Here is a 107460-nt window from a genome sequence, read left to right on the forward strand (position 1 = left end):
CGCAGCTACTCAGGAGGCTGAGACAGGAGGATTGTTTGAGCCCAGGAGTTCGAGGCTGCAATGAGCTCTCATCATGCCACTGTACTCCAGCCTGGGCAACAGAACAAGACTGACAAAAAAGTAAAAACCAACAAAGAAAAGAAGAAAGACTTTAATTCACTGCTTATTTGAGTATTATACAGCACATAATTGGTAATAGTAATGCCACCTACTTTTTTGTGTTGGGATTACAGACGCGAGCCACCACACCCAGCCTATATTCTTTTAAAAAGTCAAAATATTAATGTAGCTTTAAAATTTCATAGTAATGTTTTTCTGTTTCTTTAAAACTGAGTACTGAGTTTTTTTGTTCAAAACAATAAAGAAATGAAAATAGAGACTTTAAAACTATTTAAATTTTAGCTGTAATAAAGTAAGTGGGGCCAGGCTCAGTGTCTCATGCCTGTAATCCCAGCACTTTGGAAGGCAGAGGAGGGCAGATCACCTGAGGTCAGGAGTTCAAGACCTTCCTGGCCAACATGGCAAAACCCCGTCTCTACTAAAAATACAAAATTAGCTGGGCTTGGTGGCGCTTGACTGTAATCCCAACTGCTCAAGAGGCTGAGGCAGAAGAACCACTTGAACCCAGGAGGCGGAGGTTGCAGCGAGCTGAGATTACGCCATTGCACTCCAGCCTGGGCAACAGAGCAAGACTCTGTCTCAAAAAAAAACAAAACAAAAATCTTTTGTAAATACGGAGAAACAGCTATTGCATATCATACTATCAACCTCTTTGTTAAAAAAAAAAAAAAAAAAAAAACTCTTCCTTGCTTTAATTTCCTTTCTTTCTTGTCTCTTGTACTTTGTTTTTCTGACCAGGATAAATTTATGAGACAAGAAGAAGAATGGCATCCAGAATAAATACCAATTTCACTTTGATTCCCAACCAGAAACTTAGACGTAGTAATCGTCAAACCAGCTGTTATTCCAAGACCCTTGGCTCAGGCTTTCAACCCATATCAACATTTGGATATTTTAAAGCCTTACCATTGGAAATATTCCAGATAATTTTAAAATATTTGTCAGGTAAGGTTTGGGAACTTATGAATAGCCTACAAAAGACACTAGACTATTTTAATTTTTCCCAAGAACTAGTTTGTCATCATGGGCCATGCTAAAATGTTAATGACATTCATGTTAAGTGTTTATTTTCTAAAGTTTCATTATTGTCAGATAAGGAGTACAATGAGAAAGCACAATACTTGTTATTATTATTATTATTATTTTGAGATGGAGTTTTGCTCTTGTTGCCCAGGCTGGAGTGCAATGGTGTAATCTCAGCTCACCACAACCTCCACTTCCCAGGTTCAAGCTATTCTCCTGCCTCAGCCTCCCGAGTAGCTGGCATGCGCCATCATGCCTGGCTAATTTTGTATTTTTGGTAGAAACAGAGTTTCCCCATGTTGGTCAGTCTGGTCTCGAACTCCCGACCTCAGGTGATCCGCCTGCCTTGGCCTCCCAAAGTGCTGAGATTACAGGCGTGAGTCACGCGCCTAGCCCTGTTAATTTTTTAAATCTTCCTTTGAACACAGCAATGCTTAAACTCTTGAAAACGTGCCTGTAATTATGACATAGTACCTTGATTGGTAAATCCAAACATGTTTCTAATTCATTGAGAACTGGATTTGAAACAATTTTAAGATTTTTCCCTTTTTTCCCAATGAGATGATGATGGTGATAGTGATGATGATTTAGTTAACCTATAAGTTAATAGACTGTGTTAATAGTGATGTTCTTGCATTTAAGCCATTGATACATACACATATATATTTCTTTTTGGTAGTGAAGGATATCAGCATGCTAAGCATGGTGTCCAAAACAGTCAGCCAACACATTATTAATTATCTCTCAACCTCATCAGGAAGCAAAAGACTTTTACTACAGGACTTTCATAACCTTGAACTGCCTGACAGGAGACAAGACTCTGCTATACTGGAGCACTACAGATCTCTAGGTAACTTATGTAATGAGAATTGCAACAAGTAAAGAACTGTGCTTAATTAAGAGAAACTTAGTATACAATTCTGTAAGGCCAGTAGGAAATGGAATATATTCCAAAATGTGCCTGTTTCTATGACGCTTTTATTCTTTAGTGTGAGAACACTCCCTTAACCAGTTATCTTTAAAGGTGAGAAAATGCATTTTGATGTAAAGTGTCAATTCTTGTGATTTCATATAGATACAGCGTCACCTATGCTTAACGTCTAGTGGCTTATTAGTTTAGGAAATTGATGTATTTTCTATGTGTCACTTCCTGTAGATCGAATGAGTTTTATCTCTTTACCTCTTTTCCCTTTCAACCATAATCTAGTCCTTAAAAATAGAAATTTAAACACATTATTATGGAAGATTATTTATCCTCTCACCAGAAACTGTGGTTTTTTAAGTACATTTAGTAAGTCATTAAGCTATAATTAAACTGACCTTATCAAAGCAAATTCTGTATAATCTTTCTTCCTTAATTTATAATCATTTATGTTTTTTACTCCATTCATTGATTTCATTGTCCCTGAGAGTGCTGAAGTAAAATTCTAGTTTTGACTTGACTAATAACACCGATTTAATTATGAAACCACTTTATAATTCATCAAAGCATGGCAATAAAACCAAATATCAAGATGGTGTGATTTAAATAAAGGCGTAACAGTAAGTTAAGTGAATACTGCCTTTTAGTAGTCCAAGGATGCTTAGATTTAAGATAATAAGAGTGTGTGGATATGTAAATACATCAAAATGTATTTGATGATTACCTGTGTATTTGAATAAGACCAAATGATAGAAAAGAATGTGATCTGATTACAGTGTCGTTGGTTTCAGTATTTATGATTAGGCTTACTAAAGCCTGTAACAGAATATGGAAACTACTTTTTCCTACTTCTCATTATAAATGTAATTTTTCAGCTGGCCACAGTGGCTCACACCTGTATTCCCAGAACTTTGAGAGGCCAAGGCCGGCAGATCACCTGAGGTCAGGAGTTCAAGACTACTCTGGCCAACATGGCGAAACCCTGTCTCTACTAAAGATACAAAAATTAGCTGGGCATGGTGGCACATGCCTATAGTCCCAGCTACTTAGGACGCTGAGGCAGGACAATTGCTTGAACCCAGGAAATGGAGGTTGCAGTGAGCTGAGGTCACGCCACTGCACTCCAGCCTAGGTGACAAAGCGAGACTCCAACTCAAAAAAAAAAAAAAAGAAAAAGAATTATTTTTAGTTCATCATTAGTTGTAGAGGAAGTGGTACCTGGGTAATACGGTAGAGCTTATACTTTGGTTTTGATCTGAAAGAAATATTTCTCCCTGATCAAGTCTCAATTGCTTAAACTAACAAAAACACTAAGATGATTACATGTGTAATTCATTAAAAAGTACAAATATGTATTGATCTTAATAGCTTTTTAAAATGGTTTTATTCATGTAATGATTTCAACTTTCTATTTAATTTTGATGCAAACACTTCATTTATGACTAATTCTTTAAGTAAATGTTTGATATACTTACCATTTTCTCATGTTGTCATTCTTACCTGATCTGTTATTGTTTTCACCATTTTTTTTTTTGAGATGGAATCTTGCAGTGTTGCCCAGGCTGGCCTGTACTCCTGGGCACAATCGATCCTCCTGCCTCAGTCTCCTGAGTATCTGAAACTACAGGCATGTGTGACTGTATCCAGCTTATTTTCAGACATTAAAATAAGATTTTCAGAATGCTGTGCTTTGGGCCGGGCTCAGTGGCTCATGCCTGTAATCCCAGCACTTTGGGAAGCCAAGGTGGGAGGATCGCTTGAGCCCAGGAGTTCAAGACCAGCCTGGGCAACATAGGGAGATCCCATTTCTACAAAAAATTAAAAAATTATCTGGGCATGGCGGCCCAGCTGAAAGCTGAAAAGTCATGAGATTCAGGTATATATTTTCTTTTTTTTTTTTTTTTTTTTTTTTTGAGACGGAGTCTCGCTCTGTTGCCCAGGCTGGAGTGCAGTGGCCGGATCTCAGCTCACTGCAAGCTCCGCCTCCCGAGTTTACACCATTCTCCTGCCTCAGCCTCCCGAGTAGCTGGGACTACAGGCGCCCGCCACCTCGCCTGGCTAGTTTTTTTTGTATTTTTTAGTAGAGACGGGGTTTCACCGTGTTAGCCAGGATGGTCTCGATCTCCTGACCTCGTGATCCGCCCGTCTCAGCCTCCCAAAGTGCTGGGATTACAGGCTTGAGCCACCGCACCCGGCCCAGGTATATATTTTCTTATCATAAATCTTATTTTTAGTTTGAGGACATTTGCCCTCATAGGAATGTTAACAATGTATTGCCATTTTAGGAAAATAGAACGTTTAAAGTTAGAGGAAACAAATTAGAGGACAAAACCTGTTGTCCCAGCTACTCAGGAGGCTGAGGTGGGAGGATTACTTGAGCCCCAAAGGTCGAAGCTGCAGTGAGTCGATTTTGTTTTTTTTTTTTTTGTTTTTTTGTTTTTTTGAGACGGAGTCTCGCTCTGTCGCCCAGGCTGGAGTGCAGTGGCCGGATCTCAGCTCACTGCAAGCTCCGCCTCCCGGGTTTACGCCATTCTCCTGCCTCAGCCTCCTGGGTAGCTGGGACTACAGGCACCCGCCACCTCGCCCGGCTAGTTTTTTGTATTTTTTAGTAGAGACGGGGTTTCACTGGGTTAGCCAGGATGGTCTCGATCTCCTGACCTTGTGATCCGCCCATCTCGGCCTCCCAAAGTGCTGCGATTACAGGCTTGAGCCACCGCGCCCGGCCGAGTCGATTTTGAAAATGCATTCCGGCCTTGGCAACAGAGTGAGACCCTGTCTCATATTCATACACACACACACACACACACACACACACACAATGCTTTGAAGAATTTTTTTTTTTTTTTGAGGCAGTCTCACTCTGTCACTTAGACTGGAGTGCAGTGGCACAACCTTGGCTCACTGCAACCTCCGCCTCCTGGGTTCAAGTGATTCTTGTGCCTCAGCATCTCCAGTAACTGGGATTACAGGCATGCACCACCATGCCTAGCTAATTTTTGTATTAGTAGAGACAGGGTTTCACTATGTTGACCAGGCTGGTCTCGAACTCTGTCCTCAAGTGATCTGCCCTCCTCAGCCTCCCAAAGTGCTGGGATTACAGGTGTGAGCCACCGTACTCAGCCAATTGTAAGTTTTAATTTGCTTCTTCATGTAAAACAGAGCACTATCACAAGAATAGAAAACCAAACGCCGCATGTTCTCACTCATAGGTGGGAACTGAACAATGAGATCACTTGGACTCAGGAAGGGGAGCATCACACACCGGGGCCTATCATGGGGAGGGGGGAAGGGGGAGGGATTGCATTGGGAGTTATACCTGATGTAAATGACGAGTTGATGGGTGCTGACGAGTTGATGGGTGCAGCACACCAACATGGCACAAGTATGCATATGTAACAAACCTGCACCTTATGCACATGTACCCTAGAACTTAAAGTATAATAATAATAATAGGCCGGGCGCGGTGGCTCAAGCCTGTAATCCCAGCACTTTGGGAGGCCGAGGCGGGCGGATCACAAGGTCAGGAGATCGAGACCATCCTGGCTAACACGGTGAAACCCCGTCTCTACTAAAAAATACAAAAAACTAGCCGGGCGAGGTGGCGGGCGCCTGTAGTCCCAGCTCCTCGGGAGGCTGAGGCAGGAGAATGGCGTGAACCCGGGAGGCGGAGCTTGCAGTGAGCTGAGATCCGGCCACTGGACTCCAGCCTGGGCGGAAGAGCGAGACTCCGTCTCAAAAAAAAAAAATAATAATAATAATAATAATAATAATAATAATAATAATAATAAATAAATAAAAAATAAAAAAACAGAGCAGATGGCCAATGTAGAAAGAACATTACATCTGACTCTATTTAGGGAAGAACTTTGAAAAAGTTAGTCTCTAAAGGGTCTAGCAGAGCACCTGTGGTTTTCTTTTGTTTTGTTTTTTTTTTTTAAACAGCCAGTATTGGATTTTATGGTAAGTTCTGATCCTTAAAAATAGGAGTTTTATATTAGGCAATCAGCATACCAAAATAAGGCTGGATGCAGTCACACGTGCCTGTAGTCCCAGATACTCAGGAGGCTGAGGCAGGAGGATAAATTGTGCCCAGGAGTAGAATTCTGAGAATTAATGCCTAGAATTCCTTAGTTATGATATGCTGTGAAATTGGATACCAAAGCATGAAAGGGAAAGAACTCAGCTTAAAAACTAAACACTGAAAAATGTTTTTTTTCCTTTTCCCTTAGTTGTCAAGTATGAAAAATGTCTTATATACAAAAATAAAGAGAGTTCATTTTTTTTTTTTTTTTTTTTTTGAGACGGAGTCTCGCTCTGTCGCCCAGGCTGGAGTGCAGTGGCCGGATCTCAGCTCACTGCAAGCTCCGCCTCCCAGGTTTACGCCATTCTCCTGCCTCAGCCTCCCAAGTAGCTGGGACTACAGGCGCCCGCCAAGTCGTCCGGCTAGTTTTTTGTATTTTTTAGTAGAGACGGGGTTTCGCCGTGTTAGCTAGGTTGGTCTCGATCTCCTGACCTCGCGATCCACCCGTCTCGGCCTCCCAAAGTGCTGGAATTGCAGGCTTGAGCCACCGCGCCCGGTCGAGGGTTTGTGTTTAAAACTCAATTCTGTTCATGTGTTACTCAAACATAGCAACTTCTAAAAATAAGTTAGATTTCTATAGATTCTTCAGAATTATGTAAAGTAATTATAATCTTATGTAAAAAAGTAAATACAGAGAAGATGAAAGCAGAAAAACGTCATGAGGTTCAGGTATATATTTTTCTACCATATATCTTTTATTTAGTTTGAGGACATTTGCCCTCATAGGAATATTAACAATGTATTACCATTTTAGGAAAATAGAACGTTTAAAGTTAGAGGAAACAAATCATACACTTCCTGTCACTGTAGCTCACGTTACCTATCTCACTGAGAAATTGAGGTTTTTTTTCTTTTTAAAGTATCTGTACACAAAATCCTATACATTCTTAGCATGCAAGTCCCATAAAAGGATATCTTAGAAGGAATAAGTGGATATTTCATCCTAACTGGATACTTTCTGTGGAAAAAAAGAAAAAATCTAGCCTCTGAAGTGCTTATGACTTTAATTTTTGTATTTGGAGAGAGGGATACAAAACCTGTTTTCTCAGCCCAATGCAATTTAATCCCAGTGCTTTTTGTGAGGCCAAGGTAGAAGGATTACTTGAGCCCAGGAATTCAAGACCAGCCTGGGCAACAAAGCAAGACCCCGTCTCTACGAAAAAAATGTTTTTTAAAAAATTAGCTGGGCTTGGGCTGGGCACGGTGGCTCACACCTGTAATCCCAGCACTTTGGGAGGCTGAGGCAGGCAGATCATGAGGTCAAGACATCGAGACCATCCTGGCCAACATGGTGAAACCTCGTCTCTAAAAATACATAAATGAGCTGGGCATGGCGGTGTGCACTTGTAGTCCCAGCTACTCAGGAGACTGAGGCAGAATAATCACTTGAACCCAGGAGGTGGAGGTTGCAGTAAGCAGAGATCGCGCCACTGCACTTCATCCTGGCGACAGAGCGAGATCCTGTATCAAGAAAAATAAAATTAGCTGGGCTTGGTGGCACATGCCTGTGGTCCTAGTTATTGGGAGGCTGAAGTGGGAGGATCACTTGAGCCCAGAAGATCAAGACTGCAGTAAGTCATGATGGCATGCCACTGTACTTCAGCCTGGGTGACCTTGTCTCAAAAAAAAAAATCTGTTTTCTCATTCTTTCCATGTTTTAGATTAACAACTCTTAAAACATTTTCCTTTGTGGATATGGATACGAGGTTAATGTCAAGAGATGCTGAAATCTGTTTTCTATGGAATAAAGGCAAAATAAAATTTCTCTAGCGTGTCTTTATTATTGTATCTTTTATACTCTATGTATTTTTCTGTGTGTCCTATAGAAGCAATGTAACAATTTTTTGCAAGATTTTATGCCAAGGCCTCTTAGATGAGCATCAGAGTCACTTGTTAAATACCATAAATGGAAAGTGTTTTGCACCCTTCCTCTCAAACTTTCTCTTAAAAACCGTATCAACTCATAGTCCACTGTGATATACCATACTTGACTTTCAGGAAACATTATTCTGTGCTCTATTGATATTCTTAATTGTATTGTTGTCATTTTTTCTTACGTCTCTTTACTTTCTTAGGTCTACTGTTTAAAAGATGCACATTGCTGCTACCCACCAAGGAAAGGCTAAAGTACATTCACAAGATACTCACAGAAGTAAGATCATACTTCTAAATTAGTTTACAATCTTGATTTCCAGTAAAGATATTATATTATTATCTCATGCTCATTTTACTCTGTATTAGTAGAATTTCATGAATTAGCACTAAAAAATTGATTTATGGCCGGGCGCGGTGGCTCACGCCTGTAATCCCAGCTCTCAGGGAGGCAGAGGCGGGAGGATAGCTTGAGCCCAGGAGTTCGAGACCTGCCTGGGTATACAGCGAGACCCCGTTCTCCACAAAAAGGAAAAAAAAAAAAAATTGATTTATGATAGTCTAATACTTTACCAAGTACTTAGAGATTATATAATGTCAAAATGTAGTAGTCTTTCACTTATAAAACCATTTTCATATATAACTAAGCACATCATTCAAGTTTATTAGGTTTCTCAGAGTATAAAGTGTATTTTGCACCACCTACAAATCCTAAGGAAGTTTTAAAGTAGAGATTTAGATATTGTATTAAAGTGAAATAATTTCTGAATGTTGAAATTTTATTGTTTAAATGTATAGAAACATAGGAAAGTGTTTTTAATATATAAAACAACAAACATTTTATGATAATAGACTTGGAAATGTGTATCAATATGTTTGGGCATAGTCTCTTTATAAGACTTTCATATACAGGCCGGGCGCGGTGGCTCAAGCCTGTAATCCCAGCACTTTGGGAGGCCGAGACGGGCGGATCACGAGGTCAGGAGATCGAGACCATCCTGGCGAACACAGTGAAACCCCGTCTCTACTAAAAATACAAAAAACTAGCCGGGCGAGGTGGCGGGCGCCTGTAGTCCCAGCTACTCGGGAGGCTGAGGCAGGAGAATGGCGTAAACCCGGGAGGCGGAGCTTGCAGTGAGCTGAGATCCGGCCACTGCACTCCAGCCTGGGCGACAGAGCAAGACTCCGTCTCAACAACAACAAAAAAAAGACTTTCATATACAAATCCAAGCATACATCCAACTCTGATGGTTCAGTTCAACACTCAGTGGTATCTACTCTTTCTGACACACTGACTTTTTCTTTTTTCTTTTTTTTTTTTTTTTTTTGTTGAGACAGAGTCTCGCTCTTGTCACCCAGACTGGAGTGCAGCGGCGTGATCTCGGCTCACTGCAACCTCCACCTCCTGGGTTCAAGCTATTCTCCTGCCTCAGCCTCCAGAATAGCTGGGATTACAGTCACCCACCACCATGCCTGGCTAATTTTTGTACTTTTAGTAGAGACGGGGTTTTGTCCTGTTGAACAGTCTGGTCTTGAACTCCTGACCTCAGACGATCTGCCCACCTTGGCCTCCCAAAGTGCTGGGATTACAAGCATGAGCCACCTTGCCTTGCCAACTTTTTCGTGTCAGCATTTACATTGAGTTCTGGTCTGTATTATTATTGCAGTTTCCCAGATGACCTTTCTGTCATCCAATTCATTACTCCCCAAACCATTCTGTATGCTGAATCAAGATTACTCTTCCCAAAGCATCACATTCATAAATATGTTTTTTTTTTTTTTTTCTTGAGACAGAGTCTCACTCTGTCGCCTAGGCTGGAGTGCAGTGGCACTATCATGACTCACTGCAACCTCCGCCTCTTAGGTTCAAGCAGTTCTCCTGCCTTGGCCTCCCGAGTAGCTGGGATTACAGGCGTGTGCCACCACGCCTGGCTAATTTTTTTTTTTTTTTTTTTTTTGGAGATGGAGTCTCGCTCTGCTGCCCAGGCTGGAGTGCAGTGGCACGATCTCAGCTCACTGCAACCTCTGCCTCCCAGGTTCAAGTGATTCTCCTGCCTCAGCATCCCAAGTAGCTGGGATTATAGGCATGTGCCCCCATGCCCAGTTAATTTTTGTATTTTTAGTAGAGACAGAGTTTCACCGTGTTGGTCAGGCTGATCTCGAACTCCTGACCTCGTGGTCTGCCCACCTCGGCCTCCCAAAGTGCTGGGATTACAGGCGTGAGCCACAGCACCCAGCCAATTTTTTGTATTTTTAGTAGAGGCGGGGTTTCACTGTGTTAGAATGGTCTCGATTTCCTGACCTGGTGATCCACGCCTTGGCCTCCCAAAGTGCTGGGATTACAGGCGTGAGCCACCACGCCTGGCCAACATAACTTTCTTTCTTTTTTTTTGAGATGTAGTCTCACCCTGTCACCCAGGCTGGAGTGCAGTGGCACGATCTTGGCTCACTGCAACCTCTGCCTTCCGGGTTCAAGCAATCCTCTTGTCTCAGCCTCCCAAGTAGCTGGGACTACAGGCACCTGTCACCACGCCCAACTAATTTTTGTATTTTTAGTAGAGACAGGGTTTCTCCATATTGGTCAGGCTGGTCTCAAATTCCTGACCTCAAGTGATCCACCCACCTCAGCCTCCCAAAGTATTCTGGTATTATAGGCATCAGCCACAGCGCCCAGCCTCATAACTTCTTGTACAAAACCTTTTGCAGGGCATGGTGGCTCACACCTGTAATCCTAGCACTTTGGAAGGCTGAGGCAGGTGGATCACCTGAAGTCAGGAGTTCAAGACCAGCCTGGCCAACATGGTGAAACCCCATCTCTACTAAAAGTACAAAAATTAGCCAGGCCTGGAGGTGTCTGTAATTCCAGCTACTTGGGAGGCTAAGGCATGAGAATCGCTTGAACCCAAGGGGCGGAGGCTTCAGTGAGCCGAAAATCATGCCACTGCACTCCAGCCTGGGTGACAGAGCAAGACTCCATCATAAAAAATAAAAATAAAAAATTATTGTTATTATTAAATAAATGGTGAACTTCCTGGAGAGTAGAGTCTTTTTTTTTTTTTTTTTTTTTAAGACGGAGTCTCGCTCTGTCACCAGGCTGGAGTGCCATGGCGCTGTCTCGGCTCACTGCCAGCTCCGCCTCCAGGGTTCATGCCATTCTCCTGCCTCAGCCTCCGGAGTAGCTGGGACTACAGGCGCCTGCCACCACGCCCGGCTATTTTTTGTGTATTTTTAGTAGAGACGGGGTTTCACCGTGTTAGCCAGGATGGTCTCGATCCCCTGACCTCATGATCTGCCCGCCTCGGCCTCCCAAAGTGCTGGGATTACAGGCGTCAGACACTGCGCCTGGCTGAGACTTTTATACTACTATTATAATCCCCACCTATGAAACATAATGCTGATCAGAATAGGTGCTGAAAAATTTTTTGCTTATTTCCATCAAATTTGAATGTCAAACCATTGTTCCACCATTGTCAAACTATAGTATCACCGACAAGAAGGTATTAACATTGTTCTCTTCATAGGTTTCCTGCTTTAAATTCAATGGCTGTGCAGCTCCTATGCAGTGTTTAGGATTAACATGTTACGGCATGTTTTTACAGGTACATTTTTTTTAATCAGAGAAGAAAAGGGATACCTTTGGAACTGCTAACAAATAGAATATCCAGTCTCTCTTTTCATAGGTTAATAAAATTATTATAATCTTAAAAAGAGCAAAATAAAATAAAGATTTGAGAATGTATTAATCTAATAATGTTTGCTATCTCAGATTTTTGTTTTGAATTTCTCAGTGGTCAAAAATGTTTGACATTTATTTATCCCCCAAACCATTCTATATGCTGAATGAAGGTTACTCCTCCTGAAGAATTGGTGTCCTCAAAGTTTCTACTAGTTGTAAAGATTAGAAATATGGAGTGGTGTGTGTGCATGCGTGTGTCTATATCTATCTATATAATGAGTTTAGTCTTGGGCTAGTTAAGGTGTGATATTAATAATCAGTTGTATCAATTCAAGAACATTTTGACTGATCTTTTATATTGTAAACAAAGAAGATAATAATTAGCGTTTACTCAGCTTACTATGTGCCAAACACTGTTCTAAGTAGTTTACATGTGTTGATTAATTTATTTATTTATTTATTTATTTTTTTGAGATGGAGTCTTACTCTGTCACCAAGACTGGAGTACAATGGCATGATCTCAGCTCACTGCAACCTCCGCCTCTCAGGTTCAAGTGATTCTCCTGCCTCAGCCTCCTGAGTAGCTGGGATTACAGGCGCCCGCCACCATGCCTGGCTAATTATTTGTTTGTATTTTTAGTAGAGACAGGGTTTTACCATGTTGGTCAGGCTGGTCTCGAACTCCTGACCTCAAGCAATCCACCCACCTCTGCCTCCCAAAGTAATGAGATTACAGGTGTGAGCCACCACACCCAACAACATGTATTGACTAATTTACATTTACAACAACCTTGTGAGGCAGGCACTGCACCCGTAAGAATCTTGCTGTGCTCAGCCTACCAGCCACCAACTTGTACTCACCCAGATTCCAGGGGTCTAAGCCCTCCTACTAATCCTCTTCCAAGACAGATTTTTCTTATTTAATTTTGTTTTTTACTTGTTTCTTTCTTTGGGACATGTAATACATATGTATATATTTATGTACATTTACAATGGTACACAATGTATAAAGTAAAAAGTTAGTCTCTCTCGTTGTCCACTGAGTTCTCTTCACCAGAAGTAATCAGTTATCAGTTTCTTGTATGTCCTTCCACAGGGAATAAGATTAATTTTAATTAATCATTTATTTATTTATTTTTGAGGCAGAGTCTCGCTCTGTCACCCAGGCTGGAGTGCAGTAGCACGATCTTGGCTCACTGCAGCCTCCGCCTCCCAGGTTCAAGCAATTCTCCTGCCTCAGCCTCCCGAGTAGCTGGGATTACAGGTATGCGCTACCACACCCAGCTAATTTTTTTATTTTTAGTAGAGACAAGGTTTCGCCATGTTGGTCAGGCTGGTCTCAAACTCCTGACTTCAGGTGATCCTCCCGCCTCAGCCTCCCAAAGTGCTGGGATTGCAGACATTAGCCACCACGACCAGCCAGATTAATTTTTTTTTTCTTTTTTGAGACAGAGTCTCGCTCTGTCGCCCAGGCCGGAGTGCAGTGACACAATTTCAGCTCACTGCAACCTCGGCCTCCTGGGTTCAAGTGATTCTCCGTCCTCAGCCTCCCAAGTAGCTGGGATTACAGGGGCCTGCCACCACACCTAGCTATTGTGTGTGTGTGTGTATGTGTGTGTGTGTGTGTGTATGTGTTTTTAGTAGAGACAGGGTTTCATCATGTTGGCCAGGCTGGTTTCAAACTCCTGACCTCAAGTAATCCACTTGCCTCGGCCTCCCAAAGTGCTAGGATTACAGGCGTGAGTCACTGTGCCCAGCCAATAAAAGATTTTTGGTTGTTGACATTCAAAAGTCATAAATAGCCAGGCACAGTTGCTCACACCTGTAATTCCAGCGCTTTGGGAGTCTGAGGCGGGCCAATCACCTGAGGTCAGGAGTTCAAGACCAGCCTGGCCAACATAGTAAAACCCCATCTCTGAAAAAAAAGTCATAAATAAATGCTCAGAATTGTCACGTTGAAATTGGATCATTCTCATTTATAAGCAATATCATAAATGACAACTGCGGGTGTCAAAGGGATTCTACTCTAGTCTTAAAGCCATAGCATGGTTGTAAGTCAGATATCTAAACTGTGTTCAGGGTTTTGGTTATTTGCCTCACGTTGTCAAAGTTCAGCATTCAGTACCATTTAAACCTTCTCAAACAAACAAATAAAAAAGTTCTGTCCGTTGCACTACAGCCTGGGCAACATAGTGAGATTCCATCTCAAAAAAAAAAAAAAAAGTTATCTGAAAAGATACTTCCTTTCCAACCAAAAAGAAACTGAATTTTGGAGCTTTCCAAGTTTTGTTTATGTAATTTGTTATTAATTTGATAGTTCCATAATGGGTAAAGTTGCACATCACCTTGATCATGTGCTAAAAACAGTTACACTCATAAGGCAGTAGTGACTTATGTTCTTCTTGTTGTTGTTTTTTGTTTGTTTGTTTGATAGGGAGTCTCACTGTGTTGCCCAGGTTGGAGTGCAGTGGTATGATCTCGGCTCACTGCAACCTCCACCTCCGGGAACAAGTGATTCTCCTGTCTCAGCCTCCCAAGTAGCTGGGACTACAGGTGCGTGCCACTGTGCCCAGCTAATTTTTTGTACTTTTAGTAGGGACAGGGTTTCACCATGTTAGCCAGGATGGTCTCAATCTCCTGACCTCATGATCTGCCACGTTGGCCTCCCAAAGTACTGGGATTACAAGTGTGAGCCACTGCGCCTGGCCTGTTTTGTTTGTTTGTTTGTTTTTGTGACAGAGCTTTGCTCTTGTCACCTAGGCTGGAGTGCAATGGCATGATCTCAGCTCACTGCAAGCTCCGCCTCCCAGGTTCGAGCAATTCTGACTCAGCCTCCCAAGTAACTGGGATTACACATGCCCGCCACCATGCCTGGCTAATTTTTGTACTTTTAGTAGAGACAAGGTTTTACTATGTTGTCCAGGCTAGTCTCAAACTCCTGACCACAGGTGATCCGCCCACCTTGGCCTCCCAAAGTGTTGGAATTACAGGAGTGAGCCACCACGCCTGGTGTGACTTATGGTTTGACTTGATAGTCTGAGTATCCGCAATGTTTTCTTTATTTTATTTTCCTCAGACCTTAACAGCAGGTTGGGATGAACTTGAGTGCCATCGCGTTTATAATTTCTTATGCGAACTGACTAATCTCTGCCGCAAGATGCAAATGGCTGTCTGCAGCAAACCAGGTAAAAAACTACAATTTGCATATAATTTACAGAGATTAAAATAGAAAAAATAGAGTTTTAAAAATGTAATTAGGCCGGGCGCGGTGGCTCAAGCCTGTAATCCCAGCACTTTGGGAGGCCGAGACGGGCGGATCACGAGGTCAGGAGATCGAGACCATCCTGGCTAACACAGTGAAACCCCGTCTCTACTAAAAATACAAAAACTAGCTGGGCGAGGTGGCGGGCGCCTGTAGTCCCAGCTACTCAGGAGGCTGAGGCAGGAGAATGGCGTAAACCCGGGAGGCGGAGCTTGCAGTGAGCTGAGATCTGGCCACTGCACTCCAGTCCAGGCGACAGAGCGAGACTCCACCTCAAAAAAAAAAAAAAAAAATGTAATTAAAAGTAATTTTGGCCAGGTGTGGTGGCTCATGCCTAAAATCCCAGCACTTTGGGAAGCCAAGGTGGGAGGATCACTTGAGTCCAGAAGTTCAAGAGCAGCCTAGGCAACATAGTGAGACCCTGTCTCTACAAAAAATAAAAAATTATCTGAGGCCGGGCGCAGTGGCTCACGCCTGTAATCCCAGCACTTTGGGAGGCCGAGACGGGCGGATCACAAGGTCAGGAGATCGAGACCATCCTGACTAACTCGGTGAAACCCCGTCTCTACTAAAAATACAAAAATTAGCCGGGCGCGGTGGCGGGCGCCTGTAGTCCCAGCTACACGGGAGGCTGAGGCAGGAGAATGGCGTGAACCTGGGAGGCGGAGCTTGCAGTGAGCGGAGATCGCGCCACTGCACTCCAGCCTGGGCGACAGAGCCAGACTCCATCTCAAAAAAAAAAAAATTATCTGGGCATGGTGGTGTGTGCCTATGGTCCCAGCTACTCAGGAGGCTGAGGTGAAAGGATCACTTGACCCTGGGAGGTCGAGGCTGCAGTGAGCTGTGATCGCACCACTGCACTCAGCCTGGGCAACAGAGTGAGACCCTGTCTCCATAAATAAATAAATAGTGGGCCAGGTGCCGTGGTTCACAACTGCAATCCCAACACTTTGGGAAGCCGAAGCAGAAAGATCGCTTGAGGCCAGGAGTTCAAGACCAGACTGGGCAAGACCGCAAGATCTCGTCTCTACAAAAAAATTTTAAAAAATTAGCCAGCCGTGATGGCATGTACCTGTAGTCCCAGCTACTCAGGAGGCTGAGGTGGGAGGATAGCTTGAGCCCACTAGATTGAGGCTGTACTGAGCCAAGATCAAGCCACTGCCCTCCAGCCTGGGCAACAGAGACCCCTTTTCAAAAAAAATAAAAATAAATTGTGGCATACATATATAGCAAAAGGACAAAGAAATGTAAGGGAATGATAAATACTGAATAAGACAGTGAGGTAGAAAAGCAGTATGAGATTGGAGAAAGAGGGTTTCAACTGTATTGATGATCTTTTATTCGTTAAGCTAGCTGGTAGATACAAAGGAGCTCATTATAGCATCCTGTAAACCTCTCTATATGCCAGAAATATTTCATATTTTTAAATTATGGAACCTTATATCGAGCTGTTTCACTCTGAGAAACTCCCACAATGTGCAGAAGGAGACATGTATATGAATAATCATGGCAGGCAGAGGGCAGTGACTCATGCTTATAATCTCAGCACTTTAGGAGGCCAAGGTGGGAGGATGACTTGAGCCTAGGAGTTAGAGACTAGCACGGGGGACATAGCGAGATCCCCATCTCTACAAAAAAAAAGAAGTAGGCAGGCATGATCCAGTCACTGCACTCCAGCCTGGGTGACAGAGGAGGCTCTCCGTCTCAGAAAAAAAACAAAACAAACAAAACAAGTGAATGGATAAACAAAATGTGGTATATGCTGCAACATGGATGAACCTTGAAAACATTGTACTAAGTGAGAGAAGCCAGGAACACAAGGACAAATATTATATGGTTCTACTTACATAAGATACCTAGAACAGGCAAATTCATAGAGACAGAAAGTAGATTTGAGGTTACCAGGAGCTGAGGGCAGGAGGGAGTGGGGAGTTACTGCTTAGTGGTTACAGAGTTTGTGTTTGAGGTGATGAAAAACTTTTGGAAATAGACAGTGTGGTGGTTGAACAACAGTGTAAATATAAATGATGCCACTGAATTGCATACTTACAAATGGTTAGAATGGCAAATTTTATGTGATTTATATTTTACCACAATATAAAAAAATGATAATATATTATAAACCATTGAATTGCACACTTTAAATGGTTGAATTGTATGATATATAAATTATATTTCAATAAAGCTGTCGACAGAAAACAGTGATAGGCTGGGCAAGGTGACTCACACCTGTAATCCCAGCTACTCAGGAGGCTGAAGTGGGAGGATCACTTGAGCCCCTGAAAGTTGAGGCTGCAGTGAGCCATGACTGCTCTACAGCATTCTAGCATGGGCAACGGAGTGAGACACTGTCTCAGAAAAGCAGAGAAATAGTATATACCATTTCACATTCAGTTAGGATGGCTAGAATCAGAAAGTTCGATTTAGATAATAAGTGTTAGTGAGAATGTGACAACAATCCTCATCTATTGCTGGCGGGAATGTAAAATGGTGCAGTCACTTTGCAAAATAGTCTGACAGTTTCTCAAATGATTAAACATAGAGTTACATGATACATCAATTTCACTTCTAGGTGTATAGCCCCAGGATAAATGATACATCAATTTCACTTCTAGGTATATAGCCCCAGGATAAATGAAAACATATGTCCACCGAGAAACTTGTGCATGAATGGTTTTGTTGTTATTGTTTTGTTTTGTTTTGAGACAGGGTCTGGCTCTATCACCCAGGCTGAAGTGCAGAGGTACGATCTCAGCTCACTGCAACCTCCACTTCCTGGGCTCAAGCAATCCTCCAACCTCAGCCTCCCGAGTAGCTGGGACTACAGGCACATACTACTATGCCAAGCTAATTTTTTGGTATTTTTTATAGAGATGGGATTTCACCATGTTGTCCAGCCTGGTCTCAAACTCTTGGGCTCAAGTGGGCCTGTCTCACCCTCCCAAAGTGCTGGGATTACAGGCGTGAGCCACCATGCTTGGCCTACATGAATGTTAATAGCAGCATTATTCATAGCAGCCAAAAGATGGAAACATCTCAGATGTCCATCAATGGGTCAATAGATAAACAAAATGTAGTAGTACATCCATACCATAGAATATTATTTGGCCATTAAAAAGAATGAAGTGCTCTGGGGGTTGGGGGAGGGAGAACATCAGGAAGAATAGCTAATGGATGCTGGACTTAATATCTAGGTGATGGAGGGATGGGGGCAAGGGGAGGGATAATATTAGGAGAAATACCTAATGTAGATGACGGGTTGATAAGTGCAGCAAACCACCATGGCACAAACTCCCATGGCACAAACCACCATGGCACATACCTATGTAACAAACCTGCACGTTCTGCCCGTGTATCCCAAAACTTAAAAGTATAATAAAAATAAATAAATAAATATCTGGGTGATGGGATGATCTGTGCAGCAAACTACCATGGTACACATTTACCTGTGTATCCTGCATATCTTGCACATGTACCCCTGAACTTAAAATAAAAGTTGAAGAAAAAAAAAAAGAATGAAGTGCTGATACATGCTACAACATGGATGAACCTTGAAAACACTGTATTAGGTGAAATAAGCCAGTCACAAAATGCCACATACTATATGTTTTCATTCATATAAAAATCCAGAATAGGGGCCGGGTGTGGTGGCTCACACCTGTAATCCCAGCACTTTGGGAGGCCGAGGCAGGTGGGTCACCTAAGGTCAAGAGTTCGAGACCAGCCTGGCCAACATGGCAGAACCCCATGTCTACTAAAAATACAAAAAATTATCCAGGCGTGGTGAGAAGCGCCTGTGATCCCAGTACTCAGGAGGCTGAGACAGGAGCGTTGCTTGAACCCGGGAGACAGAGGTTGCAGTGAGCCGAGATCGCACCACTGCACTCCAGCCTGGGTGAGGAGCAAGACTCTGTCTCAAAAAAAAAAAGAGAAAAAGAAAAAAATCCAGAATAGGGAAATCCATGGAGACGGAAAGTAGAGTATTGGTTGCTTAGAGCTGGGGGTGGTAAAGGACAGAGAGATAACAAGATGATAGCAAAAAGAACAGCATGTCTTTTTGAAGCGATGAAAATGTTCTAAAATTGACTATGATGATGGCTGCACATATCTCTGAGTATAAAAACCATTGAATTGCACACTTTAAATGGGTAAATTGTATGGTATGTGATTTATATCTCAATAAAGCTTTTGAAAAAGTAGTCCTATGTTAATCTGAATTTTTTGAGATGGATTCTGGCTCTGTTGCCCAGGCCAGAGTGCAGTGGTGTGATCTCGGCTCCCTGCAAACTCTGCCTGCTGGGTTCACACCCATTCTCCTGCTTCAGCCTCCCGGGTAGCTGAGACTACAGGCACCCGCCACCACACCCGACCAATGTTTTTGTATTTTTAGTAAAGACGGGGTTTCACCGTGTTAACCAGGATGGTCTCGATCTCCTGACCTCGTGATCCACCTGCCTCGGCCTCCCAAAGTGCTGGTATTACAAGCGTGAGCTGCCGCGCCCGGCTGTTAATCTAAAATTTTTGTAGCCAAGTGTAGTAACTCATGCTTTGTAATCTCAACACTTTGGGAGGCTAAGATGGGAAGATCTCTTGAGGCCAGGGGTTCAAAACCAGCCTGAGCAATATAGTGAGACCTCTGTAACTACAAAAAATTAGCCTGTGGTCCCCGCTACTAGGGAGGCTGAGGTGGGAGGATTGCTTGCACTCAGAAGTTCAAGGTTGTAATGAGCTATGATCAATCATGCCACTGAACTCCAGCTTGGGTAACAGAGCAAGACCCCATATCTATCAACAACAGCAACATAACATTTTCTTTTTTGGGGGGACAAAGTCTAGCCCTGTCACCCAGGCTGGAGTGCAGTGGTGAGATCTCAGCTCACTGCCGCCTCTCTCTCCTGAGTTCAAGTGATTCTCCCTGTCTCAGCCTCCTGAGTAGCTGGGATCACAGGCATGTGCCACCACTGCCACCTGGCTAATTTTTTGTATTTTTAGTAGAGACAGGGTTTCGCCATATTGACCAGGCTGGTCTTGAACTCCTGACCTCAGGTGATCCTCCTACCTCAGCTTCACAAAGTGCTGGCATTACAGGCGTGAGTCACCGCACCTGTTCATAAAATTTTCATAGAGGAAAATGAAGTGACTCTTTCAGTACAAAGTGTATTAATGATGTATGTCTTTGACCTTTCTCTGCATTTATTTCTTTTTAAATCCAAAATTGTACAAGAGTCTGGTAAGCTTAAGCATGTCTTTTGATTGATTGATCCATTATTCAAAATATTGATTATAAATCTGGAAGGTAAGAGAAAGTAAGTAGATAGACAAATTATGAAGTTAGGGGAGTTTAAGAATAGATAATCTCTTGGTTACTTCCTGTTTAGAAACCTAGTTTACTATCACTAACCATAATGATTAATAAGTTGCTTTGATCACTATTCAATATGCACAGCAGCCTTTCTACAAAGAATGATTTACAATTCTTTTGTCTTCATAGGAAGTGCCCGAAAACTTGAGTTAAGGATTAGACTCTTCTGTAGGAATGTCCTCCTTGATCATTGGACACATCAAAGTGATTCTGCTTTTTGGTTGACACGAATATTAAAACCATGGCCAATGGTGAATCAGGCAAGATTACTGTATATCATCTTTGGGCCAATATCTCCTCAAGATGGTGAGCACCCATTTTTCAGGGGTGTAACATAACTGGTTCATTATTTTTACTTTAGGAAGCATATATATATTTAGGAAGCATATATTATACACACACACGCACACGCACGCACGCACACATGCACACAGTGGTACAATCACGGCTCACTGCAAACTCCACCTCCCGGGTTCAAGCAATTCTCCTGTCTCAGCCTCCCAAGCAGCTGGGACTGCAGGTGCGTGCCACCATGCCGAGCTAATTTTTTGTTTTTTGTTTTTTGTTTTGAGACGGAGTCTCGCTCTCACTCTGTTTGAGCTGGAGTGCAGTGGCGCAATCTCAATCTCAGCTCACTGTGACCTCCGCTTCCTGGGTTCACACCATTCTCCTGCCTCAGCCTCCCGAGTAGCTGGGACTACAGGCGCCCGCCACCACACCCAGCTAATTTTTTGTGTTTTCAGTAGAGATGGGGTTTCACCATGTTAGCCAGAATGGTCTCGATCTCCTGACCTTGTGATCCACCCGCCTCAGCCTCCCAAAGTGCTGGGATTACAGGCGTGAGTCACCACGCCCGGCCAATTTTTTGTATTTTTAGTAAAGATGGGGTTTCACCGTGTTATCCAGGATGGTCTCGATCTCCTGCAGGGTCCCACTTCATTACCCAGGTTGGTCTCAAACTCCTGGGGTCCCACCTTGGCCTCCCCAAGTGCTAGAATTACATGCATGAGCCTCTGTGCCTGGCCAAGAAGCATACACACACACACACACACACACACACACACACATATATATATATATATATTTTTTTTTTTAGACAGTCTCGCTCTGTCACCCAGGCTGGAGTTCAGTGGCCCAATCTGCACTCACTGCAACTTCTGCCTCCTGGGTTCAAGCGATTCTTGTGCCTCAGCCTCCTGAGTAGCTGGGACTACAGGCATGTACCACCATGCCCAGCTAATTTATATGTTTTTAGTAGAGACAGGGTTTCACAATATTGACCAAGCTGGTCTCGAACTCCCGACCTCAAGTGATCCTCCCACCTCGGCCTCCTAAAATACTGGGATTACAGGCATGAGCCACCACACCTGGCCAGAGGTGTTCAAATCTATACTATTACCAGAATTGACTTCTTGTTATGAAAGTTAAAATGAAAGTAGCTTGTATAAGTAATGGGATTCCATTCTGCAATTCACTTTCCTTTTTGAACAAGTCTTTATCACAAAGCCAACTATTCTGTCATAGCCTCGTTTTTGTTTCAATTCAGGACAGGTGGTTTGGCAGAAAATGATAGAAGAACCTACAGATGAATTCAGTCTGAAAGGTTTGGCTAATGCCATTAAGTTACTATATGACACTAGCACTAAAGAGTGGACAGCAGATGATGTTATCAGTCTTATAGATGAACTATCAGGTAAAAAATATATATTTACTAACATAGAATAATAGAAGTTTATTGTTAAAATGCAGTTATAAAATTGTAACAAATGATGTGTCTGTTGGAAATCACTGAATGCTCTAAAATATTTAAAGAGTTTGGCATTATGTTTGAAAAGAATGCATATAATGAACTTACCTTCCTTTGCTTGCCAATTTTATAAATAAACATTTATTATTATTATTATTATTTGAAAGCCTCTTCATTTAATTAGCTCAATTACTCCCATGTTGTAAATTTTCAGAAACACCCTCCTAGGTTCTGTAAGAAGCCCTCTTCTGCAAGTAAAGGAGAGGTGAAACAATTATTCCTATTCCTGCATAATCCTTTAAGATTCTAAAGTTTACAAGGATGCTTTCCTTGCACAGGGTTAGATCACTTTGCCTGCTGACCTATGTGTAGGAGAATTGCTTTGATTATATTATTAGTTTATTTGTAAGAGTCTCCATGACATGGCAATAACGTGTCTCTAACTGAATGTCATAATTGGAAAACTAGAGCATTTTTTTTTAGCATTTCCCTCGGCACTAATTGTATTTCCAATAAAGTGATAAAATATTGCATGTACTTAATGGTATTTACTATAGCTGTTGTGTGATTTCTCATTAAATAATTGTTCTTCCTCTAATAAAAGTGGTTCCCCGTGAGTGGCTTCTAGAGAATAATGCACGTCTCCTAATGCTAAGTGGAAACAACATCTGTTTCACTTTCATGGCTAGTAAAGCTGTGAATGGACGGACCATTGAACTGGCAAGGCTCATAGTCTTTTTGGCTTTGGTAAGCAAAAATAAGTTTTTCTCTAGCAAGTTGTTTAACACTACAATTGACCTACCAGGGAGCTGCCCTTAAGGAACTGAAATGTGGACAAAAAACATTTCGTAAAAATGAGTATTGAAGTATATATTTTTAATGTTTCTTTTTCAAAATATTAAAATATTTGTTTTGTTTTGTTTTGTTTTTTGAGACAGAGTCTCACTCTTTTGCCCAGGCTGGAGTGCAGTGGTGCAGTCTCAGCTCACCGCAACTTCCGTCTCCCGTATTCAAGCAATTTTCCTGCCTCAGCCTTCTGAGTAGCTGGGACTAGAGGCGTGCGCCACTATGCCTGGCTAATTTTTGTACTTTTGGTAGAGACGGGGCATCACTATGCTGGCCAGGCTGGTCTTGAACTCCTGACCTTGTGATCCACCCGCCTCGGCCTCCCAAAGTGCTGGGATTACAGGCGTGAGCCACTGCACCTGGCCTAGTATTAAAACATGTCATGAACTATAATATTTGGAATCATCCCTTCTATTAACCTCTCCCCTTTTCAAGTCTGAATTTTCATTATACAGTTCTGCTAAGTTATATTCTTTTTTTAAAAAATCGGTTTTAAGAAAAGCATCCCATTTGATTTACTTCAAAATAATCACTGTGGGGGTGGGTTGGATAGAGGACTTGGGAATAAATGGAGATGGAGTTGAAATAAGATTGATAATTGTTGAAACTGGGAAATGAGTACTGGGAGTTTATTATATTATTCTCTCTAATTTTGTATAGTCAAAATGTTTCCAAATAAAAAGTCTTGAAAATATATTTAGGCTGGGCGGGATGGCTCACACCTCTAAACCCAGCACTTTGAGAGGCTGAGGCGGAAGGATCACTTGAGCCCAGGAGTTCGAGTCTAGCCTGGGCAACATGGTGAAACCTATCTCTCCAAAAAATACAAAGATTAGCTGGGTGTTTTGGCAACGTCTCTGGTCCCAGCTACTCAGGAGGCTGAGGTGGGAGGACTGATTGAGCCTGGAAGTTTAAGGTTACAGTGAACCAAGATTGTGCCACTGTACTCCAGTCTGGGCAACAGAACGAGACCCTCTCCCCTCTCAACACACACACACACACACACACACACGTGCATACATATATATAAAATATTATATTTAATATTCATTTAACACAAATTTGTATTAAGTGCTTACTATGGGCCATAAATTATGAGATTCTTGAGCCCAGGAGTTCGAGAGCAGCCTGGAAAACACAGCAAAACCCTGTCTCTACAGTAAAAATTTTTTAAAATTGGCCAGGCATGATGGCTCATGCCTGTAATCCCAGCACTTTGGGAGACTGAGGCAGGTGGATCACCTGAGGTCAGGAGTTTGAAACCAGCCTGGCCAATGTGGTGAAACGCCAACTCTACTAAAAGTACAAAAAGTAGCCAGGTGTGGTGGCGGGTACCTATAATCCCAGCTACTCAGGAGGCTGAGGCAGGAGAATCACTTGAGCCCAGGAGGCGGAGGTTGCAGTGAGCAGATCATGCCACTGCACTCCAGCCTGGGTGACAGAGTGAGACGCTGTCTCAAAAATAATAAATAATTAAAAAATTTAAAAATTTAAAAAATTAGCCAGGAGTTGTGTCATGCATGCCTGTGAGCTCAGCTACTCAGGAGCTGAAGTGGGAAGATCACTTGAGTCTGGGTGATCAAGGCTGTGGTGAGCCAAGATAGCGCCACTGTACTCTAGCCTGGGCAACAGAATGAGATCCCATCTCAAAAAATAAATTAAGTAAAAGGCTGGGTGCAGTGGTTCATGTCTATAATCCCAGCTCTTTGGGAGGCTGAGCCCAGAGGATCACTTGAGGCCAGGAGTTCAAGACCATCCTGGGCAATATAGGGAAAGCCTCAATTCTACAAAACAAAATAAAACTAGCTGGGTGTGGTGGTGTGTGCCTATTGTCCTAGCTATTCAGAAGGTTGAGGCGGGAGGATCACTTGAGCCCAGGAGTTTGAAGCTGCACTGAGCTATGATCACACCACTGCACTTCAGTTTGCATAGCAGAGGGAGACCCTGTCTCTAAAAAATAAATAAGTAAATGAATAAGTAGGAGTTCACCAGGCAGATAGAGGGTGGCAGCAGGTTATTCAAGGCAGAAGAAAAATGGGATCATGTGACTGTATTCAGGACACTGTAAGCAGTTGAGTATGATTTCTGAAGGGTAAAATGTGCAGAAGAGTAGAAGGAGGTGAGATTAGACGTGAAGGGAGAGGCTAGGTAAGGAAGGGTTTTGTGGGCCTAACCCTTTTCTGTGGTTTCTGTGGAGCTTCAATCCGTTTTCAAATAGGGAGTTACTGAAAAGTTCTATGAAGGAGAGAGACATAATTGGCTTTGTGTTTTTGGCAGATCGTTTTGGCAGCACTATATAGCAAATGTAATGGAGAGAAAACCACTAGGGGTGGGGAAGCCTTCTCTAGAAAACCTTCTCTTATTAACATGTCAATTCTGATCATTAAAGTTCTCTGAATTGCCTCTGATTTGTCTTCTCTATCTTCATTTACTATTAGTGTCCTTAAGCCACTGTATATGTGGGGTAGGTCATCTCCCAAAATAGACTGCAAGCTCGTTGAAATCCAGTACTGTGTCACTTATTTCTTTCATAGTTCCTAGTACAGTATTTTACACATAATAAATAGTCAATAGATCTTTCCTATCACAGTGCTATTATTTAGTTACACTACTGTACAGTTTATTTTAATAATGTGCATTATTTATTTGGCTATGTGAGTTAAATTGGCAATTAAGGATGTTAGTAAAGAAACTTTTGCCGGGCGCGGTGGCTCAAGCCTGTAATCCCAGCACTTTGGGAGGCCGAGGCGGGCGGATCACGAGGTCAGGAGATCGAGACCATCCTGGCTAACACGGTGAAACCCCGTCTCTACTAAAAAATACAAAAACTAGCCGGGCGAGGTGGCGGGCGCCTGTAGTCCCAGCTACTCGGGAGGCTGAGGCAGGAGAATGGCGTAAATCCGGGAGGCGGAGCTTGCAGTGAGCTGAGATCTGGCCACTGCACTCCAGCCCGGGCGACAGAGCAAGACTCCGCCTCAAAAAAAAAAAAAAAAAAAAGAAACTTTTTACTTTTCAGTCAATTTTAGCAGAAACATGTAATATTTACTTTAAATATTTATCTTTTCAATAATGAAGAAATTTATTCCCTAAAATTATCAAGATGGAAAGTCGACAATACCATACAATTCTCTTGCTTATTGAAATTGCCTATTTGTCTGTCACCCTCATTGAACTTCTTGAAAATAGAGCCATATCTTTATGGTTTCTCATTGTATCTTCAGCTCCTAACAGGTGCTCAATAAATGTTTATTGAATGAGTAAATAAGCAGAATTCTTTTTTTTCTATGTTCATTAACTGTTTATATATATATATATATTTATATATATTATATATATTTATTTTGTGTGTGTGTGTGTGTGTGAGATGGAATCTGGCTTTGTCCCCCAGGCTGGAGTGCAGCAGTGTGATCTCCGCTCACTGCAATCGCCGCCTCCTGAGTTCAAGTGATTCTCCTGCCTCAGCCTCCTGAGTAGGTGGGATTATAGGCGCCCACCACCACACCTGGCTAATTTTTGTATTTTAGTAGAGACAGGGTTTCACCATGTTGGCCAGGCTGGTCTCGAACTCCTGACCTCAGGTGATCCGCACACCTCGGCCTCCCAAAGTGCTGGGATTACAGGCATGAGCCACCGTGCCTGGCCTGTGTTCAATATTAGGTATTGCATTAGTAAATAATATTCTATGATAATCTTAAATTAGGCTTGTATTTACTTCATACTTTTTTCCCATTAAAATCATACCATTTGAAAGCAAAATAGTATTAGTTACAAGGGCATTTCCCATGTATAGACTCAGTATGGTGTCAGATATCATAAATTATGTAAAATCACAAACTATCATTGTTCATCATTGTTCACCATTTTCAAATTCTATAGCTTTTTTCACATGAAGTTTACAATGCTTTATATGTCTAAATCAGGTGTGTGAGAAAGAACTATACTGCATGGATTGGACAGTTAAAATGATGCAAAAAGTCTGCAAAGTCTTTAGCACTCCAGTGGAAAGAAATAACTTCCTGCAGAATGTGGCAAATGCATTTGCATGTGTTATAATGGAAATGCTGCAATCAATTATGTCTGGTGAGTAGGAATGTACTTGGTGCACAGGTGTGCATAAAACTGTGCTCTAGTCTCCACCTAAAATGGAGATATTTTTCTCTAACAGTCCTAGAATAGAAAAAAAAGAAAAAAGCTATTGCTATGTTGACTTTAAAAATATATATATTAACAATAAATGGAGCAGACTTCTTGTTTGTTTTTCCTTGCAATATATTTAGTTCCTGGCTTTCATCACTTTAAATATCTAGTATTGGTTTTAATGGAGAATATAAAGTTGAAAAGTCTGCTCTGAAAGGAACCACTTTCAATTTTGCACAGCAAAAAAATTTAACTTGCTCACTTACCAACTGTCACTAGCATAAAAATATATTTGTAAATACTATTTTACAGCTTTATTAAGTAACCAACATGATAATTAACTCTATTTTACATGAGAAAACTAAGGCTTAAAGAAGTTACCTGACTTACCAAGGTCTCAAAGTTAGAAGCAATAAAGCATGGATGAGCATCCTTTTCTTCTGACTTCTAATCTACTTTTCTTATATAATTCCATGATTTCAGTAGTCAACCTGACTTAGTAAAGTCACTAACAAAAAGCCTTCTGTTTAAATATTACTAGGGAAGGCCGGGCGCGGTGGCTTACACCTGTAATCCCAGCGCTTTGGGAGGCCAAGGCAGGCAGATCACGAGGTCAGGAGATCCAGACTATCCTGACTGACACGGTGAAACCCCGTCTCTACTAAAAATACAAAAAATTAGCCGGGCGTGGTGGTGGGTGCCTGTAGTCCCAGCTACTTGGGAGGCTGAGGTAGGAGAATCGCTTGAACCTGGGAGACGGAGCTTGCAGTGAGCCGAGATCGCACCACTGCACTCCAGCCTGGGCGACACAGGGAGACTCTGTTTCAAAAAAATAATAAATAAATAAATAAAGAAGTATTACTAGGGAAAATTAGAACCTCTTATGTTTCAAATAAATTATATACTTACAAGGCAGACAGATCACCTGAGGTCAGAAGTTTGAGACCAACCTGGCCAACATGGAGAGACATCGTCTCTACTAAAAATAGAAAAATTAGCCAGGTGTGGTGGTGCATGCCTGTAATCCCAGCTACTTGGGAGGCCGAGGCAGAAGAATTGCTTGAACCCAGGAGGCAGAGGTTGCAGTGAGCCAAGATGGCACCACTGCACTCCAGCCTGAGCAACACAGGGAGACTCCATCTAAAAAAATACATTAATTAATAAAATAAATTATATACTTAAAATTTTAACTGTCATTTTATTTTCCCTACTATGTATGGCACATAGGAGACCGTGATGAAGATGACAGCAGCTTTCTGAATTTGTTCCATCTTGTACATGCTCAGGCTAACTTCCATAAAGAGGTCCTGTATTTGACCATGAATACTTCTCTGTCTGCCTAAATCCTCAAAAAGCCTTGCCTTTAGAGAGGAGTGGTACTTTTTCACTGAAAAAATAGCATCCATGGGACTTTTTATCATCCAAGTAACCTAAGAATTCAAAAGCTGGATAGAATTTTAGAAGCAACTACTTACATCGTTATTAATATAAAAATAACAGGCAAACTCAAGAATGAACTGAGATTTCTCTGGAAAACAAGCTCTGCCTCTCCAGGTTTTAGTCAACCTAACACCAAACCAAAATAGAATGTTAACTGTTCAAGAATCTGGGACCAGCCAACCTGTATGTGTGGATTTTTGAAGCAAGAGAAAATTCCATTTTATAGTTAGACCCAAATTCACTAAATAGTATGTGTGTTCACTTTGTTTAAGTTGTATAGACATAGCCCAGAATGTTTTGTGAAGATTTGCAATATGGTATTTTGGAATGTGTAGAATACAAATCACAGTTTTTACTACCTTCTTGGCATATGCTTACAAAGAACATCATATTTTGTTCATGTTTTACATGAACTAATGGATAAAAAAGCATACGTATATGTCTGTGTGTGTATATATATATATAGAGAGAGAGAGAGAGAGAGAGACCTTCATATATTTCCTTCTGTAAGATAATCATACAAAAGGTCTATACATACAGGAAGGTGTATATTGTCTCAATACAATGAAATCTTTTACTGGGGATTCAAATAAAATGTAGCAAATAAGAGAAAAACAAAATGAAAGAAAATAGCTATTCTGCTGCCGGAATAATCTTTACAAATAGTTTTTACTTCTTCCTAAAGCTTTTCTCCTTCTCTTAAAAAGTGAGATTTGGCTGGGTGCAGTGGCTCACGCCTGTAATCCCAGAAATTTTGGAGGCTGAGGCAGGAGGATCCCTTGAGTCCAGGAGTTGAAGGCTACAGTGAGTTATGATTGCACCATTGCACTTCAGCCTGGTCACACAGTGAGACCCTGTTTCTAAAAAAAAAGAAACAAAACAAAACAAACGAGATTTGACGAAGGAAACTAAAAGTATGGGTGGTTTACAGCAGCCCATGAGAGAGTAGGGTTCAGTTCTCTTCACTCAAGTATATAGATTCCAAGAAGCTGCAGGACTATTTCAGCCTGACTAGCATCTGCCACTACTGTTTTTACTTTTACTATTAAAGTAGATAATAATAGTACTTGACAGGGCTGAAATAATGCTGGAGTCCTCCTGGATCTCCCATCCCATTTTTTTCTCCTTGGGTTTGAGCACTTTACTTCTGAAGACACATTGCTACCACCTGGACTTCTCAGAGGCTGGCTTTCTTTACCCACGCTCTTGATTTAATTCACCTTTGGAGCTGATGAAGGGAAGAAACACTAGAGGATATGGAAAGTATCTGCAGAAGTAGGGTGTAAATTGTGGGAAATTCTCAAATGTTTGGTAAGAGGGTCTCAGTGAGAGATGAATAGGACTGAGGAAGAGTGAAAATTGTGGAGAAAATACAAATTGTGAAAACAGGATTTTATTGTATTTCAGTAGTAAAGGCACTTACCTTCATCTCTGGAGGGTGAGAAGTTTAACTGTCTTTTTCTTTTTCTTTTTCTTTTTTTTTTTTTTTGAGACGGAGTCTGGCTCTGTCGCCCAGGATGGAGTGCGGTGGCCGAATCTCAGCTCACTGCAAGCTCTGCCTCCCAGGTTTACGCCATTCTCCTGCCTCTGCCTCCCAAGTAGCTGGGACTATAGGCGCCCGCCTCGTCGCCCGGCTAGTTTTCTGTATTCTTTAGTAGAGACAAGGTTTCACCGTATTAGCCAGGATGGTCTCAATCTCCTGACCTTGTGATCCGCCCGTCTCGGCCTCCCAAAGTGCTGGGATTACAGGCTTGAGCCACCGCGCCCGGCCTAATTGTCTTTCTTAGATGGATTTTCCAACTGTAATTCCATTGGTGGCAGGAATTTTTTTCTCCAGTTTTTCATTAGCATATTTATGCAAAAACAAAGTTCTTGCTTTTATCCTGGTTTCATTTTCTTCTTCTCAATTTAAGAATTCACCTCAGTTGAATTATAAATGGAATTGAATTATAAAGAGTAAAAGTTGGCAGATATCAGAGTATAAAATAATACCTTAGTTTTTTCATTTTCCCCTCTCTTTTTTCCTATACATGCTTGCAAAGCATAGATTTATCAAAACATTGGTTATTCCAAGTTAAGAACATACCTCTTCAACTACCTGTAAGGGAAAGAAAAAATAAGGAAAAAAAAAGTGAAATATTTAAATATAAATAGTGAATTTTTTTTTTTTTTTTTTTTTTTTTGAGACTGAGTCTCATTGTGCTACCCAGGCTGGAGTGCAGTGGTGTGATCTTGGCTCACTGCAACTTCCGCCTCTCTGCTTCAAGCGATTCTCCTGCCTCAGCCTCCCCAGTAGCTGGGACTTACAGGCGTGTGCCACCATACCTGGCTAATTTTTTTGTATCATTAGTAGAGACAGGGTTTTGCCATGTTGGCCAGGCTGATTTCAAACTCCTGACTTCAGGTTATCCACCCGCCTCGGCCTCCCAAAGTGCTAGGATTACAGGTGTAAGTCACCATGCCCAGCAATACTGAATATTTTTAATATTTTAGTAAATGGATTCTAGATTTCATTTCCTTAGAGAAAGAGATTTGGCATTATAAAGTTTCCTTGAATTCCCTGAATGATCCCAGTCTCCATAGCAATTATTTTTAGCAAGTTTACAAAAGAAGCATGTAAAACATATTTGGTCTGGGTTTTGAATCTTCTTTATACACTTGAACTGACATGACTGCTGCTGTAATTTTAAAAAACCCTCACATTATTTATTTCATTATTCTTAATAATTGTGAGATTATTATATCATCCTTACCAAAAATTTGGAACCTAAAAAGTTTGATTCATTCTTTGGGTGCAGGAAATAAACTGTGTCATTCTGCCACCAATAAAAAGCAAGCTAACAAATTGTCCTTTCAATTGTTAAAAAATATAAATAACATTTATGACCAAATTTGCAGTTTTTTCAATTCGGTGGTCCATTGTTTTTTGCCGAATACCTTTGTCATGAGGAAGTGTAATGTCAAATTTTAAAGGGGAAATTAACTTTTAAAAGCGTATGTTGTTCTTACCAGTATTATCAATGTTTAAGTGATGGTATAGGCAGTCATATTGTCACAGAAAAAAAGAGAATTTGGAATATGAATAGTTTAAAAACATTAGGAGACTGTCAATTTCTAGCTAACTCTGGAACAGTCATAACAACATAACTATGTAAAGTACTAACAAGTCAGATAATTTAGCCTGTACTGTTTTTTAAAGTAGAAGATTGGCTGCTGGGCGTGGTGACTCATGATCCTAGCACTTTGGGAGGCCGAGGCGGGCAGATCACAAGGTCAGGAGTTTGAGACAAGCCTGGCCAAGAGACCAGCCTAGCCAGTGTGGTGAAACCCTGTCTCTACTAAAAATACAAAAATTAGCCAGGCATGGTGGCGGGCGCCTGTAATCCCAGCTACTTGGGAGGCTGAGGCAGGAGAATTGCTTGAACCCGGGAGGCGGAGGTTGCAGTGAGCCAAGATCACGCCATTGCACTCCAGCCTGAGCGACGGAGCGAGACTCTGACTCAAAAAAAAAAAAAAAAAAAAAAATTGGCTTAAATTAGCAGACCTCAGCGCCCAGCTCCTTTTTCCTTTTTGTAATGATTTCCTCAACCTCCTTTGACTTTGATTTGTAGAACGATTTTTTACTCCCTGTAGAAGGCAAGTTCAATAACACGTTATTATCTTTATCTTTATTATTATTTCTACACACACCATGCACCATAATAGTACTAACAAACTAATGATGCTACCTTCCTTAGAAACTGATTGAAAATGTACAACTTGTGATAAACTCTCTGTACCTTGTGAAACTATGAAACTTTAACACTTTTTTGGAGGATTCCTTCTCGTGCCAATTATGAGATACCCAACAGAAGGTGCAGCTGGAAATACCATCTTATGTCAATGAATAACAAATACTAACCTCTTTGTGATTATTACTAAAAGGTTAACCTCTTTATGCAAATAGTACTCAGTTGTATGATTACAGATTTTTACATCAATAAATATTGTGAAAGGTAAAAATAAGGCTATTACAAAAGCCTCTTTGGTTATTGGATATCTTACTAACAATGTGACTTCTGTAGCACTTCCACCAGCAGGTAACTGTGAAACCTGTAAGAAATCAGGATATGGACATATGCTTCTTGGTTTTTGAGGTATTACTAAGCTAGGAAAGGTGACCTGAAAGATAGCTGCATTGAACAGTCTTCTCCAGGTTAAAAAAGAAAAAATTTCCAAAGGACTAAGATTGCATTCTTTTCTTTTTTTTTTTTTTTTTTTTGAGACGGAGTCTCGCTCTGTGGCCCAGGCTGGAGTGCAGCGGCCGGATCTCAGCTCACTGCAAGCTCCGCCTCCGGGGTTTACGCCATTCTCCTGCCTTAGCCTCCCGAGTAGCTGGGATTACAGGCGCCCGCCACCTCGCCCGGCTAGTTTTTTGTATTTTTTTAGTAGAGACGGGGTTTCACCGTGTTAGCCAGGATGGTCTCGATCTCCTGACCTCGTGATCCGCCCGTCTCGGCCTCCCAAAGTGCTGGGATTACAGGCTTGAGCCACCGCGCCCGGCCTATTGCATTCTTTTCATCGAGAAAGCAGATATATTCCATTTAAGGGCAAGATTGGAAAAAAAAAAAGAAGAAAAATATAACTCCAGAAAATTTCTCAAATAACTAGAGACTGAAAAAAGGACGCTACAAACCCCAATGATTTGCCCTTTGAAAGACTCTTAAAATAATAATAGTAATACTTGTAGACATTCTGAGATCACTGCTTTCTTAAAGGTACATATAACTGGAAAATATGCATTGCTATTTCAGAAGTATTGTATTTATGATAAAATTTCTTTGATACTAAATATATGATATTTGCTAAATTTTGTTTATTTACTATATTAATAAAACTATGTTAAAATTGAAAACATTCCAACTTGTTTAGAGTTTGTCATTATGCAAGTCATTGAGTTTTTTGTGGGGGAACTTATCTTCATTTAAGCTGTTAATTATAGTTCTACCATGATCAAAAAAAGAAATGTCTTAATATAAATTAATATTGTAATTAGGTGTATATTTATGTATGTGTATACTTACACTTAATATTAGCATAAAATTAAATAATTTCATTTACTAGCAATAACTCATAAACAGTAATCTATAGAACAGTATTCTGCACTGTTCCGCTATTTAATTCAGTGATTAAATCCATAAGCAATGAATATTCCAATTACTGCTAAACTAGAAATGCTACAATTATCATAGCTTAATACCAGTTTCAAAAAATAAAATATGTAATTAAATATTGTGGATTACCTGCAATTTCCTATGACTATAAGATCTTTTTTTTTTTTTTTGAGACGGAGTCTCGCTCTGTCGCCCGGGCTGGAGTGCAGTGGCCGGATCTCAGCTCACTGCAAGCTCCGCCTCCCGGGTTTACGCCATTCTCCTGCCTCAGCCTCCCGAGTAGCTGGGACTACAGGCACCAGCTACCTCGCCTGGCTAGCTTTTTGTATTTTTTAGTAGAGACGGGGTTTCACCGTGTTAGCCAGGATGGTCTCGAACTCCTGACCTCGTGATCCGCCCGTCTCGGCCTCCCAAAGTGCTGGGATTACAGGCTTGAGCCACCGCGCCCGGCCAACTATAAGATCTTACAGTGTTTTTTTGAGACAGAGTCTGTCACCCAGGCTGGAGTACAGTAGTGCGATCTTGTCGCACTGAAACCTCTGCATCCCAGGTTTAAGCGATTCTCCTGCCTCAGCCTCCTGGGAAGCTGGGACCACAGGCACACACCACCACGCCTAGCTAATTTTTGTATTTTTAGTAGAGCTGGGGTTTCACTTTGTTGGAAAGGCCAGTCTCAAACTCCTGACCTCAGGTGATCTGCTCTCCTCAGCCATCAAAAGTGCTGGCATTACAGGCAAGAAGCACAGTGCCTGGGCTCTTATAGTGTTTTTTTGTTTGTTTTTTGTTTTGTTTGTTTTTTGTTTGTTTTTTCAAGGCATAGTCTTGCTCTGTCCTCCTGGCTGGAGTGCAATGGTGCGATCTTGGCTCACTGCAATCTCCGCTTCCTGGGTTCGAGCGATTCTCCTGCCTCAGCCTCCTGAGCAGCTGGGATTACAGGCACGTGCCACAATGCCCAACTTTTTTTTTTTTTTGTATTTTTAGTAAAGACGGGGTTTCACCATGTTGGCCAGGCTGGTCTCGAACTTCTGACTTCATGATCTGCCCACCTCCCAAAGTGCTGGGATTACAGGCATGAGCCACCACGCCCAGCCTGTTTTTTGGTTTTTGTTTTTTTTTTTGAGACAGAGTCTCTGTCGCCCAGGCTGGCCGGATCTCAGCTCACTGCAAGCTCCGCCTCCCAGGTTTACGCCATTCTCCTGCCTCAGCCTCCCAAGTAGCTGGGACTACAGGCGCCCACCACCTCGCCTGGCTAGTTTCTTGTATCTTTTAGTAGAGATGGGGTTTCATGTGTTAGCCAGGATGGTCTCGATCTCCTGACCTCGTGATCCACCCGTCTCAGCCTCCCAAAGTGCTGGGATTACAGGCTCGAGCCACCACGCCCGACCAGTTTTTTGTTATTTGTTTTGAGACAGAATCTCGCTCTGTCGCCCAGGCTGGAGTGCAGTGGTGCAATCTTGGCCCACTGCAACTTCCACCTTCCGGGTTCAAGTGATGCTCCTGCCTCAGCCTCCTGAGTAGCTGGGATTACATGCATGTGCCACCTCGCCCAGCTAATTTTGTATTTTCGGTAGAGATGGGGTTTCACCATGTTGGCCAGTCTGGTCTCCAACTCCTGACTTCAAGTGACCTACCTGCTTCAGCCTTCCAAAGTGCTGGGATTACAGATGTGAGCCACCACCGTGCCTGGCAGTCTCACAGTTTAAATTTGAAGTACAAAGATGTTCTTAAACATTTCTAAATGTATCTGCCTTAGTGTGTTTGATTTTATAATGGACGTTGTGTCAATGGTTTTTTCTGTTCCCCTCTTAATATATGACTTTGGTTTTATTTTTGTTTAAAATAGATGGGTGCAAAACTGACTTAGAAGAGGACACTCTAGACTTTGAAAATATTTATAGTTTGATAAAGCCAAAGCATGTAATTTACAAAGACAATTTTCCACTTCAGTTGTGCTTTGATGCCTTACTAAGGAAAAGTCCCATTATTTTGAGTAATTTAAAATCAAAATGACATTTTGGCCAGGCATGGTGGCTCACACCTGTAATCCCAGCACTTTGGGAGACTGAGGCAGGCAGATAACTTGAGGTAAGGAGTTCCAGACCAACCTGGCCAACATGATGAAAACCCGTCTCTACTTTAAAAAATACAAAAATTAGCCAGGCATGGGGGTGCATGCCTGTGGTCCCAGCCACTCAGAAGGCTGAGGCAGGAGAATCACTTGAACCCAGAAGGCAGAGGTTGCAGTGAGCCGAGATCATTCCATTGCACTCCAGCCTGGGTGACAAGAGCGAAACTCCATCTCAAAAAACAAAAATAAAATAAATAAAATACATCATTCTTCCCCACAAACCCCGTTTTCATCAAGAAAGCAGGTATTAGTGTAATGATTCTTAGCATTGTCACTTGATTTTTTTCTAAGTAATTTATTCAGAGTGGTTTTCATTTCATTGATATTTTATTGGACAAAATTACCCTATGACACAGATTTATAAAATTTATACAAAACCTTATATTACAGAAGTAACTTTTTTCGGTGTTTTATTATGTTTTGGGATGCCAAAATACAAATAGTTTAAATGTAAAATTTAAACAACTATCAAAATAATACAGTAAAACCCTGTTATAAGCTAGCATACTGTTGCATAAATATAAGCACAAAGTCATACATTTTTTCCAAAATGTATTGATTTATTTTTTTAAAATCCTATTTTACAAGTAACTGAAGAGATGGGTAATCTTCTCTCCTTACATTGTACCCAATACCAGTGGTATATGTCACCAGTGTATGAGTGAAATCTGCTGATTTTTTTTCACTGAATTGATTAGTTGGTTCAACTTTATAAGAATACAGACTGAGAAGCCTTGATGTCACAAAAGACCAGAGCAAGCTTGGTTAGACTATACCTTAAATATCTATACCATCATAACTAACTCTAATATGAACTCCTCCAAAATACTGGCACTTGCCTGAATTACCTAGGTAAGGATGTAGAGCTGCTGTCTTGGCTTGAAGAGGGAAATTGTAGTTTGAAACACTAAGTTATACTGGAGTTAGAAGACTATTTTAGTGAAAAATGTCACGTCAAGGACTCCACTGAAGATCATTCCTAAATATATCGTTTCACAGTCATGCTTCTTGCATCCATGTATGTCAGATTACCTATCTTTTTGCAGTATACCACAATGCAGTATCATACTTGTTAATATTCCTGAAACAGTTTAGGCAAATTATCACTGACATAATATATATTTGGAGTAAATAAATATGGCCATTTTCTCATCAAAATCTGGCTGTTGGTGCAAGAAAAAAGGGAGTTTTGCAGTTAAATTTTCACTATAAAATGTTATGTTGGGGAGAATATTCAGAAAAGGGGGACTACCAGTGAACTATTAAGAGTTTGTTCCATGGGAATTCTGTTCTCAATGATGTAGTTTCCAAAGAGATAATGCGACCTTGGCCTAACACTTTCATTTGACAGAATAAACAGAAGACTTAAAGCTTATGTATTTCTTTATTTTTATTTTATTTTTTATTTTTGTGGAGAAGGGGGTCTCGCTATGTTGCCTGGGCTGGTCTGGAATTCCTGGCCTCAAGCTATCCTCCTGCTTCTACCTCCCTAAATGCTGGGATTATAGGCGTGTGCCATAGCGCCTGGCCTAGCCCTGAAGTTTAAATGACTTATGCAAAGTCACATAATCTGTTACCAAAACAAAGCTTCCAGAATGGTGTTTTTTCTTGTCCATAATTCTTATGTTTTTATTATTATTATTATTATTGAGATGGAGTCTCACTGTGTCACCCAGGCTGGAGTGCAGAGGTGTGATCTCAGCTCACTGCAACCTCCGCCTCCCAGGTTCAAGCCATTCTCCTGCCTCAGCCTCCTGAGTAGCTGGGATTACAGGCACCTGCCACCACACCAGGTAATTTTTGTATTTTTAGTAGAGACAGGGTTTCACCATGTTGTTCAGACTGGTCTCAAACTCCTGACCTCAAGTGATCCGCCTGTCTCGGCCTCCCAAAGTGCTGGGATTACAGGCGTGATCCACTGTGCCTGGCCTTGTCCGTAATTTTTAAATGCAACTTTTCCATTTTAATTGTGACATATAATGCCTCAATTTTTGTTTTAAAACATGGAAATTGGACACAATGTTATTACTAAAAGCTATTAATTTAACATTTCTATTTATTTATTTTATTTTATTTTATTTTATTTGAGTTGTAGTCTCACTATGTCTCCCAGGCTGGAGTGCAGTGACATGATCTCAGCTCACTACAACCTCTGCCTCCCCGGTTCAAGCGATTCTTTGGCCTCAGCCTCCCAGGTAGATGGGACTGCAGGCGCGCACTGCCGCGCCTGACTAATTTTTGTATTTTTATTAGAGATGGGGTTTTACCATGTTGGCCAGGCTGGTCTCCAATTCCTGACCTCAGATGATCTGCCCACCTCGGCCTCCCAAAGTGCTGGGATTACAGGCGTGAGCCACTGCGCCTGACTCTCCTTGTTTATTTTTAAGTCAGAAGGGAAAATTAAATGTAGAACAATTACAACAGACTTGTAAAAGGAATAAACACCTCAGATTTGCAAGCCAATTCTACTCTGAATCCCAAAATATATAGTTTCTTCAACTCTAACGGGTCAGAGAACTATGTGGAAAGTTTTTTTTTTTTTTTTTTTCCAGAAAAGATCTTTGACAAAACACACACACACGCACTCATTTTGGGGTAAGAGATTTTTCCTAAATAAGTATAGCCATCTTGTTCCTATCATTTATAATTCAATCAGCTGCAAGTATGAGGACTATATAACCATTTCTCCCTTTAAATGAGAAACTGGGATACAAGTAGTTTGAGGTAGGGAAGAAATGATAAATTTTAAAAACTCAAATGACAAGTTCTTCCTGGCTGGAGAGTGAGACAAGAGAAACCACAAAACCCCAGATTGTGCAATCTGTAAAGACAGTGATAAAGTGACTACTTCATAGGTGAAGATGGACAACTTGAACTTCCCCTTGAGTTTCACAAGGGAGCCCTGTGTGTGAGAAGGAAGGAACATATTTGAGTGTAATGTGCAGTTGCATTCAGATCTAAGGAAACTTAAAATGAATTTAAGTTTCCTTAATTCAAAATGAATTTTTGAGCAGTTCTCCACAGTAACTTTAATAAGTCTCCATTTCAACTTCCTGTTCTCAATCCCCTCTATCTACAGCTCAAACACATGCAGTATCTGCCAGCCATGTCCATGAATTCCTGATGTCCCAGCCAAGTGCCTCTCAGCTCAAAAAGCCCCTTGCTTGCCAGGGGTCAGCCATGTCTGAAAGGCTCTGAAAGAGGTCTGCTGGGCAGCGGGACTGCTGCTGTGGATAAGAGGCCTCTTGTTGGACTGGGGAGACCAGGAGCTGTAAGAAACCCAGAAATAAAAAGGCTTAGATGGGGACAGCTGCAAAGGTATCAGTTCCCAGGTACCAGGAGCTCCTCCCTCCTCTCCACCAAATCCCACAGTTGGGACATCTCCCCGAAAGCCCCACCCCAAGTAAAATTATTTGCTGTCTCACCCTCAAATAAGAATGAGTCAATAATTAAGTAATGCAATTATACAAGCATAGTTGTAAACAACTATGTTGCAAGTATGCTGACATGCAAAGATGTGTTTTATCTTTAATTACCGGAAGAAAATAGCTTGAGTTTGAGCACCTAAATTGAAGAAGAAATTAGGGAATAATAGTCCCTCCCCACCACACCCATCACTCCCAACCCATTCTGCCTAAAAATCCTTTGCATTGTAGATTTTATTTGTAATTTTTAAACTCTTATTTTAAATTAGGTCCCAAAGAAAGAAGCTGGCATTTCTTATTCTTTTCAGAGTGGTCTGAGAAAAAAAATAGGAAAGCAAACTCTTTCTTTTTTTTTTTTTTTTAAATCAGTACCCGAGATAACAGCCAGCAGCAAAAATCCACCGGTGCGTCAGCAAGCAGGGCACTCGGCCATTCAGCTCCATCCTTCCCTCTGAGCTGTTCTCCAGCAGGCTCCAGCCGCAGCTCCGGGCCACTAGAGCAGATAGATAATGTAGGACAGAATGACCAGGCCTATGATAGCAAAGAACATCAGGATGAAAATATCCAGCATTGTGGATTCCTAGGCCGACCAGGGCCCTGGATTCTGGTGAAACGTGAGCTGTGAGCACGGAGGTTGCAGTCGGTGGAGAGAAATGGCTCCTTTTCCCTCCACAGCTCAGCCCTTGTTCTTTCCCCTCCCCCTCCTGGGGGCCTGAGACTGAAGGATGCTGCAGCTCCACCAGAAGCTTCCTGCTCCCCCACCAACCACAGCCAACCAATCACAAAGCCTGGGGGTGGATAGCCAAGGAGCTGCCAGATTTAGACCCACAGAACTGCAGAATCAAAGGGGCTCAATTTCTCCCCAGTAACCCAATCCGACCCCTTTGCCTCTAAGTGGAGCCTGCATGCTCTGGATGTAGGAGGAGATAGGATCCTACCCAGCTCCCCCAGGAGTGAATCCTCCTGACTGCCTTCTTCGCCTTTCCTCTCACACACCTCGGGCAGATTATCTCAGAAAAATCACGGTTGGGTATTGGGTGGGCCATTGGCAACTTCTAAAGGTCACATTATGGGGAGACACAGACAAAGGACTTATATGGATCTCAGTGGGCTTCCCTGGGGGATGAAGCTAACATTTATACATTTCCTACATTGGGCCAGATATTGTACATGTGGTGCAATTTCAACCACCCTACGAGTCTTTCATAGATGGGGGTCAGAGATGGCCAGAAATATACCTAATTCTTCATAGCTTAGACGTGTCAGAGACCAGCCAGGCACAGTGGCTCGTGCCTGTAATCCCAGCACTTTGGTAGGCCAAGGCAGGTGGATCACAAGGTCGGGAGTTCAAGACCAGTGTGGCCAAGATGGTGAAACCCTGTCTCTACCAAAAATACAAAAGTTAGCCAGACTTGGTGCCGCCTGCCTGTAATGCCAGTTACTCGGGAGGCTGAGGCAGAGAATTGCTTGAACCCAGGAGGTGGAGCCAACATTTTGCCACTGCACTCCAGACTGGGCTACAGAACAAGACTCCGTCTCAAAAAAAAAAAAAAAAAAAAAATTAGCCGGGCGTGGTGGCGGATGCCTGTAATCCCAGCTACTCGGGAGGCTGAGGCAAGAGAATCGCTTGAACCCGGGAGGTGGAGGTTGCAGTGAGCTGAGATTGCACTCCAGCCTGGGCAACAAGAGTGAAGCTCCATCTCAAAAAAATAAATAAAATAAAATAAGAAATAAATAAGAAATGTCAGAGACCAAGATTGAAAACTAGGCATGCAGACATCAAAGTCCATATTCTTCCTCTTGCCCCACACTGCTCCCCCTCTTGGTCTGGAAGGCCTCTACACCCCACGTGCACTGCTCAACTTGCAGAGGGCGCACTTACAGGACGGGCACCAGAGACCCCTCCTCCACTCACTCCTTCGTCTCTTGCAGTCATTACCCCACTGTTTTGTTTTCCTTCTTTTTTTGTAGAGATGGGGTCTTGCCATTTTGCCCAGGCTGGTCTCAAACTCCTGGACTCAAGCAATTCTCCCATCTCAGCCTCCCGAAGTGCTGGGATTGCAGGTGTGAACCACTGCACCTGGCCTAATTTTGTTTTCTTTGGTATCCTCTTCCAAAAGCTCAGCATAGTGTTATACACAGAGAGGACACTGCAGAATTCTCAGGGGGCATCCCTGAAATTAAAAAAATTCAAGTGGTTTCTTCTGAGGGGGCAAAGAGAATTGTTTCATTCTTTTCTTTATTTTTATTTATTTATTTGTTTGTTTATTTATTTATGAGACAGAGTCTCACTCTGTCGCCCAGGCTGGAGTGCAGTGGTGCGATCTCTGCTCAACGCAAGGTTTGCCTCCCGGGTTCACGCCACTCTCCTGCCTCCCGAGTAGCTGGGACTACAGGCGCCCACCACCATGCCCAGCTAATTTTTTGTATTTTTAGTAGAGACGGGGTTTCACCATGTTAGCCAGGATTTTTGTGTCTTTTTATAAGCCTCAATTATTTCCTATTAAATTAAAAAATTTCCTAGGATGTCTCTGAGGCCTAGTTTCCTTGGCCCCCCATCCCACATAGTATTTTTTTTAAAGGCCTAGGGTTAAGATATATTGGTAACCTCCTCATAATGCTAGACCTCAAGAACTTAGGCCACTGTCAGAAGGAAATCCAGAAGCCCCTCCCACTGGCCCACTCCCAGGAGGCAGAGCTTTCTGTGAGCAGGGAGTGGAGACTTGGCAGCAATGCCCCCCAAAGCACTGTTCCCTCAAATCTGAAGGTGAATGAAGCCTCCTGGGGAGTGGGGCAGGCCAACATGAGGCAAGCTTTGTCAACAAATTCCCTTCTATTGGGAAAGTATTAGGCTGCCTGCGCCCCTGGAGGGGAGCAGGTGTCAGTGCTGTCTCTAATTATACCACCCAGGGCCGCCTTGGATACTCCCCACACTGCCCCAGCTCAGTGGACTCTGGCCATGTCATTCTCCAGATTACAAATGCTCAGCTCAGGAGAGCCCTCCTCCTCTCCACCCTGCTGTGATTCTGAGGCTGGAGAATGCTTTAGTTCTGAGCCCCAAGAGAGAAATGCCCCTCAAGCAGCTGGACCTGAGGCTGATTGGCAGCACTGAGTGGGGCCAGACTCACCTCTCTACCACTGTCCTCTTCCCAAGCCCATTGAGCAAGAGGGGAGGCCGCCTGGCCTTCTGGCCAGTCACAGACCCTGGGCACCTGGGGCAAAACATGGAGCCCAGGAGACACGCATCTGAGAGCTGCCAAGGACACAGGCACACGGCCTGCCACGGCCAAATGGCACAGCACCAGATTGTGAGCAACACATGGGGGTCTCAGCCCCACTCTGCCACTAGCTGTGACTGCCACCAATCTGCTTTGCCTTTCTGGGTTTCAGTGAGCCCCTCTATAAGTAGTTACTTCTCTCACAGGGTTGTGAGGAAGAAGGAAGAAAGGGGATGTGTATTAAAGATTACATTCAGAAGGCACTGTGAATAGTGCTTTGGGTTACCAGGCCACCTTACAGACAGCTTTATCCAGGTCCCATCCCACTGCGGAATGCCCTGTCCCTGTCATATCATTCCTTAAACGTATGGAGCTCCTACTCTCTACCTGGCAGCGGCAGAGTGCTAGAACTGCTCCCCAGCCGAGCTCATTCATTAATTCAACAGCTCCGTAACTGCTCCTGGGCAAGTACCAGGGATTTAGAGATGAATTAGACTCATCACCTGCCCCAAGGGCTCTGGCTAGTGGGTAGACAGATACATCACTGAGGAAGTGACACAGTAAGACAAGACGGAGCTCAGGGAAGCTTCCGGGAGCATCACTAAGTTGGGCAGAGAGGAATGAGCGGGTGAGAAGCCAGAAGTAGGTTGGTGGGGAGTTCTCAGCAAGGAGGAACTAGGGGCCGAGGGCTTGTCAGACAGCAGCAAACTATCCTTTGGCGTCCAGACAAGTCATTCTCTCCCTGAGGGGCAGCAGAGCTCCCAGGAGGGCCACAGGCCAGTGCCCCCAAGCAGACAGAACACACACACACACAGCAGTATGTTACAGCTAGACACACACACGCACACAGCAGCACCTCACAGCTAGACACACACACACATACAGCAGCAGCACCTTACAGCTAGACACACACACACAACAGCACCTCAGAGCCAGAGAGGAAACCAAGTCCGCAGGTAAAAATTATACTTTTATTTGAGTCACCAGGAGAAAGATTCACTTGTGGTTCAAGTCAAATGTTCAGAATCATTACAGGCCAGAAAGATTTGATCCCGAGCACAAGCTCACGAGGGAGGGGACCAAAACAGACCGAAATGAGACAACAACCCCATATAAAAAGATGAATGGGTGGCTTCACACACGCACGTACATACACACACACACACACACACGGATGAAATGTTTGGACAGAGGCAAATTTCACGTGGTCATTTCTGTTTCTTTTTAAATACAGGTTTGTAGGGTGTTATTTTGTTTTTTCCAGCTATAAAAAAAGGCCCAAAAGTGCATGTGTGAGGTGGGGAAAGGCAGAAATTAAGCAATAAAGTCATTTTCCCTGGAGGGACATGAGAGGGAGAAAACAGGAGGCAGTGTTGGGAAAACACACTTTGCTCACCACTGGGCTTCTTGTTATTTTTAGTATTGGTCCAAATATAACAAAAAGTTATATTCACATTCCAGCTTTGATGCCTCTTTCCTAGGATTAAATGAGCTGAAAGACCTCTGTGAACTGTAGAGAAGACCAGGGGCTCAGCCCAGCACAGCCCAGCCCCTCAGGGCTCTGTACTCTTCTAGGGATGTAATGGTTCTGGTAAGGAACAGAGACGCCCAGCAGCTTCTGGGTCACTCAGCACCAGTGTGACAGTCCCTCCTCTCTGTGGGGGTGTGTAAGAAAATGGCCCCTATTTTTAGGACAGGAAGAGTAGAGGGAGGGCCTGCAGCAAGATGCCATAACTGGCTCCCCTTATCTGGGAAGGAGAATTAAGCTGAGTGACAACAGGCTGCTTCTTGCTGCTCCTCCCCTCCACTCACCCCTCTCCCAAACTCAGGTCCTCTAAGGGGATGTGTCCCTAACCTTCGGTCCCCAAATCCACATTGTGCTTTGAGATCAAGAGGAAACAGAATGCACCAGCGCCACCCAAGACTCCCAAGAGATTCTCTGCCTCCCCAAGCCCCCAAATCGCCCAATATAAGATATTCCACTTGCCTCCACCTAGGCTGGGGCCAGAAAGGAAAAGGGATGGGTCAGGCAGGGCCTCCCCACCCACAGTCTTTTCCTCAACCTCTCATTTGGGGCAAATATCCCCAAATCAATTAACAAGCAGTTGACAAAAACACCCATGATGACTGATTGTTGAACAGGCCAACACCTTCAGGTCCTGCCCCTCACCTGGGGGTACAAGTGTGCAAAGGGACAAGAGGCCAGCGGCGGGGGGCCTGGTTGGGCTCAGGGTGAAAATGGGATGGGGACTCCCAGAGGGTGGCAAGAAAACCAGAGATGAAATCAAGTGAGGCCAAGGTTGTCACAGCCACCCGCGAGCAGAAAGCAGGAACTGGATATAGCACCATCTTTCCCTCCCCATCCCGGAGGCTGTGCTTCCAGTTTTGCAGCCCTGGGACCCTCTTTCTTGCTTCAGGGGAGCTTTATGTAAGTGATGGGGAGGTCTAGGGAAAGAGCCCCCAGAGTGAGACACCCACAGGGTGACACTTCTGCCACCCTGTTCTGCAGCCCCAGACAGAGATGGGGAAAAATATGCCTGGAGTGACAGAGCCTTCCTCCACCCCTTAGCCCCAGCAGGCTGCAGACCCTGTGGCAGCCCCACCAACTCCACACCAACCTCTTACCTTCCACCCTGCACGCTGCAAAGTGCAGCTTGGTGGGCTTCCTCCACTCAGAGATGGGGAGACGGAGGAGCTTCATTCCAAAAAAACATAAGGAACTTCTCTCCCCCAGGAGCCCTCCCCTCACTGTGGGTTCTGAGGAAACTCCCAGGGGAAGACGGCTCTTCGTACCCTCACATAACCCCACCCACACATAGGCCCAGAGACACCTACAGACATACCCCCTGCCCCATCTCTCACATTCACACTCACACACTTGCATGTCAGACACCTGCAGACATACATGCTCCTGCCTCTGCACACCAGGTCTTGGAGATTTAGTGATCCTTGCTGGCTTTGTGCAGCTCCAAGTCCACTTGGCATTGGGCTGGGGAGGGGAGGCCATGGAAGGCTCTGAGATATCTTCCCATGAGGAGCAGGGAGGAGCAGCCACCTAACCCAGATCCTGGGGGCTGAGGGAGGCTGAAGACCAAAAGGCCCTGAGGCACCCTTGCCCAATACTTTGGGACCATGGCTTCCAGCCTAGGAGGCAGGCAAGGGTCCCTGGAGACTGGGGATGGGCGTGGGGAAAGGGGCTGCGGGAGAGAACTCCTTGTTCCCCTCCTTCCGGTAGCCGTCCCTAAAATTAAGAAAGGCAAGAACCTGACCCAAGCGGTGCTTCCTGGGGAGCTCTTTGCCCGCTGCAGGTATGCGTGGGCAGGAGGACAAAATCACAGTGTGCGAAGGAACGCGTGGGGAGGGGATGAGTGCACCCCGCAGCAGGAACCCCATTCTCCTGTTGTTGCCCCTGAGGAGGGAGGTAGGGAGAGAGACCCCAGGTGGGCAGAGCCCCCTCTTTGAGAAAGAGAAGTAAAGCCCATCCCACTGGTCCCTACACAAGGGCAGAGCCCCCGTCGCCATCCCAGGCACCAAGAAGTGGATCCCACTTTGGAGAATGTAGGGAGCCCCTGCCCTGGGGTCCTGGGAGTCTCAGGCTCACCCCAGCCCTGGAATGTGTGGATATGTGAGGAGCTGGGCAGGAGGACGTGAGGGAAGAGAACAGAGGGGCAGGCGAGGCCCACAGGCCAACAGGTCTTCCATTCCAGCCCTGCCCCACGGGCCTCACCCTCCCCCAGAGAGGCCCACGCCCGTTCCATCCAGAGAGAAAACCAAGAAGTCGGTCAAGGGGGAAGCCTGCCAGAGGAGGGAGCCCGCGGAAGTGGCAGAAGAAGGCTTCAGTTGGCAAAAGAAGCTGGAAGAGGGGTAGGAATCACAAGCTGTTGCAGGTTTTAAAAAACAGAGACACTGAAGAATGGACGGGTCACGCCCAGGACGGATGCGATGCCGTGGAATGTGCTGAAGACAGATGGGGGCGCTGCAGGTTCAGATGGCCTCCACGTAGTTGGCCGGCAGCATCCCCGTGTCGCCGGTGCGCTCCACCGTCCCGTACATCCAGCCGTCGTCGATCTGCTGCACGTTGATGATGGTGTCACCGTCCTGGAAGGAGACCTCGTCCTCGTCGGCGGCGCTGTAGTCATACACCGCGCGGTACCGCTTCTGTGGGGGAAGTGTGGTCAGCCGAGGGCCCTGGATGCCGGCTCACCTGGGTCTGAGCATTTCTTTTTAACTCTCCAGGACCCTGGAGCAGAGCCTGGGGGAGCAGTGAACTCAGAAATGGAGCACCAGGCTCTGCTACAAAGATTCTTACCTCTGTGTCTTGCTTTCTGAGAGCAATCGATCTTTCACAACCTTTGGCAGCTATTAAGGGCCAGAGGCAGAACAGGGACTGGGTCACATCAGCTCTGCCCCACCTCCCTGAACAGGACTGCAGTAAGGTCCACCAGCCATGATGACACAGGAATGTCTAAAAATATGACACGCAGGCCGGGTGCAGTGGCTCACACCTGTAATCCCAGCACTGTGGGAAGCCAAGGCAGGAGAACTGCTTGAGCCCAGAAGTTTGAAATCAGCCTGGGAAACATAGTGAGAACAACTCCCCCCTCCCTTTTTTTTTTTGAGATGGAGTCTTGCTTTGTCACCCAAGCTGGAATGCAATGGCTCACTGCAACATCCACCTCCTGGGTTCAAGTGATTCTCCTGCCTCAGTCTCCCGAGTAGCTGGGACTATAGGTGTGTACCACCATGCTCAGCTAATTTTTGTACTTTTTTGTAGAGACAGGGTTTCACCATGTTGGCCACGATGGTCTCAAACTCCTGGTCTCAAGTGATCTGCCCACCTCGGCCTCCCAAAGTGCTAGGATTACAAGCATGAGCCCATCTCTACAAAACATAAAAAATTAGTTAGGCTTAGTGGTATATGCCTGTAGTCTCAGCTACTCAGGAGGCTGAGATGGGAGGATCACTTCAACCCAGGAGGCTGAGGCTGCAGTGAGCTAGCTGTGATTGCACCACTGCTGCACTCTAGCCTGGGCAGCAGAGCATGACCCGGTCTCAAAAAAGAAAAAACAAAAACAAAAACAGAAAAAACATGACCTGTATGCTATTATTTGTATGATTATAAGCACCAGTAGTTTCTTTCAGAAGCCATGATGAGTCCTGTCCAAGTTCAGGACAAAGGCCTTTCCTCGGGAGAAAAGTCTTCAGGGGACGTGTCTATCAGGTTCCACCTTCCAAGCCTCAGCCAAAATCTGATGCTTAAGCCCTAGATCTAGGTAATGTCCAGTAAGGCACACAAAATCCTACAGTGTCACCTACTACCAGGATGGAGTTTTAAAAAAGAGAGAGGAAAAATAAATAAATAAATAAATCCTATAGCTACAGACAACATTCTACCTCCCCGATCTTCACTGCCCTTGACTTGTCTCTGAGGCTCCACAGGACAGTTTGAAAACAACAGGTCTGGCCGGGCGCGGTGGCTCAAGCCTGTAATCCCAGCACTTTGGGAGGCTGAGACGGGCGGATCACGAGGTCAGGAGATCGAGACCATCCTGGCTAACACGGTGAAACCCTGTCTCTACTAAAAAAATACAAAAAACTAACCGGGCGAGGTGGTGGGCGCCTGTAGTCCCAGCTACTCGGGAGGCTGAGGCAGGAGAATGGCGTGAACCCGGGAGGCGGAGCTTGCAGTGAGCTGAGATCCGGCCACTGCACTCCAGCCTGGGCGATAGAGCGAGACTCCGTCTCCAAAAAAAAAAAAAAAAAGAAAACAACAGGTCTATGGGATAAGAGGTCACACCTCTCATGAAGTGACCTCAGTCTCTCTCATCACCAATTCTGCCTCTGTCTTGGTCTGAGCCGCTCCCATCCATGCCTGTATCCTGCAACAGCCTCCTGACGGTCTCCCGGCTTCCACCCTTAAACCAGCCTCTTCTCAACACAGCTGCCAGGGTGGTCTTCCAAAAACCTGTGTCGCTCTGCACAGATCACAGGTCCCAGAGGCCTTCCTGGGGCCCACAAGTCCCTGCATAATCGGAACTCTTCCCCTCTCCCACTGTAGTCAATTTGGGTTTCCTGCTGCTCCTTGAACTTTCCTAGAATATTCCCGCCTCAGCACCTTCGCGCTTGCTGTCCTCGTTGCACGGCTCACTCTTTCCTTTATTGAGGACTTTGCTGAAATGTCACGTCTTTTTTTTTTTTTTTTTCCCAGCCAGAGTTTCACTCTTGTTGCCCAGGCTGGAGTGTAAATGGCATGATCTTGGCTCACTGCAATCTCCACCTCCCAGGTTCAAGCAATTCTCCTGCCTCAGCCTCCCAAGTAGCTGGGATTACAGGCATGCACCACCATGCCCGGCTAATTTTATATTTTCAGTAGAGACAGGGTTTCACCATGTTGGCCTGGCTGGTTTCACGCTCCTGACTCAGGTGATCCGCCCACTTTGGCCTCCCAAAGTGCTGGGATTACAGGCGTGAGCCACTGCACCCGGCCAAATGTCTTTTTTCTTTGGAGATGGAGTCTTGCTCTATCGCCCAGGCTGGAGTGCAGTGGTGCGATCTTGGCTCACTGTAACCTCTGCCTCTCCGGTTCAAGCAATGCTACTGCCTCAGTCTCCCGAGTAACTGGGATTACAGATTACAGGTACACGCCACCACACCTGGCTAATTTTTGTATTTTTGGTAGACAGGAGGTTTCACCATGTTGGCCAGGCTGATCTCAAACTCCTGCCCTCAAGTGATCTGCCCGCCTTGGCCTCCCAAAGTGCTGGGATTACAAGTGTGAGCCACCGCACCTGGCCAAATGTCTTAATCCGGCTGCTTTCTATCCATCCCTCATCCTGCTGTCTTTCTCTTCACAGCATGTCACCGCTGACCTTACGTTATATACCTATTTTCTTTTTTTTCTTTTTTCAGACAGAGTCTTGCTCTGTCGCCCGGGCTGGAGTGCATGGCCGGATCTCAGCTCACTGCAAGCTCCGCCTCCCGGGTTCACGCCATTCTCCTGCCTCAGCCTCCCGAGTAGCTGGGACTACAGGCGCCCGCTACCTCGCCCGGCTAGTTTTTTTTTGTATTTTTAGTAGAGACGGGGTTTCACCGTGTTAGCCAGGATGGTCTCGATCTCCTGACCTCGTGATCCGCCTGCCTCGGTCTCCCAAAGTGCTGGGATTACAGGCTTGAGCCACCGTGCCCGGCCTATATACCTATTTTCTTTTCTTCTTTTTTTTTTTTTTTGAGACGGAGTCTCGCTCTGTCGCCCAGGCTGGAGTGCAGTGGCCGGATCTCAGCTCACTGCAAGCTCCGCCTCCCGGGTTTATGCCATTCTCCTGCCTCAGCCTCCCGAGTAGCTGGGACTACAGGCGCCCGCCATCTCGCCCGGCTAGTTTTTTTGTATTTTTTTTAGTAGAGACGGGGTTTCACCGTGTAGACCAGGATGGTCTCGATCTCCTGACCTCGTGATCCGCCCGTCTCAGCCTCCCAAAGTGCTGGGATTACAGGCTTGAGCCACCGCGCCCGGCCTATATACCTATTTTCTTACTGCTTTCTTGTTTGTCCCCCTGACTGGAATGTAAGCCCCCAGAGGGCAGGAGGTGGCTTTATATTCAGAGATGGACCCCACACATCCAGGACAGACCCATTAAGGAGGGAAGGACTGGCTGGGCTGCCAGGAACCTTATCCTTCAGACTAACTCTTGTGCCAGTGCCGCAGGCAGTCCTAACATACCTTTGTTTGTGTGCCCAGAGCATCAGGCTCCAGCCTGCCATTATCTCAGGCGATTTTATCTCTCTAGTATCTGTTCTGCTCCTACGTGAGCTACTTTGAATTCCCAGGCACCCAGCCTGGAGGCGCTGAGCCTACCAGGAGCTTGGTCAGGGTGGCTCAGCAGCACCCATGGGTGGAGTGAGTGGCAGGACTTATAGATCATTCACTTGCTCTAGGCCTGGCACAGAGTAATTGAACCAGAGGGATGCTGCCAGGTCCAGCAGGGGATACAGAGAAAGTGACCAATACAAAGAGTTCTTTTTAGTTGGAAAAAGTGCTCTGAAGGCAGCCAGTGGGGTTGAGTGATGCAAAGCATCAGGGTGGTGCGCTTTGCACGGCATGGCTGGGGAGGCCCCTCAGAGGCAGGGGCAGCCTGAGAGCTGAAGGATTTGGGGACCATCCGCATGACACGAGGAGAGCAGCGCCCAGGGCTGGAAGGCCCCACACAGAAAGGTGCCTTGTGTGTTCCCAGGTAGCTGGGGTAAGGAAACCCCGCCCAAAGCAGGGTGATTGACCTGCCCATGGTACACCAGGGGTGGAATGCAGGGCCCCAGTCCTAGCCAGCCTCTGCCCACTACACCAACCAATTTCCTCTCTGCTCATAAGGCTGAGATCCTTATCATCACACACAACAGTGTGGATGCAAAGGTCAGGAGAATCCACCAGCTGTGTCCAAGCCTTCCCTGAGAACCCCCTGCCTCTAGCCTCTCCCCTCCGGCCAGCGTTACTCACCCCGCCACCACCTGGGGCGCTGCGCTGTATGGAGACTGGGGCTGCAGGCTCCTTGTAGCCACCATAGGACTGGGCCACCGGCTGCTGCTGGGGCTGCTGGTAAACTGGAAGATGGGAGGAGACAGGGCTCGAAAACTATCCTGCCAAACCCAGCCCCTCCCAGAGCTCCCGAGAAGCCCATACCATGCACTTCGACCCCATCCCCAACCCGGCTCAAGCCCCACGGCTCAAAGGCTGATGTCCACGTGTGCACATCTGCCTGTGTGGTGTATCCCACAGCAGGGGCTCTGAGCCCCATGACCTGGGGGCCTCTCCTTTCAATCCTCTTGGCACAGTACAGGCCAGACCCTGGTGCTCACGCCCTCATCCTGGATGAGAATGGGACTTGGGGGCTTGGGAAGCAGTCCTTTCCACGCCTGCATGCGTGCATGCATGTGTGTATGTGCGTGTGTGTGTCTGTCTCTCGCCGGCTTCCTCCCCACCCCAGCTGGCCCGGCCTCAGGTCCTCTGTCCCCTCTTGTACACGAGAGGCCGAATTGCCTGTTGATTAAGAGCAAGGCTCCAGAAGGTGTATCTGTCTGTCTGTCTTCTCTCTGGCTTCCTCCCCACCCCATTGGCCTCGCCTTACATGGTCTGCACCAACAGGCCCTGCGCTCACCCGGGGCACTGGTCGGGATGTGGTGAGGCTGCTGCTGCTCCGGGGGCCGCCGGTAGCTGCTGCTTTCCTGGGAATCCCGGCGCTCTGGCTCCATGCCCTCGCCCCCGCTAGGGCCCATGCGGCTCTTCTCAAACTCCTCATGGTATTTTATCTGAAAGGTCAGAAGGCACTGGGTAAAGGATCCCACCACAAACCACCCAGTTCCTTCCCGTGACCCTCAAGATCCCAGGATGGGAGAGACTCCCCAAGAGCTTTGGCCAGAGAAAGCCAGGTCCTGCTCTGGAAGCACCAGCTGTGTGCCCTTGGACAAGCTACCTAACCTTGCCAAATCTCAGTTTTCACCTCTGCAAAATGGGACACCAGTACCTCCCTCAGACGTTGCTGGAAAATGCAATGAAATGACTGACGTAAAAGCACCATGAGAACTAAAGGAACTAAAGAATCAGATCAAAGTTTGTGGTCACTTTTCTTTTTTTTGAGATGGAGTTTTGCTCTGTGGCCCAGGCTGGAGTGCAATGACGCAATCTCGGCTCACTGCAACCTCCACCTCCAGGGTTCAAGCGATTCTCCTGCCTCAGCCTCCCGAGTAGCTGGGATTATAGGCGCCTGCCACTACACCCAGCTAATTTTTTGTATTCTTAGTAGAGACAGGGTTTCATCACATTGACCAGGCTGGTCTCAAACTCCTGACCTCAGGTGATCCACCCGCCTCGGCCTCTCAAACTGCAAGGATTGCAGGCATAAGCCACCGCGACCGGCCAAGTGGTCACTTTTATATGCCTGCGGCAGAGGCGGGGGCTGCTCTGTTTTCGCCCCGATCAACAGTAACAACAGCAGCAGCGGTTTACTGAGTTCTTACTGTGCCAGGGTCGTGCTAGGCATTTTATGTCACAGGCTCATGTGAGCTCATCAGCGCCCCTGAGGGGTAGATTGCAGACCCCATGTAACAGGCAAGAAGGAAACGAAGGGATTGATAAGTGAAGTGAGTGGCCCAAGATCACAGATTCCAGAGCCTTGCTCTTTATCAACAGGTTATTCGGCCTCTTGTGTGCAAGATGTCGCGGGTGCTACAGTCTAGGATGATGCTCTGCTGAGAACCCCAGCCTTTAGGGAAAAAAACTGCCAGACCCTCCCTGAGGGCGGGGCATTGTCTTGGAGATGGGCTCCTTCTCAGGTCAGGTTCCAAAAATGGGTAGAGAGGCCCAAAGAAGTCATATCCCTCAGGAACACCCCACTAGGCAGGCATGTGAGGCTCCAAGCCCTCAAGTCGGTGTCTTGCCCCCACAGTGCACTACTGGCTACAGAGACCCCCACCTTGACCACCACCACCCAGAAGTCTTGAGTTGGAACTCATGTTGTTTGAGGGCTGTGACTGTGCCTGCCTGGGGCTGGCTGCATTAGCCATCAAGGTCAGGAGGGCAGGGGAGGCAGGTGCCCACCAAGCCAAGTCGGGGAGGGGAGGGAAGCTGCACTCTGCCCAGACCCCTTGGGTGCTGTGGCAGAGGACTTGGCCAGTTTGGGGGAACCAGAGACCCTGCTACCTCCATCAGAGACCTAAGCGGCGTCAGCCAGAGGAAGCCCCACCCCCACTACCAGAAAGAAACCTCAGGGTCAACTGGCCCATTTGTGTCCAGAGCCTCAGCCCCAGCTCAATCCTCTTAGCCAACTGAGTCAGAAAGAAACGGTCATTCATCCACCTTGTCGTCTTCAGGCTGAGTCCCATGGTGGGACCAGAACACCAGCCTCGGTGTTCCCTGCTAGATTCAGATTCTGATCGGCCCCAGGCTTCCTCCATCTCCCAACCCCCATGGCACCTTCTCTGGACACCAGTCTTTCCTCCTCTCAGGTCTGAAAACTGTCCAGATGGCCTTCTGGGGCTGCCCCAGACTCCCAAAGACAGGCCTGCCAAGGTCTCCTGGGTCTCAGCCTAAGAGCCAGACCCTGGAGAATCACGAGTGACTCCCCAGGCTTGCAGCACCCTGACCCTGTGGCAAACAGATCCTGCGGCACCCTGGCCCAGCGGCACCCTGGCCCTGTGGCAATCTGACCCTGTGGTACCCTTGCTCCCACTCTCCTTCCTCCAGCCACTCCATGAGGCATAAGGCCCATACCTTCACACCTCACATGCCTGGATCCAGCTGCTCTAGCCCCACCTGGCCTAGCCCAGACCCGGCCCCCGGGCTCATATGGGACAGGGGAAAAGTCAAGATCCCTATTCCCAGGCAACCGTGTATCAGGTGGGTTTTGAGGCCTGTATTGCATGCACCTGCAGCAAAAATACACCACAAGAAAAGCGGGTGATAAGGCGAGCGTGGTGGCTCACACCTCTAATCCCAGAACTTTGGGAGGCCGAGGTGGGTGGGTCACTTGAGGTCAGGAGTTCAAGACCAGCCTGGCCACCATGGTGAAACCTGTCTCTCCTAAAAATACAAAAATTAGCTGGGTGTGGTGACAGGCGCCTGTAATCCCAGCTACTCGGGAGGCTGAGGCAAAAGGATAGCTTGAACGCAGGAGGCAGAGGTTGCAGTGAGCCAAGATCACACCACTGTACTCCAGCCTGGGTGACGGAGTGAGACTCCATGACTCTGTCTCAAAATTAAAAAAAAAAAAAAAAAGATGAGTCACAGAGCCTCACATACATATCTCATTGCCTCAAACGGGAAAAGACCTCCAGGTGGGCCTATTCATGGGGGAGGGAGCCAGCCCTGGCCAGAATGACCACGCCCAACCCCACCAGGAAGGGCACCAGGGCACTCCCAGACACGGGGCCCATGCCCTGCTCTCAGATCCCTAAGACAAGGCCAGAAGTGACTCTCCCAGCCCACTCCCTCAGCAGCACCCTGTCCGCTGGTTGGGGGTGGTGGGGGAAGACAAGGGAAGGGGATACCAGTCAGCAGCCCTAGTTGATACACTTCATGCATATCAGCTCACTGAATCCTCCCCACAAGCCTCTGAGGCAGTCAATGTCATATCCCAATATCCAGAGAGGCTAAGGGACCTGCCCAAGGTCATCCGGGCATATGGTGGTAGGGAGGGAAGGGATTAAGGTCAACCTGAAGGCAGCCCACCCTCGCCACTCAAGGGCGGTCCAGCCTTCTCTCATCCTTCAAGGTCCATCTCGGCACCTCATCCTCGGGACGCTGGCCCTGGCTCCAGGCTGAACCCAGGGCTTCCACAGCACCCGGGACTGGGCTGTGCTGTCGGCGGGTGGTGTCCCCCCTCAACTGGATGGAAGCTCCTGGAAGGTAGTGAAGGAGCCAGTTATTCTAATGCCAGGGCCTCCCACAGCACTGCACACCCTAGGCCTCGGGACTGGCTTAAGAGAACAGACCAAGATCCTGGAGACCCTTGAGCTTTGCTTCTTAAAATGTGGTCTCCAGGCCGGGTGTGGTGGCTCACACCTGTAATCCCAGCACTTTGGGAGGCTGAGACTGGTGGATCACCTGAGGTCAGGCGTTTGAGACCAGCCTGGCCAACATAGCCAGGCACCTGTGATCCCAGCTACTCAGGAGGCTGAGACACAAGAATTCCTTGAACCCCGGAGGCGGAGGTTGCAGTGAGCTGAGATAGCGCCATTGCACTCCATCCTGGGCAACAGAGTGAGACTCCATCTCAAAAAAAAAGAAAAAAAAAAAGTGGTCTCCAGACTACCTGTGTCTGACTCAACTAGGCTCCTTGTTAGAATGCAGGTTCTGGGGCCTTCCAGAGAATCTACAAAATCAGGGCTGGGGTTCTGGAATATGCATTTTGGAAAAAAAGCTTCCCAGGTAAGTCTGAAGCAGGCTTCAAGTCTGAGAATGGGTGGTCTAGAGCAGAGGCTGGGAATCTATGGTCCATGGACCAAATCCAGCCCACAGCCGGCTGCTAAGAACGGGTTCTACATTTTTTAATGCTTGGCAGGGGGCGGTGAAGGGGGGGAGAAGAACCAAAAGAGGAATAATATTTCATAACACATGAAATTTCTCTGAAATTCAAATTTCAGCCTCCAGAAATAAAGTTTTATTGGAACACAGCCACACCCACTCAATTACCTCTTATCTGTGGCTGCTTTCACGGCAGAACTGCAGAACTGAGTTGCTGCCACAGAGGCCATATGGCCACAAAGCCTGAGATAGCTCCTACCCGGCCCTTTGCAGAAAAAATTTACTGACCCTTGTTTGCCAAAATACTCTGGTGGCATACTCCTGTTGGTTAAATGTATTTTAGCACAACCTTCCTAAATTATGTGTATTTTATAAGTGACACAGAAGTTATCACTTGACAAATATAGAATGTATATTGTAAAACTTGCACCAAAAAATGAACGTTAAAAGTATGAGATGGCCAGGTGCGGTGGCTCACACCTTTAATCCCAGCACTTTGGGAGGCCGAGGCCGGTGGATCGCTTGAGGTCAGGAGTTTCAAGACTAGCCTGGCCAACACAGTGAAACCCTGTCTCTACTAAAAATACAAAACTTAGTCAGGCGTGGTGGTGGGCAACTGTAATCCCAGCTACTTGGGAGGCCGAGTCATGAGAATCACTTGAACCCAGGAGATGGAGATTGCAGTGAGTCGAGATCGAGCCACTGTACTCCAGCCTGGGCGACAGAGTGAGTCCATCTCGAATGAATGAATGAATGAGATGAGATGAGATGAGATGAAAAAGAACCAGAACCAGGAGTTCTAGAGTTTTCTTCCTATAGGAACATGCAGGCTGTCCCACACCTTGACGACCCCTGGTAGGCTCTATCCTCTTCACTTTTCTTTTTTTTTTTTTTTTTTGAGACAGAGTCTTGCTCTGTCACCCAGGCTGGAGTGCAGTGGCACAATCTCAGCTTACTACACCCTCCATCTCCCGGGTTCAAGTGATTCTCCTGCCTTAGCCTCCTGAGTAGCTGGGATTACAGGCGCCCGCCACCACACCCGGCTAATTTTTGTATTTTTAGTAGAGATAGGGTTTTACTAAAACCCTGCTGGCCAGGCTGGTCTTGAACTTCTCGACCTTGTGATCTGCCCACCTCGGCCTCCCAAAGTGCTGGGATTACAGCCGTGAGCCACAGTGCCCGGCCTCCTCTTCACTTTCCAGAGAGGAAACTGGTGGGGAGAGGAACAACCATAGAAAGGTGTGAGGGCTGAGGGTTTGAGGATCCGGGAGGACAGAAGTGGGACAGAGAGTGAAGAGAGCGACAGCTCTCCCCCACCCTCAGGGGAAACTCAGAAAGCAAGACACTTAGACAAGGAGAGAAACTGGTCCTTCCCAGACGGGCTCAGTCCTGCAGGAATTTCCTCTAGGCCCTAGCAGGAACCTGGCTGGAAACCAGCTTCACTTCCTGTTCCCCAGGACACTGGCCTGCCTTTTCCTGATCTGGGAAAATGGGGTGGGAGTAGTGGGGTGGGAAGAGGAGCAGAGGCAAAGCCTGCTGTTTCCCGGAGCACCCCTGCCCCATCAGGGCTGTCCTAGCCTGGGCAGTCCCTTTTGGGCATCCCCTCCGCACACCGTCTCTGCTGTCCCCTCTCCCCCTTGGCACTCGCTGTGCACAAAAGGCAAGAGCAAGCACATGGCCAGGTAGAGCTTACATGTTAACAGCTGGGAAAACCTGCATCGTTGCTGCTCCTGCTGGCTGAACAGCCAGCCGACAGTTCCTGCAGCCCAGGCTGGGGGCACAGGGAGGGCAGTGGCGAGGGCCTGGACAGAGTCTGGAGGGAGTCCGGTCTGGACACAGAGGGCAGTTTACTTAGGGGTTTGGGTCAGGATCAGCCCCTCCTTTCCTGGCCCCCTCCCTTCAGGCCGGAGCAAGGACCCGCACCCACATGGTAGCACAGGCTAAGCCTGTTCCTGAGGTGAGGCAGCCAGCCCCGGCCAGGCTGAAAACTCATCCGACCCCAATACCCACTGGGAGGGGCACTCCAGGTGACGTTCTCATAGACCCAGCACAGAAGGTGAGTCTCCTGAGCCCCACTCTCTTAGTGACCCCTGTCCACTGGTGGTGGTGGTGGTGAGGAGGGCACAAGGGAAGGGGCCACCCCTCCTGAGGCCTCCAGGCTCACAAGGCACCTGGCCTTCCAACTTTTGTCCCGAACTGGGAAAGGTCAGCTTCCCTTGTTTCCTTTCTGTTAAGGAAAAGAGCCTGCCCCTGAGAACACATGACCAGGGAGGGAAGTGCAGACACGGAGTGGACAGGGACCTGCCCCGGGCCCCCGAAGGTGCCAGCAGGGGGCCTGCAGGGACAGGTGTCCTTGATGTTGGAGGCCCAGATGAATGTGTGACAGCTTCCCTGGACATGCCCCTATCTGCATTAGCGATGGGGTGACAGGGAGCCTTTTCCCCTGGGAGGAGAGCAGGTCTGGACCCCACAGGCTCAGTCCCTTATGATGGGCCGCAGTGTTGCCAGACCAATGCCTCATCCTTGGGGAAGCTGTATGCTTACTCACATGACCTTGGGAGAGTCACTTTCCCCTCTGGGTCTCAGTTTCCTCATCTGTAAACAAGGCCATGGTACCATCTGCTCCTAGGCAGTCCTGGGAACCCTGACCAGCTCTAGGAACCTGAGCAAACTCTAAGCTGAAAGCAAGTATGGACACGTGGGTATTCCCATAAAGGGCTGGGGAAACCGATCTTGCTTCTCAAAAAGTCATTACACATAGATAAATGTATCTAAAGTTATTGCCGGCTGATCCAGACAGCTGGAGGAATAGCTGCCTGAACCCAGGACGCCCTTTCCGGGTGGCTATCAATGTTAACAACCTCTGCAGCTGCGCAGCTCTTCACACAGCTCGACCAAGCTGTTCATACCCTGACAATCATCACCCTAAAAATGAGTCGGACACACACACTTGCATTCCCATTTTACAAAAGAGGAAAATGAGGCTCAGGAATTAAATGACTTCCCGAGGCAGAGCTTTCATTGCTCAGTAACAGCCAAGGCTGGCTGAGGACACAAGGACAAAATCCCAGCTAGACAGGCCTTTCCTGAGAACAGGCGCGGAGCAGGGTTACCACACATCCCAGTTCATGCCCGCTGCCCAGGATTAACTTCAATGCACCCCTTTTCACTCTCAACAGGAATGATAATCAGAAAGTCACCCTAACTCGAGAGAGAGGGACACCAGGCATGCAACTCAGGATGGGCGGTACAGAGGGGCTAAACGGGCTGAGAAAAAGTGAGGCTCAGCTCCCTCTAGCCTGGGCCCACCTGGGCAAAATTCCCAAACCCTCAGCTTCCTCTCCCTCCCCTCCCCAGCAAATGAGGAAATTGCGTTATTACTCTCCTGACCCACCTACTGGTTTGTTAAGCAAATAGGCACATGAGGGGTATGTTAGCACATTCAAAAGGCAAAGAAACATTTCCCAGCTTCCAAGGGCCTGGCTGATCCCTGCTTCAAGCTCTGAAAAGTTCTGACCTTCTGAGAGCCCTGAGTGAGGACCGCCCTAAGCCCAGACATGTCAGCACAGTCCCAGCTTGGGAGCTGTCCTGGGCCTCTGTCGACAGAGGCCACACTCTACCTGTCCCATGAGGTCCAAGTACATGTGGGTTCAGGGGTCCGGGCCTAAGGACCCTCCCAACTCAGCCAGGACCCTACTAGCTGGGACTCCTGGATGACAAGTTAGGGTCCATGACAAAGCTCTGCTAGCTTATGTTCCGTTTTCTGACCTCCCTGCTCTCCCAACTGTGGTGGAAAATAAGTCTGACTCTCCATACGGTGCTCCTCACATGATTCTACATCACAGTGAACGAGGGAACAGCAAGCTCCGGGTGGAATCCTCAGCTCACCAGCTAGGCTCTTTTTGTGGATGCCCTTACATGCACTACTCCTTTTCTTTTTCCTTCCTTCTTTCCTTCTTCCTTTCTTGACAGTCTTGCTGTCGCCCAGGATGGAGTGCAGTGGTGCGATCTCAGCTCACTGCAACCTCTGCCTCCCGGGTTCAAGTGATTCTCCCTGCCTCAGCCTCCAGAGTACCTGGGATTACGCCACCGAGCCTGGCTAATTTTTTGTACTTTTAGTTGTGATGGGGTTTCACCGTGTTAGCCAGGATGGTCTCGATCTCTTGAGGTCATGATCCACCCACTTTGGCCTCCCGAAGTGCTGGGATTACAGACGTGAGCCACCGCACCCGGCCCAAGGAGCACACATTCTAAGATGCAGCAGTTCCAACGTACATAGACCTCAGGAGATAATGTACAAAAATGTCCATAGCAACTGGAAACAGTACAAATGTCCACCAGCAACAGAATCAATAAAATGTAGTATAAACAAACAATGGAATACTATATAGCAATGAAAAAGAATGTACCACTGCCACACGCAAATATATGGATGAATCTTTAAACCCAATGGTGTGCAAGAGAAGCAAGATACACAAAATTACTCTGTGTTCAAAATCAGGAAAAGCAAAACTATAGTGTTTAAGAATACATAATTACATATTAAAATTATAATGAAAAATACATGCTTTCAAAATCAAACTAGAGGATTGTCCAACAAACCTGCCTTCAGACTATTTGACTCTGGGGACAAAACTTTGTTCGACTATTTGCTATTGATTAGGGCCAGACTCTAAATCAGACTGAAGCTCATTATAAAATATAAAATGCGGCCGGGCGTGGTGGCTCAAGCCTGTAATCCCAGCACTTTGGGAGGCCGAGGCGGGCGGATCACAAGGTCAGGAGATCGAGACCATCCTGGCTAACACAGTGAAACCCCGTCTCTACTAAAAAAGTACAAAAAACTAGCCGGGCGAGGTGGCGGGCGCCTGTAGTCCCAGCTACTCGGGAGGCTGAGGCAGGAGAATGGCGTGAACCCAGGAGGTGGAGCTTGCAGTGAGCTGAGATCCGGCCACTGCACTCCAGCTTGGGCGACAGAGCGAGACTCGGTCTCAAAATATATATATATATATATATATATATATAAAATGCTAATTATTTCTGGCCAACTGAGATGCAAAACATTTCTGCCTACAGCAAAGATATCTTCAAAGTTTATGGTTTTATTTTCCTGTAGGACAATTAACCAATGTATAACTAATGGTAGGCCCTTAACCAGTTCTGTAGCTAACTGTATCCAGCACTTTCTTTTTCTTTTTTTTTTGAGACAGAGTCTTGCTCTGTTGCCCAGGCTGGAGTGCAGTGGTGCAATCTCAGCTCACTGCAACCTCCGCCTCCCGTATTCAAGCAATTGTCCTGCCTCAGCTTCCCAAGTAGCTGTGACTACAGGTGTGTACCACCACACCTGGCTAATTTTTGTATTTTTAGTAGAGACAGGGTTTCACCACGTTGGCCAGGCTGGTCTTGAACTCTGGACCTTGGGTGATCTGCCCGCCTTGGCCTCCCAAAGGGCTGGGATTTAGGCATGAGCCACCTTGCCCAGCCCCAGCACTTTCTTTCACAGATTAGCATTTACCTCTGCCTCTCATATTCCCCAGCTTTAATCTCTAGCTGGTTCCCTTATAATTAAAGATATGATAAGTACTTACTACATGGGAGTTACATTTTTAACACTGTGAACACTGGGCTCTTGACAGGCATAGGGTAATACAATGTATAGTATACCTGCCTGGTGAAACACGTGTTTACTGTATATGTTACTATGTGTCATATTTCACACATAAAAAAAGTTTTAATGACACAAAATTGTATACAGAAAATCAGTATGTAAGTAATAAAAGAAGAGGCTTCAATGAAGGGACTTCTGCAACCAAAGTTTCCCATCCTTGAACACTGCTAGAGCTCGTGACAAAAGGCCATGATTCCTAACATGTAACCTTTATCCCATAGCGTGGACCCATCAAAAGGCAACTCTTGAGATGCCTTTAATGATGACACAACTACTCACCATAGATGTGTAATATACTAGCCCCTTTCCTCCTTTCCACACTTTCTCAGTACTAGACAATAGCCAAACTTTTCTGCCAAACTTCACTTCATGTCCCTTCTCTGGCTACAGTGTAGAAAGCAGACCAGTGTGCCTTTAAAGTATTAACAACATTGACAACATAGCCGGGTGTGATGGCGTGTGCCTGTAATCCCAGCAATCTGGGAGTCTTAGGCCGGGGTTCGCTTAAACCCAGGAGTTCAAGGCTGCGGTGAGCTATGATCACATGACTACACTCCAGCCTGGGCAACATAGCAAGACCCTATCTCTACAAAAAATATAACAATTAGCTGGGCATGGTGGTATATGCCTGTAGTCCCAGCTACTCAGGAGGTTGAGATGAGAGGACCACTTGTGTCCAAGAGTTCGAGGCTGCAGTGACCTATGATAGTGCCACTGTACTCCAGCCTGGGCAACAGAGCAAGACCTTGTCTCAAAAATAATAATGATGATAATAATAATAGTGACATCATTTATCGTATGCCAAGAATTTGGCATTTTCCTTGCAACCACCCGTCAAAGTAGGGCCTACTGTTCCATTTTTACAAATGAGGAAACTGAGGCTCAAAGAGCCCTGCCTGGCCCCAGAATGACAGAAGCTAGGACCTGGGCCCTTACCATCTCCTCCTACCTCACTGTCTCGCCGTTTAGCAACACTGAAGACAGACTGCACTTATCCAAAGCAGACACCCCAGAGGAGACCAGACACTTGTTTTTAAAATGCTCTGGCTGGTAAAAAGCCCTAGTCTGCAGCATATCCCTCCAGGGAAGCAAATTCTCATCCTTTTGCAAGATGGCCTGACCTTTAGAAATAACTGGAGTCAGCCGGGCGCAGTGGCTCACGCCTGTAATCCCAGCACTTCGGGAGGCTGGGGCAGGTGGATCACCTGACATCAGGAGTTCGAGACCAGTCAGGCCAATATGACAAAACCCTGTGTCTACTAAAAATTAGCCGGGCGTGGTGGCATGTACTTGGCTAGTCCTAGCTACTCAGGAGGCTGGCTGAGGCAGAAGAATCGCTTCAGTCCGGGAGGCAGAGCTTGCAGTGAGCCGAGATCGTGCCACTGCACTCCAGCCTGGGTGACAGAGCAAGACTCTGTCTCAAAAAAAAATTAAAAAAAAATTTAAAAAATAACTGGACTCATTTGGTGCTAATCTGGGAAGCAAAGCAACAAGCTACATACAGGAACAGGAATGCTATTTTGGATACAAAACAAAAGGTGTGGCTCTAAACACCCTCTTTCCCAAAACACTTCAGGAGGCTGGGAAAACTTAGCAATGGTTTTATGCGTGGTTTAAAGCTCCCTGGGCCAGGCGCGGTGGCTCATGCCTGTGGTCCCAGAGAGGCCGAGGTGGGCGGATCGCTTGAGTCCAGGAGTTTAAGACAATGTAGAGAGACCCTGTCTCTAATAAAATTAAAAAAAAAAAAAATCTCCCCTGGGAGGCCAGGTGAGGTGGCTCACCCCTATAATCCCAGCACTTTGGGGGGCTGAGGCGGGAGCATAACTTCAATCTAGGAGTTTGAGACCAGCCTGGGCAACATAGCAAGATAATGTCTCTGCAAAAAAAAAAGAAAAATTAGCTGGGCATGGTAGTGTGCATACCTGTGGTCCCAGCTACTTGGAGGCTGAGGTGAGAGGATAGCTTGAGCCCAGAAGGTTGAGGCTGCACTGAGCCACGAATACACCACCACACTCCAGCCCAGATGACAGAGCAAAACTCTGTCTCAAAAATAAAAATAGGCCGGGCTCGGTGGCCCATGCCTGTAATCCCAGCATTTTGGGAGGCCGAGGCAGATGGATCACAAGGTCAGGAGATCGAAACCATCCTGACTAACATGGTGAAACCCCATCTCTACTAAAAATACAAAAACAAAATTAGCCGGGCATGGTTGCAGATGCCTGTAGTCCCAGCTACTTAGGAGGCTGAGGCAAGAGAATGGCATGAACCCAGTGAGCCGAGATCGCACCACTGCACTCCAGGCTGGATGACAGAGTAAGACACCGTCTCAAAATAAATAAATAAATAAACATAAAAAATAAAAATACAGCTCCCCGGGGTTCTGAGGCACAGCCCGATCTGGCACCCTCTGACTTAGGGGTTGAAGCTTTTTCAGACTTTTAGGTGGTGGCTCTCAAACTTCAGAGAGCACCACAGAAACCCAGGGAATGTGTTGAACATGCTGATTCTTGGGACCCACTCCCAGAGACGCTGATTCTGGCAGCCAGGGAAGAAGGCCTGTGAGTCTGCATTTTCAGTCAACCCTACAGGTGACTGTGCTACAGCTGTCTAGAGGCCCGTGTCAGACAGACTGTAATTGCCTTCACTAAAATCAAGAGTCTCCAGGCTTTGCAGTCATAGCCCATAGGTCTCTGCTAAAGCTGCAAAAGCAGCTACCAGATCGGGCTCAATCCCTTCCCCTAGCTCCTGCAGAGGACCATCAGCTAACTGCAGGGTAAAAGATGGTTATCTCCTGAGGTGTGGATGGTTTGGCCAGGGTGGTGAGTTTTGTCACTAGGATATTAACACCTCTAATAAGTGGGGGAGGGAAGAAGAGGATGTGGCTTAGGCTGAGTGTGGAGTGTTCTGGAAGCCTTCCAGAAAGGGAAGCAGGGATGACTGGGCTCCTCTCCCTCCTCCAAAACCCACAGGGTGAAGCAATGAGTGAACGGCCAGGAGGCTGGGGTTGCAGACTGGGAGCAAGTGTCACTGATAAAAGACATGGGCCTTTACATGAAAAGCCACAGAGGCTGAAGAGCCAACATTCCAGTTCTGTGAACCATTCCAGGTTTTCCCGATAATCTAACACCATCTTCCCCCTGCCCCACTTTCCAAGTGGTGAGCTCTGAGACACAGACCTAAAGGGTCTTACTTACCCTTTGGAGGGTCTAAGCCAAAGGGAAGCTCCAGGGTGTGAGGCCAGGCCCTGGCATATAAAGAATCAACCGTGACAGGCCTCTGGCAGTTGTGCGGGGGAGAAGGATGAGCGTGCCCGCCCCAGGCATGCCCTGCTAGCCAAAGGGAAGCATGCCATTTCCTCAGGCCACCAATTTCAAACTGCAGGTCAACAATCCAGTTGCAAAACCCATTCACAGTAAGTCTGTAACTAGCATCTTTTTGTTTTGTTTTGTTTTGTTTTTTTGAGACGGAATCTCAAGTCTCGTTCTGTTGCCAGGCTGGAGTGCAGTGGCACGATCTCAGCTCATTGCAACCTCCAGTGCCATCACGCCTGGCTAGTTTCTGTTTTTTGTTTTTGTTTTTTGTAGAAACAGAGTTTTGCCATATTGCCCAGGCTGGTCTCAAACTCCTGGGCTCAAGCAATCCTCCCACCTTAGTCTCCCAAAGTGTTGGGAATACAGTCCTCGAAGGGACTGTATTATGTGAGGGTGTATAGGGGCCTGCAACCAGCATCTTTAGAGAAGATCTGAATGTGGCCGGGCACGGTGGCTCACACCTGTAATCCTAGCACTTTGGGAGGCCGAGGTGGGCAGATCACCTGAGGTCGGGCATTCGAGACCAGCCTGGCCAACATGGTGAAACCCCGTGTCTACCAAAAATACAAAAATTAGCCAGGGGTAGTGGCAGGCACCTGTAGTCCCAGCTACTCTACTTGGGAGGCTAAGGCAGGAGAATCACTTGAACCCTGGAGGCGGAGCACCACTGCACTCCAGCCTGAGCAACAGAGCAAGACTGTCTCAAAAAAAAAAAAAAAAGATCTGAACTCCCTCTAAGTAGGAAGTACTCATTCATGAAAGCTTCTATTCTGTTTTCCCTCTACATAAATGTATGCCTGTTAGATGGGTCAAGACATACAATATGTATTTTATTGTAGGCTGAAGTCAGAGTCTGAAAGCCACAGTTTTGGGCATGGCTGGTTCTGCTGTTTGTAGGCTGCCTGCACCTCTGAAATCCACCTGACCCACTACTGCAGCCCACTCTATGCATGGCCCAGCAAAGCTCTTAAAGGAGCGCCCTGCTGAGGTAGCCAGGTGGAGGGTGGGAAGGGATGTGGAGCCCAGGGAGTGGGTGCTGAGAAGACCACCGGAAAGCCAGGACCCCCTCAATCTCTATCCCCAGTTCCTCAGCCCAGAGCGACAATGGGCAACTCACTGATCCCTTCTTGTTCCATACATGAAGACAGGTGCCCGCCTAAACCCTCCCTGGCAGGGCCTCCTGAGCCAGGCTGGCTGGGCAGCCCCTGCAGTTCTGTGTGCGGGTCCCCCATGGTTGCTGCTCACCACAGTGCCCTGCCCCCACTTGCCTAAAGCCACACAGGCTGCTTGCCTGTGGCTCTGCCAAGCAGGAAACCGACGCCTATTCTCTGACCACAGGTGCCATGGAGGGCACACGATGCTGGGGATAGTTGATCCCCCACCCACTCTCCACGCCCGCCCCTGCCACAGACAGATGCCACTGACCATCAGGGAAGTGGGGGGTGCGAGCCAGGGGGTGCAGGGCTGGCAGGCGAAGCTGGCTGGGGTTTTTACACAGGAAGGAAGAGCAGGCTGATGTGGGGGAGGAGGCCAAGGAAGGGCGGAAATGACTGCAATGTCAGCACCCAGGCGCAGATCAGGGGAGGCCAGGTGCTCCCCGCCCCCCAGTTCTGACCTTTGTGCTAAGATGAGACGTGCAGTCTACACCAATACCCACCATACCCAGAAAAAAGAACAACAGTCAGAGAGAGTGGGGGCTGATTTACCACACAGGTTCCCACACCCCCCACAGAATACAGGCCCTTCCAGGAGAAAATGCTACATGGGCTGGTCTGGGGGCACAAAGAGAAGAGGCATCTGGGAACCCCAAGCTCTTCCCCAGGCCCACCCCAGAGGGCAGGGGCGGGGGAGGCACTGGCTCCATTCACATCTGCCAGGCTGCCAGGGAGGGGCCAATCGGAGGGCAGCAGGGATGCCGCAGGGCGGGGCGGGAGCTCACGTTACTGATCTGGTCCTGGGTCTTCTTGATTCTCTGGAGCTCGGGCGTGTCTGCCACCACGCTGAAGCCTTTGCCCTTGTTCTTCTCAAACTCCTCCTTGTAGCGCACCTGCAGGTGGGGAGGAAGAGGGATTGGAGTTGGACCAGGAGCCGAAAGGGCCTCGGCTTGGGGCCCCTCTGAGGCAGCAACCAGTCAGGAGATGGGGACAGGGAGTCAGGAGAAAGACCCTGACCAGAAGTCCCCAACTCAAAGCAGAAGCAAAGAAGGTGTTAGACTCGTAATGATAAGCCACTGCTAAGTCTTCAGTGTGCTGAGTGGCGGGCACAGAGCCCAGGGCCTTACATGAACCATCTCCTTTACATCCCACCATATATACAGCCACGCAATTAACAGCTCCCATTTACAGACTAGGAAACGGAGCCACAGAAAGGCAAAGTCCCCTGCCCAACGTCACAGAGCTTAGCGGTCAATGAACCGCACTACCAGAGTGCAAACCCTCATCTGCCTGACTCCTGACCCTTCACTCCCAGCCCATCCTGTCTGGAAGCTTATAGGAAAAAGGTTCTTTCCAGAGCTCCCAGGGTGGCCCCAGTCCTCATGTTAGCCAGGATATGGCCCTGCCCACTGCGCCTGGGGGAGCTTTTCAGCAACCAGCTGAGTGAGGGCTGTGCCAAAGGACAGAGTTGGTGCCCAGAAAGGAGGGTGGTGAGACAGCCCCAGGGAAGGCTCCATCAATGCGCCTTTGACAGGCCCCACGGATTCTGGGAGGCTGCCGGGCTGGCTTCAGAGGCAACCACCATAGGAGGGGAGGAAAGCAGCAGGGGTCATACAGCATCTCAGCAGGTCTCCAAGCTCCAGGGAAGAACCCTTCCACCCCACCACAGTACTAGAGGGACTCAAGTCAGACATCAGAAAGGACTTCCCTGGCACGAAAGGTATTGAAATATGAGGAACAGCTTGTCCTCCCTGGGGGTTTTGAAGAACAGAATGAGGCTGAGAAAACTCATGGAACAGGAAACTATTCCCTGGCTTCCAGAGACTTCACTGTCCACCTCAGCAGCCATCTGTTCCAGACCCCAGCAGCTGCTTGGATTTCCTCCACAGGGGCTGCACTGTCCTGGACACGGGTCAGCCCAGGACACAGACCCGGGCAGTTCCCAGGCGGGGAATCATCCAACTGCAGCACCGAACTGCGCTTGGACTGCAGTGACTGCGCGTGCACACACAGCCGTGGCCATACCTGTCAGGTCCCCTGCACATGCCCATAGGGATCAGAGTCCTTGTTTGTCTCCTGAAGCCCCAGTCACTCATCCATGTGGCTCCCTCTCCTTCTCTGTTCTGATCCAGACAAGAAGGGCCTGGATGTGCTGGTCCCCGTCGGATCAGAAGTGAATGCAGTGGAGAGAGGGACCAACCCACCCCAAGAGTCCAGAACCTGCCTAGCACCAGCTCTTCTGGGAAGCCCTAGGCCAGCACGGTGACTCTTACTGGGAGACCCTTTGGGAAGTGGGCATTGGGGAAGGTAGGGCACTCAGAGACAGAGAAACGTAGCTCCAGATACAGAAGCCTGCATCTCAAGCCCCTGGCCTCGGTTTCCTCATCTGTAAAAGAGTTGTCACAGAAATCAGGTATAATATGGGGAGGGAGCTTCTTATCACCAAGTATGGGCACAAAGCCAGGCAGAGCTGGCACTAACACAGGCTCAGTCTCCCACTTCTGAGTGATCTTGGGCCAACGACTTCACATCTCAAGACTCAGTTCCCACATCTGTAAAATGGGTCACAACGCCAGTCATTCCAACCCATGATGCAGACAGTGGCTCGAAAGCAGCAGCGCATTGTGGATGGCCAGTATGAAAGTGCTCTGTCAGCGATGAGGTGCTGAACGAGAGCCAGTCCCCACTCCATCCCCTGCTTCCTGGCTTTCCAAGGGTCAGGCCCCTAATCAGGGGAATAATCGCCATGACGACGCTGCAATGACATCAGCTGGTTCCCAGGCTCGGGAACTGCTTCTGCCTTCCCCTCCCTGTTGGGGAAGGATCATTCATTTCACTGCTAACATAGGAGGCCCACAGAAGGTAGGGCTGAGGGGTAGGTGCTGAGAAAGGAGGGAGCCTGGGATCAGCACCACCTTGCTGTGTGTCTCTAAGCAAGTCAGTTCTCCTCTCTGGGTCCCCTGAAGGGAGCTGGCTAGCTGATCTCTAAAATCCCTCCCATTTGGGGTCTGTGACCATTTTTAAGCACCTTCAGACCCTGATCGTGGAGAATCAAGATGGGGAAGGCTCTTTGAGAGGCCTTTGGGTATGAAAGGGGTGGCAGAAGTGAAGGGTGTGGGGCCAGGGGTGTAGGGAGGGGGGCCCAGCCCAGAGCCCCTCCTTCAGGGCTCCCTTCTTGCCCTGGCAGGAGTGCTTGCCCCTGTGGTCTAGGATGGCTCACCAGGGTGCTGTGGGGGTCCCTGTGCAGGGAGGGACCTGCCCAAGGTCACAACCCAGTTGTCGCTCAGGCCAAAATGCAACTCAGTGCTTCAGCCAGAGGACCCCACTCCTGGGAGATGCCTGGGCTCCCACTTTGGAAACTCTGGTGTGAGGGCCAGGACTGACTGGCACCTGAGGCTCCTGACACCCAAACAACCATCATCCATGAAATTCTAATTGTCATGTCAGTTCTTAATTATTCTCCCTGTATCTATCTTGCTTCTCATCCCAGCAGACAGGAGGTGCAAATCAACTTTTGTTGGATGATGAATGAATTAACTGCAGACACGTAATCTCCAAACAAAGCAGCATAATTGGGAAAACAACTGCCTTGATGACCCAATATAATAAGAAGGATCATTACTTAAAAATTATGCCAGGCACGGTGGCTCACGCCTGTAATCCCACCGCTTTGGGAGGCGGAGGTGGGTGGATCACCTGAGGTCAGGAGTTCATGACCAGCCTGACCAACATGGTGAAACCCCATCTCTACCAAAAACAAAATACAAAAAAAGTTAGCCAGGTGTGGTGGGCGTAATCCCAGCCACTTGGGAGGCTGAGGCAGGAGAATTCCTTGAACCTGGGAGCCAGACGTTGCAGTGTGCTGAGATGGCGCCACTGTACTCCAGGCTGGGCGACAGAGTGAAACTCCATCTAAAAAACACACAAAAGTTAGGCTGGACTTAAAAACAAAATGGCTCATGTCTATAATCTGGGAGGCCAAGGCAGGGGGATCACTCGAGCCCAGGAGTTCGAGACCAGCCTGGGCAACGTAGGACTCCATCTCTATTAAAAAATTAATAAAAATCTCTAAAAAAATACAACATTTATTGAGCAAAATACAATACCAACAATTTCCACTATTATGTGCCTACTGTGTGCTGGGCCAATATACTTTGTAACCCATCCCCTTCTAACAAAAAAAGAAACTAGTTCTACACAGGACGCGGTGGCTGACATCTGTAATCCCGGCACTTTGGGAGGCAGAGGCGGGCAGATCACTTGAGGCCAGGAGTTTGAAACCAGCCGGGGCAACATAGCGAAACCCTGTCTCTACTAAAAATACAAAAATTAGCCGAGTGTGGTGGTGCACACCTGTAGTACCAGCTATTCAGGAGGTGGAGGCGAGACAATCGCTTGAGTCTGGGAAGTCAAGGCTGCAATGAGCCAAGATTGCACCATTGCACTCCAGCTTGGGTGACAGAGACGGACCCTGTCTCGAAAAAAAAAAAAAAAAAAAAAAAATTAGACACACCCAAATGGAGAGGAGAGCTGATGGAAAGGGCCGGGGCTGGAAGTCATGGTCAAAAGGTTGCCGTGTGTATTTCTCAGCTTCATCACGTCCAAGTTCCATTTCCTCTCTTTCCGGGACAGTAGTAATAGCAAACACTGAGTGCTGACTGCATGCCAGGAATCTTGAAATGCTTAACATATCCTCCTATCTCACACCACCCTCTGGAGAGAGGTAATCCCCATTTTTCAGACAAAGGCACTATACACAGAGGTTAAGCAAGTTGCCCAAGGTCACACAGCTGGTGGCAGCAGATGTGAGATTCAATCGCAGGCCAGCGAGTTCGGGCAAGAGTGATGCTCTACCACCCGTGCTGCTCACAAGATCCGAGGAGGACAGAAACCCCCCTGTAATTTCCCACGACCCCATCAAGGTGAGTTCATGAAGGGAAAAAAGGAAGAACAGTCTCCTAGCGCTTGGCACTTCTGCCTGGGATCAGGGCCACACAGACACCTCCAGCTCAGTCCCACCCCAAAGCCACTGCCTCTGCTCAGCCTGGGGGTGGGGTGGGAGCAGCAGGTGAGAAGGGGGGCTGGGGATCCAGCTGCCAGCCCCCTGCCTCAGCCAGGCCTGGGCAGGACCACCCAGAGGGTCATTTCTGGCCAGTTCTGTGGTTACCTCCTCCACAGGGGAGGCTCCAGGTGTCCCAGACACCCAAAGTGCCACTTTGGAGACCAATATAGAGATGGGAAAATAAATAAAGCTGAAATAGCCTCGGCAGCTTCCCAGAGACAGGGAAAGGCAAGGCAGGCCCAGAAGGGGCACGGAAAGAGGCCAGCTAACCTCGTGGGGTGAAGCTGGGTGAGCAGAAGAGGCTTCCATTTCCCTTCCCGCCAGCTCTGCCCCCACGGCGGCCACAGGAACCAGAACCTGTCACTGCTCCAGCCTGGCCAGCTCAGCCCTTCCAAGCCTCAAAGCATCAGACCCAGCCCCCAGCTTGAGGCAACTGGGTTTGCTGTCCCCATTTTACTGGTGAGGAAGCAAAGCTATGAGAGGAAAGACAGTCTGAGGCCAGTCTAAGACCACACAGCTGGTGGGTGGTGGGAAGGGAGACAGAACAGGCCTGCAAAGAGGGTAGCACCCTTTCCTCCCCGGCCTATCCTGGCCCTCAGCCCTCAGCCCCGGCCCCCGAGGACCCCCACCTCAGGGGAACACAGCAGTGCCCTCAGTGCAAAGCCCTACCCTAACGTTGCACCCCTCAGAGTATACAAACAGGGTCGGTACACTCCTGCCCACGGGCCCATCTCTAAGCTTCTTCAAGTGGGCCAAAAGTCCTTCTCAAGGGCCAGGTCATAGGGCTTGATGTCTGCCTCTGTCCCTGGGCTCTGGGCAAGCAGGGCAGCCTCTGTAAACCTCACTGTCCCTATCTGCATGATAGGGATAATAAGAGCCCCTCTTTCATCAGCTGGCTGTGAGGATTAAACAAAGCCAGGCATACACACATACATGCGTGTGCACACACACACACACACGGACACGGTCTGGCCCTCAGTGAGACCCTAATGAAGAGTGACCACCATTGTCGTCTCCCGAGAGGCCTGCCCAGGAACCCATCAGGCCATGACCCTGAGAAGCAGGGGGCACAGGAGCTCCCAAACCCAGAGTGTGGTGCCAGCTTCCCCTGTTGGGGGCAGAAGCAGCCCCTGCCAACAGCATGCCCTGCCCACCTGCTGCCCATCCTGGGCAGGGGGAACAAGGTGGGGGGGGGTGCCTCCTCCTTAAACCCCACCCCTCGGGGATCGGGTGCCGGGGCAAAAAGAGCTGCAGCCATGCTTTTGTGGGACTGACAAAGGCGGAGCGGTTTGAATTTCTCCCCTGAGAAGGGTGTGTGTGTGTGTGTGTGTGTGTGTGTCCAAAGGCCTGCCATCTGCTCCCAGCACCTCTTCCCCCAGGTCCTTCTGAGCCCCTCCACCTCTGGCCCCCAATGCCCTTCCACAGGGAAGGGAATCTGAGGCAGGAGTCAGGGCCTGGCTAGAATCTGTAAAATCTGGCCAGGTAGCCAGGCCTCCAGCCTCCTTGGCTGACAGCAGGCGGTGGTGCTCCCCCACTTCCCAGTAACTTCAGCTTCTGTCCGCAGGCAGGTGGGTGGTTGGTGTGAGCTGCTGCTCCCCTCCTCTGTCAGCCTCAGGCCCTACCAGGGCTGTGCGGGGTCAAGGGCCCCACACTTAAGAGTGACAAGACCAGGGCCCAAATCCTGGATCCATACTCACTCACTCACTCACTCAGTTCCCCTACCTGTAAAACACAGACAGTGGGTCTTTTACCTTCCCCCGGAGCCCAGTCAAGGATAAACAAGGGAACCAACTAAAGGCACTTGCTAAATTACACAATTTCTTTCTTTTCCTTTTGTAGAGACAGGGTCTCACTCCGTCACCCAGGCTGGAGTGTAGTGGTGCGATCATGGCTCACTGCAGCCTCCAACTCCTCAGCTCAAGTGATCCTCCCACTTCAAACTCCCGAGTAGCTGCGACCACAGGTGCACACCACCATCCCGGCGGGTTTTTTGTTTTTTGTGTATGCTTTGTTTTAGGGATCAGTTATTGCTATGTTGCCCCAGCTGGTCTCAAACTCCTGGGCTCAAGTGATCCTCTCACCTTGGCCTCCCAGAGCACAGGGATGGCCTCCAGCCCTAAATTACAAAATTTCTCAACAGCATAAGGAACTACCATGCTTATTGTTAAGGTAGAGACTGTTTCTTAGGGAGTGGATAGTCCCTGAGTTAGACAAACCTACATTCAAAGCCGCCAGTGTCTATTTCCTCTTCTCTGAAGGCAGGTGATCCTACAGCTGCACAGGGCTGGGTGAGGATTAAACAGCTCACACGCCCGGAGCACTGATCCCTCCATCGCCAGCTATGAATATTATTATTGCCTCTCCTACCACCCGCAGGACCTCAGGCAGCCCCTTAATGTCGCTGGGTCTCAGTCGTCTCATCTGTAACAATGGGGAAGAGAGTACCTTCCTCACAGGGCTGCCAGGATTCTGAGAGAGGGTGCATGAGAAGCCTGACACAGGGCAGGGTCCGTTCTCCCTGATGAACCCGATTCCGAGAGAGGGTGCATGGAAGGACACAGGGCAGGGTCGGTTCTCCCCGATGGACCCAGTCAGTCACATCAAGATCAGGCAGCAGGAGTCCCCTCTGGAGGAACTAGGAGAGACCCCCTCTCTGTGGCCCGGGTGAAACCTCTGCAGTCTTCTCCCGGTCCTGAGTGGGTCCTGGGTACGCTGTCCACGTGGTAAATTCCCCTACATGTATTCTCGTGCATAATCCTTTCATCGGCTGAAGCCCCGCCCCACCCCACGCCACCTCATCCCTGGCCAGGTTTGTCCCAGGAGCCCTTGCACCCCCAGGCAGGGTGGGTCAACTGTTCTGTTCTCAGGACTCCAGACCCTTTGCTTATTCCTCCGTGTCCCCTAAAGACCAAGTTCTCCCTAGGCCTGCAACCCATCCTTCCCTCCTACAGGAGCACACACCTCCCACTCAGCAGTGCTCTGGAAAGTCAAGCCAAAGGAGACAGAGGCAGAACAGCCCCCCATCCCGCTCCCCCATGGCAAGGCCCCCTTCACACCTGGCCCTCCAGTGGGTGGAGAAGGTTTGGGATGTGGCTATAGAGGATGGGCTGCACAGCCTCAGACTGGCATGACCTGGAGGGGCAAATTCCCTGGTCCTCCCCAAACCCCTCCTTTGTGGGTAAGTGTGAATAGTGAAGAGGGAGGGGAGAGTGGCTTCCTGGAGGTGGGCTTTAGAGAGCCCCAGAGTGGGCTCAAATAGACACGCACACCTCTCCGATCCCCTCTAGGTAGGAAGTGGGGGAACGCTGTACCCTACTTCTTTGATAAAGTCAGGGGTGGGGTCAAGAGTCAAGGCAATGCTAGGATTTCAGCACCTTGGCCTTGCAGAGTAACCAAAGGGGAAGGTACTCTTGCCAAATGCCCACCTTACAACTTCCCTCCCCAGCATTCCTCCCCGCCAGGCCCCCGGTACCGCCCAGCCCCTCACCTGACTCTGGAGCTCACTCTGTTGCTTGAGGCGAAGGTTTTCCGGGGTGTCAGCCACCATGGTAAAGGACTGCTTGGGGTAGTGTCTGCAGGACAGAAAAAAACAGAGTGGGGGTGACTCTGGGGGAGGGGCAGGAGCCTCTGGGCTTCTCACAAAGCACGCTCTCCTGGGAACTTCCTCCTATGCCTGGGCACCCCCTGGCCCGGCCCTGCAGGAGGACCTCAGTGTCCACTACCAAGGCCGGGGGGAGGAAGCATTTCTCAGACTCAGCTGGGACTGGCTGACCTGGGAAGACACAGCAGGCATCAGTGACGGGCCAGCCAAGGAGAACTGTCCTGAGTGAAAGGACGGCCACTGGGACACTCTCTGAGGGTTGAAGGTTACCCTTGTTTGGGGATAATCCATGCCTTGTGCCTACCACACATGGAGGTCAAGGCAACTGGGCCCGGTTGGGGGAAGATGGGCACAGGTGAGTCAGGACTAAGCTCTTAGCTAAGACAAGAAGTGGAGACCAACCACGCAGAGGAGAGCAAGCGGGAGACAGAAAAAGAAAGGGACACACATATCCAGGGGGACTTCCTGGAGGAAGTGGTGTGAGAGAAAACACATGGTTAAAGTGGTATTTCAAAGGGTTAACAAGGTCCAACCTAATTGGAGGGTAGGTGGGAAGGCCAGCTTGAGGATAAAAAAGGAGGTCACCTGAGGGTGACAGGTAAAATACAGGTTGAATATCCCTTATTGCAAATGCTCAGGACCAGATGTGTTTCAGATTTTGGATTTTTTCTCAGATTTTGGAATGTCTGAATATTCATACTGAGACATCTTGCGGATGGGACCGTTTCCTATATACCTCATACACATGGCCTGAAGGTAATTTTATGCAATATTTTAAATAATTTTGTGCATGAAACAAAATTATTGACTGCTTTTTGACCTATCACCTATCACATGAGGCCAGGTATGGAATTTTCCCTTGTGGCATCACGTCGGCACTCAAAGCTTTGTATCTTGGAGCACTTCAGACTCTGGACTTTTAGATCAGGGCTGCTCAATCTGTAGTAACAACAGTGAATTAGGCCAGGCACGGTGGCTCACGCCTGTAATCTCAGCACTTTGGGAGGCTGAGGCGTGCGGATCACGAGAGGTCAGAAGTTCGAGACTAGCCTGGTCAATATGCTGAAACCCCGGTCTCTACTAAAAATACAAAAATTAGCTGGGTGTGGTGGCATGTGCCTATAGTCCCAGCTACTTGGGAGACTGAGGCAGGAGAATCACTTGAACTCAGGAGGCAGAGGTTGTACTGAGCCAAGATCCTGCCACTGCACTCCAGCCTAAGCGACAGAGCCAGACTACGTCTCAAGAAGAAAAAACAAACCAAAACAAAAAACCAAACAGTGAATGTCTCCCCTGTGCTAAGGGCTTATGTGCCCTAGTTCAACGAATTCTCACAGCCACCTGTGTGACTGGTACTCAGTGTACCCCTTAGATAGATGGGAGAACTGAGGCCAGAGAGGTTAAACAACACGGCCAAGACACACAGAGATCCAGATTTGCGCCCAGGCAATCTCTTCAGTTCATGCTGAACTTAGTCGCCAATTTCCAGGCCCAGGACAGCCTGGTCCCCAGCAAGAGGGCCTGGCTTGGAGGCAGCAAAAGCCAGGGCAACCCTCGGAGCCTGCAGAGACCTCCAGAAGAGTCTGGTCCAACTCCCTCATTTCCGAGGAGAAAACTGTGCTGGCGCCAGGCCACCTCTCCCTTAGCAGTCTTCATAATTAACTTATGTATCACATCGAGGTATTGTCTTCTCTCTCCACTACTTCTCTATGAGGGGAGGGATTTTGGGGTCTCTTTTGTTCACTGATTTACCTCAAGCTCCTAGAATAGTAGGCGGTGCTCAGTAAATAATTGTTGAATAAACAAATGTCAGGCTGGGCGTGGTGACTCACGCCTATAATCCCAACATTTTGGGAGGCCAAAGTAGGTGGATCACGTGAGGCCAGGAGTTCGAGACCAGCCTGGCTAACATTGCGAAATCCTGTTTCTATTAAAAATACAAAAATTAGCCGGGCACTGTCGCGTGTAGCTGTAATCCCAGCTACTCAGGAGGCTGAGGCAGGAGAATCGCTTGAACCTGGGAGGTGGAGGTTGCAGTGAGCCAAGATTGCGCCATTGCACTCTAGCCTGGGCGACAGAGCAAGACTCTGTTTCAAAAAAAAAACAAAGTCACACCACGAGTTAAAGCTGGTGTGGGACTAGAACTCAGCCCTTCTCCATCCCCCTCTCATCACAAGGTCCCCTGACAAACCAGCTGCAGGAGAGACAGGCAGCTCTGAGCCATGTAGTTTGTATGTATTTCTCACACCATGTGCTGGTATGAGAAATGTCTGGGGGTCTGCATGGGCCCCAATTACCTCAGGGACTGGTGGGTGGCCCGTCAGGCCATTTTTAGCCCTGGGTGACCACAGCCCACCACAGCTGTGACCCCTGCAGATGCCTGATTCACAGGCCGCACCCAGGTAAGCGACAGATGGCCTCCTGGAACCTATTTCTAGGCACGTGCCACCCAAAGTTGACACACCCAAGAGCTAGGAACGAGCTGCCCCTCTGCTCTGCATGTTCTCCAGCCGCCCATACGGCCGTGTATCAGAGCTACCCGTAAACCAGCGACTTCCCTCAAGGCTACCACTTGTGAAGGGCAGGACTCAGGATTTGGAGACCTCAATCAAGGGAGGCATAACTTTCAAGGGCCCAGTGCAGGGCTCTGGCCCTGCCAGACTTACTGGGTGACCTTGGCAAATCCTTTTTCCCTTGGGCCAGTTTCACTGTCCTGGATCCAGATGATTCTAGCAGTGCCCCTCCCCCAGCTCTCACCTGGGTCCTGGCCACCCAGGTCAGCCCAGACTCGCAGTTCCTCAAGCAAAGGAAGGGAAGATGAGGAAAGGCAAACACAGCTGGCAACAGACGTGGCCTGTGATGAACGTGTGGACAAGTCTGGGGTCCGGTCCCCATGCAGCCAGGGCCACCCACAGCTGAGGAGCTCCCTTCAAAGTTCCTGTACAATTCCAGGGCAAGGGATGATCAACCATGAGTCTGTTCCTAGGGACCAGAAAGGGAAGCTCTCTAGCAGGGCTGGCAGGCCCTGAGGCCCTAAGAGGGAGTGCTTTGGGGAGGAGACAACCCTCCCCCTAAATCAGAGCCATTCTGCAGACTGGGCAGGGGCTGTGTCGAGGAGAGCATATGGAAGTAGAGGCGCATGTGGCAGGAGCAGGGTAGTGAAGAGGAGCAGCTCTGGCCCAGCTGCTCCTCTTAATTCTGAGAAGATGGGGCTGGTTAGCATTTGGTGGGGAAGGGTAGAGGCAAGCAGGGCAAACGCATCCTCCAGACCCGGTCTGCAAACCCTGGGGTTTCTCATTTGCCAGAATGCACAGGGTTAAAACAGGCCAAGCTGGGCGCAGTGGCTCACGCCTGTAATTCCAGCACTTTGGGAGGCCAAGAAGGGCAGATCTCTTAAGCCAGGAGTTCGAGACCAGCCTGAGCTACAGAGCGAGAGCCTGTTTTTAATTAATAAATAAATAAATAAATAATAAATAAATAAATAAGGCCGGGCGCGGTGGCTCAAGCCTGTAATCCCAGCACTTTGGGAGGCCGAGACGGGCGGATCACGAGGTCAGGAGATCGAGACCACCCTGGCTAACACGGTGAAACACCGTCTCTACTAAAAATACAAAAAAAACTAGCCGGGCGAGGTGGCGGCGCCTGTAGTCCCAGCTACTCGGGAGGCTGAGGCAGGAGAATGGTGTGAACCTGGGAGGCGGAGCTTGCAGTGAGCTGAGATCCGGCCATTGCACTCCAGCCTGGGTGACAGAGCGAGACTCTGTCTCAAAATAAATAAATAAATAAATAAATAAATAAAAACAGGGGCCAGCTCCAGTGGCCCAAGGACCACCAGACAGGTACACCTGACGTGCTCCACCCACTCCACAGTCTGAAGTTCCTACACATACTGCACTGTGCCTCACACACGATGAATATATAGATGCGCCCTCTGCACCGATGGGCGCCTCCAAGACACGGAGGCCAGCGGGTTCGCACGCAGCCGCTGCATTAAGGCCATGTCCACATACCCCCTGCCCCCCACACTGTGTCCCTCTGCTCACCCTACACCCACCAGAAGGTCTTGGGAGCCCCTCCAACATGCAGCAGGCACCCTGGGTGGGGCTGCCAGGTACTTCATCCTCTCTTCAGAAGCACCCTTCCCCCTAGTCTCAGCCCCCGACAGCTGGAGCTCGAATCCCATCAGAAGGGAAGTGGGGGTGAGCCAGCCCAGATGTGAGCTCAGCTTAATTTGGCAGGAGTGAGGGAGGATTTTAATCCTGCATCAGATTAATTAGATTAAAGAGGAACTCCAGGCCTCCAAGCTCCTTCCCCTGCCCCCTAAGCCCAAACTGAGGCAGAGGAAGGCAGGCAGACAGCTCGGGCTATATTCCTCCTGCTGGGTCAACCCTGTCCCCTCCCCACAGCTCACAGTCCCCAGCCCCCAGCCCTGGCGAGAGGACTCTGCCTTTCCCTCTCCCTGCTCACTACGCTTCAGGTTTCCATGGCAACCTCATCTTCAGCTCCAGGCAGGAAAGCAGCAAGAGCTAGAGCGAGAGAGGAGAGGTCTATAGGGGTGGGGGAAGAGACACAGACGGCAAGGGGGTCCTCAACTAAGGAGAAGCCCATGAGGGCAAAGTCAGGAGACTGTGTCGATAGGATCTTTATGGATAATTTAGGTGAGGAGGACAGGTGTCACGGGTTTGTTTCTAGAAGCAAAGGCATGAGAATGTCAGTGCTGCACCCCTTCCCCCACCAGCATGCCGGGCTTCAAAGAAAGCTCCAAATGATTTGACCTCCCTCCAGAAACAATTTTTGGGAATTCTACCTTTTCCCTTCCTTCCCACCCCATCCATTACCCCCAGATCCCAGCAGGGATAGTTGGAAATGTATGCATGCCAACATGGGTGCTAAGACAGACCAGGGGCCACCTGTCCCAGCTGGTGACCCCGCTGGAACCCAACCCCATGACAGACTGGGCCACGGCAAGGAATGAGGAACAGGGTGATCAGCTGGGTGCAGGGCAGAGTCCAGAGCACAGCTATCCTTTGTCCCACAGGCCAGCCTGTACCGGCCCCTTGTTAATCATTCCAAGTGGATGGTGGGCTCTCTGCAGGTGCCCCACCCGTCCTTCCTCCCTGCTGTCAGCTGCTCTGGGGAGTTTGTGGGGAGAGGCGTGAAGACAGCCCTGTAGGACAGGAAGAAGCGGGGTAGGAACAGGGACTGGACAGGATGGGGCAGGGCAAACAGGCAGCTATTGACAGCAGCCTAGGGCTTCAAGACAATTTACAGAGACACAAAGTAACATCTTGGTACACTGCGTCCTGTGCACATTCTCTTGAAACCCGCCACACAGCTTTGGGCTGGCATTCTCATTGTGCCATTTTATAGATGAAGAAACGGAGGTCCAGTGTCAAGGGCAGAGACCTTGTCCAAAGCACTCTCCTCTACACCGCAGCTGCCCAGACAGCGAAGGGAAGGCCAGATGGACCCCAGCCACCTCCAGCACTCAGTTCTGGGGAAAGATGTGCTTGGCAGGTTGGGTGCCAAACAAAGCACTTCATCCTTCAAACCCAACTCGTTTCCAAGCTCGGCCATTACGAGAGATACTCCGGAGCCTCTCAGTCATACATACTTAGGAGCTGCCTGTCCCTCTGAATTTTTCAAAAGTATATGATACAGGTCGGGCATGTAATCCCAGCATTTTGGGAGGCCGAGGCGGGCGGATCACCTGAGGTCAGGAGTTCAAGACCATTCTGGCCAACATGGCAAAACTCTATCTCTACTAAAAATACAAAAATTAGCCGGGCATGGTGGCACACGCCTGTAATTCCAGCTACTCAGGAGGCTGAGGCAGGAGAATCCCTTGAACCTGGGAAGTGGAGGTTGTAGTTAGCCGAGATCATACCTCTGCACTTCAGCCTGGGAGACAGAGACAGACCCCATCTCAAAACAAAAAACAAAAAACAAAAAAGCTGGATGCGGTGGCTCACGCCTGTAATCCCAACACTTTGGGAGGCTAAGGCGGTCGGATCACTTGAGGTCAGGAGTTCAAGACCAGCCTGGACAACATGGTGAAACACCGTCTCTACTAAAAATACAAAAAAATTAGCCAGGCATGCTAGTGGCCTCCTGTAATCCCAGCTATTTGGGAAGCTGAGGGAGGAGAATCGCTTGAACCCAGGAGGCGGAGGTTGCAGTGAGCGGAGACTGCACCACTGCACTCCAGCCTGGGCAACAAGAGTAAACTCTGTCTCAAAAAATAAAAATTAAAAAAAAAAAAGGATATGATACAGAAGAGGCCCTGTGTCCCAGGAGAGGGCTTATCTGTGAGGACCTCTGGGTGGCCTTCCTGCTCGGTGGGACTACAGAGGCAAGGATTCTGGGCTCACAGGTGACAGGGACAGCTTGTCGGCCACCAGCCTCATTCCCCAGTCCTACCATCAGCCACACTTCCAGGGTCAGAAGAAGAACAGGATAGCCAACCCGAAAGCCCAGCGACCTTTCTACACAGAGCCTTGCTCCTTCCAGGCTTGGACCCCTTCAAAAACCACAGCTTTGTGTTCAAGGAGGAACAAAAATACATCAACAAAAGCAAAAAGGAGCTTTTGGTTTTACCAAAAGGAAAAAAAAAAAAAACAGCCCCCACATCCTGCCTCTAGAAAGAGCTGCTGATTCCAAAAGCCCCTGCTGGGAAGGCTGCCCACAGGCGGGAAGGGAGGGCTCCCTGCTAAGCCAGTTTCTCACCCATCCGTCCCCTCAGGCCTAAGGGGCTGAAGTGGTGGGATAGGAAGCAACAAGGAGGCATTGTTCAACCAGAGGGAAAAAAAGAGCAGTCAAAACCATCAAGGCTAGACTTGAGGAAGAACTTACCAGCTGTCAGACTGCCGTCAGATTGCACACAAAATGAAAAGAAAAAAAAAAAAGCCTGCCCCTGTCGGTAATAGAGAAAGAAAAACAATTCTGCCAAGTTGAGTGAGGCATGGAAACGCAGGCCTGTTTCCTCATCTGTAAAACGTGGGTGTTAGGAAGCAAAGTGATCCCTGAGGCTCCAGGAGGCCTGGAGGACAGGGATTTGGGGGTAAGCGAGGTGGGAGGGCTACCTGGGGGCCATATTTGGCCACTTGGGCTGGCCATTTGTACTTGCCCTCCCCCACACTGTCATCCCTAGTTCCAATTTTTCCAGTCAGAGGCAGAGAATTTTGGGGAGGAGGGAAAGCCCTAGGCCCCAGTACAGGGTTTGCCTACTCCTGCCCCACCCACTTTTATTTTTATTTTCATTTTTACATTTTTTAGAGACAGAGTGTCCCTCTGTTACCCAGGCTGGAGTGCAGTGGTGCAATCAGGGCTATTTGCAGCCTCAACCTCCCAGACTCAAGCAATCCTCCTGCCTCAGCCTCCCAAGTAGCTGGGACCACAGGCATGCGCCACCACACTTGGCGAATTTATTTTATTTTTTGTAGAGATGAGGCTGGTCTTGAACTCCTGGCCTCAAGCGATCCACCCTCCTCAGTCTCCCAAAGTGCTGGGATTACAGGCATAAACCACTGCGCCCAACCCTGCCCACTTTTTTTTTTTTTTTTTTTGAGACGGAGTCTTGCTCTGCCACCCAGGCTGGAGTGCAGTGGCCGGATCTCAGCTCACTGCAAGCTCCGCCTCCCGGGTTTACGCCATTCTCCTGCCTCAGCCTCCCGAGTAGCTGGGACTACAGGCGCCCGCCTCGTCGCCCGGCTAGTTTTTTGTATTTTTAAGTAGAGACAGGGTTTCGCTGTATTAGCCAGGATGGTCTCCATCTCCTGACCTCGTGATCCGCCCATCTCGGCCTCCCAAAGTGCTGGGATTACAGGCTTGAGCCACCGCGCCCGGCCCCTGCCCACCTTTTAAAAGCAGCTGGGATTAAAGACAGTTTGCTAGAATCCAGAGACACATAAGCACCCAGCCTTGTCTGGCACAGACCACACCCCACTCCCATCTGATGCCTAGGGGAAGGGGCAGAAACATAGTCCCTGGTTCCCCAGAATCAGGGACATCTTCACCCTCCTCGGTCCTCACTCCACAGCTCAAGGAAACTGGAGAATGGACCCCAGATGTGTGCAGTCAGAGAAGAGGGGAAAGGTGCAACCAAGTCCCCCACTTTTCCTTGCCCAGCCCATGCCCACCTCCCACTTGACACTTCACAAGCTGGTTCCCCTGGCTGGCAACCCCGCCTCCTGTCAGTAGGGCCCCAAAGAGGAGGGAACAGGCAGTTATCTAGACTATCTGCAGGGACTGTCTCCAGTCCTCTAGACTATCTGCAGGGAGACAACGATGCAAGTTGATGCTAAGCCAGGGCGTGTGGACTGATCTGCCCCACTTTTGGAAAATCCAGTTTACAAAACAAGTAAGGGAGGGCATAAATATCTCTCTCACCAAGAGCGGGCTCACCCTTCCCACCCAGAAGCTTCAAGAAAGAATTCCGGCCAGGCAGTGGCTCACGCCTATAATCCCAGCACTTTGGGAGGCTGAGGCAGGTGGATCACCTGAGGTCAAGAGTTCCGGACCAGTCTCACCAACATGGAGAAACCCCGTCTCTACTAAAAATACAAAAATTAGCCAGGCATGGTGGAGGGTGCCTGTAATCCCAGCTACTCGGGAGGCTGAGGCAGGAGAATCGCTTGAACCAGGGAGGCAGAGGTTGCAGTGAGTGAGCTGAGAACGCGCCACTGCACTCCAGCCTGGGTGACAGAGACTCTGTCTCAAAAAAAGGAAACAAAAATAATTCAATTAGCAGTTCTTCCTCCACCACTGGCTATTGTGCAAAAGCCGGGAGTGCACCCTCAACCTTGCCACAGCATTGGCTGCATGGCTGCAGCCCTGAATGTGGAAACACAAACACAGCCCATTCAGCCCAGCTCCCAAGTCCTCCTCCCCCGCCCCAGCACCGGTGTGGGTGGCTGCCTACACACCCGGCATGTGTGTAACTGCATGCACGTGGGGGTCCGCCACACCAGGCGGGCTGGCTGTGAGCTCTGGCCTGTGTTTTTTCCCCGGCCTCTCCCCCAAACAAGTCTGATGCAAAGACAGAAACAGAAGAGGCCTTTTCACTGCCTACTTTACAGTCGCTTTCTAGAACTTAAATCTGAATCTTGAGAAACCACAAGGAAAGATAGCTTTCTTCTCTCTTGACCAGCCCCCTGCAAGATCCTAGCTCCCCTCAGGGTTCAGAGATTAGCCAGAGATAGGCAGAACATAGAGGCCTCCCTGTACACCAAACTCACATACTCACTGGGTGGGCCCAACTCCCTGGGAAAAAGCCAGAAGAAACCACGTGCCCCTTTGGGTCCTGCACTGGGTTTGGCCCAGCATGGAGCACGTGATGCTTCAGAGAAGGAAGCCAGGCCTGTGGTCCACAAAGTAAGACCAGAACAGAAATGGGAGAAAACTGTACCCTGGTAAACCCAGGATTCAGGAACCTGAATGTCACTCAAGGATAAGACCAGAGGCAGGAAGAAAATGGGAGGAGGCGGGGCTAAGGCGGGTGGATCACCTGAGGCAAAGAGTTTGAGACCAGCCTGGGCAACATGACAAGACCTCCTCTCTACAAAAAACTTAAAAATTAGCATGGTTGGCCGGGCGCGGTGGCTCAAGCCTGTAGTCCCAGCACTTTGGGAGGCCGAGACGGGCGGATCACGAGGTCAGGAGATCGAGACCATCCTGGCTAACGCGGTGAAACCCCGTCTCTACTAAAAAATACAAAAAACTAGCCGGGCGTGGTGGCGGGCGCCTGTAGTCCCAGCTACTCGGAGGCTGAGGCAGGAGAATAGCATAAACCCGGGAGGCGGAGCTTGCAGTGAGCTGAGATTCGGCCACTGCACTCCAGCCTGGGCCACAGAGCGAGACTCCGTCTCAAAAAAAAAAAAAAATTAGCATGGTGGCACACGCCTATGGTACCAGCTACTAGAGAGGCTGAGGCAGGAGGATTACTTAAACCCAGGAGGTCGAGGCTGCAGTGAGCCATGATCACTCCACTGCACTCCAGCCTGGGTGACAAAAAAAGTAAGTACAAACAAAAAAAGTAAGCAAGCAGGAGGGAATGACAGCAAACACTCGGCCTAGGGCCCGGCACATAGCAAGTACTCAATAAATTCTCTTTGGTCTAGGGTCCAACATCCCTGGGCAGGAATTTTTTTTGTGTGTGTTTTTTGTTTGTTTGTTTTGAGATGGAGTCTCGCTCTGTCACCCAGGCTGGAGTGCAGAGGCGATCTCGGCTCACTGCAGCCCTGGCCTCCCAGGTTCAAGCAATTCTCCTGTCTCAGCCTCCTGAGTAGCTGGGATTAAAGGTGCCAGCCACATCTGGCTAATGTTTGTATTTTTAGTAGAGATGGAGTTGCACCACATTGGCCAGGATGGTCTAGTAGAACTCCTGACCTTAAGCAATCCACCTGCCTCAGCCTCCCAAAGTGCTGGGATTACAGGTCTGAGCCACTGTGCCAGGCCTCCTGGGCAGGAATTTTTAACCATGGGGAAACCAAGGCTCAGACAGGTCCAGAGAGCACTCCTTGCAAGCGGGCCCCACACCTGGTTCATCCCAGAATCCCCACGGGTAACATCTTGACCCAAGGGATGCAGGGGAGGGAGAATGCCTGCCTTGGGCGAGGTGCTACCACAGCTAAAGTGAAACACAGCTGGGTGGCAAATCCCGCAGGTCTCTCACTAGGCTCCTTCCCAGGCAACATCCCAACTGGGCCAAAGGTCAAGCAGAGGCTAGGGTTATAAAAGCTGGAGGAAACATGGAGGGGCCAACCTGCTTCTTTTGGCTGGAGACCAGGAGGGAGACAGAGGAACCTCTGCCTCTGCAAGTTGGAAGCAGCATCCAGAGAAGAAGCCTTCATCTTCTGCCTCTCCAGGCTCCCCCAGCCCCTGCAAGAGCCCTCCACCCCACCTTGCGGCAGCTTCCCAAGAAGACAGTAAAAACAATAAGCTGGAACTTTGGATGAGGCTGATAAAAATGCAAAGAAAACAAGGACAAGCCTCTGATTTTTCTCCAGCTCCCAATGCTCACTGAATGCTAGGCTACTGGAGTCACTGGGCTCCAAGGCTCAGCGTGCTGGGGCGGAAGCTCAGAATCAAGGCTGAGGTGGTCCAGCAACCGAGGGGTTAACTGCCCTGGCTTCTCTGAACCCCACCCCACTCCCAAATGGAAGGAGGAAGTGGCAGAGAACCAGGGCTTGTGTGAGCCCTTAAGAATTTGAAGAATGTCCCATTTCCCTTGTGGGGGTGGGAGGGGTTGTTAGAGGGAAGAGGAACAGTAGAAATTAATAGAAGAGAAGGGGCAGCTGAAGGAGGGGCCAGGACAGAACTGCAACCCTTCCTCTACCCAGATAACCTGCCCAGTGCCCTCCTTCTTCCAGAAGAGACGACTTCATATTGCTTCTTGGGCTTGAGATTTTTATCAGGAATCTGTTTTCCCAGCACCTGGCAGAGGTTAGTATGCATTATAGCAGCAGGCAGGCAATAAATGTCTGCTCAATGAGCAAGCGCCTAGAAAGATGAAAGAGTGGTCGTAGCCAGGGAATGGGAGGGGGTCAGGGAGCAGGGAAGGTTTAGGGTAAGGTTAGGGGTAAGGCTGGAGGTTTAAGCCCCCTTTTTAGACAAGTCCCAAATGCAGGTGAACTTCAGCTGCAGAGCCTACTGACTGAGAATTAAAAAAAAAAAACAAAAAAAATGGACTCAAGTCAGATCCTAAATTCATGTGAACACTGAAATTACCATTACTTGAGTTGGTTGAAGTTAAAAAAAAAAAAAGTAAAAATACATTTTAAATTTTTAAAAAAATCAAATAGGCCGGGCGCGGTGGCTCAAGCCTGTAATCCCAGCACTTTGGGAGGCCGAGACGGGCGGATCATGAGGTCAAGAGATCGAGACCATCCTGGCTAACACGGTGAAACCCCGTCTCTACTAAAAAAAGTGCAAAAAACTAGCCGGGCGAGGTGACGGACGCCTGTAGTCCCAGCTACTCAGGAGGCTGAGGCAGGAGAATGGCGTAAACCTGGGAGGCGGAGCTTGCAGTGAGCCGAGATCCGGCCACTGCACTCCAGCCTGGGCGACAGAGCAAGACTCCGTCTCAAAAAAAAAAAAAAAAAAAAAATCAATTAAGGCTGGCAAGGTGGCTTATACCTGTAATCCCAGCACTTTGGGAGGCTGAGGCGGGCGCATCACTTGAGGTCAGGAGTTCGAGACCAGCCTGGCCAACACAGAGAAACCCCAGTCTCTACTAAAAATACAAAAATTAGCTGGGCATGGTAGCGTGCATCTGTAATACCAGTTACTCAGGAGGCTTAGGCACAAGAATCGCTTGAAGCCAGGAGGTGGAGGTTGCAGTGAGCCAACTGCACTCCAGCCTGGGTAATGGAGTCTGTCTCCAAAAAAAAAAAAAAGCAAATTAAAAGAAAAAGAAATTATCATTACTTATAAGTGACTTGACCTTCCAAAGCCTCCACCTCGCAGGTGGCGGCAGCTGTGAGGCCCCAGTACTGAGTTTGTACTTACTACTCACAAGATCAACTTGAAGATGGAAAGTTGCTGTACTTTCTGGGACTGCATGGGATGGGATGAGAGAGGAGGGGAGGTGTTCCTCCAGGCTCTGGGATAGGGGACCCCACCCCTATACTCCCTCCCTACTGTCGGCTGCTGCAGATCCCAGTGCAGAAGGAACACAGTCCAAGATGACTATACTCAAAAAAAACACAGTCTCCACAGCCTCCCTCACCAGGCAGGGAAGAGATCTATCTGGCCCAGGCGACACCCTTTATACACCCCCTGCCCCTTCTCAAAAAATGAACACCAAAAGGGCGGACACGAGGCTTCCAGAGAGTTTTCTTGAAAGAACCACGGGAGGAAGGAGCCCCCAAAGCCTGGGAAGTACCAGGTGAGAGAAGGAAACCATCGATTTTGGGGAGAGAAACAAGGGAAGGTAAACAGGAGAACAAAGCCCCCAAACCCAAATACAACAGACAGGTCACTCATTCTTGAAAGACCACGCGGAAAGCCCCCTCTTTTGTAGCAGGAGGCAGTGGAAAGACATGTGCTCGCCTTACTGCCCAGAGACTGGGTTAGAGCCAGTCTCTCCCTAGCCATCCCATCTTGAGAGTCTCTTCCCTTCCCTAAGCCCCAGTTTCCTCATCTGTACTTTAAATGCACTTTAAATGGGGGATAAAAGCACTTTAAATGGGGATAAAAAGTGCTTGCTTCAGCCGGGCGCGGTGGCTCAAGCCTGTAATCCCAGCACTTTGGGAGGCCGAGGCGGGTGGATCACGAGGTCAGGAGATCGAGACCATCCTGGCTAACATGGTGAAACCCCGTCTCTACTAAAAATACAAAAAACTAGCCGGGCGTGGTGGCGGGCGCCTGTAGTCCCAGCTACTCAGAGGCTGAGGCGGGAGAATGGCGTGAACCCGGGAGGCAGAGCTTGCAGTGAGCCGAGATCGCGCCACTGCACTCCAGCCTGGGCGACACAGCGAGACTCCATATCCAAAAAAAAAAAAAAAAAGTGCTTGCTTCATCCAGCTGTCGTGAGGATGAAATGTGATGTTCAGGCAGGGGGTGGAAGTGTTCGCCAATGTCACCTTGCAGTTATTGGAAGGGAAGGAAGAACTCACTAGGGGAGGGAGCCAAAGCACCCACCCAGTCCCCTGCCCAGAACAGGACTCACGCATTGCAGTAGGGCTTCTTCTCGTAGCCCTTGTAGTTCTTCATGTTCAGTGTCATCTTGCAGGTCTCGCAATGGAAGCATGCTTTATGCCAGAACTGGGGATGGAGACAGAAGGAGGACATACATCAGATACCAGGACTTCTGAAAAAGGGGCTCAGGCCCTGGGAAGGGGCACTCTGGAGCTACTGGGACTGTCCTAGGCCCATGGCTATGGAGAGAACATGGAATTATCCCAGGTGAGCTGGGGGCATCTCAGGTCACAGTCTTTGGCACTCACCTCCCCTCTCTCCTTCCTCATCCTCCACCACTGAACCCAGGAAGAAGAGAAGGGCAGGCATGAAGGACCGGGGGAAGAGCCCAGTTATAGTGGCGGCAGCAGCCCCCAGGTCAGCTCCACCCTCCCCAGGGAACCCCTCCTGCCCAGAGCTGGAGAGGCCTCATTGCTTATGCAAAGCTGCGCTGGGTTGCTAGGGAGCAGCCGCTGAACATGAAGGAGCAGCTCCTCTGGCCTCATGGAGGCCTCAGAAGAGGAAGGCCCAGCCCCCACACACCCAGGCCCGGAACCCAGGTGCTCCTAGCTCCTGTACCAGAGCCCAGCACACCCGCTAGACCTACATAAGCCCCAGGTGGTGCTACAGCTCCAATACCTCCCACTTCCTGTGGGATGCCCGGCCAGAGGAGTGGGCTGGGTGTCCCAGGCTCTGTCAACACACCACATCCTTTCTACCCTTCCTTCATCCTCCCCCACCCCAGTGGGAGGGCAGGAGAGCGCCCAGCAGCAGGTCCCCCACTGAGGCACTGAAGGGCTCTACTTCAAAGCCTTGAAGGTAGACACCTCCATAGTGGACATCAAAGCTCTACCCCACTAATTGTATGGCCTTGGGCGGGGCCGGGCGGGGCCCTGCACCTCAGGAGAGCCCACTTCCTGGTGTGTAGAATGGATGTAATAACACCTGGCCCTCCTGGGATTGTCCAGGGCTCAGGAGAAATCACCTTCAAAGCCCTCAGCACAGCATTTGGCACCTCTGAGCACTCAGATGTCAGGTGCTGGGCACCACAAATGTGAACCTCAGCTGAGGGAGTCAGGGCTCACACTGGAGATTGTGTTGGGGTGCAGAGGGGCTTCACTGTGCCAACCACAGCTCCAATCCATTCATTCATGTGAGAATGTGGCACACAGGGCCCATCCAGGGTGGCTGACGGAGGGAAAAGAGTGATGACAGAAAGAGAACTGATCTAGGCCAGGAGCGGTGGCTCACACCTATAATCCCAGCATTTTGGGAGGCTGAGGCAGGCGGATTACCTGAGGTTGGGAGTCCAAGACCAGCCTGATCAACATGGTGAAACTCCGTATCTACTAAAAAATACAAAAAAATTACCCAGGTGCAGTGACGCATGCCTGTAATCCCAGCTACTCGGGAAGCTGAGGCAGGAGAATCGCTTGAACCCAGGAGGCGGAGGTTGCGGTGAGCCAAGATCATGCCACTGCACTCCAGCCTGGGGTACAGAGCAAGACTTAATCTCAAAAATAAATAAATAAATAAGCCAGGTATGGTAGTGCATGCCTGTAATCCCAGCTACTTGGGAGGCTGAGGCAGAAGAATCACTTAAACCCAGGAGGTGAAGGTTGCAGTGAGCCAAGATTGTGCCACTGCACTCCAGCCTGGGTGACAGAGCAAGACTCTGCCTTAAAAAAAAAAAAAAAAAAGAGAGAGAGAGAAACGATCTAACAGGCTCCGTGTGGCAGCCTGGAGGGGTCTTTGTGGAACCGCTGAGAAGTACTGATGCTTAGGCAAACCCGTGACAACAGGATCTAAATTCACCCCCAGAAGCCCAGGATGATGCCCTGGATCACCACCAAACAGGGGTCCACTGCCAGGACCCCAGAATAATCCAGGCCACCTGAGTGACCTGGCTGGCCTGTCCCTGCCCCATTTCCCAGCAGTCAAGGGAGACATTCCCCACTAGGAAAGAAGGAGGCCAGGAGGCAGGCCCCAGGGACTTTTGAAGGGGCCCAGCCAGAGCTGGTTCTTGGCCATTTGTCGAGGAATTCCCCCAAGGCGATGCTTTTCAAAATGTGGTCTCCAAACCACGGAGAGGTGCTTCTGAGACACTGGGAGGAGGGGATAGCAGAAAGAAGGCTGAGAATCTGGGATTCAACCTCCCCTACCATGGCCCACTTCAACCAGAGACCCCCAGGGTAATTTCAGGGGGAAATCGCCATCGAATAGGGTACTGGTTCCCTATCAAGAAGACCCAAAGGAAAAACCTAATGGTGGAATATTAAACAGAGTGCTAGGAGAACCACTCTTGAGGAGGAAGGCCAGCCAGAAGTCTGGAAGCAAAGAAGTGGTGGGTCTAAGCTTGGCCCCCTCCCCAACCTGGGCCTACCCCAGTGACCCAGGTCCCCTAAACTCCCATGTGGCAACTTACAGACTCCTTCTGGTGCATAACCCCAACACACAGAACCCACTGGGGACACTAAGACAGGGTGGTCCCTGCCCCCACAGGCCCCTGAAGTGACAGCCCCACTCCCTCCCCCAGTGACTGGGAGGCATTGGCAGGGTGCCCCAGCCTTGTCACTACCCAGTCTGCTGGCCTCTACCTACTTAGCTGCACACGCCCCTGCCTGGGCCCCCGCCTCCTGCTACCCCCACAGGGACCTGCCAGCAAAAACATTCTCCAGAATCCAGACCATGACCCACTTTCTCTCTCTGTCTCTCTCTCTCACACACACACACACACACACACACGAAGGGCTACACACTATCCTAGGACGGGGGACCTCCAAGTCTGCCTCCTGATTGAGGTTGGGGAGACAAAGTGAGAGAGACCCCTACTCCAGATGGCCAGGCCTCCACCTGGAGCCAAGCCCCTTGGAGGAGGAGGGTGGGGTGTACTGAGCAGGCAGGGGGCACAGGGCCAACACCGGACCCAGGGGCTCCAAAGACCCCTCCAGGCTGCCACGCGGACGAAGCAGAGCCCCTCTTCAAGGGGATGGCGCCTATTTCTATCAGTTCCTTCCCACCTCCCTCACAGGCCCCACACTCTCATCCAGACACACGAGGGTGGGGCAGAGGAGGGTGGTCACCTGCCCCCTGCAGGGGGCTCCCAGTAGAAAAATGGAAACCAGTTACTATGAAGCACAAGTGTCAAGTGGAGCTGCAGCCACTGTCTCCTGGAGTGCTGGAGGGTCAGGAGAGGAGGCCGCTCCACCCCTAATGCCTGGCACCTCCAGCGGCTTCAGGCGACTCCCCTCCCCTCTGGAGGAAGGCCCCAAAGTTCAAGAAAACCCACCAGCTCCTTACACTGTGTCCTTTTTGGGGTAGGAAAATTGTGGGGAGGGGAGGCAGAAAATGGCCAGTCCCTCCACAACCGCTGTGAGCCTAGCCTGGACCCTAAGATGAAAGAAACCCTGTCTTGTCTCATTGGGGTCTGGGGAAGGACACTGTCAGGGAAATATGTCCAGAGGATCCCACAGTGACCCCGTCTGCCTCTGCCCTGCCCCATGGGCTCTGTCCTAGAGCAAGAGCCCCCCCTCTTTTAAAGACCCCAGGCAAGATGATTTCAGCGAAGCATTCCTGGGCCTCAGGACTCGGGAGGAAAGTGCACCTCGAGGCATGCACCTCTGTCCCTTCCTGCTGCCTGCAAAGTCCATGGTTTTCCTGTTCACAGAAACCAGACCCTACCCCTGCTGCCCGTTAGAGGCCTCTCAGCCTGGATCCAAGGCTCCAAAGCAGGGTCACCTTGATCTTCCCTTGCCTACCTGCAACCCACTCTATAGAAAGGTAAACAGGCTGGTAGGGGCAGAAGCCTGCAAGGATACCCCTCACTTGGGATAGCCTGTCCCTCTGTGGCTCTGGGTTGGGGGGGATGTGGCAAGCTTCGTGTCACTGTGCCTGCAGCCTGGCACCTTGGCCTCTGAACCCAGGCTACCCCATAGCCATGACTCAGGGATGGAGTATGAGGCCATCTCTTCCCTTCCTGTTGCCCAGGGTTACAGTTTCTCCCTCCTGCAGAGGCAATGCCAACCCCACCCTGGCCGGGTCACCAGCCTAGCTCAGTTGGCCACCTGACCCGCTGGCTTAAAGGCATAGATCTTTGCTGCACCTCCACAAATTTTGAGGAGGACAGGACTATTCCCAGTGGCCCCACTCCCCCATACAAGACCCCAGGCCCAGAGCATTCCTCCAGATAGGGTCAGGAAGGGATGGGACCTACTTTTGGCACAAATGAGACAGAAATAAAATATAAATATGTATAAATAAAAGTACTTTATACTGGCAGAAGAGCTGAGCAGAAAGAACTGTGGGTATGAATTTCAGCTCTAAGAGAGGGAGATGAGCCACACGGGCTACCTGAGCCTCCGTTTATGGGGTACATCATTTACAAGAGCAAACACAATTACTTTGTGAGGCTGCTGTGAAGACTGAGCCCAGCATGTTGCGATAACTAGTAGCTATTATGAAGGGATGGTCCCAAGATGATGGTGGGGTACTCTAAGCTTCAGCTAGCAAAACGGGGTACCACAGCTGTGAGGACTTCACCCCCTTCGAATGGGGAGGGAGCGCTCAGACAAGCAGAGGCAGAGGGCCCGCCCTAACGGGGGATTCCAGGGGACCTGGCAGCAGTCCAATCCTCTACCTCCACCTGTTTTCAGAAACCTGGGGAAGCAAGCCAGGAAAGAGGGACATGGCAAGATTCTTAACAACAAAGCTCCCTAGATACAAAGCAGTTGCACAAAGTAGGTGCTCAATAAATATTTGTTGAATGAGCAAATGAGGTCACCCTGTTTCTCCCCCAGCTCTAATCCCAGAAGTCCTCTGGAGAAGCAAATCTCGACCTCCTTCCTCAAACACTGTCATCAGCAATACATATTTATCCAGCTTGCAAAGCATGCTGGGTACTGCAGGTTGGGGGCAGGGTGGCCTTCAGAGGTGACAAGGTTTTTACCCACCTATGCCTTTGGGAGATAAGGCTCAGAGAGGAGAAAAGGCTGAAACCAAGGACACAGTCTGTGCTTTGGGCCACGTAGGGGGCTGAGTGCCATGGGGGATTATAGAGAAAAGGGTGAGTCTAATTTGACTCTTTTGTAGTAAATGGGAGGCCTTGGGAAGTTAGTTAGCAACTATGGGAATGAAGTTGCCTATGGGACTGAAGGTTCCCCTTCCTCCCTGGTCTCAGCCCAGCATCCTCCAGGCACTGGCTCACCATTCCTGGTGCCTATCCTCACTGCCTGGAGCAGGTGGGGAGGAATACATCTGATACATGGATATTTCAGGTCTCCTGCTCAGTACAGGGGCAAGGTCTCTACAGGGCCACTTCCTATAGGGAGAATTCTAAAAAGAGGAAGGAATCACCAACTCCCACTTCCCTGGGCAACCCCCACTTGAACGTCCTCTTCCAGCTAGGGTAAGAGAACTGGGGAGGGCACCCTGCAGCATCCCTGCTCCCCTCCCCTCGGATACACAGCACTGAAGGGCTTTCCAAGGGGAGTGGTATGGAGCTGAACAGAGCATCCCAGAGGGGTAGGGAGGGCATAGTCTATACAGCACCCTCTTTAGCACTCAGGGACTTTAGTGCACTGCCCCACCTTCAAAGAAATGACATCATCATACCCATCTGACAGATAGTGAAAACTGAGGCCTAAAGATACGCAAAAAACTGGTGGGAGCAGACCTGGAACAAGGACCCAGTCTCCCAACTCCTGGGGTGGCAATCCTGCCTTCATGTTTTGCTTTTTCCTTATACGGGTGAAGTGCCCTCTGCCTCTTCCCAATTCATGACTGTGGAGAAGGGGACCACAGGGAACTCAAGATGCAGAGGCCAAAATCTCTGCCACGAGGGGAGGGCAAAATCCCAGTATGCGAGGACAGGTACATTCTCAAGGGGAGACTTCATCATCTGATAGCTCTAAGCCCAAGTCCTGCCCAACAGCAGCTGGCACGGTCACGGGCAGATCAACACCTTTCCTTTTGCCCACAATATACCCCCTCCTCTCCTCCTACTCAATCAAGCCCAGGACTAGGAGGGACAGTGACACAGCAGCAGCCCCATATGCTCACACTCCCCAAGAGCAAGTTCAAATGTGTTTCAGAACCTCCAACCCCACCTCCTCACCCTGACTCAGAGGCCAAAGGTCACTGAGGAAGCTCACACCCTAAGGGGGAGGGGAGAGACAAGGTGTCCAATGAACTATCCTCTCCTGAACAAAACCTGACTCCAGGTCAGTAATGAACTTTGGGGCTCTGTACGCCTCTTTCATCCAGTGTTCCCACCCTTGCACCCCTCCTCCATGCAGTCCCCCCAGCCCTCCCAGTTCAGATGGAAAGGTCAGAATACCTGGACTTGGAGCCAGCTTTGGGTGATGGACGAAAGACGCGGTGAGGAAGGGCACAAAATCACAGAGGCCTCCCCTCCAGACTGGGGAGGAGAGGGGATGCAGAGCAGCAGGTTTTACCTTAGGATCTCACGGAGCTTACAAGAGGGCAGGATCCTACACCAAACTGTACGGGAAACGCCCAGTTCTACTCTCCAACCCCCCCTCCAAAAGTCTAATGGCAACCAGATGAACAAGTCCAGCATTGGGGAGACAGGGCCCCCAGGGGGCAGTGAATCTCCACAAGGCCACCATCGCCCCCTCCCCCACCCCGCCCATACCTCCCCCTTTCCTCGGCTTCCCCAGAACTCAGCCAACCCCACCCTCCATTGGAGAAACCTGCTTTGAAAAGTTAGCTCTTTGTTCTTCCACACGATCTCCTGGCTCTGAGCACAATTTCAGGAGATCTCAGCGAAGCACCCCCCACCCACCCTACTCCGGCACCCGACCCCACCCGGCTCAGGCTGGGCGGCCCAGCACCGGGAGTTGGCTTTTAATTGGAGGTGGGGGTTGGGAAGCTATGGAGGAGGTCTGCGAGTCCTTTAACCACTCAATCACCAAGGAGGCCTCAGGTCGTTCAAAATCGGGGGTCTTGCGGCGGAGCCCGGGTCCTTACCCGAAACCCCCCGCATCAGATGCCACACTCGCAGGCTGATAGCACCCGCCCCGCCAGGCCAGGAAGCGAGGCCATCCCCCGCCTGAACGGACGGTTTCGCAGGGCCCCCCAGCCTCTGCCCCGCCCCCTCCACCAGCGCCCCGCGCTTCCGCCTACTTGGCGCTCGGCGCGGAGCGGAGAGGGAGCGGCCGTCTCTTCTCACTCTCCAGGCCCTAGGGGGCGGGACTGCACCCCTAACCTTCCCCCAACACACCCCGGGGCCTGGCTTCCCTGCTTCTCTCACGTCCTCCCAACCCCAAGGCACAGAGCCCACCCCTCTCCAGCACCGGCTGCCCGCTACGCGTGGACTCCCCGCCTCGCCCCAGATCTCCTGGTTTCCAGATTGGGATGTGTCCCCACACCCCATGACACCGCCCGCCCGCCCTCCCTCCATTCTCCTGGGATCGCGGGGATAAAGCAGCAAAGACCCGGCCCTTCTCTCCTCCCTGGATTCAGAGCACTGCCAGGGATTGCACAGACGCGTCTCCCGGTCCCGGGCTCACCTTATCCAGACAGTTCACCTTCTCCGTGGGATACACGATCTTGCCGCACCGGGCACAGTTGGGGTTCATGGTTCCGAGAGGGGCTGCGGGGGGACGTCGGAGCTCTCGCGCGTCCTCTTCCCCAAGGCGAGCTGGCGGGAGGCGGCCGCGGCTGCAACTACACAGGCGGCAGCAACGGCGGCTGGAGCTGGGGAACTGGCCTCCGCCTCCGCCCTCCTTCCCCTAATAAACACAGCGGGGAGGAGGGGCTGCACCGGGGCGGGCACGCGCCTCGGGCGCGGGCGAGGGCACGCGCAGCGAGGCGCGCTCCGCGGGCGACGTGGGGCTGCGCGGGGGCGGGTTCCTGGGGGGAACTGCGGGGCCAGCGGTGCTGGCGCCCCGGCGCTCCCAGGCTGACTGCGCCCGGTGCCCAGGGCCCTTCCCGAGCCGGAGGCGGCGCAGAGCCAGGCGGGCTGCACATCTGGGGCGCCCGGGCTGCAGGAGGCGGGCTAACCCCTTAAGCCCGTCGAGGGTGGGGTTGGAGCCCTCCTGAACGCCAGAACTGATTCACCGCATTTGGGGACTTTCCTTTCTACCGGTTGCTACCGGGCATGAATCTACAGACCGAACGGGGACCCCCTGCCCTGCCCCTCTTAACTCTCTTCCGGCCCACACCCTTTCCCACATTTGTGGGGCGGAACCCGTCCCTCCCTCTTGGACGCTGCGCGCTGCCAGACCCGGGCTAGTGCTTCCCTCCCCGAGCCCCTGCAGTGCACCTTCCCAGGGTTCCCCGGATGCGGGCACCGTCTGCGTTCAGCATGACCCCTTTTCTTCTGCATGCCTTTCTCTTTATGTTACACCCTACTCACAGAGTAGCAGCTGCAACAATTCTTAGCACCCAAAGAGCCGCCTCCAGGCGCTGCAGCGGCGCGGGGGTATAGCTCAGTGGTAGAGCATTTGACTGCAGATCAAGAGGTCCCTGGTTCAAATCCGGGTGCCCCCTCGCTGGCTTTTCCTTTCACTTGCTAACCAACCATCTGTTTTTCATTCTTGATTCATATTTTAACATTGGGTCCTGACTACAAAGAAAAAAAAGGTGAAAAAAGTATCTTCCTCATTTTTCAGCCTTAGCAGAAAGCTTTCGGTTTTACTTTGTGCTCAGGGTGGAGGAGCGGGTGGGTATAAAAGCTGCGCCAACGCATTACTCGCGCCAGAGGTGTAGGGATTTCTGTGGTCACGGCTGCCAGCCTCAGATGAATCAGACAGTTCGAGGTGCCCGGTTTGAGGGACAGAATGTTTCCAATGGGGGTAGGGAGACAGGAGAACGCCTCAAGTTGGCGTTCCTTTTGGGGGTGGAGGGTGGGTCAAGAGAGGGAAACCCATAGACACAGCCCTTCTCCAACTTCAACTTTCTGTATTAATAGTGACATGGACGTGCTGTGTTCATCCTTGACTATTAATGTACAAAAGTAAAGTTATATCCCAATGCAAACTGAGATAAACGAATACAGTGTTTCTCAAATTTGAACGTGCATCAGAATTACCTGCAGGGCTTGTTAAAATCCTCCTAGTTTCTGATTCTGTAAGGGGGCCCGGAGAATTTGCATTTCTACCAAGTTTCCAGGTGCCGCTGGTGCTGCTGGTGTGGGGACCGCGTTTTAAAAACCACTGAAGTGAAAATAAAAGGCCGTGGAGTTTCATAACCTAAAGATGGGGACAAATATCTGCTGGCTGCGCGCCTGACAGTGTCACTGTTGGGCCGGAGGAAAATGGTAAGTGTGACGGGAGACAAGGGCGTCCCCCTCAACTAGGTTTTGCCCAAAAAAAGGAAAAATAAGGAGAAAGGAAGAGGCGTGCTGCCTGGGTCAAAGGGCAGCTGCTATATTTTAAACCCGGAATGTGGTTGTGTCATGCCTCGGACCCCGGGAAAACGCGCATTTTTTTTTTCCCTGGCTCCCATTACTGTGAGCTGCATCGCTAGGCTGAACAGAGAGATCACAGATCAGCAGACCTGCGGTTCCGTGCAAAAAACCCAGAAGGAACCAGTTTTACCTCTCCTTTAGGCCTTGGACTTTCCATCTATAGCTTATCAAGCCAAATCCCTGCCTATGAGCTAAGTAAAGAAAGAAGAGGGAAAACTGCTCGCTGTTTACCTTCTACCTTCTGTGCCCTGTCCTGTTCGAGTTCGCGAGTATATGAAAGACCTCTGAAATTGGATTCTTTCTCCTAGTTTTCATAGTCAAGTACCAACTACTGCCCCGTCCAAGACACATTTTTTAACCCCAAAACAAATTATAATTATCGTTAAACCAATGGGCATCGGAGATGGGAATGGATCAACGCCTTTGTTCTACAACTGAGACTACTGGTGCGCTTCTCGCCACTTGGGGTGTGAGGACTCAGATCCACCTAAAGGCAGCCTCTGGTTGCTGCTGTCTCCCTCTAGGGTATGGGAATCCTTTCAAGGTGAAAATTAGGTAGGTGGAAGATACAAATGACCACTTCTGGTGACTTTTGGATTCGGAACTCGCTAACTCGGGTTATTCCTGCATGACTGTGAAAAAAGGTAAAGCAACACAAGGGGGCACCCGGATTTGAACCGGGGACCTCTTGATCTGCAGTCAAATGCTCTACCACTGAGCTATACCCCCTCTGTTACTTACTCTTTTGGAAATTCCTCTTAGAGCGATCGATCCCAAAATTTTCATCCTTTCATCATTTGTTCAAAATCAGCGTCTCTTTGCTAAATTATACTGAAATTACCAATGAGGAAGGGGAAATTTAAAAACTAGGCCAAAATAGGCCGGGCACAGTGGCTCACGCCTGTAATCCCAGCACTTTGGGAAGCTGAACTGGGCGGATCACGAGGTCAGGAGTTCGAGACCAGACTGACCAAGATGGTGCTAAACCCCGTCTCTACTAAAAATAACAAAAATTAGCCGGGCGCGGTGGCGAGCGCCTGTAATCCCAGCTACTCGGAAGGCTGAGGCAGGAGAATCGCTTGAACCCGGGCGGCGGAGGTTGCAGTGAGCCGACATCGTGCCACTGCACTCCAGCAGGGGCAACAGAGTGAGACTCCATCTCAAAAAAAAAAAAAAAAAAAAAAAAATGGCTAGGCCAAGACGTGGTGGCAGTTTGAAAAGTATGTGAATTCAGGTGCCAATCTGCTTTTTCTAGATTCATTATTTTTTTTTTCTTTTTCCCCAGACGGAGTCTTCCTCTGTAACCCAGGCTGGAGTGAGTGCAGTGTGGAACAATCTCGGCTCACTGCAACCTCCGCCTCCCGGATTCAAGCGATTCTCCTGCCTCAGCCTCCTAAATAGCTGGGAATCCAGGCGCCCGCCGCCGCGCCCGGCAACTTTTTGTATTTTTAGTAGAGATGGGGGATTCGCCATGTTGGCTAGGCTGGTCTCCAACACCTGATTTCGTTATCTGCCTGCCTCGGCCTCCCAAAGTGCTGGGATTACAGGCGTGAGCCACCGTGCCCGGCTTGGTTCAGTTTGTTTGTTTGTTTGTTTGTTTTCCATTTTGTGGAGAAGGGAGCAGGTGGTGGGTGAAGGAGGCCGTCTCCCAATGTTGCCCAGAGACGGAATTTCGCTCTTGTTGATCAGTCTGGAGTGCAATGGCGCGATCTCGGCTCACCGCAACCTCTCCTTCCCAGGTTCAAGCGATTCTCCCGCCTCAGCCTCCTGAGTAGCTGGGATTACACGCATGCACCCCACGCCTGGCTAATTGTGTATTTTTAGTACAGACGGGGTTTCTCCATGTTGCACAGGCTGGCCTCGAACTCCATACCTCAGGTGATCCGCCCGCCTTGGCCTGCCAAGGTGCTGGGACTACAGGCGTGAGCCACCACGCCCAGCCTAGGCTCAATTCTTTTTTTTTTTTTTTTTTTTTTTTGAGACAGAGTCTCGTTCAGTCAGCTGGCGTGCAAGCTTCGCCTCCCGGGTTCACGCCATTCTCCTGCCTCAGGCTCCCAAGTAGCTGGAACTACAGGCGCCCGCCGCCACGCCCCGCTAATTGTTTGCATTTTTAGTAGAGACGGGGTTTCACCATCTTAGCCAGGATGGTCTCGATCTCCTGACCTCATAATCCGCCCGCCTCGGCCTCCCAAAGTACTGGGATTACAGGCGTGAGCCACCGCGCCCGGCCGGCTCAATTTTTTATCCAACATCACACTCATCTCTCCCCACTAACAAGTTAGAGAACAACCTCCTGCAAAACTGGATAGAGAAAATTTTTCCTTGGTCTCTCCAAAAAGAATACGAGCACCGGCCCGGCGCGGTGGCTCACGTCTGTAATCCCAGCACTTTGGGAGGCTGAGGCGGGCGGATCACGAAGTCAGGATAATTGAGACCATCCTGGCCAACATGGCGAAACCCAGTCTTTTTTTTTTTTTTTTTGAGACGGAGTCTCGCTCTGCCGCCCAGGCTGGAGTGCAGTGGCCGGATCTCAGCTCACTGCAAGCTCCGCCTCCTGGATTTAAGCCATTCTCCTGCCTCAGCATCCCGAGTAGCTGGGACTACAGGTGCCCGCCACCTCGCCCGGCTAGTTTTTTGTATTTTTTTTAGTAGAGACGGGGTTTCACCGTATTAGCCAGGATGGTCTCGATCTCCTGACCTCGTGATCCGCCCGTCTCGGCCTCCCAGAGTGCTGGGATTACAGGCTTGAGCCACTGCGCCCGGCCTGAAACCCAGTCTTTACTAAAAATACAAAAATTACCCAAGCGTGGTGGCGCCTGCCTGTAATCCTAGCTATGGAGGCTGAGGCAGGAGAATTGCTTGAATGCGGGAGGTGGAGACTGCGGTGAGCCGAGGTCAGGCCATTGCACTCCAGCCTGGGCAACAAGTTTCACTCTCGACAAGAGCGAAACTCCGTTGCAAAAAAAAAAAGTAAAAAAGAAATCCTGCAATATGCAACAGTGTGGATGAACCTTGAGGATATTATGCTAAGTGAAACAGGCCAGTCACAGAAGACCAAATACTGCATGATTCCACTTATATGAGTTATCTAATATAGTCAAACTCACAGAAGTAGAGAGTAGAACGATGGTTGCCAGGGGCTGCAGGGAGTTGCTGATCAATAGGTCTAAAACGTCAATTCTGCAAGATGAAAAAACTCTAGAAATCGGCTGTACAACATTGTGCCTTTAATTAACAATACTGTATTGTATAGTTGAAAATCTAAGAGGGTCCGCCAGACATGATGGCTCATGCCCGTAATCCCAGCACTTTTGGAGGCCAGGGCAAGAGGATCACTTGAGCCCAGGAATTTGAAACCAGTCTGGGCAACTCAGTGAGACTCCCATCTCTACAAAAAAATTTAAAAATTAGCCAGGTGTGGTGGTATGTACCTGTAGTCCCAGCCACTTGGGAGGCTGAGGCAGGAGGACTACTTGTGCCCAAGAGGTCAAGGCTTCAGTGAGCCTGGGTGACAGAGCAAGACTCTGTCTCAAGAAAAAAAGAGAGAGAAGCCAGTTGGGAATCTATTGTAATAATATAGGTCAGAGATGGTGGTGATGGCTTAGACTATAGAGTTGTATTAGTTTTATATTACTGATGGAACAATTTACAGTCTATTTGCATAAAATAACAGAAATGTATTATCTTCACAGTTCTGGAGGTCAGAATCCCAAAATCAATTTCACTGGGCTGGCCTGGCGAGGTGGCTCACTCCTGTAATCCCACCACTTTGGGAGGCTGAGGCAGGCAGATCACGAGGTCAAGAGTTCAAGACCAGCCTGGCCAATATGGTGACATCCCTTCTCTACCAAAAATACAAAAATTAGCCAGGCGTGGTGGCTTACGCCTGTAGTCCCAGCTACTTGGGAGGCTGAGGCAGAAGAATTGCTTGAACCCAGGGGGCAGAGGTTGCAGTGAGCTGAGATGGTGCCACTGCACTCCAGTTGGGTGACAGAGCAAGACTTCATCTAAAAAAAAAAAAAAAAAAGTTCACAGGGCTAAAATTAAAATGTTAGTATGGCTGCATTCCTTTTGTAGGCTTCAGGGGAGAATCCGTTTCCTTGACTTTCCCAGCCCATAGAGGCCGCTACATTGCTGCCTCATTGCCTCTTCCCCAATTGTCAAAGCTGGCAGCATATCATCCTGCCTCCCTCTAGCCTCAGCTTCCATGCTTCCATGTTACCATCTCCTCTCTCTGTGACTCTTATCCTCCTGCCTCCCTCCTCCTGCCTCCCTCTTATAAGGACCTGTGGCATTACACTGAGCTCACCTGGATAATCCAGGATAATCTTCTCACATCTCAATATATTTAATTTAATCACATCTGCAAAGTTCTTTTTATCATGAGAGGTAACTTAGTCACCAATAGATTCACAAGGAGACTGATATGCAGACAGGTTTGGAGGGTCATTATTTTGTCTACTACGAGTAGGAACAAGTAGAAACAGCTGAGCTGGAGAAGAATGCAGGCGACCGGGCACAATGGCTCACGCCTGTAATTCCACCACTTTGGGAGGCCAAGGCGGGCAGATCATCTGAGGTCAGGAGTTTGAGACCAGCCTGGCCAACGTGGTGAAACTCCATCTCTACGAAAAATACAAAAATTAGCTGGGTGTGGTGGTGGATGACTGTAATCCCAGCTACCTGGGAGGCTGAAGCAGGAGAATCGCTTGAACCCAGGGGTCAGAGGTTGCAGTGAGCCAAGATGGTACTCCTGCACTCCAGCCTGGGTGACAGAATGAGACTCCATCTTGAAAAAAAAAAAAAAAAAAGGCCGGGCACAGTGGCTCATGCCTGTAATCCCAACACTTTGGGATGCCGAGCACAGGCGGATCACGAGGTCAGTAGATCGAGACCATCCTGGCTAACACAGTGAAACCCCATCTCTACTGAAAATATAAAAAAAGGAAAATTAGCCGGGTGTGGTAGCGGGCACCTGTAGTCCCAGCTACTCGAGAGGCTGAGGCAGGAGAATGGCGTGAACCCAGGAGGTGGAGCTTGCTGTGAGCCGAGATTGCGCCACTGCACTCCATCCTGGGTGACAGAGCAAGACTCCGTCTCAAAAAATTTAAATAAATAAATAATAAATAAATAAAAAAGAAGGCAAGCATCAAGATGATGACACATGGCAGGGAAGCCCAGCCTGATTTTTTTTTTTTTTCCTACCTGGCTGATTCAGGCCTGTAATCCCAGCACTTTGAGAAACCGAGGCTGCAGCCCAGCTTTGAGACCAGCCTGGGCAACGTGGCAAAACCCCATCTCTACAAAGTAAAGAAAGAAAGGGCCTGGCGTGATGGCTCACACCTGTAATCCCAGCACTTTGGGAGGCCGAGGTGGGTGGATCACCTGAGGTCAGGAGTTCCAGACCAGTTTGGCCAACATGGTGAAACCACGTCTCTACTAAAAATACAAAAAATTAGCCGGTTGTGTTTGCGGGTGCCTGTAATCCTAGCTATTCTGGAGGCTGAGGCAGGAGAATTGCTTGAATCCAGGAGGCAGAGGTTGCAGTGAGCCAAGATCGCACCACTGCACTCCAGCCTGGGCAACAGGAGCAAAACTTCGTCTTGGAAAAAAAAGAAAAGAAAAGAGAAAAATCCCACTGAGAAAGGGGCAAGTTTAGGGAAAAAAAGAGTTTGTTTTTAAAACTCTTAAAAGAAAGTAACAAGGCCGGGCGCGGTGGCTCAAGCCTGTAATCCCAGCACTTTGGGAGGCCGAGACGGGCGGATCACGAGGTCAGGAGATCGAGACCATCCTGGCTAATACGGTGAAACCCTGTCTCTACTTAAAAATACAAAAAACTAGCCGGGCGACGAGGCGGGCGCCTGTAGTCCCAGCTACTCGGGAGGCTGAGGCAGGAGAATGGCATAAACCCGGAGGCGGAGCTTGCAGTGAGCTGAGATCCGGCCACTGCACTGCAGCCTGGGTGGCAGAGCAAGACTCCGTCTCAAAAAAAAAAAAAAAAAAAAAAAAAAACCATCCTGGCTAACACGGTAAACCCCGTCTCTACTAAAAAATACAAAAAATTAGCCAGGCGAGGTGGCGAGCGCCTGTAGTCCCAGCTACACGGGAGGCTGAGGCAGGAGAATGGCGTGAACCCGGGAGGCGGAGCTTGCAGTGAGCTGAGATCTGGTCACAGCACTCCAGCCTGGGCGGCAGAGCGAGACTCCGTCTCAAAAAAAAAAAAAAAAAAAAAAGAAAGTAACAAAGTACAGCCCCTGTCCTCACAGGCATCATGTCCCAGTATTGAGGTGAACATGTTTCATTTAAGGTGACTAATTAATATTTAAGAGTATGCATTTGGAGGCCGGGCGCAGTGGCTGACGCCTGTAATGCCAGCACTTTGGGAGGCCAAGGCAGGCAGATCACGAGGTCAGGAGATCGAGACCATCCTGGCTAACACAGTGAAACGCCGTCTCTACTACAAATACAAAAAATTAGCCTGGCGTGATGGCGGGCGCCTGTAGTCCCAGCTACTCGGGAGGCTGAGGCAGGAGAATGGCGTGAACCCGGGGGGCAGAGCTTGCAGTGAGCGGAGATTGCGCCACTGCACTCCAGTCTGGGCGACACAGCGAGACTCCGTCTCAAAAAAAGAAAAAAAGAGTATGCGTTTGGGAATACAGCTAATTCTGGAGTTCAGGGAAGAGGCCAGGGCTAGAAATATAATTCTGGGAGTTCTCAGTGTATAGATGATAATTGATGAAGGATGTAGTTAATCTCAGACATGTGCTGGATTCAGTTCACACTGGCTTGCAAGAAACAATGGTAAGGCCGGGCGCGGTGGCTCAAGCCTGTAATCCCAGCACTTTGGGAGGCCGAGACGGGCGGATCACGAGGTCAGGAGATCGAGACCATCCTGGCTAATACGGTGAAACCCTGTCTCTACTTAAAAATACAAAAAACTAGCCGGGCGACGAGGCAGGCGCCTGTAGTCCCAGCTACTCGGGAGGCTGAGGCAGGAGAATGGCATAAACCCGGGAGGCGGAGCTTGCAGTGAGCTGAGATCCGGCCACTGCACTCCAGCCTGGGTGGCAGAGCAAGACTCCGTCTCAAAAAAAAAAAAAAAAAAAGAAACGATGGTAAATTTTCCAGAATTTTTTTTTTTTTTGAGATGGAGTCTCTCCGTCAGGCTGGAGTGCAGTGGCACGATCTCAGCTCACTGCAACCTCCACCTCCTGGGTTCAAGCGATTCACCTGCCTCAACCTCCCAAGTGGCTGGGACTACAGGCGCCTGTCACCACGCCCATCTAATTTTTTTTTTTTTCTTTTTTTTAGTAGAGACTGGGGTTTCACTATGTTGGCCAGGCTAGTCTTGAACTCCTGACCTCGTGATCGGCCCGTCTCGGCCTCCTATAGTGCTGGGATTACAGGCGTGAGCCACGGTGCCCAGCCCAGAATTATTTAAGCCAGTTGACTTTCTTTAGGTAGCTGGAAATGGTCAAGTGGGTGTATTTGCAACAGCCACCCCGGCAAACGCTACACACATCAGGTCACCCCCAAAGTCGGTTGCTAGCCATTCACCAGCACACCACTACATCTGACTGATTCTGTTTTCTCCAAAAAGGAAGAGGCGCCGGGCGCTGTGGCTCAAGCCTGTAATCCCAGCACTTTTGGAGGCCGAGGCAGGCGGATCACGAGACCAAGAAATCGAGATCAACCTGGCTAACACGGTGAAACCCCCGTCTCTACTAAAAATACAAAAAATTAGCCGGGCGAGGTGGCGGGCGCCTGCAGTCCCAGCTACCCAGGAGGCTGAGGCAGAAGAATGACGTGAACCCGGGAGGCGGAGCTTGCAGTCAGGGGATCTGGGGATCGCGCCACTGCACTCCAGCCTGGGCAACAGAGCGAGACACCCTCTAAAAAAAAAAAAAAAGGAAGAGGCAAGCTCTTCATCTGACAGCAAGAGGAGAAAGAAGGTGTGGAAAGTTTAAGATAGGAGAGAGTGTGTGAAATAGTCATTTTGGAGCATGAGAAAGCAAACATATTTGGGCAATAGTGAAGGAATGCCAGAGAGAAAGCATGTTTTACATTGGTGGAGTGGCACAAACTTGTGCACCTTTTTTCTTCAGCAACATTCAGCTGCTTGGGTGCACGTTTGGTGGAATCCCATCGGTGAGTTTAATTAGGTTGTAGTTTGGTGATTACGACCAGGGCTTATCATGAACCAGGCACTGTGTCAACTACTTTGGGGAATGCAAAAAAAGAATGCCACGTGATCCCTACTCTCAAAAAATGCACAACCTTGGCCGGGTGTGGTGGCTCACGCCCGTACTCCCAGCATTTTGGGAGGCAGAGGCGGGCGGATCCCGAGGTCAGGAGTTTGAGACCAGCCTGACCAACATGGTGAAACCCCCATCTCTACTAAAAAGACAAATATTAGCCTGGCGTGGCGGCGCACGCCTGTAATCACAGCTACTGGCTGAGGCAGGAGAATCGCTTGAACTTGGGATGTAGAGGTTGCAGTGAGCCGAGATCACGCCACTGCACTCCCGACTGGGCGACAGAGTGAGACTCCGTCTCAAAAAAAAATAAAAATAAAAATTAAAATAAAAGAATTCCCAGATGCCAGAGGTTAAAAAGGCTGTAGTGGGCCGGGCGCGGTGGCTCAAGCCTGTAATCCCAGCACTTTGGGAGGCCGAGACGGGCGGATCACGAGGTCAGGAGATCGAGACCATCCTGGCTAACACGGTGAAACCCGTCTCTACTAAAAAAAAAAAATACAAACAGCCGGGCAAGGTGGCGGGCGCCTGTAGTCCCAGCTACTCGGGAGGCTGAGGCAGGAGAATGGCGTGAACCGGGAGGCGGAGCTTGCAGTGAACCGAGATCCGGCCACTGCACTCCAGCCCCGGCGACAGAGTGAGACTCCGTCTCAAAAAAAAAAAAAAAAAAAAAAAAAAAAAGGCTGTAGTGAAAAAAAAAAAACAAAAAAGTCTGTAATGATGGAAAAGAGGGATCCCATCGCACATCCGTACAAGACCCTCAAGCCAGAATCAGAGAGGACTTAGACTTCTCTTTTCTCTCCCACCACTTTACTTGGGTCCAGATCGCTTTATCATAGACATCAAACTATTGTGAATCACTGGAGGCAATGTCTGGTCAGTAAACTCTACATTTAAGGTGTAATCTTCCTGTCTTTGATAGAGGGGGTATAGCTCAGGGGTAGAGCATTTGACTGCAGTTCAAGAGGTCCCCGGTTCAAATCCGGGTGCCCCCTCGCAGCTACCATTTTAAGACAGCAGCGGGCAAGAAAGATAAAACTATTTGAGCATTGTGTGGTGGAAAACGGGAAAATAATAAACTGCCCATTACCCCCTTATCTCCTTTGTAGACTTCATGTTCTGTGACATATATCAACATACAAACAGATAACATATGAGAATGTGATATCTGTAACTTTGGAGTGTTCTCTGAATCCCTGGTAGTTGAACTGTGAGATGGGGAACCCTGGGTGCCGTTAAGGCCCATTCTGTGGGAAAAAAGGTTTTTTTTTTTTTTTTGAGATAGTCGGGCTCTGTCGCCCAGGCTGGAATGCGCCTGCCTCCCAGATTCAAGCATCCTCCTGCCTCAGCCTCCCGAGTAGCTAGGATTACAGGCATGCAGCACCTCATTCGGCTAGTTTTTGTATTTTTAGTAGAAACAGGGTTTCTCCATGTTGGTCAGGCTGATCTCGAACCCCTGACCTCAGGTGATCCACCCGTCTTGCCCTCCCAAAGTGCTAGGATTACAGGCGTGAACCACCACACTCAGCCAGAATGATTATTTTCTTGGTAATATTAATGAGACCCTTTCTGTGCAGAGGAAAGAATCATTATTAGTATTTATTTATTTATTTATTTTGAGACAGAGTCTTGCTCTGTCGCCCAGGCTGGAGTGCAGTGGTGTGATCTAGGCTCACTGCAAGCTCCACCACCTGGGTTCATGCCATTCTCCTGCCTCAGCCTCTGGAGTAGATGGGACTACAGGCGCCCGCCACCACAGCCGGCTAATTTTTTGTATTTTTAGTAGAGACGGGGTTTCACCGTGTTAGCCAGGATGGTCTCGATCTCCCGACCTCATGATCCACTTGCCTCGGCTTCCCAAAGTGCTGGGATTACAGGCTT

The 107460-nt window shown here is 48.7% G+C and overlaps 2 protein-coding genes, 1 long non-coding RNA gene and 3 other non-coding genes across 8 annotated transcripts; 3 read left to right on the top strand and 3 right to left on the bottom strand.

The window, feature by feature from the left end:
- The first annotated feature begins 819 nt into the window (after nucleotides 1–819).
- FBXO47 (F-box protein 47) lies at nucleotides 820–29116 on the top strand. Its single transcript, XM_033183227.1, has 10 exons — nucleotides 820–1065; nucleotides 1823–1993; nucleotides 8222–8298; nucleotides 11540–11617; nucleotides 14771–14879; nucleotides 20448–20624; nucleotides 21865–22011; nucleotides 22670–22812; nucleotides 26832–26991; nucleotides 28276–29116. The coding sequence occupies exons 1-10, from the start codon at nucleotides 885–887 to the stop codon at nucleotides 28389–28391; spliced, it is 1359 nt and encodes a 452-aa protein (XP_033039118.1). The 5' UTR covers nucleotides 820–884; the 3' UTR covers nucleotides 28392–29116.
- A 6966-nt stretch (nucleotides 29117–36082) lies between these two features.
- On the bottom strand, nucleotides 36083–40585 carry LOC117067112. Its single transcript, XR_004430613.1, has 2 exons — nucleotides 39567–40585; nucleotides 36083–39038 (listed from the first exon to the last, which is right to left on the bottom strand). It is a non-coding gene; the product is annotated as an uncharacterized LOC117067112 (long non-coding RNA).
- Nucleotides 40586–43361: 2776 nt separating this feature from the next.
- Nucleotides 43362–95898, bottom strand: LASP1 (LIM and SH3 protein 1). 3 transcript variants are annotated; one of them, XM_033183229.1, is made up of 7 exons: nucleotides 95424–95898; nucleotides 87887–87981; nucleotides 74104–74188; nucleotides 66340–66447; nucleotides 51559–51709; nucleotides 50901–51004; nucleotides 43362–46570 (listed from the first exon to the last, which is right to left on the bottom strand). In XM_033183229.1, exons 1-7 carry the CDS (start codon nucleotides 95490–95492, stop codon nucleotides 46397–46399), a joined length of 786 nt encoding a protein of 261 aa, XP_033039120.1. In that variant the 5' UTR covers nucleotides 95493–95898; the 3' UTR covers nucleotides 43362–46396. The 3 variants fall into 3 exon arrangements, with proteins under 3 accessions (XP_033039120.1, XP_033039121.1, XP_033039122.1); XM_033183230.1 differs by lacking the exon at nucleotides 95424–95898 and adding an exon at nucleotides 94882–94930; XM_033183231.1 differs by lacking the exons at nucleotides 74104–74188; nucleotides 95424–95898 and having other exon boundaries at nucleotides 87887–87967.
- Nucleotides 95899–96333: 435 nt separating this feature from the next.
- Nucleotides 96334–96405, top strand: TRNAC-GCA. Its single transcript has one exon. It is a non-coding gene; the product is annotated as a tRNA-Cys (tRNA).
- A 1576-nt stretch (nucleotides 96406–97981) lies between these two features.
- TRNAC-GCA lies at nucleotides 97982–98053 on the bottom strand. Its single transcript has one exon. It is a non-coding gene; the product is annotated as a tRNA-Cys (tRNA).
- An 8449-nt stretch (nucleotides 98054–106502) lies between these two features.
- Nucleotides 106503–106574, top strand: TRNAC-GCA. Its single transcript has one exon. It is a non-coding gene; the product is annotated as a tRNA-Cys (tRNA).
- The last annotated feature ends 886 nt before the right edge of the window (nucleotides 106575–107460 follow it).

Source organism: Trachypithecus francoisi, unplaced genomic scaffold, assembly GCF_009764315.1.
Source record: "Trachypithecus francoisi isolate TF-2019V2 unplaced genomic scaffold, Tfra_2.0 Lachesis_group20, whole genome shotgun sequence".
NCBI lineage: Eukaryota > Metazoa > Chordata > Mammalia > Primates > Cercopithecidae > Trachypithecus > Trachypithecus francoisi.

What these genes read in the sequence shown, in the direction of transcription:
- LASP1 (XM_033183229.1), bottom strand. Translation starts at nt 95,492, where the DNA reads ATGAACCCCAACTGTGCCCGGTGCGGCAAGATCGTGTATCCCACGGAG. An exon ending in AAGAAGCCCTACTGCAATGC is followed by an intron (nt 74,189 to 87,886) that starts GTGAGTCCTGTT and finishes TCTGTCCTGCAG; the next exon opens with ACACTACCCCAAGCAGTCCT. An exon ending in CATCCCGACCAGTGCCCCGG is followed by an intron (nt 51,005 to 51,558) that starts GTGAGCGCAGGG and finishes CCCATCTTCCAG; the next exon opens with TTTACCAGCAGCCCCAGCAG.
- FBXO47 (XM_033183227.1), top strand. Translation starts at nt 885, where the DNA reads ATGGCATCCAGAATAAATACCAATTTCACTTTGATTCCCAACCAGAAA. An exon ending in GGCTGTCTGCAGCAAACCAG is followed by an intron (nt 14,880 to 20,447) that starts GTAAAAAACTAC and finishes TTGTCTTCATAG; the next exon opens with GAAGTGCCCGAAAACTTGAG. An exon ending in TCATAGTCTTTTTGGCTTTG is followed by an intron (nt 22,813 to 26,831) that starts GTAAGCAAAAAT and finishes TGTCTAAATCAG; the next exon opens with GTGTGTGAGAAAGAACTATA.